The sequence below is a fragment of the Chaetodon trifascialis genome, chromosome 17, assembly GCF_039877785.1.
Source record: "Chaetodon trifascialis isolate fChaTrf1 chromosome 17, fChaTrf1.hap1, whole genome shotgun sequence".
Taxonomy (NCBI): Eukaryota; Metazoa; Chordata; class Actinopteri; order Chaetodontiformes; family Chaetodontidae; genus Chaetodon; species Chaetodon trifascialis.
The window spans coordinates 24,822,525-24,966,703 of record NC_092072.1 but is presented as its reverse complement, the minus strand read 5'-3'; the positions used below and the strand labels follow the sequence as shown (position 1 = coordinate 24,966,703).

Here is a 144,179-nt window from a genome sequence, read left to right as displayed (position 1 = left end):
CTCACTCTCATCAGTCCACAAAATATTACGCAATTTCTTTTTAGGCCAGTCAACGTGTTCTTTGGCAAATTGTAACCACTTCAGCACATGTCTTTTTATTAACAATGGGACTTTGCAGGGGCTTCTTGCTGGTAGCTTGGCTTCACATAGACGTTGTCTCATTGTTACAGTACTCACAGGCAACCCTAGATCTTCTTTGATCCTCCTGGAGCTGATCATTGGCTGAGCCTTTGCCAGTTTGGTTATTCTCCGATCCATTCGAATAGTCGTTTTTCTTTTTCTTCCTCGTCTTTCTGGTTTTGGCTGCCATTTTAAAGCCTTTGATATCATTTTAGCTGAACAGCCTATCATTTTCTGCACTTCTTTATAGGTTTTCCCCTCTTTTATTAATTTCTCAATCAAAGAACGCTCTTCTTCTGAACAGTGTCTTGAACAACCCATTTTACTCTGTTTTTCAAGGACAAATGCACAGCCAGCATATGCAGCGTCGGTTGCCTTGATCCTTAAATAAGTATAGTATATAGTAGTAGTAGTATAGTATAGTATATAGTATATAAGTAAATAAGGGCAACCTGTTTAACACCTATTTTTTTCACAGAATCAATGACCTCACTAAGTGAACTCAGCACTACTATTTTTTTGAACATGCCCCTTTTAGTTAATGATTCAGTTTCACAGAATCAGCAGCATGCACGTCATGCCTATGGGTCTGTTGGTTTTCTATACCTTTACTAAACCTTCTAGAAACTTACTGTTAAGGGGCTGTACAGCCGCTTGTAATAGGACCCAGAGATGCAGACCCGAAACAGAGGTTGTGTGAAACAAAACGAATTTATTAATAAAAAGGAAAACAGAAAACACGCTCAACGAGCGGATAACAATCAAACAAAAGACGCACTCAAACGGAGTGGATAAACAGAAGGAGCACCGACGAAGCGGGTATGACACGAGGCACGCGTGGAAGTGGCAGGCAGGCACTGAAACAAAGGAAAAACACAGCTCACTTAGAGACCAGAAAAAGGTGGACAACAAAAAACGTAAATCTGATTTAGAGAGAGAGACAAAAGACTTACGATGTACTTACGAACCATATGACCAAACATCGACAAGGAGATAGAGGAATAATCTGGCGACAAGGAGCAGGAAGTCCACGTCTTAAATACTCTCCCTAATGAGGGAGAGTGACTGCAGGTGAGTCGCAGTGGGAGGAGCTGGCAGCAGGTGAGGGGCTGCCCAGCCATGGATCCAGGGGTAGATAGACAGACACACACACAGGGAAAAAGGAGAGGAGACACACAGGGAGAGACAGGAAGCCAGGATCGTAACAGTACCCCCCTCCCTCAAAGGTCGCCTCTCGGCGGCCTAGCAGGACGATCTGGGTGTGTCCGATGGAAGTCATCGATGAGGGATTGGTCTAGGATGAAAGACCGGGGTACCCAGGAGCGTTCCTCCGGCCCGTAACCCTCCCAGTCGACTAAGTACTGGAAACCCCTGCCACGACGTCTTACATCCACCAGGTGACGGACAGAGAAGACAGGGTCCCTGTCGATGAGTTGGGGGGGAGGAGGGGGGGAGGCTGGAGGGCACAAAGGGCTAGAGGAGACCGGCTTTAGCTGAGAGACATGGAAGGTGGGATGAATCCTCATGGAGTCGGGGAGCTTCAGGGTGACGGCTTGAGGATTAATGACCTTGGTAATGGGGAATGGACAGATGAACCAGGGGGATGTTTTCTGTGATTCGGTTTTTAATGGGATGTTCTTTGTGGAGAGCCAAACTGACTGACCTGGCTTATATGTAGGAGCTGGGGTCCTGTGGTGGTCTGCGGTACGTTGTTTGACCTCCTGGTTGCGCTCAAGAGCTCTGGTGGCCGTCTGCCAAATCTCCTTGATCCTCCTGAGGTGCTCAGCAATGGAGGGAACAGCAATCTCAGACTCCTGTGTGGAAAAAAGAGGTAGCTGATAGCCCAGGGAGACCTCAAAAGGGGAAAGCCCGCTGGCCGAGGAGGTGAGGGAGTTGCGGGCGTACTCCACCCAGGGAAGAAGAGAGCTCCAGTCGGTGGGATTGTCTGCACAGATGCACCTCAGAGCTGTTTCCAGGTCCTGGTTGGCCCTCTTGGTCTGGCCGTTGGATTCCGGGTGGAAACCGGAAGTCAGGCTGACCGTGGCCCCCAGAGCCTTGGCGAACGCCTTCCACACTTGAGAGAAGAACTGGGGGCCACGGTCAGAAACGATGTCCGCGGGGATGCCGTGAAGGCGAAACACATTACTGACCAACAGGTTGGCAGTCTCTAGGGCGGAAGGAAGCTTAGGGAGAGCGACAAGAAACTTGGAGAAACGGTCAACAATCGTGAGAATGGTGGTGTTACCTCGGGAGCGAGGCAGCCCGGTGACGAAGTCCACGGCTATGTGTGACCATGGCCTGCCGGGAACGGGAAGAGGAAGGAGAAGGCCAGCAGGAGCTTTGTGTGACGCCTTGCCGCGGGCACAGGTGGAACAGGCTGCTACGAACTCCCGAGCGTCAGCCTCTAATGCTGTTGCTGTTATTACATCCACTGTCACTGTTACTGTGACTGCATGTCTGTCTCTCTGTCTCTGTCTCTGTCTCTCTCTCTCTCTCTCTCTCTCTCTCTCTCTCTCTCTGACTGCATTTCTGTCTGTCTGTCTGTCTGTCTCACTCTCCCTCTCCCTCTCTTGCTCTTCCTCTCTCACCCAACCAGTCGAGGCAGATGGCCGCCCACCCAGAGTCTGGTTCTGCTCGAGGTTTCTGCCTGTTAAAAGGAAGTTTTTCCTCGCCACTGTCGCCAAGTGCTTGCTCATGGGGGAATTGTTGGTTTCTTTGTAGATAAAAGAGCTTGGTCTGTACCAGCTCTATATGGAAAGTGTCCTGAGACAACTTCTGTTGTGATTTGGTGCTATACAAATAAAATTGAATTGAATTGAATTGAATTGAATTGAATTGAATTGAATTGAATTGAATTGAATTGAATTGCTGACAATGGAACTGATGAAACAGGCCGACTAGAGACCACCACTGTGGCCTTGCTGTCCAAGCAAAGAAGAATGAACTGAATATTACATGCATACATGTTTCATTATTTCCATAATTTATATTTTTCAGGCCATTCTTTCCAGTGATGAAAAGCCCCACTTTTCTTTTAAAGATCGGTGGGTCCTGATCATCTTTGATGATGACATGCAGCTGGATGGGATTGTGAGGTACCTGTCAGACTTGACAGCTGTGACACCCTCTCTCCTGAAGTCTGCACCATGGTGTCCTCTGACAAGATCAAATATATCCTGAATGTAATGCTGTCAGAGGTAGGTCAACAGCTCTTTGACATATATCTATGAACTTAAATACATGAATGACAGTATTCTTATTCCTTGTGCATAGTACAATTAAGAGAAGTGTTGGTAGTTGAGATTTAACCTCAGAAGATGTGTACTTCTCTGTTCTATAAAGCACATATATTTCTGTTATTTTTAACCTTTCAGTTCAGTACACTTTCAGACAAGTTACATCAAAATGACTCACATCCACTAGATGTGAGTCATTGTAAAAAACATTTTTCTATAAGACATAGTAACTACCTGTGCTCTAACAAAAATGATAAAATAAAAGGAAAAGGGAAATAAAATTGGAATAGAAAAAAGAGGACAACAACAAATCCATTGATTGAAGTGAGAGAACTGCAGGAATATGGAACAGAGGAGAAACAGAGAAGGTAGTGAGTAAGATAATGGAAAACTTTAAATGTTTCCTTTAACATAAAAGCAGAATCACAGACTCATGAAAATTAAGTATTAGGAACATAGTTTACTTTGTTAGCAGGTATTGTACAAGACACCAACAAACGGAACAGCTAAAAGGTCCAAGCAGGCAGGAAGACGCTTTAAAAAAAAAACTACTTAACAATCTTTGTTGCAGGAAGGCAGAATCCGGCAAAACAAAGGGGCAGCAGCCTTACACATTATAATAAATAATTTTATGCTGGTATGGTATTGATGTACTTATAATGCACCTTTATAAATTAATAGTAAAGCTATCGAACACCTGAATTAATTTCCTTTTTGTAAAGTATGTCTAGGAGACACAATACACTATGTTACAAATGACTTGCAGGTCTACATTGTAAACTCTGGATAGTGGGGTAGGATCAGGATCATGTCTGCAGGTAGGTAGGAGGTCAGGTGACGAGCAAAGGAAGGAACACAGTCAGGACAACTGGTGGCCAGGAAAACGAGAACAGGGTCTGAAACAATGGCAGATGTTAGTAAAACCAACAAACTGATTAATCATCAAATATTCTTATTTAAAATAAGCACACTAACAGCCAAAGTGGTTCTAACACAGGCAACAGTAAAAGCTCTTCAAGAGGTGAGAAAAGTGACAGTGACAGAAGCTGTGGGAGCAGTGGAACATGGGCAGATGGAGGAAAGGTAAGAGCAAATCATAAATTTTTTTTGGTATATTTCCCAAATGACCAATCTGTGAAGATGTGTTTAATGTTTCTCAAGAGGTAAACATTTTTCTACTTTTTTTTTTTTTTTTGGAAGTGAGAAAGAAGAACTATATATGTCACTCAGGAACGAGATGGAGAGACGTGGGGTCGTCTGAAAATCAAAATGTTAACAGGTGATGTAATATACTGAAAATTTTTGAGCTATTGTAATTATTGTATTCTCCAGCTAGTAATAATAATAATAATAATAATATTAAAATAATATTAATAATAATTTTACAATGTATATTCAACCAGGTGCCTTATAATACTAATGCTAAATACTTTTGAGAAAACAGCAATGGGGAGTGGAACTGGACTATGTCTGGCCATGTTCCGTGTCACTGTAGAAATATAACCCCAAAGCTCATTGTAAATATACTAGTTATAGTATAATGTAATTATATTAATGTTTTAGTAATATATAATTAATATAATATAATGATAGCTTTGCAATGGTGATGATTTCTTTTAATATCTGTATTTGTTTTTTATCTAATCATGTATTTTTACTTATTTATTTCTTGCTTGTGCCCTGCGATTGGCTGGCGACCGGTCTAGGGTGTACCCCGCCTCCCGCCCGTTGACAGCTGGGATAGGCTCCAGCCCCCCCGTGACCCCGAAACGGATAAGCGGCATAGAAAACGGATGAATAGATGGATGTTTCTTGCTTGTTTGATCATTTCATTTTGTTTTGTCATATCTACATCCTTTGTCCTTTGTTTGTTTTGTGCTATATATCTGCAGTTCCCAATGTCTCTGTTTCATGTTTATCATGCTATCTTAACAATAATAATAAAAAAAAATAATAAAAATAAAATGAAGATGTTAAGAAATAGGGCTGCACGGTGGCGCAGCAGGTAGTGCGCGTGCCTCACAGCAAGAAGGTTACCGGTTCGATCCCCGGGTCAGGCGGGGCCTTTCTGTGTGAAGTTTGCATGTTCTTCCCGTGCATGCGTGGGTTCTCTCCGGGTACTCCGGCTTCCTCCCACAGACCAAAAACATGCTCATTAGGTTAATTGATGACTCTAAATTGTCCGTAGGTGTGAGTGTGAGTGTGAATGGTTGTTTGTCCTTACATGTGGCCCTGCAATCGGCTGGCGACCGGTTCAGGGTGTACCCCGCCTCTCGCCCATTGTAGCTGGGATAGGCTCCAGCCCCCCGCAACCCCGAAAGGGATAGGCGGTATAGATAATGGATGGATGGATGCTAAGAAATACTGAACTGAACTGAATGTTTAGGCTCTGTAGATTAATTCAGTCCAGATTGGAGGAGTCTAAGTGTAGCAGTGTAGACCTGGTCTAATGTGGACTTGATGAGAAAAAAGCAGTGAAATGCGCCTTTTTTGCATTTTCACAAATAGAATAAAGGTTTCACAAATCAGAGACTGTGTTTTTATGAATGTTTAGGCTCTGTAGAATAATTCAGTGCAGATTTGAGGAGTCTAAGTGTAGCGGTTCCAGACCTGGACCTGGTCTAATGTGGACTTGATGAGAAAAAAGCAGTGAAATGCGCCTTTTTTGCATTTTCACAAATAGAATAAAGGTTTCACAAATCAAAGACTGTGTTTTTATGAATGTATGGACCCTGCAGAATAATTCAGTCCAGATTTGAGGAGTCTAAGTGTAGCGGTTGTGGACCTGGACCTGGTCTAATGTGGTCTCGATGAGAAAAAAGCAGTGAAATGTGCCTTTTTTGCATTTTCACAAATAGAATAAAGGTTTCACATATCAGAGACTGTGTTTTATGAATGTATGGACCCTGCAGAATAATTCAGTCCATATTTGAGGGGTCTAAGTGTAGCGGTTGTGGACCTGGATGTGGTCTAATGTGGTCTCGATGAGAAAAACGCAGTGAAATGTGCCTTTTTTGCATTTTCACAAATAGAATAAAGGTTTCACAAATCAGAGACTGTGTTTTTATGAATGTTTAGGCTCTGTAGAATAATTCAGTGCAGATTTGAGGAGTCTAAGTGTAGCGGTTCCAGACCTGGATCTGGTCTAATTTGGTCTTGATGAGAAAAAAGCAGTGAAATGCGCCTTTTTTGCATTTTTACCATTAGAAAAAAGGTTTCACAAATCAGTGACTGTGTTTTTATGAATGTTTAGGCTCTGTAGAATAATTCAGTCCAGATTTGAGGAATGTGTTTCTATGAATGTATAGACTCTATTTAATAATCTAGTCCAGATTTGAGGAGTATAAATCTTGTGGTTTTATATCAGGAACAGGTTTAATGTGATGTGGATCAGGAAAAGACATAGAAATACATCATTTACATTTTACTGAGTTACAGAGAGAGAGAGAGAGAGAGAGAGAGAGAGAGAGAGAGAGAGTAGAGTAGAGTAGATCTACAATTAAAATAAATAAAATCCTGGTTTTTAGATTAATTAAATACCGTTGCAATCTAGGGTTGATTCTCTTTTCATCTTCCTACAATGTTTCATGCTCTCAGCGCATGAATTAGGAAAACGACAGAATATCGCCATCTACAGGCGATATGACACTTTTAAAGTGGACCGGAAAATTCCAATCTGAGGCTGTGAATCGGATGCCAACTTCAGCCTCGTCATAAGTATAAGGTTACTGACTCTGACTTGCTGCATGCTTGATGGGAGTCTACAAAATACACTCCCTGCTGATGGCGAGAAACACAGCCATTCTCTGTTTACACACTCGCCATTAGTCAGTTTGTGGCTGAAATATGTTTTTGAAAAAAAAAAAAAAAACGTCTCTTGTTGTTTATATGTGTGCTCTGACGCAGACATATTAGCGCTTTTATTTTGATAAGCCGTTGGTCCCATTTTTGCCCAGTAAGCGGGTACTTTGGGCCGGTCAAAGTCATTTCCCCAGAGGCACGGGTCACTGCTAAAAGCGCGGTCTAAGTCCCCCCGTGTTCCTCTCCTGTGTCCGTTACCTCCAGCATCGGCGCAGGTCCCGCTGTTTCCTCCGCTGTCATCCGTGTGAGACTGAAAGAATCCTGTGAGCTTCGGGATGCTCTTTAGTAAATTTTTCTCCCTGTTCTGTTTGTCACGAGCTGATTTTCTTTTGGAAGCACCACTCTCGACCTTTTTTTCAGCCGACATCTTCCACCTGTCTCTCTATCATGGTGGCAACAGGTTAATTTGGATCAATCAGCAGTCTCAAATTTGCACATAGTGTGATTGACAGGAAAACTGACAAGTTACATAAGAATTTGACTTTTTATGCTATTTTGTCCCAAAAATGATAGGCCCCTAAACTACGTGGGCCCCTGGGCTTCAGCCCAGGTAGGCCTGTGCATTAAGGTGGTCTTGGCAGTACCCAATGAGCAGGCAATATCCATGGACGTCCAAGATGAGTTGATATCATGTCGCCCGTCCAGGCCATGATCTGGACGTCTATATGACATCCAGAATTAGTTGATAAATGATATCGCTATTATACTTTCTGCTTCGCCATGATCTGGACATGTATGGGACGTCAAGAATTAGTTGATAAATGACATTGCGATTATAAGTCCAGCCTGACCCGGTTCTGGATGTCTACCAGAATGAGTTGCAAAAAGACATACTGCTTGTCCATGATTTGGACGTGTATTGGGCATCGAGAATTAGTTGATAAATGACATTGGGATTGTACATGCACCCTGACCCAGTTCTGGACGTCTATTAACAACCAAAATGAGCTGCAAAAAGAGGTTTTGCTTGGCCATGTTCTGGACGTATACATGACGTCAAGAATAATTTGATAAATAACACTGCGATTATAAGTCCAGTCTGACCCGGTTCTGAACGTCTAAAGACAGCCAAAATGAGTCGCAAAAAGACATTCTGCTTGGCCATGATCTGGACATGTATGGGACGTCAAGAATTAGTTGATAAATAACATTGGGATTATAAGTCCAGTCTGACCCAGTTCTGGATGTCTACCAGAATGAGTTGCAAAAAGACATACTGCAAAAAGACATACTGCTACTCCATGATTTGGACGTGTATTGGACATCGAGAATTAGTTGATAAATGACATTGGGAATATACATGCACCCTGACCTAGTTCTGGATGTCTACAGACATCCAAAATGAGTTGCAAATGACTAGGCCGTGACCTGTATTGGACATCCAAAATTAATTGATAAATGAAATTGCGATTATACGTCCAGCCTGACCTGGTCTGGACGTCTACCAAAATACGCTGCAAATAGACGCTCTGCCTTGGACATCCAGGATTAGGCCTATTTGATGAAATTGTCCTGTCAGCTGTTGCATCAGCATCTGATGATGATGATGATCATCATGATGATGATCATGATGAGTTTTGAAGTACTCCAAAACTAAAAATTTTAATCATTATTTGGCTACCTTTATGAATAAGAAAATGTATGTAGGCCATTTATGTGATTGTGAAGCTACTGTGGCTTATGTCATTTGAAACTCACCACATAGCCTAACACACTCACATGAATACATGCGCACACTATGTGTGGCATGGTGAAGAGGGCCCAGGCAGGCTCAGAATCACAGACTCCCATGGTAGAGTCATGCCTCCTAACCATTTAGCCAAAGAGATATCTCCTTGGCCAAGTAGCCAGGGCACATGATCAGGAGGCATAGTGATGGGACCCTCAACTGTCACATATGCATGGGTAAATTTGGAAAGAATGTCTTCATAAATGAGAATCTCACCAAAAACAACGCAGACATCACCAGAAAAGCTCGCCAATTTGGGGAAGACTCAACATACCACTCATGGAAAGACTGTTTTGAAAACACTGTCAAGGTCACTGCCAGTTTGAACATCAATGGGAGATAACACACGAATACTGACCGAGACAGGTAACAACAAGGCGAAGCTGTTGTTAGTTGAGGATTGAGACTGTGGGATTGTGTTTGGACTCTCTGATTGCCAAGGTTTGGACTCCACTGCAGCTCTGTACTGCTAGCTGCTGGTATATGTTTGTGTGGATGTCAAAATAATAATTTACATGAAGTAACTGGGGCAGGACTTTGATAAGCTATGAGCTTTTTCCCGTAGCCCTTTTCGCTCATGTGAGGTATTGCAAAAGATGTTATTGCGATTTATGTGAGATGAAGTGTGCTTAACATGCCCAAAAATAATTTTAAAAAATATAGGTGGTTTCATTGTTCAAACCTTTACCACATAGACTACAGTATAGTTTTGTGGTCGTGGGTATACAGAGTATACCTGCAGAGCTGATGATCTCCTGACTGTAATCATGTGACATGTAAGGACCAAGCCTTACTTGTCTTAAATAGGCCTATGTTAATGAGCCCGGGTTGGCATAAAATCAAACACTGTCCCACTCAGGTGAAGATGTTGTGTCAACAGTTTGACGTGAACAACAAAAGGACAACCAAAAAAATGGATATTATTCAAAGGGCATAACAAATCCCACATTTTGCTCTTATCCCACAAATAATTTTTTGGATTTTTTATTTAGACCACTAAGGTAGCTATACATTTCTAAATCAAGTATAGGGCCTATATTTGGTCAAAAAGTCAAATTTCTGAGTAACAATAGACTCTAATGGAAATTGGGTGTCATCACTGCAGTCACTTTCTCAGAGCGAAACTGAAAGAAATATTATCACAGGTACTGTCACGCAGTATTTTTTCCAAGCTCTAGAGCCACAAATACTTATTCAAAGTGGCCAAACTAATAGATGATTAGGCCTGTAAAAGTTGCTTTAAACACACACACACACACACACACACACACACACACACACACACACACACACACACACACATATATATATATTACGGAGCCCTGGACCTGACATGGAGAAAAAAAAAATTAATTTGTGCAAACGAAATACTAATTCGTTCCCACGAAATACTAATTCGTGGGAACTAAATAATTAATACATGGGAACTAAATAATTAATTTGTGCGAACGAAATACTAATTCGTTCCCACAAATTAATCACAGGGTTATGCTGCTGTCGATCACTCGTGGCACAACACTTATTGTCAACAAAGCAGCAACACACAGCCACATACGCAAGCACAGTCTTTGATATGTCATCAGATACAATGGGACAATCAATAAAGATAATTTAATGTAGTAAATAGTGTTTGTTGTGGTTATTTTGCACAGAAATGTGCCTGACATCTTCTTTGAAGTCTGTGTGTGTGGGCGTGTTTACACATGGCTGCTGATGTTGCTGACAGACAGGAGCGAGGGATCAGATGAGAGTCACAGAGTTGCACAGCTGATCATAGCTTTTATATAACTGTGTCTCTGGTGAAATTCATAACTTAATCTACAGCATTGGATCTCACGATAGTGCGTTTTGGTGCCATGTGTTTTATACCACATTGTAGAGGAGATCGTCCTGTTTACTTTGATATGCATATCGCCGACCTCCGCTGTACAGAGACCTATTTAACACGAACTCAAACATGAGCGTAATTTTAACTGCAATCTGCAACCACCCGCTTCACCGCGCTCTCAAAGAGCGCAGCGGCACACCGGTGTCTCATCACCAATCAACCCTGAGGTGACAAGATGGGACTCCGCTCCAAACGGATCGTTAGACTCCACCAATCCGTACGGAAATGGTCTGCAGATCAGCTGCAGAACAGCTGTGTGTGTAGTTTTGGAACAAGTGGATGCACGCTGCACTGACCATAACATCATTTTTAACCCAATGGGACCGAAACACGCGAAGTGCGGTTAAAATTACGCTCATGTTTGAGTTCGTGTTAAATAGGTCTCTGTACAGCGGAGGTCGGCGATATGCATATTGTAAGATAGGCTTTTGGATGTTTTTGTCTACAAGCCTTACATGCTACTGAATTAAGCTATCGGAGGGCTGTGGGTGAAGTAAGAGCACGGGGACAACTCCTTCGGTGTAACTCGATCCACTTTAATGTCCACCCAAGCGTAGGACAATTGAACACTGACAAGCCAAAAGTGGCATCTCACATTTTAACTATCACTCCGCCAATCTCAAAGTGCGCATATTATATAGTTCCAGATAAAACTTCAACATTGGAATGCAATATTCATAAATGTAGTTACAATTAATTAAATTTATGGGAACTCAAAATAATGAACAATTCAAAACAAGGCACTCTGCTGAACATGTCCTCACAAAAATAAATATCATCTTACATTCTTCCCTTTCTTCAGATGAAATGTCCTCATTTCAAAGTTTAAGAAAAATAAATCTCAACACTGAAACACAGAACAGAAAATAAGTACTGTGTAACTGTAACAACTGGGGAAATATACCAGCTAAATGAATGAAAATAACTATAATGATGACTACAATAAATGCCTGAGAACTGTACCATATGCTATCACATATTACATGTGACAGACATCACAGATGTAGTAAACATTCACTCTTGTACATCAAAACTGTGAAATACCTGAATTATTAAACCATAAAACACATGTAACATTCGTGTTTCAACATACAATAGGAGTGAGTAACATACTGCATAGTTTTTTGTTTTGTTTTGTTTTGTTTTGTTTTCACACATCTTATTTCAGGCTGTTTCCTGTTCTTGTTCTTAGTTGTTGCATTCATTATGCTTTGTTGTTTTTATCAATTATTTTGTTTTTCCTTTTTTTTTGTTTTTATTTTGTTTAAACACTGGCCATCTGCAAATGTTGAGTGCAAACCCTCAATAATCCGCAATTAAATGTCCAGTGTCCCAATAAATGTTCAGAAACAGTCCATATCTGTCCTTTGAATATAAGAGGGGTTGCTCACAGCAAGAACCGCTGTGGTCTCCTAACAATCCGTCCAGAACGTGTTGTCAGTGGGGCACCCGAGTGTGTCCCAGCAGATGCTGCAGGAACAGTGTCAGTCCTGTGGTTCTGTTGTGGGTGGACTCGTGACATCCATCCTGAAGGTCTGCACATTAGGGGAACAGAGGGGCAGGCAGGGGCAGAAGCCTGTTCAGTCTCAGATGATCGAGGGTGTATGGGGAGTGAACCAGATAATGATGTATACCTTGGGAGAGTGTTCATAGGCAGTTGAGGTACCAGGTGGTTCACCGGTGCTGAAGATGTGTCCCAAATGGAACGATAAGGCTTCAGTCTATCATAGTGAATAACTTTTGATGCAGCTTGAGGATGTTTCAAATCCAAGAGTGTGTATACAAGTCCCTCGTTATCTGATGAGATGACTTTGTAAGGTCCTGTCCAGTTAGGTTCAAGTTTCTTTCTCTGTGTAGTGGAATCATCCATCCATACCAAATCTCCAAACTGATAAGGTTTGAACTTGACAGTAGTAGTGCTCACGCTTGAGTCTCTGGTCCTCACGATGAGAGCGAACAGTTTGAAAAACTGTGTCAAGGCGTTTCACCAGTTCTGTGCCATAGTTCTGTGGAGTCTGTGACATCACTGGTGTAGAGAGATCCACATTAGCTGGAACACGAGGCTCTCTTCCATGAGCAAGGAAGTAAGGTGAGTATCCAGTGCTAGAATGTGGGGTAGAGTTGAAAGAGAGAACCACTGCTGGCAAATAGTGGTCCCATTCACTGCCATGAGTTTAGCCAACTGTTGTTTTAGAGTTCGATTAAATCTCTCTACCATCCCATTTCCACGGGGGTGGTACGGAGAGGTTCTTTTCTTTTTGATGTTCAGTCTCTGACATATTGTTTGAATGATTTCAGATTCATACTGTCTTCCCTGATCTGAAAAAAGTTCTTCTGGAACTCCATGTTCAGGAATGTATCTCTCACAAAGTAGTTGTGCTACTGTAGCAGCCGTCTGATCTGACATGGGAAAAGCATTGACATACTTTGTAAAATGATCTTGTACTACAAGCACATACTTATGTCCCTGTAAGGTGACTGGGAGCTCAGTAATATCTGTGCATACAAACTGGAATGGTCTGTCTGCTTGTATGGACTGCAGGGGAGCTCTGTGTTGTGGTACAGGTTTTCTGTAAGCTTCACATGTAAGACACATATCACAGAAATGATCAATATCAGACCTCATGTTTGGTCAATAGCACATAGTTAGGGCTGTCTTGAATGTGCGATCAGCACTGTAATGACCTGAACAGGGATTGCCATGGAGAATGTTCATAGTCTCTGTGATTAGTGAAGAGGGAATCAACACTTGGTACACAACTGGCTTTCCTGTTGCAATGTGTACCTGTCGACAGAGTAAGTCATTATATAGTATAAGTTTGGGGAATTGCCACCAAAGTCTTCTCAGAAATTTCCCTTTAACATGTCTGAGGTATGGTCGTTTGTTACTCTGTACCCATGTGTACACTTCAGAGAGAATGGGGTCTGAAAGTTGTTTGGATAAAATGTCATTTGCTTGAGTAGACAGTGTGTGTTGTAACATTTCCACACCTGTGTTTGTCATCTGAACAACAGGAGTGTCTTTTTCTGAAGAGCAAACCTGAGCTGTTGTGCTGGAGACTGAAGAAGGTTGCACAGGAGGATTGTGCAACAGTGGAACTGGAGGAGAAGTTTCCACTTTAACAGGAGAGGAGTGGTTATCCTGGGAGGGAGGCACTGTTTCCTCTGGAACCATTGGGTCCTGTAGTGAGAGGGGAATCTGTGACATAGCATCAGCGTTTGTGTGTTTCTTTCCTTCTTTGTGATTTATTGTCCATTGATAAGGATCCAACTCCAAAGCCCAACGACCTCGTCGTCCTGTTGGGTCATGTGTGACATTCAATTTGCGTAAACTGAGGAGTGGTTGATTGTAAATGGATTACAACTCAAGTAGTGTCTGAAGTGTCTGACAGACCAGACAATAGCTCAGAGTTCTTTGTCATATGTGGACCATTTCTTCTCTGTGCGGGTCAGAACATGACTTGCATATGCTATAACCCGTTCTTTTCCGTTTTGAACCTGTGAGAGCACTGAGCCAATAGCATAGTTAGATGCATCTGTACTGAGAATGAATGGCTGATGAAAGTTGGGAAATTACATTATGGGAGGGGAGGTGAGTGCATCTTTTAATGTTTGAAATGCAGTTGTACACTCTTCAGTCCATTCAAATGGCACATGTTTTTGTATGAGTCTGTGAAGAGGATGAGCAATGAATGCATACTTGTACACAAATCGTCTGTAATAAGAGCAAAGTCCCAGAAATGCTCTTATCTCAGTGGGTGATTTTGGGACAGGCCATTCACTTATACGTTGGCTGTTGACCGGGTCCAGTGCCAGTCCATCACGTGAAACAATGTGTCCCATGTACTTGACTGCAGATTTGCAAAAGTCACATTTCTTTGGACTTAGTTTCAAACCTGCTTGTCTGAAGCGTGTGAGAATGTCAGTCACGTTTTGAAGGTGATCACTGAAGTCTTGTCCCATGCAAATGATGTCATCGAGGTAAATGACACATGTTGTCCAGTGGAGACCTCTTAAAACAAGTTCCATTAGTCTCTGAAAAGTTGGTGGGGAGTTTTTCAGACCCATGGGCATCACTTTGAATTGGTAGAGACCATCGCCTGTTGTAAATGCTGTTTTGGGTCTGTCTGCAGGATGCATTTCAACTTGCCAGTATCCACTTGACATGTCCATGGTGGAGAAGAACTGTGAGCCAGATAGTGCATCCAAACTATCAACTCTCGGAAGAGGATGTGCATCAGTGATGGTAACTGAGTTCAGTTTCCTGAAATCGACACAAAATCTGTATGTGCCATCTTTCTTTTTCACCATGACCACTGGGCTGGCCCAGGGGCTTGTGCTGTCTTCAATGAGATCCTGAGCTTTAAGTTCCTCAACTTGACGTTGGATTTCTGCTTTCATGGAAGGAGAGGTACGGTAAGCTCTTTGTGAGATGGGAGTGTCACAGCTGTTTGAGATTCTGTGTGTGACCAGGTCTGTCCTTCCAAAGTCATGTGAGTGCTTACTAAACACATCTGAGAATGAAGTTAAAGTGTCTTTCAGTTTCTTGTGCTGTGCACTTGTGAGGTCAGGGTTTGAAATATCAGGCAGTACCGGTGGGTTGGATATGACAGGTTGCTGAATGTTAATATTACACAAAGAATTTTCCATCACAGTGTACTCGTCATTCTTGTTGCCAGATGTAGCATGAAAAGTTCCTATCTGAGTGCCACAGTGTAACATGACTTCCTCACTGGAGGGGTTTGCTACTTTCACAAAAATGGAACCTTGTTCAGCTTTTGCTACAGTCCATGCAAAACCAGTAGCTGAATGATCAGTGCAGTGTGGTTCAAACACACCTGCATAGTCATGAGGCACTAGTCCTTTGAGTGGCACATCTAGTATAGCAGTGATGACCATCTCTGACATGGTTGGAACTGTTACTGTAGAGGATACTGTAACATTAGTCAGTTTTGGGACATACTGATGTGGGCTAACCAGTGGCACGGCTTTGTCATCTGCTATGAGAGCCATATTGCATGTGTTTATAATAATGCCGTTAGCAACCAGAAAATCCCAGCCCAAAATCAGGGGTTTAGTACAGTTTCTGACAACTTGGAGGGCATGTGTCATTGGCTTGTGAGCCATACTCAAATTGACTGAGATTGAACCAACTGAGTCCAGAGGGTCACCTGTGACACCAGTGAGAGGAACAAACTGTTTCACAATGGGCTTTTTGTAGAGAGAAGTTGTAGACATCCTAAAATCTTCACTGATGACTGAAATGTCAGCCCCAGTGTCAACAGAAGCATGCACAACAGTGTCCTCAATCACAACTGACACATATCTTTTTGAAACATCAACCCCAGCTAAACAGTCTTTGGTAAAGTCAGTAGGTGGGGCATTATTGTCTTTATGGGCCTGGGTAGTGTCTGTTGCTGGCAATTGGCCCGCATTGTCAACTACTTGTAGTTTACCTTGTTTGTGTGAGAAGGAGAGTGGAAGCGTACGTGTCCAGGACTTGGAGAGCGATGAGAGTGGTGAGAAGAATGAGAGGGATGTCTGTCCACACGGCGTTCAGGAGAGTGGCCACGCTCTGCGTAGTCTCGGCGTGATGGGCTGTAACCACGTGTAGGGCGCTCAGATGATCTAGAATGAGTGTAGGAATCCCTTCTGCCATAGCGGTCACTTTCATGCCTTGAAGGTCTGTAGGAGCTATCACGAGCCAAGTACCGGTCATAAGATGAGTCTCTGTAGGTGTTTCTGTCTGAGGAGTAGTAATGGCTGTAGCCTCGTCCCCCATCAGGAGTGAGGCTCCGCTGACGAGATCTGTGGTCTGATGAGCCACATCGTGTGTCTTGTCGCTGACGTTGTACCTCTAGCTGTAATTGCTCAACTCTTTCTGAGAGTGTCTCCAGTGTACTCTGCATTTTACGAACATCGTCTGAGGTGGCAAAGTGGACACCAAGAGAAGTAGAGGATGCAGAAAGATGAGTAGGTGTTAAGAGAGGTATGGCAGGTGACTGAGGAAAAGACGGTTGAGTGTTTGGACATGAAAACACCCTGCTAGCATGATGAGCTGTCTCAATCTGTAGTGCAAACTGAAGCGCAGAATCCAGTGTTTTGACACCATGCTCATGACAACGTAGCTGAAGGTATGGCTCAATTCCAGCGATGAAGCGTCTGAATTTTTCTCCATCCTTAGCATTTTGTCCATATGTAGGAAAAGCTTCCTCCACTAGTCGACCAATTTCAGCAGCAAAAACCAGAAGGGCCTCTCCAGGCAGGCGAGTGCGTGCATTGACATAACTTTGAAATGTTGACAGGTAGACAGTCTGTCCAAAAACAGCTTTCAGTTTCTCTTTCGCAGAGTTGTAGTCAGATTTTGTTGCATCAGGTAGGCTGTCCCAGTAACTAAAAGCAGCACCACCAAGGTGTGTGGGCAGCAGTTTAGCCAAACTGTCTTCATCATAATTAGGAGTAGCCTCACGTCTGCACCATTTAGAAAAATCCTCTTTTCCATCACCCATGAAAACATGAGGAAAATCCCCTTTACAAAACTGTGGCATAACATGGCTAGGAGAAAAGGGCAGTTCATTCCAAAAGTTATTGTGACTTGCCATTTTCAGTGCCCGCTGTATGAAGTGGCGAGGGCACGGCTCTTAAAAGTACAGCTAAAGTGCAGAATGGGCATGCGTAGCTTCACAGTCTTAGCTTTGGTAAGTGGAGCGAGTCTACTTTGCAGCTGAAGTCACACGTAAACAACTTTACCATGCAACCATCCCACGTAGAAAAGTTCACAAGCAGCACTCCTATATGAAGCAGCGCAAAAATCCACGAAGAATGTAGAAAAGTTATGTCCATTGTGTCAATCTCTGTAACTCACTTTTATGTTGACTCATTGTTGAAGATTTTAATGTCCACCAGAATCCGTTTCATTCCACCAGCACACTGACCGAGTCGCTAGCTTGGCGTTAGCTTGAAGCAGGAGCAGTCCAAGGTGAGGAGGGAAAAGAAATAGGCGCCGTCGTTGTTCACGCAGTCGGCTCGTTAATCCCCGGCAAAACTCAAAACTCCCCAAAAATTAGCACACCACAAACCCACTGCCACCAGTGTAAGATAGGCTTTTGGATGTTTTTGTCTACTGCCTTACATGCTACTGAATTAAGCTATCAGAGGGCTGTGGGTGAAGCAAGAGCACGGGGACAATTCCTTCGGTGTAACACGATCCACTTAATGTCCGCCCAAGCGTAGGACAATTGAACACTGACAAGCCAAAAGTGGCATCTCACATTTTAACTATCACTCCGCCAATCTCAAAGTGCGCATATTATATAATTCCAGATAAAACTTCAACATTGGAATACAATATTCATAAATGTAGTTACAATTAATTAAATTTATGGGAGCTCAAAATAATGAACAATTCAAAACAAGGCACTCTGCTGAACATGTCCTCACAAAAATAAATCTCATCTTACAATATCAAAGTAAACAGGACGATCTCCTCTACAATGTGGTATAAAACACATGGCATCAAAATGCACTATCGTGAGATCCAATGCTGTAGTTTAAGTTATGAATTTCACCAGAGATACAGTTATATAAAAGCTATGATCAGCTGTGCAACTCTGTGACTCTCGTCTGATCCCTCACTCCTGTCTGTCAGCAGCGTCAGCAGCCATGTGTAAACACACCCACACACACAGACTTCAAAGAAGATGTCAGGCACATTTCTGTGCAAAATAACCACAACAAACACTATTTACTACATTAAATTATCTTTATTGATTGTCCCATTGTATCTGATGACATATCAAAGACTGTGCTCGCGTATGTGGCTGTGTGTCGCTGCTTTGTTGACAATAAGTGTTGTGCCACGTGCGATCGGCAGCAGCATAACCCTGTGATTAATTTGTGGGAACAAATTAGTATTCCGTTCGCACAAATTAATTATTTCGTTCGCACAAATTAATTATTTTGTCCCCTCGAATTAGTATTTCGTTCCCACGAATTAGTATTTCGTTCGCACAAATTAGTATTTCGTGGGAACGAATTAGTATTTCGTTCGCACGAATTAATATTTTTTTTTCTCCATGTCAGGTCCAGGGCTCTGTAATATATATATATAGACCAATAACAAACTTTCTGATAAGTGTGTGCAATTAATTTAATTTCATTTAATTTTATGTGGGGGGGCAAGGGGAGTAGTTTCAATTGCTTGTTTTTCTTGCGTGATTTGGGAACACAGCACTCACTCTGTCTACATATGGAGTAGCAGGAGCAGTAGCAGGAGCAGTAGGAGAGACAAGTGAAGCAACGTCATTACAACTGGACCCGAGGTAAGAATTTAGATTTAACTCCCACAAAAACCTAAAATTCACAAGTCTATGTCTGCTTATCTAAGTTCAACACACCTTTCCAGACTATGACTTATCTGATTTGAAAAATAGTTAGGCCATTACAGTTAGCCGGCTGGCAGTAGGCCTACACCAACTTGCTAATGTTAGCATGACGTAGCGATAAAAGCTAGTAGGCCGGGGCCACGCTGCTAACTGTCTGGTGTCTCCCAGGTTTTGTCGGACGATTTAAAGCTAACCAGGGGGTCATCTGTTGCCTGTGTTTCCACCAAAGTCTAAAAACCCAGGGAGCCACTGGTCATGCCGGCTGTACAGTGGCTGTGACGGTCTACACATGGGGAGTGTGTAGTGTGTGTAGTGTGTGCGCGTGTTTTTTTTTTTGTCTTAGTTTGAGATCAGTGTTTTATATTTTCATATACATTCATGTTGTTACAAAAGTGGGGAAAGCGTGTTATTGTGTGTGTGTGTGTGTGTGTGTGTGTGTGTGTGTGTGTGTGTGTGTGTGTGTGTGTGTGTGTGTGTGTGTGTGTGTGAGTGTGTGTGTGTGAGTGAGATTGTGTGAGTGAGTTTCTGTTCAGAAAGTTAAGTGTTTTTCTAGATTTCTTCGTATAAAACTATTTTTTGTCATTTTTTGTATTACTGGTTTGTTACAGGTCATATTAAAAACAAATATGTCAGAAATCATGTCTGTTGTGGAAAATTCATGTAGAATGTTGCATCAGATACTGTCTACCATGAAATGCAATGAACAGAGTGTAAAGAAGCTGTTATACAATGTAGAAAGCTTGAACAGGTGAAGTATACAACTTTGATAAGATGTTCTTACTAGTAAACCCTCTCTCTCTCTCTCTCTAAAAAAAAAAAAAAAATTAAAAAAAAAAAAATTAAAAGAGCCAGAGAAAATGTGGGCTATGTTGACATACATTCAGGATTTCTGGATGTCCAATAATTGTCTAAAATGTATTGCAATGGGTAAATAACAATGTCCAAGATGCAATAATGTTCATTCTGATGCCTTTAATGAGGTCTTCATGATGTTAAACAATTTTGTTTGGAAACTTAGTTTAGTGACGCCTGTAACCTTTATGACGTCCTGAAAACGTATTTTAATAACGTCTATATAACATTGAAAGTTAAACATCTATTCAACGTCTCGAAAAGAAGTAATAATAACTTTCATTCTGGCTACCTATACAACGTCTGCTTGATGTTCATTAATTACGTACCAAAAACGTATTTTAATGACGTCTATATAACATTGAAAGTTTAACATCTATTCAACGTCTGGAAAAGACGTAAAAAAACCCTTTCATTCTGGCTTCTCTGAGGACATCTTCTGGATGTACGAAGAACTCTTTTTGACGTTTTTTGGACCACTTTTTGCTCACTGGGTATGTCCTGGACTCTGCAGGAAGCTACACTAGGATCCTGTTTGTGGATTTCAGCTCTGCTTTTAACACCATCCTCCCAACTCTGCTTCAGGAGAAGCTCTCCCAGCTGACCGTGCCTGACTCCACCTGCAGGTGGATTATAAACTTCCTGTCCTACAGGAAACAGTGCATGAAGCTGGGGAAACACATCTCACATGCAAAGACCATCAGCTGCGTTCTTTCTCCTCTGCTCTTCTCCCTGTACACGAACTGAACAAACTCTGCAACCAGAACAACCTGGAGCTCAATGCTCTAAAGACAGTGGAGATGGTAGTGGACTACAGTAAGAACTCACCTGCCCCCATCACCCTCTGTGACTCCACTATTGACACTGTCCCAGGACCTCAAGTGCCGAACATCATCATCCCTCATCAAGAAAGCACAGCAGAGGATGTACATCCTACGGCAGCTGAAGAAATTCAATCTGCTAAAGACAATGATGGTGCACTTCTACACAGCCATCACTGAGTCCATCCTCATCTCCTCCATCACCATCTGGTACGCTGCTGCCACCACCAAGGGCAAGGGCAGACTGCAGCGTGTCATTCGGTCTGCAGAGAAGGTGATCGACTGCGATCTCCCGTCTCTTCAGGTCCTGTACACCTCCAGGACCCTGAGGCGTGCAGGAAAGATTGTGGCTGATCCCTCCCACCCTGGACACAAAGCCTTTGAGACACTCCCCTCTGGCAGGAGGCTGGCATCAGGAACAAAACCTCACAGCACAAGAACAGTTTTTTCCCATCTGCTGTCAGCCTTATCAACAAAGCCCAGAACACCCCCCCCCCCATCTTGTCACATTGACATTGCCATAACTCTATGCATTATATTAACACTCTGCTTGGACTGACTGTGTTCCTGAAAAAACAGACTGTGATTCTGGAAAACAAAACAAAACAAAAAGACTTGTGTATATATATTTATATTACTCTTTCAATGGCTTCTTTTAATAGATGCACCAACCTCACCAAAGCAAATTCCTCGTATGTATAAAATTGTAGTTGGCAATAAAGCTTTTTCCGATTCTGATTCTGATATACAGTGTATATGTATGTTTTAGAACTTAATTATTATATATGTTATTGATCTTTTTTGCACTGCTCTGCCTGAAAAGTTTTTAAGCTTTTTAGAATCTGATGCTAGCAACATGTTCCTAAAAAAGTTGGGCCAGTGGCAACAAATGACTGGAAAAGTTCTAAAAATCCTAAAAGAAAGGGATAAAGTCAAAAAGCACTACTGGATGGCCATGTTCTTCCGGCCCTCAGATGGCACTGCACTGAAAACAGACATGATTCTCTGGTGGACATCGCAGCATTGGCTCAGGAGCTCTTCTAATAACTACTGTCTGTGAACACAATTTGTCGCTGCATCCACAAATGCAAGCTGACACTCAGCCATGCAAAGAGGAAACCATATACAGTTGTGCTCATAATACATACCTGGTAGAATTTATGATTTCTGGGCCATTTTTCAGAGAATAGGAATGATAGCACAAAAACTTTTCTTTCACTCATGGTTAGTGGTTGGGTGAAGCCATTTATTGTCAAACAACTGTGTTTACTCTTTTTAAATCATAATGACAACAGAAACTACCTCAATGACCCTGATCAAAAGTTTACATACCCCAGTTGCTAATACTGTGTATTGCCCCCTTTAACATTGTAGGGGAGCTAACTTAATTTGATGTTGTATTCGTTGATAAACTATCAGAGCACCACCTTCCTCAGCTAAGAAGGACTGCAGAAATTAACAGCTATAACGCTGATAAAATACTAACGAATGAACTAATGGTAAACTAGTCTGATAATTTGAAGTGTAAACTCTGGATACAGGGATCGTTTATATTCAGCTCAAAAGAACACTGTCTAACCACCACTTAAATCAAAGTCTCATTTATTAAGCACAATTATGAATAATGAATAATGTATCATGAATAGTACGACAGAAGATATGAGGTGATATGACATAACACAAAAAGAAACTTATGGCAACACAATGGCAATGACCAACTCTTATTCAAACCTGCTTAGCATGCCTAATTGGTTGATGACGTCCCGGCAAGTTCTGCTCCGAACTAATTCTAAGATGCCCAGGTGCTCGTCTGTGGCTCGATCTGCTCAGTGGTCCGGTGGAAGGCCCAGGCACACCAAGGTGAAGAACTGATGTTGGACGGTGATGTCTTCCGATCCGGGTTCTACGGTGTCAGTTACAGATGAGGGATGGCTCCAGATGGTTGTTAACCCAGGCCAAGGATCAACAGCTGGCTGCAGGGTTTTGGTTCGGTTGAGTCCGCGAAGGATTATTTTAGACTGATAACAACAAAATTGATAGTCTCTTCGATGGCCGGCCGAAAAGGGTCTACAAAATTATTATTATTTGACTAAAATTTACTGACACCACCAAAACAAAACGTGTGGCATAAAAAAAATGAAAGTGACAACTAAGAACTGACAAAACTAAAACGTAACGTAACAAAAACTTAACATAACGTAACAAAAACTTAACAAAAACTCAACGTAACAAAAACATAACTAAAACTGAGACGTAACATAACTAAAACTGAGGACTGCTGCATTCTACAAGCGGTTTTAAAAGTCGCTCAAGGGCGTGTCTAATGGATAGGCCGTCGCTCACGTGGGATGGTTTGCGACGCGCAATGTGATTTCGCCTCATGGAATTGATTAATGATTCATACAAGGGGCTCATCTGTTTGTCACTATGGTCAATCACGTATATTTTGAATGGACAATTTTCAATGGCATCTCAACGTTGTTCACAACATGCATTAGGCAATTCCTACGATTGGATGACATTAAACGATAATCATGGTAACAATTTCTAATACTAATCCTAATATATATGATGACTCAAGGTATAACTAACACAAAATGAAGAAATAAAGAAAGGCAGACTATATTTGCCCAGAATGATTATCACTATTATGGTTACTTATTAATAAATGTATCACGTCAAGCGTATTCAACCTGACTGTTATGAACCTCTAGATGGCAGTATGGTTCCATGGTAGAAATTAAGACAAACTTTATAAAACAGTTAAAATCACAACTTTGTCATTCTTCAAGTTAGAGAAACTGGAAAAGCATCAATATTATACATATTGTGGGTCCTGTAAGGTGAAAACATCAAAAGTTAAGTTCAACATAGAAGTTTGGTTATCCTGGTGTATTAGGAAAAAGCACACAGACATACAAAACAGTTTGCTTCAGGAATGTCAAATTTACAACCCATCAGCATTATCTGATTTTTGTAGGTTCCTCTGGAGCCTGGCACCTTTCATTCAGACAGGTTTATTGTCCCAATCTCTCATGGGCTATCAGGAAAGAATTAGCATTGCCATAAGAAACATGGTGAGGAGAAGGCAACCTTTGATGTTGAGATATCTGTGTCTTTTGCTCCTCCGAAAGAGTGTGGAGGGGATGTCTCTGAGCCAGACATCTTGTGTCTGAAATTGACACCTTCCCTGTAAACAGTTCAAATGGTCAATAGCTCGTGAAAGATGTTTTACAACTCCATTTCTCCTGAAGGAATGCAGAGAGGGTAAGAGAAGGTCAGTTAGAGGCCAGTTCTGCTACAACATCAATGACTTTTGTGGTATTTGTGGATGAGGCTCTTTATTTTCTCAGATGGTAAAGCTACAGGGGCGGCTGGCCCATAGTGGGCAATGTGTGCACCACCCTCCTTAAGCCACATGAGAAAAAGAGAGAGAAAATAGTTTATTTTGCCGGTCTAAGTCTTAATATTATTGTCCAATCAGCAGCCTGAATATTGCTGTGACATTCAGCAGCCTGATTATCACTTTCCAACCAGAAGCCCCGCCCACTTGGGGCGATTTCAGTCAAATTGAAAATCGCCCCAGGCGCTCTCATAGACTTACATGTTGAGATTTTTTTTTTCAATTTTTGGACTCTACAATTCATTTCTATGGGCTCCAGGAGGGCTTGCCCCAACGTGATTTCGTCATACGCACTGATGTGTGCTCGGATGATACGCACAGTGCGTGCACGTGTTGGGACTCAGGAGACTGCTAGATCAACATGGCTAGCAACTGTAACATTGGCCTTGCTTTCCATGGAGAGAAAACTTGTCAGGAACATGCCTGATTTCAGTGAGGGGGTAATTGATCACTGCCCTGCGATCAGCTGGCGATCGGTTCAGGGTGTACCCCGCCTCTCGCCCGTTGACAGCTGGGATAGACTCCAGCCCCCCGCAATCTTGAAAAGGGATAGTCGAGTATAGACAATGGATGGAGGGTAATTGATCACTTTGCCTGCTTGAAAGAGAGGCGAGCAAAATTTCAGTACAAGTGATGAGTGAGTGTGTTATTAAATGGTGAGTTGAATTGTAAATAGTTGTATTGATTGCATATTGCCAGCCAAATACTATATATACTGAATATGATCTAGAAAGATTTGATTAATTACAGTTTTGATGATAGTATAATTTGATTTGATTTGATAATTGCTATGGCATCCATGGCCTATAAATTGTAGACTGTGCTAAACAGTGATTTCATGGTGGAAGTGTTTTATTGTGGAACCTAATTTATTTGAGACATTTAACTTGATATAGCTATACAAAAATACTGTACAGTATGTACAATTCATGCCTGATGTTGCCATCTTTTGGTTGAACAGGAAAACCAAATTAAACAATACAATGTAACACTGTAAAGTTAGCTATTTGACATTTATTTAATATTATTTTGCTCATTGAACGGGTCATCTTAGCCATCACTGCAACAGTTGCACCCCCTGAGAAATTTGTCAGGAGCCGCCACTCCAGAACCTTCACTTTATTCTGCTGTAGCCAGTAACAGGTTGACTTGACCTTGCGTTTTGGATTGTTGTCACGTTTGAACGTCCAAGTACATCCCATGCGCAGCTTCCGGGCTGATTAATGGTAATTTTCTCCCAGTATTTTCTGATAACATGCTGCATTCATCTTGCCATCAATTTTGAACAGGTTTCCTGTGCCTTTGTAGCTCACATATCCCCAAAACATCAGCGATCCACCTCTGTATTTCACAGTAGGAATGGTGTACCTTTCATCATAGGCCTTGTTGACTCCTCTCCAAATGTAAACGTTTATGGTCGCGGCCAGAAAGTTCAATTTTGGTCACATCACTCCAAATGACTTTGTTCTAGAAGTTTTGAGGCTTGTCTCTGTGCTGTTTGGCATGTTGTAAGTGGGATGCTTTGTGGCATTTGCGTTGTAATGGCTTTCTTCTGGCGACTCAACCATGCAGCCCACTTTTCTTCCTTATTGTGCATCTTGAAACAGCCACACTACTTTTTTTCAGAGAGTACTGTGTTTCAGCCGAGGTTATTTGTGGGTTTTTCTTTGCATCCTAAACAATTTTCCTGGCAGTTGTGGCTGAAATTTTTGTTGGTCTACCTGACCATGGTTTGGTTTCAAGAGAATCCTTCATTTTCCACTTCTTAATTAGAGTTTGAACACTGCTGATTGGCATTCTCAATTCCTTTTATATCTTTTTACATCCCTTTCTTGTTTTATACAGTTCAGTTACCTTTTTCCACCGATCCTTTGACAATTCTTTTGCTTTCCCCATGACTCAGAACCCAGAAACGTCAGTGCAGCACTGGATGAAAGATGCAAGGGTCTGTCAGGAGCCAAGAAACTCACTGACTTTTATACACACACACTGATTACAAGCAAATAGAGCACGGGCCGTGTTGCCAGTTACCTTGAAAAAAGTAATCTGATTACTGATTACTTCTTTAAAAAGTAACTTAGTTACTTTACTGATTACTTGGTTTTAAAAGTAACTAAATTAGATTACAAGTTACTTTATTAGTTACATTCAGCAGCTGAGTAGTCCATATGAAGAGTGAATGTTTTCGATCTCTGCACCAATAACATCATATGTGTGTCTACTGCGAATTCTTCTACATGCCAATGCAGCCTTGTTGCGCTCTAATGTGGATCTACTGATCCAGTGGAGCGTTACTCTTCTGCTTCTGTTGTTAGAAGTCCAAATATCCGCGGTAGTTGACATAAAGTCGACCTCATTCAGTACGGCCTTCAGATTTCTCCCCATTTCTGCATACTCCTTCTCCAGGTAAGAAGAAAAAGCTGTTCTGTGAGGCAACTCGGCATTGATGGTGGTAGGGATCTTTATTATGGCACGGAACGAGAGCGAGTCAACTGTTTTTATAGGCAGCATTTCCTCCTCAACATACTGCCCGACCAACTTTTTTAACTCTCCCCCACTTAGTGCTTTTGGACTGAAGTCCAGCTTTTGTTGTTTGTGTGGTGGTGGAGGGCCTCCATAAGTCTCACTTGCTGCTCTACAGGTGCTGGTCATAAAATTAGAATATCATGGAAAAGTTGATTTTTTTCAGTAATTCCATTCAAAAAGTGAAACTTGTATAATGTATACATTCATTTCACACAGACCGACATATTTCAAGTATTTACTTCTTTTAATATTGATGATTATACCTGACAACTAATGAAAACCCCCAATTGAGTATCTCAGAAAATTAGAATATTGTGGAAAAGGTCAATATTGAAGATATCTGGTGCCACACTCTAATCGGCTAATTAACTCAAAACACCTGCAAAGGCCTTTAAATGGTCTCTCAGTCTAGTTCTGTAAGCTACACAATCATGGGGAAGACTGCTGACCTGACAGTTGTCCAAAAGACGATCATTGACACCTTGCACAAGGAGGGCAAGTCCCAAAAGGTCATTGCTAAAGAGGCTGGATGTTCACAGAGCTCTGTGTCCAAGCATATTAGTAGAAAGGAAAAGGGAAGGAAAATATGTGGTAGAAAAAAGTGTACAAGCAATAGGGATAACCGCATTCAAAACTGCGGGGGAGTTCATTCACAAAGAATGAACTGCGAGATGCCAGACTGCGAGATGCCAGACTCAACAATGCAGAAGAGCTGAAGGCCACCATCAAAGCAATCTGGGCTCTCATAACACCTGAGCAGTGCCACAGCCTGATCAACTCCATGCCACGCCGCATTGCTACAGTAATTCAGGCAAAAGGAGCCCCAACTAAGTATTGAGTGCTGTACATGCTCATACTTTTCATGTTTATACTTTTCAGTTGGACAACATTTTTAGAAATCCTTTTTTTGTATCAGTCTTAAGTGATATTCTAGTTTTCTGAGATACTGAAATTTGGATTTTCATTAGTTGTCAGTTTAAAATCATCAAAATTAAAGAACTAAACATTTGAAATATATCAGTCTGTGTGTAATGAATGAATATAATATACAAGTTTCACTTTTTGAATGGAATTACTGAAATAAATCAACTTTTCCATGATATTCTAATTTTATGACCAGCACCTGTATTCGCACTACCTGGTGGGACTTGCTCCGATAATTGCACGGTGCCATGCTGCAACTCCAAATGCTTTTTTCAACTTGAAGTCGAAACAAATTTCTCGCCAGAGTGTACAGCATACTTCGAAGTTGTCTTGTTTAGCCGACACAAACTGAAAATAATGACTTTACCTCCAGCTTGAAAATGCAGTTCTCTCTACTCCCTCCATTGTTGTTTACGTATAGCTATGTTTGCGTTGCTGGCAGCGTGACTTGAGTTGTCCTCATGCTGAAAAAGTGACTTTACGCACACAGGACGTTAATCCCTAAGACAAACAGGAAGCAAAAAATATAATATATATATATTATAGATATTATCTTTTTACTAAGGAAAATGTTAAAAATATTAATGTACAGTGACTTGGATAAGTAACTTTAATCTGACTACTGGTTTGGAAATAGTGACGCAATTACTTGTTACTGAAAAAATAGGTCAAATTTGAGAAACGTGTTACTAAGTAACGCGTTAGTGGCAACACCGATCACAGGTGAGGATGGTCACCTTTAGTAGCCATTCAAACCCATTTGTGTCAACTTGTGTTATCAGGCCAAACCCACCAGGGTATGTCATTACGTGATAATAACAATATGGAAAATCTAGTAAGCCTACCCTTTTTAAATTTAACCATTTAATTGTGCCAATGCATATAGCATTTTGACCACTGAACATTTACACTTGCACTGCCTACCTGCTTGAATTATATTGTATCTGTTCATTTACAGCACATTTACAGATAAATGCACCAGTTTCCCAAAGAGTTTCTCGACACCACCCATTACTTTCACCTTTTCAAACCCACCATCTCTTGAAAGTTCAGGTCAAGGTAGGACTGTACCTCTTTGGGAAGTGGCCTCTCTTTAACATTTATAGAGTGGTGATGTAACCAGTGTGTGTGCTTGAATAAGGAGGCTGTCAGCTCAGCCTGCAGTAAAGCTCCATACTGTAGTGTACCGGGAAATGTGCAAGTCCTTCCAATTGCTACTCCACTACTGACAGCTACTATTTCCACTACTGCTACAGCGTCTACTGCCACCAACATCTACATCTACTGTTACTGCTGCAACTTACTCCTATTACTATTATTGTTATTGCAATTTCAACTACTACCACTGATACAAATACTACTACTACTACTTCTAACACTACTAATGCTAATTATATGCTAACTTGTACACAGCATCTAACAACCCTCAGCGGTGTTGTAGTTGTCGCTCACCTCAGTGAAGGTGAAAAATAGTCCGATCCCTCCTAAAAAGTGAAGAGCCTCTCCAGCATGTTCCTGGATCTTATCTGCACAGGGAAAACAGGAGTGTTAGTATCACTCTCAAATACATTACAAATACAATATACATTATAACTACAATACATACATACATACATACATACATACATACATACATACATACACACACACACACACACACACACACACACACACACACACACACACACATACATACATACATACACAAGATCAAGTTTATGTCGATTTGTCATTCCATCCACACAAAATATATGTGAATTAACTGGAGTACAAAACAGTCAAATATCTGATCTTTTACAAAATGTTAAAGTATCACGACAAAAAACATTAATCAAAATCAGAATCAGAATCAGAATCTGCTTTATTGGCCATATGCAAGAATTTGACTCCAGTTTAAACATTGCACTCAACATATTTGCAAAGAAAAAAGATATACAGGTCAACAAGGACATAAAAGACAAAAACAAAAAAAAGATGAAACAATAGCTAGTGTGAAAATATTAAAAAAAAAAAACAATAAACAATGTATCCAAAGAATAATGAGGTGATAAACAACATATACAGTGAAATTTACAATGTGCAGGGATTTCATGCGTTGACAGTGACTGAGTGATTAATGTACATGTTAAAAACTGTGCATTATTGGATAAAAGGATTATGATATCAGAGGGTTATTGACATTATATGACTAGCTTACTGTTGATCAGTGTGGCGACTTGTGTGTGATCTGCAGCACCTACCAGCGGGGAAAGCTGGAACAAGTTGTGTCCAGGATGTGAGGGGTCTGCAGTAATGCTACATGTTTCCTCAGTATGAAGGTGTGTAAGTCCTGAATGCCATGTTGGCACAATGATTTTCTCAGCAATCCTTATAGGCCACTGTATCGACATGACGACGATGATCACCAAGTGCCTCTCAAAGCACTTGAAGACCCCAGCCAGCTGTTCTGCACAGGCCTTGAGCAAGCGGCCGGGTATGCTGTAAGGGCCAGCAGCACCCTGCTTACTGCAGAATGCACGTCATAATTGGAGAGTGTGAGGGGCTGTTCATCTGGGTGGGGAGCAGTTTTGGTGGCATGATCAAAGTGAGCATGGAAGTGGTCAAGCTCATCAGGGAGGGAGGCATTACTGGTTGGTGGGGCTGTTTTTTTTTTTGGCTGATGATGTCTGTGATGGCCTGGATGTCCTGCCACATGTGGCAGGGGTTGACGTTGTTGTGGAAGTGCTCCTCAATCTGCAGCCTGTGAGCATGTTTAGTTTTCCTGATGCTCCTTTTCAGGTTAGCTCTGGATAAGCTGTAGGCTGTTGCGTCGCCAGATCTGAAGGCAATGTCACGTTCCTTGAGTAGGAGGCGTACCTTACTGTTCATCCAAGGCTTCTGGTTGGGGAAAGTTGTTATCTGTTTGTTGGTGGTGATGTTGTCAACACATGTGTTAATGTAATCCAGAACAGAGGAGGCATATGAGTCAATGTCTATGGATCCTGAGTTTAGCATGGCCCAGGTGGCAAACATAATCCAGTCTGTGTGGTACTGGTGCTGGAATGTGGAGTCCACTCCCTCTGGCCATACTTTAGCATCTGATGGCTTCACATGATGAGTGGTGTGTACTTGGGGAGTAGGAACAATGAGAGGTGATCAGACCAGGTGGGGGAGGGGGGTGGCTCACATGAAGTTTTGAATATGTAACTCTGGATTGTTGGGTGATGTTTCTGGAATGCCTGAGAAGATGAGGTTATCGTGCATCGAGCGTGTTTGGATGTCTAGAATTGTTTCTTTCATCTGTTTGTTTTCGGCATGACTTTTTGCATTTGCTGGGTGAGTGTTGCTAAGGAAGTTTGGAGCTCCTGATTTGAATGCTGTAGTGTTTCGATTTGATTGTGGTCGAATTCAAGGCATTTACGCATGTCGTTTAACTCCTCATGAATAGTGACCAACATGTCCAGCTTTTCTTGATGCTTGCAAGCACACTAACCTCAACTTTGGTGGTGTGCAGATCATCCATGTCCATTGCGGAGTCTCTCTTTCTCCTCTTGGAATCGGGTTATTTGTTTATGTCCAGCTTCTCCGTGGTTGAATGGAGGTGGTAATAGTGGTCAGAAATAAAAGCCTCCAAATCTGTTAATTCTTCCAGAGTGCAGTCTTATTGTAGCAACCAGCACAGCAGAGAGTGAGTGTGGCCACACCCAGCCTCAGACAGACAGGGAACAAATGCATAAAATGCATAAATGAAGGGAAAAGGGAAACACTGGGGGCAGACAAGTGAGCACCCTAACATAGAATAGAATAGAATAGAATAGAATAGAATAGAATAGAATAGAATAGAATAGAATAGAATAGAATAGAATAGAATAAATCTTTATTGTCCACCAGGGGGGTGGAAATTTGTCTTCGGCTCACCAGGCACAGTAATAATAATAATAATAATAATAACAATAATAATAATAATAATAACAAAATAAAATAAAATAAAATAAAATAAAATAAAATAAAATAAGAAAGAAAATACAATAAAATGTACATAGATAAAATTAGATACATTATAAACATTAAGTATTGAGAGAAGTTCATGGCATGACTATGGACCACATCCCATTAGTCACTTTGCAGAGTTAAGGATACTAATAGCACTAGGGACAAAGGATTTCTTAAATACATTTTTAGTTGCCAGAGGGACTCTGTAGCGCCTTCCGGAGTTTAAAGGCTCAAACTGGCTGAATAGAGGATGAGAGCAATCTGACAGGATGCTCTCCGCCTTTTTCCTCGTCCTTTCTGTAAAAAGTTGGATCAAAGGCTTCTGGGGTTTGCCAATTATCTTACTTGCTTCAGACACAATCCTAGAAAGTTTGTTCTTAAGTCTGCAATTTAGGTGACCATACCAAGCAGGAAGATGAAAGGTTAAAACACTTTCCACCATAGTTTTATAAACAAGCTCCAAAATCTGCTGACTGACTCCAAGGCCACAAAGTTCCTGAGGAGATAGAGGCGCTGTGAGCATCTCTTAAAGATAAACTCTGTATTTCCAGAGAAGCTCAGTTGGGAGTCTAAAAAAGTGTCAAGGTATTTAAAGTTATCCACAGTTTCAACATGTTGACCATCAAGTGAAACTGGTTCTGTCTTCAGATCTTGTTTTGTACAAATGATTAGTTCTTTTGTTTTGGCCACGTTGATTTCCGGACAACGAATATGATAACCATGTTTGAAGTGCCTGAGTATGACCCAAATAGGCTGCTTCACCTACAGGATCTAATTTTTAAAGAAGGCCAACTACAGCCATGTCACATCAGCCAGCTCCTTTTTCTGCTGCCTCTCTCTCTCTCTCTCTCTCTCTCTCTGTCTCTCTCTCTCTCTCTCATCTGCACACCTGTTCAGCCAGTGCACACCTGAGACCAATCTCCATCTGTGCCATACTTAAGTGGCTCACTCACATTCACTCTTCGCCAGATTGTTCTTAGCCCTTATGCGAGACTATCCAGCGTATTCTTTCGGACAGATTACTCGGTTTAAACGCAGCCTGTTTTTGACCTCGTCTGCTCTCCTGTTTCCTTGTAAAGACCCCTGTTCTGTGACCCCGACTACGAGTTTCACCTTGCCCCCTCTGGACAACAGTACCTGTGGGACTCACGTGCTTCTCTGTTCTGTCGGTGTTGCATTTGGATCCTGGTATCCCCGTTACACATGTCATCTGCATACTTAAACAATTTAAAATGTGTTTCATTGACCATAAATTCATTTGTAAAAAGTGAAAATAGCACCGGGGAAATGCTCCCCTGAACACAAACCCTCTGTGGGCGGCATGAGAGAAAATTCCTGATCCAAAGCACTGAGGACGAGTTAATATTAAGATCAGTGAGCCTTTTCTGAAGGATATGTGTCTTCATTGAATTAAAAGCGGAGCTAAAATCTACGAATAAAATCCTGGCATATCCTTTGGGGTGCATAAGATGTTTTGTCACTGTATTAAGCAGAGTCAGCACGGGTCATCTGTGCCTCTGTCTCTCTTATACGCAAACTGTAATGGGTCTAACATAGCGGCCACAGTAGTGGTCAAATGACTGGCTAAAACCCGCTCCATCGTTTTACACAGTATGGAGGTCAGAGATGGGAAGTAACGACGTACAAGTAATGAATTACTGTAATGAAGTACATTTTTTTGGTATCTGTACTTTACTGAGTATTTATTTTTCTGAGTACTTTTTACTTTTATCTGTTACATTTTAACACAAGTATCTGTACTTTTTACCCCGTACATTTTCAAAACAGGCGCGTTACTTTTAATGACAACGATTAAATCATTGAAATATTATTTAGACCAGAATAAAAACATCTCCGCAGGCTCCGCCAATCGTATGAAACATTACTCACGGTTCCATACATCCCAGCTTGTGATTGGATTGTTGTCCATGATCGTTCTTTTTATTGGCTACAGAGACTACCACCACGGACATGGTTTTCTCTGCCCGCAGGCTGTAGGTAGCGTGCTAGCACGCTAACTCACTTCAGTTACTTGAACAAGAGATTCGTTAATGTGAGGACTATGGAACCGAACCAGGCAGCAACATGTCCGACACAGAAGAGCAGGACAATGAAGTGGTAGCGGAGGACGAGCCAGATGGACAGGACGAACAGGCTACTGCCCAGAATTACCACCCATGGCCTTACTTGAAGGAAATGTTCACGTTTGTCAGCTCAAAAAAGGATTCGGGTTAACGGGTTAATAGCCTTCAAATTACCCATTATATGATGTGAGGTTAAGAGGTTATAGTTGGCTTTACACAGAAAAGACTGGTAAAAAAAAAAGTACTTTGTACTTTTACTCTAAAAGTACATTTCATAGCCTGTACTTTTTACTTTTTACTTGAGTAATTATTTCAGTGAGTACTTTTATTTTTACCAAAGTCGTTTTTTGTTTTGAAAAGTACTTGTACTTTTACTGAGTACAGAATGTAAGAACTTTTCCCATCTCTGATGGAGGTTAATGCAATCGGACGAAAATCATTTGGTGTGTTTGCACCTGGCTTTTTAGGAATGGGCCTGATTACTGAAAATTTCCACAATTTTGGTACTGTGTGTGTGTCTATTAAGGCCTGAAACAGCTTTGTAAGAACTCCTGTTAGTTGAGGAGCACAGTCTTTGAGAAGACGGGCTTTAAGACCATCTGGACCAGTAGTTTTATTGGGCTTCAGCGTAGAAAGACTTGAAGAGACATCATCTTCACTGATAACTATTTATGTCTCTGCGGGGAGATTTTTGCATATCTCATGACATTCAGTTCTGTCATCCACAGTATCAAATCTACAGTAAAATTTGTTCAGTTCATTAATAAAAGTTTGGCTGTTACCTACAGGAGAATCACACTTTTTACTTGACCTTCCCATTAATGTATTTCCCATTAATGTATTTACAGATTTCTCCCCTCAATTGCCTCCTTTTTTCACACAGTAACTCCATATTACCAGTGCAAAAAGCAATCTTTCTTTCATTAAGGCAGCTTTTCAGCTGCTTGGAAACCCAGGGGTTATTATTTGGGAAAATTTTCATGAGTTTAGTTTCAGACACAACGTCTTCACAAAATTTAATATATGACGTAATAGCATCAGTGAGTTCATCAACATCCTGGCAGGACTGGAAGAAAATGTCCCAAATGGTGTCCTCAAAGCCCTAAGTTGCCTAAGTTGCTCTTTACATCGGTCAGACCACACCTGTATTTGTCTAGTGACAGGTTTCTCCCTCTTCAACATAGCCTTATATTTAGGCAAGAGATGAATTACTTTGTGATCTGATTTCCCGAGGGGGGGTCTACATACCGCTTTGTAAGCATCAGGAATATTCCCATAGCAACAGTCAATAGTCCGATTGAGACGAGTGGGGCAGTCCACATATTGCTGAAGAATAGGCAAGTGTTCAGATAAATTACAGGAATTGAAATCCCCAAGAATCAAGATGGGTTGATCTGCACAGCGAGTGAGTGCGTCATTATAACTCTTCGCTATTCTCACACCTGCAGCATCATCATCCGGCCCTGGCACATAAGTGAGTATGACAGTAATCTGGCCGAATTCTCGCGGAAGATAAAAAGGTCTGAAAGATACAGTCAGTATTTCATAGTCCGGTGTGCACACTTACTCCCGTATACAGTACTGTGTGGCCCATCTGTTATCCACAAACATACACAGGCCACCTCCGATTGATTTGCATGAGCTGCGCTCATCTCTGTCTGCTCTTATTGTAGAGAACCCCATTAAGGTAGGAGTTGGGTGATGATCTTTAAGCCAGGTTTCCGTGAGGCAAACCAGGTTGCTCTGTCTGAATTCACAGTCATGTTCAGCTTTAAGCATAAGTTCATCCAGTTTTTTGCTTACCAAGCGTACGTAATGACAGGCAGAGGAAATCTACTCCTGCGTTTCCAAAGACGATGTCTCACTCCTCCTCTTGAGCCCTGCTTTTTCCTCTCTTTCCTTCCTTTCTCCAGACATCTTTCAGTTCGCTGGATCTCAGAACAGTCCGCGGGTAAGTTAAGAGATGAGGAGTAACCGGCTGAGCGTAATGACAGCAGGTGCTCGCGCGTGTAGGTCAAGGCGTCTTGTCAGCCCATCCAGGCATTGTTCCCTGGCGCAAATGCCATGAGGCAAAAAAGTATCCATAATGGTACAAAATTCATAATAGTAGAAAAGTGCAAAGTGCAGAAGCGTTTCTAGTAGATGTGGTCCGCATCAGACAAAAGAACCACTCAAAATAGACTATAAAACAGATTTAAAATCAAGCAAAACCAAACACTGGTGAGCACGGGGTCAGCAGCAGAGCCGCGCCCCCGGAAGGGGATTATATGGATTAACATAGGATTTTTCTTTTCTTTTTTTTTGGAACGAATTATTGAAGATTGTGTTTATTATGAGGAAACTAGTTTCTACCAAAGCCAGAAATCTTAGGCTTGTCGTAGCCATTTTCCAGAGCGCTGGAAACAGATGTGTTTTGCCACAAAAGTTATATAGAAGTCAACAGATGTTCCATCAATTTATTCTGGGAATATAATGAGCAGAAGCCAACATGTTGGAAAGTTTATTTTTCTTGTGTTTATTCATTGACTGTTTCCAGCTGCAATGTGGTAGATAATTGTAGCCAACATTAGCTTGCCAGGTTACATGTCTAGTCTAGTCTAGTCAAATGGAACTGCACCAGGCCATCAGGGGCCTTGAATCTACAGTTTTGCATCAAGTGACATGTGACCTCAGGGTCAGTAAATGGGTGGTTTCTGATCTGTAGGTTGCCATTTTCAGTTCAGTGCATAGTGATGTGTCATTAAATACTAGGCTCAACATGACCTCAAGTCCAACCAAATTTTCATTTGTGCGCTCTAGGCTGGTAGGTAGGTAGGTAGGTAGGAACTGCAGTGTACATAGTTTTTAGACATCCCTACACTGCATTTCTGTATATATCATTAAGTAGGAAGACACAGCTTTTGTGTGATTAGAATATCAACCTGCATATTGTTTGTTTTAGGCAGTCACATTGATGAAAATATACATTTCAGTTCCATATGTTGGACATTTCAGTTCCATATGTTGGATCAGCCACATTACACACCACATCAGCCTCACTCTTCATCCATCACCAGTATCAACTTTTCTGGCCAAAACATCTCCCTCTCAACATCTGTCACCAACTTGGGTGTAAAAATGGACCGCCACCTCACATTCGACACCCACATTAATCACCTTTGTAAAACTTCATTCTACCACCTCAAGAACATCGCCAAACTCCGTCCAACACTCACCCTGGCAGATGCAGAGAAGCTCATCCATGCCTTTATCTCCTCCAAGCTGGACTACTGTAATGCACTTCTCATCGGGATCTCTGACAAGAGCATCCAAAGACTGCAAAACATCCAGAACAGTGCTGCCAGGATCCTGATGAGGGTGCACAATTATGATCACATCACCCCCATCCTGAAATCACTTCACTGGCTCCCTGTCCCACTCAGAATTGAATACAAGGTCTCCCCCCTCACACACCAGTGCATCTACGGTCACGCCCCCCTTTACCTATAGGCACTCCTCACCCCCCAAACCTCCTCACGCACCCTCCGATCAGCAACAGCCAACACTCTCCAAGCCCCCAGAACCAAACTTCGCAACATGGGTGACTGGGCATTTTCCTCTGCAGCACCGAGGCTGTGGAACACCCTCCCTGACCATCTGAGGGCCCCACAGTCTACTGATGTTTTTAAGCAAAATCTTGAAACGTATCTTTTTAAAAAAGCATTTTACAATTTTTATTTATTTATTTATTTATTTATTTATTTATTTATTTTTTACCTACTTTCACCTACTACCTTCTTCCTACCTTGATTTTAAACATGCTAAATTTTACTCTGTAGCACCTTTGAGATTGCCTGGATATAAGGTGCACTACAAATAAAATTTATTATTATTATGTATACTTATTTTGGAAAGGCTGTATTTTATGAAGTGATGTGTATTTTATCTTTTTAGATACATTTTTTTCCTGTTGTTGAAGTATCCATGTTTGCCATCAAAACAAAAATGTGGAATTGAAGAATGTAACAACAACAGAATGTAACACAGGGACTGGGTGAAGTTATCTTTACAGCTGCACTGACATGCATACAGATGTCCAAAATGCAGAGACTAAATCATTATACTGGAAATTTTAGACCAGAAGCCACAAAAAATGGCACCACTGCAAAATCATGGAGAAATATAATTTGTTGACTTTTTCCAATTTTATAAAATTCTCCTTCCTGAAAGTTGTTTTCAAGTGCTTAAACGGACTGGCCCCGCAAGTGATGTCTCAGATAGCTGTCGGACAATGACAAGGAGCATAACAAAGCAAAACTGTAAAATCCGAAGATGCAGGACAACATTTGGGCAATCATCCCTCTCAGTGCAAGGTACGCACTTATGGAATTCCTTAGCATCAGAAATTAAATCCCAAACAGAACTAAAGAAGTTTAGTGTGAAAGTTAAAAATTGGCTTAAGACATTAATTTCTCACAATTATCAGAATAGTACTTTACTAATGTTTAATGTTAAATTTAACTTGTGTTTTAACCTGTAATTTACTGCAACTGTGTTTATTTATTCATGGTACTTATTCACTGTATCTACTGTATTACTCACTGTATTTGTATTATTGCATTTGTATTGTATTCTGTATAATTTTTTCTATTCTAAAGCCTGACTAGGGACAAAGACCGCAAATTAGCTGAAGCTAGACGTCTTATGTACATCATATTTTCCCATTTCCTGTGGCAATGTTGTATGTATCGTCCCTGTTGAATAAACATTAAATAAATAAATAAATAAATAAATAAAGTCTTTAGTCTGAATTCAGGTGACTGTTTCTGTAAAATAGTTATTCTACAAAAATATCAGTAACAAGTTTCAAATATGCTTTACTTGCTAAAAAACTTAATGATGGGTTGGATTTTCAGAATCAGAATCAGAAATCCTTTCTTTATCCCAGAGGGGAAATTGTTTCTGTTGCAGTGCTCCTTACAGGGATAGAATTAGAATAAAATTAGAAAAGAAAGAAGAGAGAGAACTATATATATATATATATATATATATCAGTCCTGAGTTTTGCTGGGATGAGTCTCTCACTGAACATGTTCCTGTGCCTGGTCAGCACACCATGAAGTGGGTGTGAGACGTTGTCCAAGATAGTCCGTAGCTTAGTCAGCATTCTTCTCTCTGACACCACCGTCAGAGAGTCACACTCTATCCCCACAATGTCACTGGCCTTGCGGATCAGTTTGTTGAGTCTGTTGGCATCCACCATCCTCAGCCTGCTACCCCAGCACGCAACAGCATAGAGAATAGCACTTACCACCACAGACTCAGAAAATCCTGAGCATAGTCCAGCAGATGTTGAAGGACCCCAGTCGCCTCAGAAAATAGAGAAGACTCTGGCCCTTCCTGTGTTATTGTCAATATGTACCCCCAGGTACTCCTCTACACTGTCCACCCTGACCCCCTGGATGGAAAGAGGGGTCACCGGTGCCTTGGTTCTCCTCAGGTCCATGACCAGTTCCTTAGTCTTTGCCACATTTAGTTGCAGATGGTTACATCCAACTATCGCAGAGTCATCAGAAAACTTCTGAAGATGATAGGTCTCTGTGCAATAGTTGAAGTCTGTGGTGTTTAGGGTGAAGAGGAAGGGAGAGAGAACAGTCCCCCCCAGTGTTGCTGACCACTCTGTCTGACACACAGTGTTGCAGGCGCACATACTGTGGTCTGCCAGTCAGGTAGTCCACAATCCAGGACACTAGGGGAGCGTCCACCTGCATCGCTGTCAGCTTGTCACCCGGTAAAGCTGGACGAATGGTGTTGAATGCACTGGAGTCAAAAAACAAAACAAAAAACATAACCCTCACAGTGCTCGCCGGCTTGTCCAGGTGGGCGTAGACACGGTTGAGCAGGTAGATGATGGCGTCCTCAACTCCAAGTCGGGGCTGATAGGCGAACTGGAGGGGGTCCAAGAGTGGCTTGACAATGGGCCAGAGCTGCTCCAGGACGAGTCTCTCCAGAGTCTTCATAATGTGGGAGGTCAGTGCAACAGGTTTGTAGTCCTTTGAGGTCCTGGGCCCTGATGTCTTTGGCACAGGAACGAGGCACGATGTCTTCCACAGCATGGGGACCCTCTGGAGACTGGAGGATGAGCCAGGCCTGAATTCAGAAATCTATTAAAAAACAGATTCAGTTTATTGGCCCTGTCAAGGCTGTCTTCAACTCCTCCGCTGTTTGTCCTAAAGTCAGTGATGGTCCTCATGCCACTCCAGACCTCTCTCTGTTCTGATGGAGTTTCCATTCCAGCTTCCTCTTGTATTTCTCCTTAGCCGCCTTGATTTTCACCTTCAGTTCCGTCTGTATCGTTCTCACCTCCTCCCTGTTGCCAGCTCTGAAAGCCCCCTTCTTCTCATTGAGGATGACTTTGAAGTCCTTTGTCACCCACGGCTTGTTATTTGGATAACAATGGACAGTCCTGGCTGGGACAGTGGAGTCCACACAGAAAGTGATATAGTCCGTAATGCACTCTGTGAGCCAGTCAATGTCCTCCCCATGCGGATTACAGAGTTCTCCTTAATCTTCCATACTCTTGTTAGCTTTGAAGCTCGGTTCTTTATTGGAAGCTCAAGAACGGTCCGGAGAAGTCTTCAGTTCACAGTCAAAGTATTTATTGTAGGTCACAGGTAAAGCAATGCAGCGCTGGACTCAGGCTGACAGAGCTCCCTCAGGATCTCAGCCAGAATGAGCGCCGTTCACAGACAATCGTTCACATTTAAGGAGTTGGGATTGACCAGCCCCGTACATTAATCAGTTCAGGACATTCTAGACATCTTCAAGTCCTAGCCTCTTACCATGTGATAAGTAATCCATATGTGTGTCTGTGTGTTGTGTCAGGCGTGAAGATAATATTTGCAGACATCGTAAATAAGGAGGAGAGGTGCCATGAACATCTTGTTTGCCACTACTGATTGTCTCTGGGGACATGATATCTATGACTCAGGGATAAGAGTCAGGCCTTCTATCACAGTGACAAGATGCTTTTGTATGCCAGAGCACAAAACAGGATGTTAGAGTGTTAAACAAGATGTTCCCCGTAACAGTCCCCCTTTTGACATGATTCTATCATGTCAACACAAACAATAGGAATATAAGTGTATAATTGAAAACCTCAAAAGTTAACCAGTGATCTTATAGATGACAAAATTCATAAAAATAAAACATAAAAATGAATAATGAACAATGCAGGAACACACAAGATGCAATAACCTAAACCAATGAACACAGCAACAAAATAAAGCCATAAAGATTAAAAACATAGTGACCAAAGGTCTCACTGTAGTACAGAAAATAACATGAATATCATAACGTATTTGAAAATAATAATTGTGTAACATATTTGAATAATAAAATGGCGAAATAAAACCTGACATAAATGTGTATGAAAACAGAATGACATGAAGGTATACCGAAAACAAAATAACATAATGCAATGTAACTCATAATGATAAAAAATAGTAAACAGTAATAATAGTGATATAATGAAAATAGTAAAACTTAAATGCTCTGTTGTTTTCTCTTGTTTTCATAATCGTCTTTATCTTTTTTCCGTTTTTGTTGTTTTTCTTTTGAATGCTTAAGCAGATCTAGTTGCAACATGAGCGGATCAGAGTCCAAGGCATGAAAGTCAATTCAGCAGCAGCATGAAAGAGGCCTTGTCAGCGACATTCCTACAGGGGGCTATCCCGAACTGCCATGAGTGGGTCCCAGTCAGTCTGAGCGGAGTCGGGCCACAGTGAAAGCAGGAGAACCAGAATGACCGTAGCCGACAGCCAAAGTAGGGCAGACTCGTATTGTATCTGGGCCGTCAGGTGCCGGTAACAGCAATGGAACGCGCATTAGGGTGATCATACAACCCAATTTGAATGTTTGAGGCCAGCTGCAGGACTCCGATCCAGCACAGTTGCACTAGGAGAATAGAAAAACATATCATAATAGTAGTTTTGACTGTGACTGTGAAAGATATAGGTAATTAATTAAAATATAGAAATAAAATGATTAAAATCAACTTTAAAACACATTAAGTTTTTGAATTAAAAGTTAAACCTCAGAAGTTGTTGTGTGTCTTCTATTTTGCATCTTATATGTGAGCAATATGTGTAAGCTGTTCTTCATTGCATTAACAAGCAGCAAGCATATCTTCGTTGCGCAAGCATGTTGTAAAAGTAAAACATGAAAAAAAATTAATGAAGCAATTAGAAATAAATTGTTAAAAATAACCAGAAATAAACTTGTAAAACGTAAAAATAATACTGTGTTCATTGGAAAAACTGTTGTGTGTTCAAAACAGGAAGACATAATCCAAAACAATGTGATACTGAAACATAGCATACAATGAAAATGCTTCGTTGTAAATATTAAAACTTAAAGTAATAAAAGATAACATCACAAAATGAATAATATCGTAAAACAATAATAATGTAAGAAATCATGCAGGAGTACTTCTTCTCGTTCTGAGTATATCAATGACAATTAGAGATAATAGATTCAAATCTAATCACGCCTCTACGTGTATGCAAGAGCTTTATGTAGGAGTGTGTTAACCCTTAGCGTTTCTCATGTGTATTCGTGTCGTGCAAGTAGCATTCGTCTCCATCTTCCTCCATGTCGAAGTCCAGTTGTGCTTCAGCGTCTTCCTGTTCAAACTCAGAGGGGGAGGGGGAAAGCATAGAAACAGTCTCACCAGGATACTGTGTTAATTGATAATGAGGTGGTGGTGGAAATTTATCATTAATGGCCGTAGTAATACATTTTAGACAGAGGTGCCTGATGCATGGTATACAGCAACATCCACATAAGGCGAAGACAGTTACTGCTGCAATGAGTGACATCAAAATGGAAGCAATTAGTGTCCTCCACTTGCCAAAAGTAGCATCAAACCAAGTATTCAATTCAATTCAATTCAATTCAATTTTATTTGTATAGCGCCAAATCACAACAGAAGTTGTCTCAGGACACTTTCCATATAGAGCTGGTACAGACCAAGCTCTTTTATCTACAAAGAAACCAACAATTCCCCCATGAGCAAGCACTTGGCGACAGTGGCGAGGAAAAACTTCCTTTTAACAGGCAGAAACCTCGAGCAGAACCAGACTCTGGGTGGGCGGCCATCTGCCTCGACCGGTTGGGTGAGAGAGGAAGAGCAAGAGAGAGAGAGTGAGACAGACAGACAGACAGACAGACAGACAGACAGACAGACAGACAGACAGACAGAAAGAAAAGCAGTCAGAGAGAGAGAGAGAGAGAGACAGAGACAGAGAGACAGACATGCAGTCACAGTAACAGTGACAGTGGATGTAATAACAGCAGTAGCAGTTGCAGTGGATGTCAGGCAGGGCCAAGGCAGGAGACGCAGCTGAAATCCACAATCCAGATTCAGCCACTGTCCATGGGAACCTGCAAGACGACAAAGCACAGAGACTCCGGGGAAGGAGGTAAGTTAGTAAGACGCCGTGGTAGGACATGAGAGCGTGCGGATGGAGAGGGACAGAAGGACGGAGGAGCTCGGTGTATCTTTGGATGTCCCCCAACAGTCTAATCCTATAGCAGCATAACTAGGGGCTGGTCCAGGACCAGCCTGAGCCAGCCCTAACTATAAGCTTTATCAAAAAGGAAAGTTTTAAGCCTACTCTTAAATGTAGAGACAGTGTCTGCCTCCCGGACAAAGACTGTAGTCAATGTATTATCAATTCCTGAGTCTTCTGCTAGTTCAACAGATTTTGAGACCAGTAAGGGCTCGGGTTACAGTGCCATCTGGGGCTGTGTTCGCTCAAGCATACTTGAGCGAAGAGAGCACACACACCACCTTTTTCAGCCAGGAGAAAATCAAGGGCCATTCTGTTCTGATACGTCATTAGAGAAGTTGCAGCAAGTTGTTCATGCAGGCCGGCAATGGCGTCTCTAGTCATGCTGTTCAATCTTTGAATATTAAAGTGGATATAGTTGATCCGATCAACACTTTTATTTAATGTCACCCTCCAAAAGAGAGAAGATTTAAAACCTGCTGCAACTTGATTAACTAACTCATATTCATCAGGCACACCTCTGGGAACGCCAATTGCATCTATATAAGTGGGGGTGTTGTGGTATAGGTCAAATAAGCTAAGTTTCTTCCTGTGGGGAATAAATCCATCCATTATCTATACCGCCTATCCCTTTTGGGGTTGCGGGGGGCTGGAGCCTATCCCAGCTACAATGGGCGAGAGGCGGGGTACACCCTGAACCGGTCGCCAGCCGATTGCAGGGCCACATGCAAAGACAGACAAACATTCACACTCACACTCACGGACAATTTAGTCATCAATTAACCTAATGAGCATGTTTTTGGTCTGTGGGAGGAAGCCGGAGTACCCGGAGAGAACCCACGCATGCACGGGAAGAACATGCAAACTTCACATAGAAAGGCCCCGCCTGACCCGGGGATCGAACCGGCAACCTTCTTGCTGTGAGGCACCTGCTGCGCCACCGTGCAGCCATGGGAATAAATGTAGATCGAAATCAAATGTTGGTTCTATATGCATTCCCCTTTATGCATCTTTGACTGTAGGTTTTGGTTGCAGAGGGGCCATGTCGAATCATTGTTTCTCTTTTGGACAGATAAAGCTTCAAGCTGCTGACTGTCCCACCACAGGATGGGCAATATGGTTGTGACTACTAATGTGGTTAATATAGCGACAGTGAGTTGGGTTCCAAATCCAATTCTCCAGAGTGGAGTCTTTTAGAAGGCGTGATCCACTGAGGTTGATCTAAGTTAACCATAGCTTTTCGATTTCAGCATGTCAATCATCATTGTTAGTAGATGAGGACTCTAAGTCAGTGCAAACCTCAGTCAATGTTCTTTCAGTAAGTGTACAGTTTGTTTTATGAAGCCAATTGCTCAGCCTGTCGTCTAACTGCACCGAACTTATGCTGGATCCCAAACATCTTTTCCACTTGCCTCAGATCCTCGTTAGAGAAATGAGGGCCATTGTCCGATCTTATGACTTCTGGGATTCCAAATCTGGGTATAATTTCTCTTGTCATCCAATTAATCACTTCTTTTCCTTTTTCTGTTTTGGTAGGTGTGGCTTCCACCCATCAAGAAAATGGATCTACACAGACTAAAAGATATCTTTTACCTTCAGTTCTGTGGTCTACCCCCATGCCAGTAAAATCAATTGCTATTTCTTTCCATGGGGCATCAGGAACTGGGTAGCTGCCTAACCCAGCTTTGAGTGAGATCTTTGGATTGGACTGGTTGTATTTCTCACAAGACTGCACAAAATACGTGGCTATGTCTTTAAGATGGGGATGCCACCAATGTTGTGAAATGAGAGCTGTCATCTTTGAACTAGCACAGTGACCTCTGCTGTGTGCCTCTTGACACAACATATTTTAGTAGTCCCGTCGGAGCTACTATTTTTCCTTCATGATTTCTCCAGAGCCCCAGAGAATCTTTTGTGGCTCCTTTTTCACTCCATGCTTGTTTTTCAGATGGAGCGGCCGTCTGTTGAAGTTCTTTGATATTTTGCACACATAGATCTCTATGTGGCTTGTCATCAGGAGCCTTTTGAGACATTTGTTTACTCATATTGTATCCCGCTATCTCTTTTGCCGCCATATCTATCGCATTGTTGCCTCTTACAATTTGGCCATTTCCTTTTTGGTGTCCTCTGCACTTGATTACAGCAACCTGTTCTGGTTCTAGCAGGGCATAATAAAGGTCAATTAACTGATTCAGATGTTTAACAGGGGTGCCAGCTGAGGTTGTAAACCCTTTCTTCCTCCAGTGACACATATCCACATGCACAGCTTGAACCGCATAAGGCGAATCAGTATAGACGTTCACAGTCTTGCCTTTTGCCAGCTTACATGCTTCGGTGATCGCAATTAATTCTGCCATCTGAGCTGATGCTGGTTGTGTAATAGTCTGCGCCTGTTTTGTCAGTAAACCAGTTGGTGTTTCTTCTACCACGGCATATGATGTTATTAATGTCCCTGTTGGGGTATGATGACTATGACCATCGCAGAACAATATCATTTGGGCATTTTCAATCGGTTCTTTGTGTAGAGAGGAGTGCAGCCGCATTTCTTTGTTCGTTTCTGCCACACAATCATGATCTTGTATGGTGTCCATCTGTAGAGCCATGTTAGTGCCCTCACTAATGAAATGAATGTGAGGCTTGTTAAGCAACTGTTGTAGGCCTAAAATTCTGTGCGCTGATAGTGTGAACGCATTAGAGTCAAGAAATGCTTTTACGCCGTGTTTAGTGTGCACTACAGTCTGGTTGCTCATGGTGATGTGAGACGTTTTTGTACTGCTTTCCCTATTACTGCTACATGTCTGACACATGTAGGATGTCCTCTTTCCACATTGTCTAATTTGGAACTGTAATACATCAAAACTTTTCTGTCTGTTGCACTCCTACTCTCCCCCTTTTGAAACAGAACGGCATTAACAAAGCCGTTCTTTTCTTTAACATCCAAATGGAAAGGCTCTGAGTAATTCAGAGAGTGCAGAGAGCAAGCATTAGATAATGCGGCCTTGACATTTAGAAAGGCCTAATCAGCCTCAGTCGTCCACTGTAAAGGAGAGTTGTAGTTTGTACACCCAGTTTGTGTGATCAGTGCCCTTAAAGGTGCTACCAGACCAGAAAAATCAGGGACAAAGTTCTTGCGCGCAGTTTCATTCAAATATCTCTCTGCATGTTTTTGTGATTCTTCATTGCCTGGATACGGGGCGGTTTGTAACAAGCCATTTTTGATAGCGAGCAGCAGAGGCATCATTGCGTTTTGAATTGAGAAGGTATCAGAGCTGACTGAGGATGCGATTTGTGTCGCAGATGGTGTTGCGGAGTTCGTCTGCTCAACTAGAGGCATCTGATGCTGAAGAGCATCCAACATTACCCGTGCCTCAGTGTAAGGCATTGACTGTTTAGACACGAGTGAATCATCTTTTGCTTCTGTGCACCATGTGTCTGGAGTCAAGGTCGCAGCTAGCACTCGATTCTTTGGTAGTGCAGAGGACAGAATGGAGTATTTAAACTCTCCCATGAAACAGAGGCATTCTGTCAAAACTGTCTCAGCTCTTTTTCCTTCTTTCTCTGCTTTGCCTCTGTTCAGTATTCCTGCATCTTGCACTAAAGCTCTGGCCTGATCTCTACTCCCTGTAGCCAGATTCAATTCAATTCAATTCAATTCAATTTTATTTGTATAGCGCCAAATCACAACAGAAGTTGTCTCAGGACACTTTCCATATAGAGCTGGTACAGACCAAGCTCTTTTATCTACAAAGAAACCAACAATTCCCCCATGAGCAAGCACTTGGCGACAGTGGCGAGGAAAAACTTCCTTTTAACAGGCAGAAACCTCGAGCAGAACCAGACTCTGGGTGGGCGGCCATCTGCCTCAACCGGTTGGGTGAGAGAGGAAGAGCAAGAGAGAGAGAGTGAGACAGACAGACAGACAGACAGACAGACAGACAGACAGACAGACAGACAGACAGACAGACAGACAGACAGAAAGAAAAGCAGTCAGAGAGAGAGAGAGAGAGAGAGAGAGAGAGAGAGAGACAGAGACAGAGACAGAGAGACAGACATGCAGTCACAGTAACAGTGACAGTGGATGTAATAACAGCAGTAGCAGTTGCAGTGGATGTCAGGCAGGGCCAAGGCAGGAGACGCAGCTGAAATCCACAATCCAGATTCAGCCACTGTCCATGGGAACCTGCAAGACGACAAAGCACAGAGACTCCGGGGAAGGAGCTAAGTTAGTAACACGCCGTGGTAGGACATGAGAGCGTGCGGATGGAGAGGGACAGAAGGACGGAGGAGCTCGGTGTATCTTTGGATGTCCCCCAACAGTCTAATCCTATAGCAGCATAACTAGGGGCTGGTCCAGGACAAGCCTGAGCCAGCCCTAACTATAAGCTTTATCAAAAAGGAAAGTTTTAAGCCTACTCTTAAATGTAGAGACAGTGTCTGCCTCCCGGACAAAGACTGGAAGATGGTTCCACAGGAGAGGAGCTTGATAGCTAAATGCTCTGACTCCTGTTCTGCTTTTTGAGACTTTAGGAACCATAAGTAGACCTGCATTCTGGGAACGCAGTGTTCGAGTAGGGCAATAAGGTACTATGAGCTCTTTAAGATAAGAAGGTGCCTGGCCACTTATGGCTTTGTAAGTAAGGAGGAGAATTTTAAACTCTATTCTAAACTTTACAGGGAGCCAGTGCAAAGTGGCGAGTATTGGAGAAATATGATCTCGCTTCCTGGTTTTTGTCAGAACACGTGCTGCAGCGTTCTGGAGCAACTGGAGAATATTCAGCAGCGAATTTGGGCAGCCTGATAGTAAAGAATTGCAATAATCCAGCCTGGAAGTTACGAATGCATGGACTAGTTTTTCTGCATCATTTTGAGACAAAATATGCCTGATTTTTGCGATATTACGTAGGTGAAAAAAGGCAGTCCTTGAAATTTGTTTTACATGGGAGTGAAAGGACATGTCTTGGTCAAAGATAACTCCCAGATTCTTTACAGTGGTGCTGGAGGCCAGCGCAATGCCGTCCATAACTGCTATGTCATCAGAAAGTGACCTAAGATGTTTAGGGCCTACTACTATAACTTCAGTTTTGTCCGAGTTTAGCATCAGAAAATTGCAGGTCATCCAGGTCTTTATGTCATGAAGACATGCTTGTAGTCTAGTTAACTGACTGGTTTCTTCCGGTTTCATTGATAAATATAGCTGGGTATCATCTGCATAGCAATGAAAATTTATTGAGTGCTTCCTGATAATCTTACCTAAAGGAAGCATATATAAGGTGAATAGAATTGGTCCAAGCACAGAACCCTGCGGAACTCCATAGCTGACTTTAGTGAGCACAGAGGAGTCGTCATTAACGCGTACAAACTGAGAGCGATCTGACAAGTAGGATTTAAACCAGCTTAGCGCAGTTCCCTTAATGCCAATGAAATGTTCCAGTGTCTGCAATAGGATGCCATGGTCAATGGTGTCAAATGCAGCACTAAGATCCAGTAAGACTAGTACAGAGACAAATCCTTTATCAGATGCAATTAGAAGGTTCAGGAAAACACTTTGCTCACTCGGCTTTGGCAGAGCGTTTTCACAGTCTCCAAACATGCCTCTCATCTGCATTTCCTTCACCCAATTCACAAATCTATCTCTGCCATTATCTTTTCCTCAGGCAGGACTTTTTTTCTGCCATCTGGTCAAGGTTGCAAACAACACCGACCCCAATGAGCCGGGTTTACATTCCTTCCACTTGTCAACAACTGATTGTGTCATATTCAGAAGTTTTTCCACGTGTTATCAGAGAAGGAGAATGGCGTAATGCCCGAGTGAGGACCCAATCAAGAAGCTTCTACACAAAGTCTAGTACTATGTGCGCTTGATCGCTGGGGGTTTTCCCAGTCTGTTCACTCGTTTTAATTCACCAATCTCTGTAACACCTTAACTGAAAATCCCCTTTAACCTATTCCAATGCCCCCCTTGTCAGAACTACTTGAGATCTGTGTCAGTGCAGGAATTCTCGATCAGTCTGTACTGCTCGATACGCTGTCACTCACACAGTAAAATATCAATCAAGTAGGAAACCACCCCACATTTACATGAAAAATAACCAACTTATCCCTGTGTCCTTATGAACAGTTTAACTCTACAGCTCACAACTCAACAGGAGAATTCTCGTGTTTCTATCTCTCTCTTTTTTTTTTTTTTTTTTTTTCAAGTATATTTATGCCCAGCACTCGGTTATAGTCGGCCTATAGACCGAGGCCAGCTACACGGATCTATAGTCTGCCTATAGACTGGAGGTTATTTCCTTGTTTGGCTTCAGCACCCCACTCAGGGCCAAAGCTTTCCTCTTGCAGCTCCACACGCTTCCCAGGGCCGGAACTGTCTTCTGTCGCTACCACGCGCCTCTCTGGGCCGGAGCTTTCTTAGTCAGTCACGCGCCTCTCTGGGCCGCAACTGAACATTTGTCGCTACCACGTCCTAATGATGGAGCTTACCTTTGTCGCTACCACGCCCTAATGACGGAGCTCTAATTCTCTAAATAATCTATGTTTATACTTTACATGTGACCATTCATTTAATAAACAAGTTTTTTCTTTAAGCATCAAATTATTTAGTTTTTAGCGATCAGTGGATGACATTTAGTCAGACAATTTTAATTTGGTATGTCCAATGTGCAGAAGTTTCTGATAGAAAAGAGGTTTCTGCATACCTTTGATTTAGGCGCCTAGAATTGTCTGAAAAAAAAAAAAAATCCTCCTCTGATCGGCTCCGGTGGTCATCAATAGGACACGGCCTCGGAGTCAGCCAATCCGGGTCACGGCACCAATTTGTTAGCTTTGAAGCTCGGTTCTTTATTGGAAGCTCAAGAACGGTGCAGCGCTGGACTCAGACTGACAGAGCTCCCTCAGGATCTCAGCCAGAATGAGCGCCGTTCACAGACAATCGTTCACATTTAAGGAGTTGGGATTGATCAGCCCCGTACATTAATCAATTCAGGACATTCTAGACATCTTCAAGTACTAGCCTCTAACCATGTGATAAGTAATCCATATGTGTGTCTGTGTGCTGTGTCAGGCGTGAAGATAATATTTGCAGACATCGTAAATAAGGAGAGGTGCCGTGAACATCTTGTTTGCCACTACTGATTGTCTCTGGGGACATGATATTTATGACTCAGGGATAAGAGTCAGGCCTTCTATCACAGTGACAAGATGTTTTTGTATGCCAGAGCACAAAACAGGATGTTAGAGTGTTAAACAAGATGTTCCCCGTAACACTCTAATACTACCCCAGTTACACCAATAGGTGGCTCTTTTTTCCTTCTCTCTTCTCTGTTTAGACTGACTTAGGTTTGTTCTTATCATAGTGTAGCAGGGTGAAATGCTCAGCCCTGCCCCTAACGCGAGAGTGTGCTGCCCTGCTCTCATTTCTGCTTCAGCCAATCACCATACAAGGGCACTCTATATGAGGGGACCGAGTCCATCTGGGGGGTATTCCAGAAAGCAGGTTATGTGAAAACTCAGAGTAAGTTAACCCTGAGATGAGGGAAACGTTCCAGAAAGAGAGATAACTGAAACTCTGAGTCAGTCACCATGGTAACAGACTCTGTGAACATAGCCTGCTTGCTGGCAGGTTTACTTTAAGAAACCCTGAGTTTCTACCTGTCTCCTCCCACATAAAGAAAGCTGGTAGACATAGATTGCCCGTTCACTCCCAATCCGATTGATATCGCCCAACTGATTCAAAACGCTTTACGTCGCAAGAGAATTTTCCAACTCAGATTAGATGTCCCGTCATTTCCAGAGGAATATCTGTTTGAACGCTACCGCTTTTCATCAAACGGTATAATTTATCTCGATGACATTCTCCGGCCATACATTACCAACTTCAAACACCGCGGGCGTGCGCTCACATCACAGCAAATTTTAGCGCTATGTTTTCCTTTTTCCAAACAGTAGTTTTTTGTACAATATTGAGGATGCAGAGCACTTTCGGAAAGGCAACAGTGTGTAGAGCTGTGAGGAAAGTGACCCTCGCACTGAAACGCCTGTTACCAATGATGGTAGTGACTGGTGTAGAAATGATATATATATTCTTTTATTTTAAATTATGATATACATTCTGCTGCGACCTCAGAGTGGGTTCAGTAGCTTAATTAGCTGTCATTTTGCAGGGCTTCCAAATGTAACAGGATGCATAGATGGGACACAAATTCCTGTTACAGAAAACGAAAGGTACTATGTGAATAGAAAATCCTTTCAGAGCATCAATGTCCAGGTTTATGACCTACCATCTTAAAAATTATGTACATGAAAATGTATACATTACAATACACTGTAACTCATGTCATTCTCTGCACTGTGAAGATCATATGTGATGCAGCTTACATCATAACAAATGTAGATGCCAAGTGGCCTGGCTCTGGACTTGACTCCCGGATCTACTGGGAGTGTAGTCTGAGCAACAGATTTGCACGTGGTAAGGAAGCTAAAACTTTGTACAAATGTTCTTTGTCTCCCTTTTTAATGTGCTCGAATGTGTCCTCTATAATTACTTATCAATGACATTTAAATCCTACAGTTCTACATACAGATTTAACATGGTATTGACCAAAAATCTGACTGTGTGAAGCTGCGCTGTGGAAGTTGATGGACCTTCCTCCTGGTGATGCTCAGTCGTTCTGTTGAAGGACAAGAATGTGCTGGTTGTTTGTCCATGATCTGTGCTTATCACTTCAGTGTACATGTCAAACTCCAAATTCCACTCCAGAATGTAAATGGGCAGAGCCATTCACATTCCTTTAGCACTAGAACCCTTTGCCATCTTATTAGAAATCGCCCTGTTATTAAAGGAATTCAAATTGCAGATGTAGAGCATCGCATAGCTTTATTCGCAGATGATACATTACTTTTTCTGACGAACTTGGAGCAGTCCTTCTCAGCCCTTGCTGATGTGATCAACAGGTTTGGGAAGTTCTCAGGATACAGAGTTAACAAAAACAAATCCTCTGTTCTCTTCCTCAATGAGTGGGAAAGACTCCATAAATGGGTGCTGGACCACAAGATGAACGCACCTGAAGGATTCAGATATCTTGTTATCTTTATTACTCCCAGTCTAAACTCATTAATTTCTGCCAATTCCGACCCAGTTATTTCAAAAGTGAAGGAATCTCTTAATAGATGGATCTCACTCCCCTTGTCTGAGATTAGACTTAAAAGCGTTAAAAGTGTTTTCAAGATGAATGTCCTTCCCAAATTCCTCTATCTATTTCAGTCAATCCCACTCCCACCTCCTCCTAAATTCTTCCAAGATATGAAAACAACTCTTACTAAGTTCATTTAGAAGAATAGGCGCCCAAGACTTTGACTCACACTACTATACCTACCATTTGACAGAGGAGGCCTAAGGGTACCAAACCTATTATGGTACTTCTGGCAGCCCAGCTTAGAGCCGCCTTCAGTGGTTCTCATCACATCCGAAGCTACCTTGGGTAAAAATGGAAGAATCGTCCACAAGAGGGCTAGCCTTAGATTCATATTTATATTCCGACTCTTTTAAGAACTTGAAGAAAATCACACTAAATCCATTTGTTAGAAACACCTTGATAGTATGGCACGAAGCTCATAAGGCTGTAGGTGACATTCCACATTTGTCTTGCTTTGCACCTATCTGGGGAAACACAGAGTTCAAACCTGGTAAGAATGACTTAGGATTTAAACAATGGTCACACAAAGAGGTTAGAAGGATCATAGACCTTTATAATGGTGATACACTGATGTCCTTTAATGAAATCAAAGATAAGTTCAACATCCCACAGTCTCACTTTTTTAAATACCTACGGTTGCGAAGTTTTGTACACTCTAAGTTAAATCATTCATCTAACTGTCCCCCTTCAACAGTATTAGAATTATTTGTAACCCAACATCAGTGTAGTAAAGGCAAGATCTCTACACTTTACAATATTTTTTCATCTCATTCTAAAGAGTCATCTGACTCAATTAGGAGGCTGTGGAGTGAGGATTTACATGAGTGTGTGCTGAACGATGAGTGGAGTCAGATATGTTCAAAGACCCAGGGCCTTTCAGTTAACTCTAGATTCAAATTGATACAATATAAGTGGATAATGAGGATCTATATTACTCCAGTAAAGCTGAATAGATTTAATCCAGACATTCCAGACACTTGTGTGAAATGCCGAACTCATAAAGGCACCCTCTTCCACTGCATCTGGGAATGTGAGAGGATGCAAAAATTTTGGAAAGAGGTAATACATATAATTTCCTAAATAATCTCCAAGCCTATTCCTATCTCTCCTAAATTCTGTAACCTGGGCCTCTACCCTCCTAATGTGTCTTGTAAACACTCAGCATAGGCATTCTATGTTAATTTGTAAAAAAAAAAAAAAGAAAAAAAAAAAGGATTACTTTCTTATGCCATAAACAATTTGCTTTTAGGCTTATTGCAATAATACTTGTATGCCTTGCTCTACACTGGCTCTATTGTCCTCTGGGTAGTGTCGCTCTGTTGTCGGTGGACATTTTAATAGCACTGCACTATGTATTTAATTTGTAATTCTATGTATTCTTACTTTCTTATTTTTCATTTGATTGATGAGATGCTTGGTGGGTGGGTTGGGGTGGGGTTGTTATAGTTCATATTGTATGTTTATGTACATTTTGTATCTAAGTTAAAATGTCAATAAATATATGTTTAAAAAAAAAGATGAGATTCTACCATGGAACCATACTGCCCTCTAGAGGTCGTAGCAGTTAGGTTGAATACACTTGACATGAGACAGTAACTATAACAGTGGGATCATCATTTCATTTATCATTTTTGGGCAAATATAGTCTGCCTTTCTTTATTTCTTTCTTATGTTGTGTTAGTATACTCTGAGTAATCATATATATTAGGATGAGTATTAGAAATTGTTATCATGATTATTGTTGAGTGTTGTCATTATTCATCCAAGGTGTCTGATGCATGTTGTGAACAATGTTGAAATGTCCTTGAAAATTGATCATTGAGAATATATGTGATTGACCATAGTGAGAAGCAGATGAGTCCCTTGTAAGAATTACTTAGGAACCACTTAGATGGTTCACTTAGGAACCATCTACTTTCTTCCTGCCCTCACGCCACCACATCAGCTTGGCTGACATCCTTCTGTCTGCCACCTCCTCAATGGAGTTCAGTGGGCAGCCCAGGACAGAGCTGGCTTTCTTAACCTGTTTGTTCAGTCTCTTCCTGTCTCTGTCCATGCTGCCCCTCCCCAGCATACTATGGCATAAAACACTGCAGAGGCCACCACAGTGTCATAGAAAGTCCGTTGTAGAACCCGGCACACACCAGAGGACCTCAGTTTCCTCAGCAGGTGTAGGCGACTCTGGCCCTTCCTATACAGGGCGTCCAGTCCAACTTATTGTTGAGGTGAACACCCAGGTAATTAAATGAGTCCACCATGTCAATGTCCGAGCACTGTTCCCTGGGGGACCCCCGTGCTGCTGACTACCACATCTGACACACAGCTGTGTAACCTCACCTACTGCAGTCTGTCAGTGAGGTAGTCGATGGTCCACGCAGCCAGCTGTTGGTCCACACCAGCCACCTCCATTTTCCCTCACAGGATTAACGGCTGGATGGTGTTGAAAGCACTGGAGAAGTCAAAAAACATAACTCTCAGAGTGCTCCCGGGGGACCCCAGGTGAGATCAATTCAATTCAATATTCCTTTATTCGTCCCGCGAGGGGAAATTCCAATTCACAGCAGCACCAATAAAGCGGATAGAATAGTATAACAAGTGCATGCAAGTTAAACACAAGTATATACAAAAGGGTGGGATAAAAAGAAAACATCATCCTAAAAAAATTGTAAATACTATTTACACACTGTTATGTACCGGTAGTACTGCACAGATTATTGCACATATTATTGTACCGATTACTTGGAGCAGTTTTTGTTGTACAGTCTGACAGCTGCAGGAAGGAATGACCTGCGAGGGCATCCTCCACTCCGATGCCAGGCTAAGGGGGGCCAGGGTCCAGTGCAGATGTTACGGGGAACATCTTGTTTAACACTCTAACATCCTGTTTTGTGCTCTGGCATACAAAAACATCTTGTCACTGTGATAGAAGGCCTGACTCTTAGCCCTGAGTCATAAATATCATGTCCCCAGAGACAATCAGTAGTGGCAAACAAGATGTTCATGGCACCTCTCCTCCTTATTTACGATGTCTGCAAATATTATCTTCACGCCTGACACAACACACAGACACACATATGAATTACTTATCACATGGTTAGAGGCTAGTACTTGAAGATGTCTAGAATGTCCTGAATTGATTAATGTACAGGGCTGGTCAATCCCAACTCCTTAAATGTGAATGATTGTCTGTGAACGGCGCTCATTCTGGCTGAGATCCTGAGGGAGCTCTGTCAGTCTGAGTCCAGCGCTGCATTGCTTTACCTGTGACCTACAATAATTACTTTGACTGTGAACTGAAGACTTCTCCAGACCGTTCTTGAGCTTCCAATAAAGAACCGAGCTTCAAAGCTAACACAGAGCTCACCTGGGTGCAGAGGTGGCCGAAGACAAGACATCTTCTCCATGATTTTCATGAGGTGGGAGGTCATGGCGACAGGTCTGTAGTCGCTTGGTTCCCTGGGATGGGCTGTTTTTGGAACTGGCACCGTGCAGGAGGTCTTCCACAGGGCCGGGACTCTCTCCAGACTGAGACTCAGGTTGAACATGTACAGAATCACCTGACTGAGCTGGTCTGCACACTCCCTGAGCACCCTGGAGCTGATGGCATGTGGGCCTGTGGCTTTTCTGGCCTTTGTCTTCCTGAGCTCCATCCTCACCTGGTCCATAGTAATGGAGAGGGGGGAGGTGGGCGACTGTGGGGGGTAGTCCAGAGCTGTAGGTGTTGGTGGTGGGGGGGACGTTGATGAGGGTTGGAGCAGAGGGGTCTGAGGGGAGCTGAGGTGTCAAGGACTGTAGCTGAGGGGAGACGACTCGCCTGGAGAGGTGTGAAGAAGCGGGGCCCCAATGAGAGGGGGCTGGAGTGGGGGCAGAGTCAAATCTATTAAAAAGTCTAACTCATTTGCCCAGGCCTGATCTCCAGTGGTGGCTTGTCCATCCCCACTTTTGCCATGGCCCGAGATATGTTTCAGACCTCTCCACACATCTCGGACATTGTCCTTCTCCAGGCGCTGCTCCAGTTTCTCCCTGTAGTTTTTCTTACGCCTCCTCCTGATATTATACTTCAGCTCCAGCTGCACTCTCCGCAGCTCCTCTTTGTCCCCTGAGATGAAGGCCCTCTTCTTCTCATTTAGCAGAGCCTTCAGTTCAGGGATCACCCAGGGGTTGTTGGGAAAATACCATACTCTCTTGGATGGCACAGTGTTTTCCACACAGAAGTTGACATAGTCCGTGACACAGTGAGTTAGACTGTCAATGTCCTCCCCATGATAGCTGAACAGTATGTCCCAGTCGGTGGTGTTAAAACAGTCCCTCAGTTGCTCACATGCCTCCTCAGTCCAGATCTTCACAGCCTTCCTCTGTGTCTTTTCAGCGCTAATGTGTATTATGGCTGCAGATGGACGAGGTTGTGATCAGAGCGACCGGGGGGGTGGAGATGTATACGTTCCTGACATTAGCATACAGAAGGTCTAGAGTTTTATTGTCCCTTGAGTGGCAGTTGACATACTGTGTGAGGCTGGGCAGAGTGGCAGAGAGAGAGGCATGATTCCCCAGAGATAAGTCCCCAGAGATAAGAAAGAGGGCCTGTGGGTGTCTTGTTTGCAGTGGACAATGTGCTGTTTATGCGCTCACAGGTAGCAGCAGCATCAGCCGATGGGGGCATGTACACAGTCAGTACAATAACATGTGAGAACTCCAGAGGAATGTAATATGGCCGAACGCTGACTGCAAGAAGTTCAGTGTCCCTGCTACAGAGCTGCTCTTTAACAGTGATGTGGCCAGGGTTACACAATCTGTTGTTAAGAAACACACACAGTCCACCGCCTTTCTTCTTACCGCTCTCTGCCACTTTCCAGTCCGCACAGACTAGGGTAACTCTGTCTAAGGAGACAGCAGAGTCCGGTGTGTCCTGGTTCAGCCAAACACATAAGACTGCTACTGCTACTACTCCTGTACTCCCGCTGCAGCCTTATTAGCGCCGATAGTTCGTCCATCTTGCTGGAGAGAGAGCGGACGGAGACAGAGACAGAGCTGCTGCAACTTGCTGCCACTCATGCGGCGCCATCTTGGTTCATTCGTTAGCATTACATCAGCATTACAAGAGTTAATCAATACAGTCCTTCTTAGCTGAGGAAGGTGGTGCCCCAGTATTTTATTAACAAATGCAACATCAAATTAAGTTAATTCCCCTACAGTTCCTTAAGTGTCCAAAAGCAGAATGGGAGCCAGAGCCTTCAGCTATCAAGCTCCTGTCCTGTGCAACAATCTTCTAGTCTTGGTCTGGGAGGTAGACACCCTCTCCACATTTTACAGTAAGCTTAAAACTTTGCTTTTTGATGAAGCCTCTAATTAGAGCTGGCTCAGGCTTGCCTTGACCAGCCCCTAGTAATGCTGCTATCAGGATTATACTACAGGGGAGTTCCCATTCTATACCAAGCTCCCCTCTCTCCTCTCACTTTACTACTAGTCATATTTCATAATATAATATTGTTATTGTATACATATACTATCTTACATTGATATATACATGTACTCATACAAATACCATACACTTATATTATCATGTACTATTTTCATTTACTTGCCATTTACTATAGCTGTCATTATTATTGTCATTGCTGTGCATTCCTCTATCTCTATCTCTACCTCTTTGATATGAGGGCAGCTGTCTGCTTTTCTCCAATAGTATATCAGTCTGGACTCAGAGTGTTTCTGTTCTAGAGAGGAGTGCTGCTGTACATCTGCTTGAACCTCAAACTTTTTTTTACCACAGGTCTGGGGGTTTCTGAGCACATTCATTTTTGCCAAATGTCCTGCCAAATAACTACATTAGTAAGTGGAAATGTATTTTAGTTTTTTGTAGAGCTTACACTGTGTTGATTCATGTCTAGTAATTTTAAGGCTGCAGATTGAGCTGTTTTTATTTTATTTTATTTTGTCCTATCCCCTTGTTTTCAGCAGTCCCACTTTGAAATAAAACACAACAAAACCTATATTTGGACATTTATTCAATACACTGTGTACAAAAGAATTCAAATGAAATATGAAATGTGTATGTACGTGTATTCAGTACTCAGAAACACATGAATGCAGACATTTCATACAGACAAAAACTTGAACCCATGTTAAAAGGGGCCAACATTCTCAAGATTTTAACAAAAAACAAAACAAAACAAAAAAATCCATGGAGGGTGGAGGGAGCAATGAAAAACATTACATTCTAACAGTCCCACAAGAGACACAAAGGTCATTGTTTTCACAGAAAACACTCAATATAGGTGACACCCCCACCCCCCCACCCACCCCCCCTCACACACACACACACACACACACACACACACACACACACACACACACACACACACACACACACACACACACACACACACACACACACACACACACACACACACACACACACACACACACACACACACAGGCAGTAACTGAGATGAGGGAGAAGTTGCTCTTCTGACAGGACCATAGCATGTTTGACACTCATGATTGTCACACCACACACATGAAGCTGATGGTCTGACTGTGAGCTGAGCCAGAGCACAGAGAGAGAGAAAGCTTACATATGATAACACACTCTGCCGTTGTTTCCTCACAATCACTTCACATTCAAAACCAGCTGCTGAAAGAAAAAACAGAAAAGCCAAAAGCTTTCCTCATCAGGTCTGCAGAGTTCATTTCTATTTTTTTCTCAGAATTGGGTGAAATTAAACCATTTAATTACAAGCAATTCTTCTTCAGGCCAAGTTTTAATAAATCACAGTTGTGGTTAAATTCTGTAGATTTCTGTACAAACCTAACTGATAAAGTAACAAATCTAGGAATATAAAAGCAATATCACTTGTAGTTACACAGCAGAACAGCCACAACAAGAAGGGATTCAGTCAGGAGGAAACCTTTCTGCTGTGTAGGAAACTTCCATTTGGTTGACCTCTTTACTGGTGAAATGACAGAGCAGATAGGTAGCTATCTCAGACATAGTGGTCAAGTGTGGTGGCTTGTTTCAGTGCCACTGTTAAAAATGATCACAATAAAAACAGACATTCCCATTGGTGATCATCCCTCAATCTTTGAGTCTCAGTTACACTCCCTTCTTTCGTTTGTTCTCAGGTGAGGCAGAGCTCACTGCTCCAGGTTAGTGATCTACAGAATAACTTCACATATATTCAAGAGTGTGGGACAGAACTTGCTTCTCAATCTGTGTCTTCAACAATAGCCCTGACACCCTGCAGTGGTTTGATCACAAAGAATGGCTCTTCCAGAGGCCAACAGATATCAGACTTGTTCCCAGGTTGGCAGCGTTGTCGCCTAGTGTCCATGCTGTGTGTGCTGGTTGTGTTGGTTGTTAGCAGGGTGGTTGGGAGGCAGTGGTGGTCCATTTACCCCAGGGTGGTAGAAGGCACAGTTGCTTTCATACCTGCAGCTTCCCTTCATCATGAAGTGACGACACACAGGTCTCTTGGACATGTCTGACAGGAGGAAACACAAAAGTATTACAATCCCAATTTAAATGTGTCAACTTCTCACAAATTAATCTGCTGATGAGGAGCATGCAATATGGTAGAAAGCTGCTGTTGCTGTTTCCAGCATCAAGAATGAACTGTCAAGCTCAAGTATGCGTTAAAAAGAGAAAGTGAGAGCAGCAGAGTGGTGAGTATGAAATGACATGTTGTTGTACTGAGTGTACTGTTCGTGTTGTGGGAAATTTCACCCCTACCTAGTTTTATATGCAACCTTTAATGGTTTGTGCTAGCCATAGCTAATACATGAGGCTCAGGCATTATTTGACAATACCACATATGTCCCACATACCGTTCATGTTGTTGTGCCCTCCTCTAGGCCCTCCACGTCCTCGACCCCTAAAACCTGGCTCTCCTCCTCCTCCCCGGCCCCTGCCTCCTCGGTGGAAGTGACCCCCTCGGTGGGGCCCTCCTCTCATGGAGTCGTCTCCCCAGTAGTTGCCATTATCTCCTCTGCCCTGACCTGGTGGTGGCCCCATCATGCGTGGGCCTCCACCAGTGTTGAATGGTGGTCCATGGTTGTGAGGGGGCGGGGGGTGGTTGAAACGAGGCCCACTGGGTGGGTTGTTGGGCGGGTAGCCGCCATTCATGGGCATCTGCATGTGCATGTTCATGTTGTTCATATTGTTCATGCCTGGACCATGGCCCAGCAAACCCTGGTTAACTATATATATTAAGAAAAAAAAGGTTGGGCAATGATGAGCAACAGAAGGACCAGAACAGGTGGACATCATGCTATGACAGGAGGAAAGATGTAACTCAACAATGGACTTAGACAGTTTGAGTTTACCTGGTGGAGGTCCACCTTGGTTCTGGCTCTGAGTCTGCTGCAGGGAACCCAGTAGCTGTTTAATCTTGTCTGAGAAGTCAGGCTGCTTGATCAAGTCTTCAGTAGACTGGTTCCCAGAAGCACCCTGATGACACAGAGCAGTTATTAGCTACACACTACAATTGCAAATAGACATTTTTACACACAACTGCAGAGATGTTTTACATTCATAGTTTAATGTCAAAAACTAAAATGAGATTTGGGTGTGCTTTGATTAATGAGTTAAAAGAAGTAAACCAGGATCCAGAATGTCAAAAAACAAAATCAATAAAAGCAAATTTCTCCTGTAGACTATCTGACTATATTATTATATATTTACCATGATAGATGATAGCAACTCCTGTACATTAACTGTGGGAGCCACAGGGTTGCTGACTGTGTTTGTGGCTTGCGGGCTGCGGGAGCTGTTGCTCAGGTTGACCATAAGGTTAGCCAGGACGGGCGGCAGCTTGGAGCTCTCGTTTTGGGCCATGGTAGAGCCCTGCTGTGATGTGGTGTCCATGAGCTCACCATAGCTGTCATCCAACATGGAGGAGTCCTGCAAGGGAGAAAAGAATGACAGACTGCAAGGCTCAGGTGGAGTTAGTGATTTAAGTAAGCTAAGGAGTGAGCCATCTGACTTCCTTCTCATCTCTTGTGAGTTTCACATGCAGAGTAATGATTGGGAATTCACAAGATAATGGCAGCGCAAATGAACATTTTAGTAATACCAGAAACAGGAGTTTAGTTGGGTGGCGTTCAAGGAAACTCCAACTATATATTGTGCAATTTACAACAAGTTTGAGAGCGAGGTGGATAAAAACTGGGTTGTTTTCAAAGGCACTTCAAGTTTCTGAAAGACTGAAGAGCTGACAGCATCTCGCTCAGACGGCTACTGACAATCCTTCCTCCGGCAAGTATATTTCTGACCCACTTGCCCATTTGGGCAATTGAACCCTGAGCTTAGCAGGCAAGATATTATACACATGCAATCAATGTGTTTAATAAGAGAAAGAGATATGAGAGACAGAATATAATATGATAGAATATGTGTCAGACATACTAACCTCATCCAGGGGAATGAGACGTGGAGGCATGGGTTCATACGGCTCTGGGTCTGGTTCATGTGGACTGTCAGGTACACTAGCAATAGGAAATAACAGGAAATCATTCACACAAATTGCAGGGCCCAACACATATTTCACCAAAAAGAAAAAAGAAGCAATACATATAAAATGGTCAACAATTCAGACTTGTTACAAGCCTGATTTTAAAAAAAGTTTAAATGCTGCGTAAAACATAGAACAGAATGTGAAAATGTACTAATCCCTTTTGACATTTAAGAAAATAGTATTAAGACAATGGGCTCTATTTTCGACTCCGCTGCCGGCGCGGCGCAAAGTCAGGTCCACTACGCCGCGCATCTCCTCCTCCTTCTCATCTCAGTCCCACCCAGCGGCGCAACTCGGAAAGAGGGAGGGGAGAAGGCGTGGAGTGGGTTCTCATTAAATCCTCGTCTTGTGAATATTCTCATTCATTCCAGGTCATTGTAAGCTTAGCAACTGGACTTTGTCAGTTTGTCTTGGAAGAAGTTTCGCCTCTCATCCGAGCAGGCTTCATCAGTTCATGCGCATCAGACTAGATAGGACAGCTCTAGTCTAATGAAATGGCACATGGTTAATTATGCCGACACCTCACCCTACTGCGCCGCAAAGCCCATCCTGGTGCACCTCTGTACGCCTTGGTTTACCAAAATACCAAGTGCGCCGCGCCGGCGGCGGAGTCAAAAACAGAGCCCAACATGTTTCACCTCATCAACCTCAGTGATTTTGTAAACTTATTCTTTGATGCCAGCAACATGTTTCAAACAAGTTAGTACAGGGTCAACAAAAGACTGAGAAAGTTGTGGAATACTCAAAAAACGTGATAGTATCATGATTGGGTATAAAAAAGGGTATTCTCGAAAGGCTCAGTCCTTTGTGAAACAGATGACTGTACAGACGATATTACGACATGGCCATTGTTGGTAAACACAGTTTGTTAGCAAATTATTGATTTTATTCACAATTAATTCATCAAAACTATGAACACTGTCTTAAATTTTTGCCATTTACAGTCCATATATTTTTGATCGAGGAAAAACACTTACAAAAATTTCCATAGATACAGTCGGTTTTCTTTAATGTCTTACCTTTCTTTGCTTAAGAAAATCTCCTGCAGGATGCCCATCTCACGGTCTCTTTGGGTAAGTTTCTCTGTGCTGTTGGCCCCAGGGATGACCAGGCTGCCAGCCAGCATCAATGGCCTTGGGGGTGTCCACGGGACCCTCTCTTCCATAGTGTCATGGGAGAGCCGACGGGCCATCTCAAACGTCTGCCTGTCCATCATCAGCTCTCGTTTGGCAGCCTCACCAAAGTCTTTAATCTTGTTGACGTTGACTGTGAATTGTAATACAAAAGTGTGATAGCATCATTAATGATTTTTTATTATTAGGAAGAGTGAGACCTTTTAGGAACCGAGTGTTATCTTTTGCCAGGGCATCTTACAGAATGGCATATTATTTCAATACAAAGTATGTAAACTGGGGTCTGTCAATCAAAACAGCAACAAAAGATGGAGTTTGTAATAATTTTAACTTGTAATATGTAATGTGACCTTTTGTAATAGGGCATCTTTGGCTAAATTGCAAATCCTACTATAGTGAAGCGATGACCTGCCCTACTCTGCCTTTGATGTGCTTGTATTTGTTGCCTTGTTCAATTGATGCGAGAAGAAATGAATGAATAGGGGAAAAATCAATAATTGCATCAACTGCATGGGCACTAAGATTTAAGATTTACTTAACTGATCACAGCACACGCTACAGGAGGGAGACTGCACACACGCCATGCATAGTGAAATTATTTCTCCGCATTTGCCCATCCTGGAAAATCCTTCCTCCGCGGCAGACCAGGAGCAGTGGGCTGCCAGCTGACAGCGGCGCCCGGGGACCAGTTCCTTTATCGTCACCATTGGTGATCTTCTTGCATGTTTTTAGTGGATTTTTTTATGAAGGTGAACGGGGAGAATATGCAAATTCCACAGAGAAAAGACCCTTTCCTCGAGCAGGCACCAAAGGCATGGTGGAGGACATTCCCCCACCCACAGCTGGAATCGAACCGGGAGGTAACAGTGTTACCACCGTGCCACCCAATTCCCGGCAGCACTGCAATACTGGGTCAATGCATGGAGTGAACGGAGCAAGCCCCTTTTTCAGCTCCCAGTGCTAAAAATCCATTTAATATGTTGTCCCCTTATAGAGGACATAGATATTAAACTGATAAGAACAGATACTACACTTGATCTCTGCCTGCCTGCCCGCCTGCCTGCCTGCCTGCCTGCCTGCCTGCCTGCCTGCCTGCCTGCCTGCCTGCCTGCCAGACAGACAGACAGACAGACAGACAGACAGACAGACAGACAGACAGACAGACAGACAGACAGATAGATAGATAGAGGAGTATGTTTGCTATTAGAATTAGCAATTAAAATCAAACTACAGCTGTTTACTTCATGCTTCTTTCTTTTGTGTCTGTGTATTTTATATTCAACTGAACCTTATTTGTAGATATCACAAATATGCAAGCCTGAAAATAATTAATAACATTAGAAAACACACAAAAGAAATCTCCCATATGATAAATTGACTGTCCCTCTCCCTCATGCGCAATGCTGAAATGACAAGCAACTGCAACGTTTTTGCAGTTAGCGTCATAGCTGTAGCTCCATATTATGCCTTTCACAATATCTAGGATGTCTCACACCTTAGGCTTCCATTTGGTGAAATATGAAGGCAAGAAGACCTTCATGTGTGATCAGGTCAAGAATGCATCTCAGAAATTTGGTTGGGAACAGAGAAATGAGATCCTCTCTGGAGATATAGAATAAATATAATCTAGACAAATTGGTTGGAGATTCTTAAAAATGAGACACTGTATAGTGGCCAAGGATTCAGTTATTATTCCATACAACATGGCATAAGAATGGGGTAGAGTAAATTCAGGATGCAGAACCAATGCTATTAAAAGGCCAAGAATTTGTTGGGAAAAGTATGGTTGAGAGGAGATTATTTTGGTAGATAACTGGAATAAACTTGTTGGATTTTGGCACAAATGTTCAAAAGACATCCACTCACAATTTATTCATTGGAAGATTATTAACAGAAGCTACTGGACACCATACAAACTGGCTAAGGAACAATGATGCCTGCTGCAGACATGGTAAAAAGGCAGCTGTGTAAAGCAGTTAAACTATTTTCATCAAGGTGGTCTATTCTTCTAGATTAGGATTTTGTTTGGGTGTGTGCAAGTCGGTATTATGTTCGGCTTATGTTTTTGCGCGTTTGTATTTGGAAAAAGAAAAAAAAAGACACAGTAGTGCGCATGTCTCACATCAAGAAAGTCGCCAGTTCGATCCCCGGGTCAGGCGGATGAATGAATGAATGAATGAAAAAAAAGACACATACACTTTGGGATGAATGCCATGTTGCAAGTGGTGCACGTGCATTCTATAAATGTACTTAACTGTCATGATATTCATAAGAATAGGAATAACTAATAGTTTTTAGATGATTTACTGACCCACGTGTCATAGAACAGTGAACACCTAAATTAGACACGGTAGGTAAGGCCTGCCTTACCTCTCTCTGTCTCATCCAGATCAAAGTAGAAGTAGTGTTTGAGCTGCTCTTCCTCAGCCCAGTGAACTGTTTTCTTCTTCTTGCCTTTCTTGGTCAAACTTTCTTCCTCTCCACGTGGTTCTGCCAGGGCGTTGGGCTTCTCACCTACAAACAAAGAGACAATGAGAAAAATATGTTGAGACTGACAACACATAAATCAATCACAAGATAGTATAATGTCAAAGAAGTTCATTAAACTCTATCATCATCAAGAACCACGTAGGTGCGTTTAAAAGAACCATACCATTGTCAGAGGCCTCAGGGTCCTCAGAGGGAACAGGGGTCCCTGGCTGCTCTGCCTCCTGGTTTTCATCAGGAGTGTTGGAAGCAGCAGTTTCTGGAGATGACGGTTTATTAGAAGATGAAGAATATGTAGAGGGTTTGCTGTCAAATGGACTTGCCTGAAGACAAAAAAGGAATAACAGGGAGACAATAGTTGTAACGTGCATGTTTTAGATTTAAATTATTATGTGCAAGAACAAAGATGTTGACAGCTAATAGTTCCTGATTCTTTGAAAGTGGTGCGTGAGGAGACAGACCAATGCTCTGATTCAGCTATTTCCTCATACACTCGCTTCAAAGAGAGGAAACTATTACAAAGACAGCACAGCTTGGTTAAAACTCAACACACCATAATCAAATTTCTTCTGGGGACTGGGGAAAAATAATAAAATAAAAATGTAAAACTATTCTGAGGATGTTTTGGACTGACAGTGGCCATTAAAACATATCTAATATCAGTCACTACCTTGTTTGACGTAGGGGAGACTGCCTTGGTATTAGCTGTATTACTGGTACCAGGTTTCTTCTTCTTGATCTTGATTCCAGGCACTGGGGCAGAATTCAGAGCATCTAGGAACCCTGTGCACTCCATCGCTACAGTGAGGACACAAGAGAGCAGTGGACACCACAGCTGCAACATCACTATTATGTCTTTAAAATAATCAAAATGTGTTCTTGTCCTTAAATGCATATATGTTTGAACCTACGTTGTGCTGGAATGATCTTGACTTTGATCTCTTTGGTAGAGTTAGAGGGGGTATTTAGAGGCTTGTATTTTTTCTCCAGAGGCGGAGCATCTGATGGACCAGAGCTGTTGAAGGAAAATAAACATAAAGGAAACATGTAAGTACTTGCATCAGCTACTTCAGGGCAGAAATGTTTGAGATGGTTGGATAATACACCACAAATTTCTGTGTTAACAGAGATACTAGAGCAACAGGCAGAGGGTGCAATACCTTGGCCTCTTGAGGACTGGAGGCTTGATGTTGTACTTGTCACCAAGCTGTGGGGCCACGGGCGTCTTCTTAGAGGGGGCCACATTGGGAATGTCCATCTCCAATCCTACATGACACAAAACATATTGATTATGTCACACAGAACATTGTATAATCTAACATTCAGGGACAACTATATCACTGCTTGCCAGGTTAAGTTTACCTATGGAGCGAATCTTTGCGTGGCTGGGTGCATGAGCTTTAGGTTTCTCCTTCTTCTTCTCTTCATCTCCACTCTTTTCTTTCACATCCCGCACCTGCGCCTTGCTCTCTTCTTTCTTCTTTTTCTTATCTAGAAGATTAATAGAGAGTGTATCACAAACTGTTGCAGGAAGTAGACATTGTAAAACCTACACATGCATTTAAACAGTGAAATGATTGGTCTGTACCAGCAGGAGAGTTGCCACTGCTTGAGACACTCTGGGAGCGGATTGTAGCCATCCAGCCATCTACAAGCACAGATGCCAGTTTCCTCAGGTCTGAAGACAAGATAAGAATATTAGTTGGATACACTCTGCTGTCTATGCAAAGAGTTTAGATTTTTGATTTATAAACAAACTGACCCTCAGTTTCTGCACTCTTGCTCAGCTGCTTCACCAGCTTGGCTGTGTTGTTCTGAGAGAAAATAAAAGCAACAGTAGGTTAGATGGTAGAGTCACTTACAGGGCATACTGGGGGTGTGTTAAGGTGGATAAACAGATAGTACCTGTTTGAGGTGGTCCACTTTGAGAGGCAACTTCTGTAGTGTGAGCAGGATTAACTGCAGCAGGGGCGTGTTGTTGGTAGTTTTGGAGTAGGTGAGCCAGGAGTTGAGCAGCCTGTACCCCCCAACTCTGATAAACCTGGATGAAGGGATGTATGTATAAAATGTATCTATGTTAATTTCAGTAAATTTCTTAATTTTACAAGAGGGGTCTTAAAAGCTCGAAAGAAGACCTTTACTTGAGCTGTTTTTGTCAAGAGTTCACAATTCAACCAACTGAATGGAATGTTTTCATATTTTTATCTACACACCTATGTTAATATGAATAACATTAAGTCTTTATCATTAGGTCTTTAATATATATTTTTAAATACTTTAATATTAATTATATTCTTCAATATATATATTATTAAAGACCAAGACTTTCAATATAAAGTATACCAAGTAAAAGTAAGGCCTACCTGTTAAGAACATCATGGGATTTTGTCTGCAGCAGGATGTTCAGGTACATACATCTACTGACCATCTTCGTAGAAGCTTTCATCAGGCTGGTTTGAAAAACAGCAAGATGTTAAGATATACCCTGGTGTAAGAGCCACGACTCAATTGTTATGTTAAAGGTTTACAGTTAAGGCACAGTATATTATGGCTTATTTTAGTTTCTCACCTAAAAACCTTTGGGACTCCCTCCAGGCTGCGAAGCTCCCCATCTTTTCCCAACAGAGCCTCCACCCCCTTCAAAATCTCTCTGGGGTCCACTGGTCCCCCTGCCATGTCTGAAATACACACATCAAACAACTAATGAACACCAACAGGACACCAGGACACAGGTGCGTTACACTTTCTGATATGTACAGGCAATATTTTGTCACATTAAAATGTATTTGAATAGCGCTGAGGACTATTTTCCCACCAAATGAAAAGGGAACTCCATGCTATAGAATTCCACCCAGACTATTTCTAGGACTCAACAACTTCAATCTGTTTCACTTCAAAAGTTCCACCAAGGCTCAAACAACAAAAATAATCAAAACTGTATCAGACCAACAAGGTCACAGTAGTCAGATTCAACTCACTGCTAAACACCATCCAGACCATATTTTGAATCATCTTATTTCAGTGACCTACAAGACCAACCTATGCGAATCAAGGACATTCCATCAACATCAAGGTCCAAAAACTAAAGCACAACACCCAAATCAGGAGATCAACACCATGAACAAACCAACAAGATTTGAGCATCCATAGTTACAAACCAGCCTACAAAGCAGTGATGCAGGAGCAGACCACTCTAGTAAATTATCCAGTATATGACTTGAATATCAGGCTACGAAAGAAACAAGCAAGATAATGTAGATTGATGATCTGTCTGACATGGTCAAATACAAATCCCTTTAAAGCATAGGCAGCAGTATTTTCTTCCAGCCACACAGCACTCAGTTGTTATGGCATCCGAACATCTATGGTGCACGATGGCTTTGGTATGCTGCCTCATACTTCAGATATATGGAGTGGTTCATGCTGCCAGTTTGACAAGAGTTCAGCAGGGACAAGGGCATGACACTATAACTTATTCCTCTGTGCCAGAGTGCTTCCCCTCTGGGACTATTTCATGTTATTTGTTCTTTGCAGGACAGGACATACAGTCTGTTAGAATGTTCTTTGTTGTGTGTGAGGCAACACTTTTTCTTCCGCTTCAAGCTATGATTAGAGGCAGCAGCAATGCAGACAAAAAACTGCATGTTTATAAACTGATATACAAAATGTTACAATATGAATTAACTTTTTTAATTTATGTAACTTTTTATTTAACTGATTCTAATATCAAACTTAACCATTAACATGCATTCAATATCGTTAACCTTTATTTATTTATTTTCTTTTACAAATACAGACATTATATGTATCAAACATGAAACAAGGTGAAAGGTTTAAGTTCTGTTTGAATAAAAGTAGCCAAAGAGAGGAATTTTAGCAAGAAATATTACTGGTAATAATTTATCAACTTTTTAATAGCACGTCTATCACAATCATTCACATTTGTACAAAGTGTAATTTAAACAAGGAGTATGGAAATGGAAGCATAAATAGTGCCTTGTGAAAAACTGATTTCACTAATATGGCATCTGATGAAAAGATGAATGGTACAAATTGAGATTGTATGCACCACCTCACTGAAATGATTGAGGGAAACTGTGTGAATAATGAAATTCTTTAAAAACTGTATAATTAGTTTAATAATCATCTGTGTTCTTTCAAATGTGATCACCACACTGAAAGTATATTGGCCTACAGTGGTGTTAATAACCTCAGTCAACTTTTCCAGCCAGACTGTGCACTGACACCTACAGTTTGGCTTATGTTTGCACAACGGCACTATACTGTGTTGTTACAAAATAGAGAACTGCATTATAATACAATTGTTAGTGCAACATTAAATGACAGTGGTCTGAACTGCTACACATTAATCTGAAAAACATACACATTACTTATAGGCATTTGTGATTCATACTTTCAATAAGTACTTATTATCTTTGAAAGTTCTGACGTAATCCAAAGTCAAACTACACTAAATCAATTAACCTTTATGAATGTCTTCACTTTTATGGATTAAAAAAACAAAAAAAAACAAACAAACAAAAAACTGTCATGACAAAAGGTATTCTGAATAACCTCAAATGGTTCATGATATAACTGTTTGGACTGAGCCCTGTAAGCATGCTCTTACTTTTCCATGTTTATGCATCTAATAATAAAACTGAATTTGCGCCAATTTGTCAATTCATGTACAGTACCTGCAATTCTGGTGGAAATTCATTGGAAATGTTATGATGCGAGGAATCAGTTAGGTCTTACCCGTGCAATTGTTGTAGTAGAAGTTTTATATTGTCTCAGACCTCCACAACACTGCAAATAACTCAATTCCTGTAAATGTCACAATTGTTACACATATATACAAAATCAGTGTTAAGCATGGCCCTGGTTCCTGGGTCAGTGGAGGAAAGAATATTATTTGTGCATCGTCATACTGTGATGTTATTACGTATACCGCTGGTACATTATTGCAAAACAATCTATGACTGTACAGACCGACGAAGCCCCATACAACATAATCACTGCAATCCGTTTAACGGTTGCGTAACATACTCGATTATGAGTAAAGCAACGAGGCATGTTATCAAAGAGAAAAAGAGTGAATCAAATAAGTATTAGATGCCCTCGGTTATGTAAGTGAAGTTCAAACAGCCTATAAATGGCTTGCGCATCACCTGACATCTGTCATAACTAAGAACATGCCCGCTCCTCTGGCTAACCGGTTTGACAAAGGGGAGGGAGTTGGAAGTCGACTGCTCATCAAAGCCCTCCTTCCATTAACCATTTCGACAACGCATAACTTGTGCCTTCACAGGCAACAGTAGCCCTCATGGCAAATACCGAACTGGTTGATCGAAAAAACAAGGCGACGTGCACCAGATATCTAGCGAGCTATACGCGTATGATACTTAAGACAATGCGACTGACACCATTCTCTACGTGTTATACATTTCAGTTTTGAAATAACTATCAAATGTTGCTCCGAGGAGAACGTGTCTAGCCCCCGGAGCTGTCCGAGGACGAAACGCAAACCACAATCAATCCACCATGTTTGTCAATCCCAACTGTTTGTGCTTCGAAAGACCACTTCGCTAGAATCATCCTGCAATCTTTATCCACAGATTGCCGAGTACATGGTGCAGGTTTCGATATAGTTATCGACATTTCAAGACAGTGCCTCATAAAATATGTCCACAATCCTCAAACTAACGCAATCTTTATGCATAGATTGCGGTGGGTGTTCGTTCCGTGGAGCAGCCCCTATGTTACAAAACAGTTTTGGTTGGCAAAAAGTCCCGACTTCATTAGCTGGAATTTGCTTTCTATGCCTATGGCAATCTTTATGAGTAGATTGCTTATGGTTAATTTGCGAATTTACTGGCTATTTTAAGTTTTTATTTGTACAATTCGTCCATTCCGTCTCACACACGAAGAAACGGAGTACTGTGTCTCCGTCCCCTTTCCTGTGTGAGCTCATACTATACCGTCGTCTATATTCAATTTGTTTTCGTAGAACCAAGCTAACTTTCGGTATCTGCTACCCAGCTACCCAGAGCTAGCCTATTATCTACGGCTAGTTTCATTTGACTGGTCTCGAGTCAACTTAACTTCAAAATCAACTTACTATTGATAATATAGATCCTCAGCGTCTCGGGTATTTTAGAGTGTGCTTTTCAAGCACTTATATCTCTTATTTCATCAATTTTATATCGACAACCTTCATGGTTTTAATATCAACTGAAATACTTGGGTGGGGCTGTGACAGCTAGGCTAGCCTTTCCTTCAGGAACAAACTGGAGGCAAAAAGAGTAATCAAATGTCCATTACTTGAAGAAAAAAAAATATGAATTTGAGTTGGATTGTCAAAGTCCTTGGCGGTTCTGTCTTCGGCAAAGCCAATTCATACCTGCAAAACACACAAAAAAAACCACATGAAATTTCGATTCTAACACGTTTCCTCGTCCTTCGTCTGTATCAAAATCCTCTGTTCCTTTTAAATGCATTCAGCTGGAATTTCGCATTTAAGACGGACAAAATATTGAAAACACGCCTCGTTGTCTTTCTGACTTCACTTACCTCTGACCAAATCCAGGAATAAGCTCGAGCAGGAGGGACTTAAAATTTATACTACGTGACGGTTTTTACGTCATGAGCAGCGTTATTTCCTCGTTGTCGTTTAAACAAAATGGTGGAGCGCCGACCTTCCCTTTCTCATCAAGGGCATAATGGCGTAGATCACATTATGAAAAGTATTATTTTGAATTACTCCATATATTAACCATGAAAGTATTCTGTATTTGTGTTAGTGAAGATACACTAAAGAACATCGACGCATTTAGTTGATTTAGCTTGGTTGTATTAACTCTTTGATCTATACAATTAGTTAATATTATTTCTTCAAAATGGCGACTGGTTTGTCTGTCAGGACCGTGATGGTCACATGCATTAGTCAGATGACGCAACGTTGTAACAATCTTATTCTTCAAGGGACTAAAATAAACACAGTAAAATTATATGTAGATCAAACATATGTCAAATTTAAAATATTTGTTGGTGATTCTATTTTGATTTAATAAAAATAACGCGTAATATAGCACACATGTAACTTTCAAATTATCTTTCACCTTTCACCTATGACCCCACTGTGACTGAAAAAAATGTCTGCCTCTATTTATCTCAGCGTGAGGACTTTGTGCCATCTATCGCCTTCAATTTTACATCCATTACGACAGTATACGGTATTCCATTTAATCGTAATCATATACGTATCATTTGAATTTGTATGAACGAATATTTTTATGTATTGAAATCAGAAGAAATACTGGACCCTACCATGTTGTTGTGTTGTACAGTTAGCTTCCTAGCTAGTTAGCCAAGAGTAGGGCACGGTGACGGAAAAATCTCCCTTGTGTGACCTTAATTTAATAAGAACGTAATAATGTATAGGTTGGAATATAAACTTGCTACACCACAGGGCGTCGTATAATAATCGAGTGTGTTAATTATTTCGGCTTGACGTTACATTCCATAAGTAAGCTCGTCAAAAACGTTTATGACATTAACGCAATAAGCATTGCATATGTCACAAGTTTACAAATAATGTAGCTAAGGTGCCCGAAAGACGTCATGCATCCATAACATTCAGTGTAACTCATTGTAGACCGAGATGACAGCAAGTGGGCAGTTATGAAGGTTGTGGTGATGATCGTGATAAGATGATTTTCTTTTACATTCAGTCCAGTTTGCAGAGGCTGCCAGTAATAAGATGGCCGGGTCTCCCCCAGTGTGTACCTTCTTGTCGTTTTTTCTGCAAAGGAGCATCACTCAAGAATGAGGATGCGTCTTATGTTGCTGAGACTCTTTCCCACTACAGGGACAGACCCTGGGATTACATGGAGAGTGAAGGTATGCATAGAAAAATCAAATGTCTTTGTTAGTCTGTATATTTGGTTTTGCAATATATTCCTCTTCCTACAGAGTACATCGAGAGGTATGGAACCAATCCAGTGTGGGAAGGCTACAGGAGGAACCACAAAGGAGGCATTCCTCCACAGAAGACACGCAAGACCTGCATTGTAAAATTTTTATTCCAATCCATTTAACATTGTTTCCATGCATCACATCTGTCATTTAAAGTAACTTTAATACTGTTTGTTTCTGTAGCGAGGAGACAAAATATGTGGCAACCCCTGTCCAATTTGTCGGGATCCAAACATCATTATCCACCATCAGGTGGGTTAGCATCTCACTTACTCTACATTAAGCACGCATACACCATTTAGCTACAATGCATTGCAGTATTTTCTTATATAGTTCTATACTTCATCAAGGTCCAGGAGTCTATGGGTTTGTATTCTAACCATTTTGCTTCTGTAAAGAAAACTTTGTTAGCAATTGGTAGAAAATGTAAATTAAAAAAAAAAAAAACACTCTCAAGAACAAAGCTAGTCAAGGACCACAGCAAAGAAAAACAAGTTTCATAAAAGGAATTCATCATAACATGTAGGCGTCAGCCACCAAAGCATTTCACCATAGTCATGACTAAAGCCCAAATTACACAAATAATTGTAATAGAGGTATAAAAAAAAAATCTGTCTATAGTTATGGTTGCTAGTTAATTTTCAAGATTATGATTTTACATAAAAAAATAAATAAATAAATCACATGATCTTACAAAATACAATTCATGTTAAAGGTTAAACTGGTGGTTCCCATCCTGTCCTCTTCTATAAAAAAAAAAAAAAAAATGAAGAGATTTGTGTATTAGAACTTTCTGTTTTAGTTTTACTCTTTCCTCTCCCATTTATCATCTCATCACCCCTCACATTATATATAAAGTATTTAAAATTAGAAAACTGAAGATACTACATGCACAACATTGCTTCTCTTCTGGGTGCCAGCTGGTAAACGGTAAACTACAGCAAACCAAAAAAGATTAACATTCTGGCACACACCAAGATACTAGGATTGACAAAGAAAAAGGAACAAACTCTGCATTTCACATGTTGCTTGATCAAAGTTGCTCTGTGCTTAATTGCCATCAGGTGTGCCTTTAAATGATCAGGAATTGATAAGCAGAGAATTCAACAGGTTCACGTACTCCAGTACAAATGTACTTAAAAAATGAATGAATAACAGGAATAGCGGTTTTAAAATAAAAAAAATAGAAGTATTAGAGTTCCATCATCATGAGATAATGAGATGCAATTGATGCTAGACTTCAAAATCTGGCAATCCCATCTCTAAAATGACAGAAAATTAGTGGGCCCAGAATGCATACATTAGATACCATAAATATAGAAGACAAAGTGCATTAATTGCATCTTAATATTATACAGTGCCTATCATAAGTATTCACCCCCTTGGATGTTTTCCCCTTTTATTGCATTCATAAATCAATCATGGTCAAAACAATTTGGCTTTTTTTAACACAAAAATTTATTGGAAAAAACTCTTTAATGTCAAAGTGAAAACAGACTTCTACAAAGTAATGTCAATGAAATAAAAATATATAAAGAAATATGATTGTTTGCATAATTATTCACCCCCTTTTTAATTTAATGGTCTAATTCAATAGAGGTCCATGAAATTGTTGCCAACAGTCTCACAATTAGTGAAATGAAGATCACCTGTGTGATCTGAGTGGTGTGGGTGTGTTTCAAGTGATTGAGGTATAAAACACCTTTGTCTGAAGGGTCCAGAGACTGGTTGATCAGTATTCCTGGCTACCACTACACCATGAAGACAGAAGAACACTCCAAGCAACTCAGGGAAAGGGTTATTGAGAAGTACAATTCAGGGGATGGATACAGAAAAATTTCCAAGGCATTGAACATCCCCCGGAGTTCAGTGAAATCAATCATCAAGAAGTGGAAGGAATATGGCACTTTTGTGAATCTGCCTAGATCAGGCTGCCCTCGTAAACTGAGTGACCGTGCAAGTAGGAGACTAGTGAGAGAAGCCACCAAGACCCCCACGACTACTCTGAAGGAGTTACAAACTTCAGCTGCTGAGATGGGAGAGACTGTGCATATAGCAACTGCTGCCCGGGTTCTTCACCGGTCAAAGCTTTATGGGAGATTGGCAATGAGAAAGCCACTGTTGAAGAGAAGTCATATTAGATCTCGACTACAGTTTGCCAAAAAGCATGTGGAAGACTCCATGATCAAGTGGAAGAAGATTCTTTGGTCTGATGAGATCAAACTTGAACTTTTTGGCCATCAGACAAGACGTTATGTTTGGCGGAAACCAAACACTGCACATTACCAAAAACACACCATCCCCACTGTGAAGCATGGTGGTGGCAGCATCATGCTGTGGGGATGTTTCTCAGCAGCCGGACCTGGAAGGCTTGTAAAGATAGAGGGCAGAATGAATGCTGCAAAATACACCGAAATCCTGGGGGACAATCCTCTTCAGTCTGCAAGAGAACTACGGCTTGGGAGAAGATTTATTTTCCAGCAAGACAATGATCCAAAGCATACTGCAAAAGCTACACAGGAATGATTAAGAAAGAACCAGGTAAATGTTCTGGAGTGGCCGAGTCAAAGCCCAGACCTCAGTCCTATAGAGAATTTGTGGCTGGACTTGAAAAGGGCTGTTCATGCCCGATACCCGCGCAACCTGACAGAGCTTGAGCAGTTTTGCAAAGAAGAATGGAGCAAAATTGCAGTGGGCAGATGTACAAGACTGATTGAGACTTATCCACTTATCCACACAGACTCACTGCTGTGATTGCAGCCAAAGGTGCATCTACGAAATACTGACTTGAAGGGGGTGAATAATTATGCAAACAATTATTTTCATTGATATAATTTTCTTTCATTAACATTACTTTGTAGAAATCTGTTTCCACTTTGACATTAAAGAGTTTTTTCCAATAAATTTTTGCGTTAAAAAAGCCAAATTTTATTGACCATGATTGATTTATGAAAGCAATAAAAGTGTAAAACATCCAAGGGGGTGAATACTTACGATAGGCACTGTACATATCAAAAACTAAGCAAAAAGTAGAAAAAATATATATTTGATGAAAGAGGACTCTGTGCTGTTCATGCCTATACAACAGCAGTATGTATGGACGAGGAAAAATGAAGCATACACTGAAAAGTGTGCCCTGTCTTAACTGAAGCATGGCAATAACTAGGTGATACTGTAGGGCTATTTTGGTGCTGAAAATCAGCTGCATCTAAAGGGGAAGGTAGATTCATTCAAATATTTGGAAATTCTTGGAGAAAACATCATGCCTTCCATAAAAATCAATTGAACTGTTTTCAATCAATTGAAATGTTAGTCAACTGGAACCTGTTGTCCTTATATAGACTGATATTTGTCAGGAATGCTACCAGAGCTGAAGTCTGACTATCCATAACCTTAACACAAGATTCAGTGAGAAATGTGCTTTTATCAGTACAAAAGACACTTGTTGTGAAGGGGTGCCAGTACTTTTGACCATGCAGTTTTCATTACCTGCAGTATTTTGGTGGTATTTTGTGTTGAATTTGGGGAGACCAATTGTTGCTTTAGTTGTGTGAAGTTCTTGAAATGATCCTGGTTTGGTTATTTTATCAAAAAACCTCCAAAAGTGTGTGACTTTTACTAGAAAACCAACAGTTCCAGAGGGGTGCCAATACTTTCGCCATGACTGTAAATACTGTATATTTTAATGTCTCCACAGGGATGTTTGTTCTGGACTCCATCCCACAGTTCCACAAAAGATAAGCTCGTACATACTGCGTAGTAAAATAAAAAATGTCTCAATAGATAAAATTTGATGCAATGAATGCCTCAACAATACATGGCTTCCATGTAACAGTTTACTCACACTCACTCTGGTACAATGGCAACATATTATACAATCGCCATGGCGAATATCATACATTACAACCCCCATTGCCAACATCCTACATTACCTGTTAGTGTTGAGAATCTTATTGGACATAGGCAGGAATAAATGTTTATAAAGGGTTCAGCCTACTCTGGGGTAACCTGGATCAGACACTATTTTCTTTTAGAGTCTGCTCATAGATTGTTTGGAGGGTTGAATATATTTTTAACCCCCATAATCTTCATAGCAGCCTGTACCAGACAAGCAATCTGTGATTCAAACCATATAAACAAGTTACCATACAAAGCTGTTATCCCATATCTTATAATACTCTCTGAAAACTGAACAATAAACTCTTTAGTTACCTTTCAGAAGAGACCAGGATCACATGTGGACAAGAATTAGTGATCATTGTTAAAAGGGGATTGCTCATTAAATCGGTTTAATGAGAAAACCCTTGTCTTAAGACAACTGTAAATGCTAGAAGAGAGTTCCATAATGATAAGTTTGATGGCAGAAATATTTGTTCTCAATAAAAATCTTATTATTTAGCTATTTTTCTGGAATTGAATGATCAAATTGGGGCAACAAAATCACAATTAGCATCAGCACACTGAAACTGAATGTGCATACCTTTTTCTTGCAACATGATGCAGTGCAACTAATTGCCTCATTTCCTCTCTTATGGTATGTTTACATAAATATATCTTCTCTTGTAGAATGTGAAATTGTTGGAGCAGTTCATTAGTCCTCATACTGGCACGGTGTACGATCCCACTCGAACTGGTAAGAAGGCAACATGTCATCAAAGTGAGCACATGTAATCCAGTTTATTACCAGGCTGCTCATGTGATGGTGTGCTGTCTCCAGGTGTGTGTATGAAACAGCAGAAGAAGCTAAATGATGCAATCAACACAGCACAAGATCACGGTATGTAACACAAACCAAGATTTTATATGAAATGAGGGATGTACAACCCTGATAATGAAAAGAAACAAAAGCTGGGACACTAAAAAATAATGTGATAATGAGTTAATCCTTTTTGATATATACTCAATTGAAAACAGTACAAGGAGTGGATGTTTTGCCCAACTAATTTCAGTGATTTTTGTAATTACATGTGTATTCTTAATTTCATGCCAGCAACATGTTTCAAACAAAGGTAGGATTAGGGGCAACAAAACACTAGGAAAGTTGTGGAATGCTCAAAAAACAGCTGTTTGGAACGTTCCACTGGTAAACAGGTTCATTAATAACAGGTGGCAGTATCATGATTGGGCTCAGTCGTTCGCAAGCAAGGTTGGGGTGAGGTTCACCACTTTGTGAAACATGATTGTATAAATCAGTGATTTGCAACTGGTGGGGGCCTTTGGGCAAAACAAAAATGTTAAGAAAAAAAATCCTGTGCTTTCATTTCAAAGAGGATTTTTTTTTTGGCAACAAAGTGCTGTCTTTTTTCCTCGATTTGGCTTGTCATTGAGGGGTGATGGTGGGTCCCGAAGCCAGGCCAGTTAAGAACCACTGGTGTAAAGGATATTACTACCTGGGCTTGCGAACACTTTCTACAACAGTTATCAGTAGTTAATTTGTGAATTATTGCATTCTATTGTTTTTTATGCTTTCCCAACTTTTTAAAAATCAGGATTGTACTATAGGCTGCCCCTTTGAGATCCTTTTTATCATAACCCTAATATTTAAGTATACCTTACTTCAAGGTAATAAAAATAATCCTGTATTGACTTTTAGCCCAACTATTAAGCCCGATGTTAGGAAACTAAAATGTTTTAGTTTCTAAAAAGTATTTCAGGACTAAGGCTGTATAAAATAACAATTAAGTACTCACATCTCCAAATAGTTCACAACTGACTCAGGTTAGATGGAGCCACACGACTTGAGTTGAGAGGAAAAAAAACTGAAACTGACCTGGGAGATTTGAAAAATCCCAGCAATCACAGTTGCCTGTTTAGAATTTTTAAGACCTCAGCAGACATTAAGGTAAAAGAGGAGTAATTGGTATTGATTAGCAATACTTGACCCCTGCTGGTATGTTATTATTATTTTGTGCAAAGAGCCAATAAAATATTACTGATCAATTTCAGGATGATTTTTTTTTTTTGCTTTATGGTATTGCTTCTATATATATATATATATATAGCACACTATTTTAACATTTATTAAGCATATATAAATAAAAAATTATAAGGCAGACTAAATTTTAGTCTCTCATCAGAGTGGATTAACCGTTGGTACACTACTGAAATTCTTACAGGCTGAGTAGCAGCCTGTTGAGGTAGATTTCAGTTCAAGTGAAGTCTTCCCACATCAAACTGAATGGATTTCTTTGTTAAAGGTGTTAAAACTTCTCATCAGATCATGAAAGCGACTCACCCCTCACACTAACACTCTGTGTCCTCTTTCAGGCTTACTTCCTTCCCAGATTCTATATGTGGAATTTTCAGGAGAGGATTTCTCCAATTCCCATGATGCTGTGGGGTCTACACTACGTCCCCAGTCCTTAACCTATGGTGACACCTGGTATAAATGGTACAGTGAAATAATGCCTGCTGAAAATGAAGTGGCTATAGTCAAGAAGAAATACAAGGCTTACTTAAAATGATGGAAACTACACACCCAGTCCTGTACATTGCAATGATTTTGCTGTCATTAATGCAATAACTATAGCTGTGTAGTCTTTGATTTGCCAAACATATGTACACCTTTTTGAGAAAATGTGAATTTCCACCGTTTTATTGTACTACAGGTATGCAAATAAAAACTGCAAAATGAAACTCATGATGAAAAATGTATTTTATTGTTGAGTTTTATTAGATATTTACCACAGATGATTATTTAAGACATTTTACCTCCCTCTACTCTATATTTATAGAAATTAATAGTTATTTTGAGACATGCTGACCGGTCCAGATGGAGTGTAGGTAGCATATGATTGAGGAATAGAGTGTAGCACGGTCATGTGTCCTGACAGCCACTGTGAGATCATGCATTGACCTTGTTGACCATAGTCTCTCCCAGGGCTTCCAGCACCTCGCGCTTGTAATCGTCAAAGTCTCCATCGATCTGGTTGACTGTACAGTCTTCTACTACCCACAGCTGGCACTGAGTCTCTGTGATGAGCCGTGCATCATGACTCACAATGATCACAGCTGGACAAGAAAGGAAAGAACATTAATAGTGCTGACCCAACCAGTGCACTGGTGTTTTAAAGATGTAGTGGCGAGCTCCAGCTATTGATTAACCATTGTAATGCAGTCTTAGCTGTTCAATGTGTCGCCAGGCTTTAGTCACTGACAATGTGCATTGTATGTCTCTGAACAACCTCATCAAAAAAATTTTCAAATTTATCTTGTTACAGACACAACTATCAGTGAATTGATTATGGAGGCTCATTTCCACCAAGAAAATAAAAAACATGAAATATTGGGAATGGTGAAAATAGACTGCTTACAGAACTCTGGAATTTATGACATACCAAGTCAAAAATACAAGAGAGTATGTTAAAATAAACCATCTGTCATTTACCTCAATTTCAATCATCAAGATACACAAGATACATCAAGATACACAGATAATAGCATAATAACAGCCCATTTTTGGAAGGTAGCATGTCTATTCCTGGAGGCAGAGAGAGACCAGAGTCTGCTCATTCTCGTCAGAGAATAATCATAATTAGGGTGCTCCTCAACATTGTCCTCAGTCTAAGACACATTCTCCTCTCTGTCACTTTTATAGTTATAATGCTGTGACAAAATCTCCAAAGATCTTTAACCTTTGCTTGGAGGTTCAGAAGGCTGCTGTGCAAGCTCTTATATGTTTCCCCCCATTTACCCTCCTCCACAGCATGGGAAATATCAAAGTTCTCAAAGGAATTATGTCCTAAGAATTATCAGGGATTCTTGGCACTAAAACAGGTATGGTTATGTCAGATTAAGGCCCAAAAGCATAGGGAAGTTTTTTGAAGATTAGAAAATTGCTCGCAATGGTGACAACATATCAGCCAAAACAAATGTGTTAAATGTTCATATTTCTTTTTATGTTTTATACAGCTAAAACAGCTTGGGGTCAAATCGACCTCAAAGAGCACTGTACTCCTGTTTAACATGTGTACAGGACATTGAAAATATACTATCATGTTACTGGGTGATGAGCAGTTGGCATCTTGCCACCAGTGTATGTGAGTGCAGGCTCATGCTGCAAAGTCAGTAACTCCAACAAGGCGTGCGTGTACACACACACACACACACACACACACACACACACACACACACACACACACACACACACACACACACACACACACACACACACACACACACACACACACACACACACACACACACACACACACACACACACACACACACACACACACAGTGAGCATACCAAACCGGTCTTCTTACCTCCTTTGTATTCATTGACAGCTTCTGATAAGGCATCAATTGACTCAATGTCCAAATTGTTGGTGGGTTCATCCTATGAGAGAAAAAGAAGTAAATTAGTCAGTGAATTAGTTCTGGCAGTACAAAAGGGTGGATAAAAGGCTCAGTGCCCCTACCAAAATTAGCACATCAGGATGGCGACAGGCCAGTTCAGCAAACACTACTCTGGCCTTCTGACCACCTATTAAAGATAAAATCCAAACACAATGTTAGAAAAGGTCTCCTTCATGTACACAGTAATTTAATGGTTCAGTTTAATACCGGACAGCTTGGAGATCTGAATGGTGTGGGCATGGCTCTCCAGGCCAAATCGTCCCAGGCACTTCCTGCCGTCCTGGTAGGGAAGGTTGAAGTTCCTCATCAGGTACTCTGTGGCCGTCTCCTCCATGTTTAACTGTTCAGCATACTGCTGGTTGAAGAAACCCACTTTCTGTAGACAGACAAAACACCTAAGTTACAGCTTTTCTTCATGTAAACTGACCAATACTCTGGAGTTACTAAAAAGTGTTTTCCATCTAACCATGTGTTCACACTGTTAAAGATGGTCTGTACATTTCAGAAAGAAGAGAAAACAACTCAACAGGCAGCCCTGCTCATGTCTGAATGAACAATCTGTGTTGAAAGTCAATGTCTTCCTAGATTTGCTCTTTTTTTTCTCTCAATGAGACAGTTTAGGCAGATATTGGGCACTCTACCCCGAGGAAAGTTGCCAGTGCTCCACTGTGAACGTACATCATCCATGCTAGCTGTGGCTTTCCGGATTACGAGAGTTCAGTTGACCAACAACCAGTCCTCATTTTTTGCCCATTATGTATATTCAAATAAAATAAAATAATGAAATAAGTAACAGGGACACTGCACCATAAATGTATTGGACCATGATTTTTTTTGTTTAGGCAGATGCAGACACAGTTTCACACTGTATACATAAAGAAATTACAGGCAGATGTAGATAGACAGTAGCTTGAATAAAATAGTAAGTGATAGAGGTGAAGCCATTGGATTTGAAAAGGTTCAATTCCTAGAACACTGCTTCACTGTCACCTGATGGACAATTCTGCAGAAAGCCTCTCTTGGTCCACCTCTTTGACAACCTTTCTGTTTTCCAAATTGCCATTCATACAGCCTATTTCTACCTTCTCTTCCAACCCTGTTATTTTGCACTCAGTCAAAATCTGGATTCAGTTTAGAAGATCCTTCTGGGCCTATAGCGGACTGCACAAATCACAAAAAGACCATGTTTGCTTCGTCACTGATGGATGCAGCTTTTGGTACATGGTCTTGAAAGCGTGTGGTTACAGTCTGATCACTATATTGATTACAGTTTTGCCTATTTCGAGCAGTTTGTAGAGAAATGTAATATTTCCAGATCACATTTTTATTGGTACTTGCAGCTTCTCAACTTGAACTCTAACTTGGATTGTTTTCCATCATGCCCTCCTGCTTTCCTATTAGATTCAATTTTTAACTGTAAATCTGTAAATAAATGGGATATAAGCATCACTTATGATCGACTCTACACATCCCATTCGTTTTGGATTATGTACATTACTTATACTGGTAATAAGTGTATGCCTTAATAGGATGGGAGGAAGTGGTCTAGGTTCTTGTTCTGATGGAATTGTGTTGTAATATGAAAAAGAAAATAAAAAGACCTTGATCAAATAAGAAAACACAGTTACTAGTGACATTTTTGGCAAAGACATAATGTACGAATACAATTGCATATCTGCTGTGTGTCTTCATCTCACAGTTTGATATTACAAGTGCCAATGTTTTGAACGGGCTACAGCTACAGTTTTTTCTATTGAAAAGAGCTGGCAGCACATTAAAACTGTCAACAGCCCAACTTTTCCCATCAACACAGAGGTACACTGGTACAGCTACTTTTATAATTACTGTGACTTTGTTTCATGAATACTAGTTTCATCTGGCAAATACATCTTATGCTTGAAAGGCTACAGGAATTTGTCTGACAGCTACACCCCACCATTAGCTCTAAACTCTTGGGTCATGTTAAGACAATGCTAGAAACCAATGCAAGAAAAGTAAATACATATTTGGTCAGACCAGAACATTGACACTACAGACACTGTGTCCAGAGGCGTCTGGCCCTACTCATAGTTGGTCACAATAGAGAGACACTGAGTCAATCAACTAAGTTACTCACCAAGCGATGATTCTTCCTCATCTCACCTTTAGTCTAAAAAAAAAAAGAAACATTCTGTCAATTCAGCAGTACTTATATTTTTTGCAAAATATATTTTTGCATATCTTCACACTTACAGGATTTAATTTTCCAGTGAGCAGCAGCAGCAGGGTACTCTTCCCAACACCGTTGGGTCCAACTATACAAACTAGAGGAAGGAAAAGCAGTCATGTCAGAATTGAAATAAATATTGAGAACAGTGAATGATGGGGAAAGTACATCATGATGTGACGTAGGTCAGCAGCAGACTGACCACAACAACAATGGATGGAAGTTTGACAGAGAAACCAATATATGATGGAGCAGGTATCGCTTCTGAAATGGTCTTAACATTAATAATATACCATCCCTCTTGAGTGCTTCCCTTTGCATTGCAAAATCAGTAGTTCTGAAGAAAGATATACTGGTGTCAACAAGGGGGTGATTTAGTCCTGATTTGACCCCTAGTGGATATATTTTTTAAACCTCCATGGATACATTAAGTACATAGGTAAATATGTGATCAATGCCACGTGTTACAGTTGTTTGTCGCATATGCGTCAATGTTCTCAGTGTTACCCTAAAATTATAACAGAAGCAGCATACTTACTCCTGGAGTCCATGTCAATTCCAAAGTCCACATTTTTGAAGAGGGGTTTCTGACCCTCATAGCCAAAGTCAACACCTGTATAGGAGAGAAACCATGGAGTCAAAATGTTGCACAAATTTTAAGCAAGTTTCCAATTCCAAATGTTTCATTCACCACTAGTGTTATGCAAATACACTCACAAAGATCTGATGACGATATTAAACAAGCAACAGTAACTCCGGTATATTATGATTTTTCATTCCGAAAATGGCATTCATACAAATTTTATAAAATTAATTTGATTACTCTATCCACACACACACACACACACACACACACACACACACACACACACACACACACACACACACACACACACAAAATGGAATTTATTGTCAGCTAACACAATGTAGAGAGGTCTGTAAAAATTGTACCTTGCCAGATTAGAGGATGGAATGCTGCGGTTATCTGATGTGCATCGTATATAAGCATGTGCCCCATCAAGCTCAATTTCATATATGGGACAGTCAGATGTCTCCTGTACTACTAAAAGACTTTCTGTGTAGTTCTGAAAAAACAGCCGTGTGCACTGAGCTGATGCAGCAGTCTGCAAATATTCTTACTATGCAGTCCCAGTATGGGTGGTGAGAGGGGGGGTGGGTTTGGGAAGGTGAACTTGACAGTGTACTCTTTCGGCCTCTTGAGCAGCTCTGTGGCTTCCTGGCTCTCCTCCTCCTGACCTCCCTTCTTCTTGCCTTTCTGCTGCTTTCTGGTCAGGGCCTCCTTAGTTTGTTTCTCCTGAGAGGAAACATTTTTTTAAAAAATGGTGTCAGACACAAACCCAACATGAGACCAAGAGAATGTTTTTTTTCTTTAAATTCTGGTTGGTTGTTTTGGGCCCAGCTTTTAGATTCATGAAACTGTACCCTGACCAGCCATACTCACAGCCTGTTTGGTGGACTTGCCACCAGCCTTCAGCTCTTTGAGTTTCTTTTCTTGCTTGTCGTACTGTTTCTGCAGTTCCTTCTGCTTCTGCACATACATCTTCTTGAAGGTCACTTCAACAAAAGCAAAATGTAAAAAAAGCACGGTCATTTCATAATAATAATCATTGCTGTTGTAATCTTCCATTAAGTCTCTGTATTTCAGCAAAGTAATTATTGAAAGTTTACTCCATTCCAACTAAGAGAGCTACAAAAATACACCAGAAAATTGCTGGGCAAATAGCAAATTTCAAGTGCTTGTATAGCGCATTCGGAAATGGATTAAATTCCCTTTTTGTCTCATCAATCTACACAAAATACCCCATAATGACAAAGTGAAAAAGGGTTTTTAGTAATTTTTGCAAATTTATTAAAAATCAAAAACTATATATTGCATGTATATTGAGTCATGGACGAAAGTCCACTTCTCTGGAAGTGTTGGTTTTCTAGCAAAAGTTGCACACTTTTGGAGGTTTTTTGATAAAATAACCAAACCAGGATCATTTCAATAACTTAACACAACAGCAATTGATTTCCCCAAATTCAACACAAAATACCACCAAAATGTTGCGGGCAATGAAAACTGTATGGTCAAAAGTATTGGCACCCCTTCACAACAAATGTCTTTAGTACTGATAAAAGCACATTTCTCACTGCTAGAATCTTGTGTTTTTTCTGTTTGACATGCTAGCTAACATTTCCTGACAGTCTATTTCTAAGGGACAACAGACTCCAGTTGACTAACATAGATTTCTATCGAAGGTATGAGGTTTTCTCCTCGGATTTCCAAATATTTCTCCCGCACCTTTTACTGATTTACAGCGCCAGAGGAAGCAAAATAGCCCTAGAGCATCACCTGGCCATAGCCATGCTTCACTTTAAGCATGGTGCACCTTTCAGTGTATTCTTCATTCTTCATCCTCCAGACATAACCAAAAAGTTCTAGTTTTGTTCCGTTGCTCTATAGAAGTAATTGCCAAAGCTATTCTCACTCATTTATATGGTTTTGGTTCAGTATTCTGTTCTGTTCATGCCTATACAACAGCAGTATGTATGGACGAGGAATAATGAAGCATACACTGAAAAGTGTGCCCTGTCTAAAATGAAGCATGGCAGTAACTAGGTGATACTGTAGGGCTATTTTACTTCCTCTGGTACTGAAAATCAGCTGCATGTAAAGGGGAAGGTAGATTTATTCAAATATTTGGAAATCCTTGGAGGAAACATAATGCCTTCCATAGAAATCAATTGAACTGTAATGTTAGTCAACTGGAGCCTATTGTCCTTTAGAAATGGACTGATATTTGTCAGTAATGTTACCAGAGCTGAAGTCTGACTGCCCATAACCTTAAGACAAGATTCTAACAATGAGAAATGTGCTTTTATCAGTACAGACACTTGTTGTGAAGGGGTGCCAATTTGTTTGACCATGCAGTTTTCATTTCCCGTGGTATTTTGTGTTGAATTTGGGGAAACCAATTGTTGTTTTAGTTGTGTTAAGTTATGGTTATCCTGGTTTGGTTATTTTATCAAAAAACCTCCAAAAGTGTACGACTTTTGCAAGAAAACCAACACTTCCAGAGGGGTGCCAATACTTTCGTTCATGACTCTAAGTATTCACACCCAACACTCATGACACTCAAAATTCAGCTCAGGTGCATCCTGTTTCCATGGATCATCCTTGAGATGTTTCTACAACTTGAATGGAGTCCACCTGTAGTAGATTCAATTGACTGGACATGATTTGAAAAGACACAAACCTGTCTATATAAGGTCTGACTGTTGACAGTACATGTCAGAGCAGAAACCAAGCCATGAAGTCGAAGGAATTGTTTGTAGACCTCCGAGACAGGACTGCATCGAGGACAGATCTGGGGAAGGGTACAAAAAGATTTCTGCAGCATTGAAGGTCCTTAGGAGCACAGTGGTCTCCATAATTCGTACACAGAAGAAGTTTGGAACCACCAGGACTCCTCCTAGAGCTGGCCGCCTGGGCAAAATGAGCAATCGGAGGAGAAGGGCCTTGGTCAGGAAGGTGACCCAGAACCCAATGGTCACTCTGACAGAGCTCCAGCGTTCCTCTAAGGAGATGGGAGAACCTACAAGAAGGACAACCATCTCTGCAGCACTCCACCAATCAGGCCTTTATAGTAGAGTGGCCAGATGGAAGCCTCTACTCAGTAAAAGGCACATGACAGCCTGCCTAGAGTTTGCCAAAAAGCAACTAAAGGTCTCTTAGACCATGAGAAACAAGATTCTCTGGTCTGATGAAACCAAGATTAAACTCTTTGGCCTGAAAGCAAAGTGTCACGTCTGGAGGCAACCAGGCACCTCTCATCACCTGGCTAATACCATCCCTACGGTGAAGCTTGGTGGTGGCAGCATCATGCTGGGAGTAACTGGGAGACTAGTCAGGATCGAGGAAAAGATGAACGGAGCAAAGTACAGAGAAATCCTTGATGAAAATCTGCTCCAGAGTGCTCAGGACCTCAGACTGGGGCGAAGGTTTACCTTCCAACGACCTTAAGTACACAGCCAAGACAACAAAAGATTGGCTTCAGGACTAGTCTTTGAATGTCCTTGAGTGGCCCAGCCAGAGCCCAGACTTGAACCCGACTGAATCTCTGGAAAGACCTGAAAATAGCTATGCAGCAACGCTCCCCATCTAACCTGAGAGAGCTTGAGAGTATCTACAGAGAAGTATCGGAGAAATAACCCAAATTCAGGTGTGCCAAGCTTGTAGTGTCATACCCAAAAAGACTTGAGGCTGTAATCGCTGCCAAGGGTGCCTCAACAAAATACTGAGTAAAGGGTGTGAAGACTTGTGTGCATGCTATATTTCAGTGCTGCAGAATTTTTTTTAACCCTTCTCCAGATCTGTGCCTCAGTACAATCCTGTCTTGGAGGTCTACAGACAATTCTTTTGACTTCATGGCTTGGTTTCTGCTCTGACATGTACTGTCAACAGCAGGACTTATATAGACAGGTGTGTGCCTTTCCAAATCATGTCCAATCAATTGAACTGACTGCAGGTGGACTCCAATCAAGTTGTAGAAACATCTCAAGGATGATCAGTGGAAACAGGATGCACCTGAGCTCAATTTTAAGTGTAATAGCAAAGGGTGTGAATACTTATGTACATGCTATATTTCAGTTTTTTATTTGTAGTACATTTGCAAAAATTTCTAAAACCCCTTTTTCACTTTGTCATTATGGGGTATTGTGTGCACATTGATGAGACAAAAAAGGAATACATTATGGAAAAAGGCTGTAACATAAAATGTGGGGAGCGTGAAGGGGTGTGAATACTTTCTGAATGCACAGAATAATGTTGCTAGACAGCCTGAATTTCAGATCCATTTAGGCAGACATTTTCCTACGTGGATGAAATTAACTCTTAGCTAAAACAGGAAAGTAAGCTGACAAACCAAATGGAGTCAAAAGACAGTCTTGATGGGAAATAAATTTATTTTAAGAGTTTTCTTAAACACAGTACATATCACCAATCTAAAAGGATACTTACAGTAGTTCCCTCTGTAGTAGTACAGTTTCTGGTTGTCTAAGTGGATAATATCTGTGCACACATCATCAAGGAAACTCTGGTCGTGGGAAACTATGAGGAGAGTCTTCTTCCAGCCTTGAAGGTAGCTGTAAGTGGAAAAGAGAATATACAGATCTCTCTGAAAGACCAGCACGGACAGTTGCTACAACTATATAGAGCAATATTTGTCATTTGCCTTATTATCACTGCAGCCAAAAGACGAAGCTTTCTATAGCACATGGAAGCAGATCATCAATGAACAAGACTAAAAACTGTTTTAAGAATGCCAACACATTTGTGTTGTAACAAGTTTGGAGGCTGTCATTGAAGTCAAAAAATTATTTATTTTTCCGAAAGCCATTAGACTCCTCCTCACTCTCCATTTTCAAAAAAATCACTTAAAACTCACCTATTCAACACTGCTTTCCATTCCTGACAGTCTCTTCCACTCATATCCTATTTATTCTTTTTCCTTATTGAATTATTTTTTATTCTTGTGAAGTGTCTTTGAGTACCCTGAAAAGCGCTATATAAGAATAATGTATTATTATTATTATTATTATTATTATTATTATTATTATTACTATTACTATTACTATTATTATTATTATTATTATTATTATTATTATTATTATTATCATAAAACAGAGGCCAAAATACAGAGGGCCCTTCCACTATATATATCCGTGTTGGTGTCCACGAGTAACATTTCAGAAGTTAAGTGTTTGTTTTTCAGCAGCCACATTTATATCATTCATTTATAGGTTAGAGGTGTTTTGCTGACATATTTTCTGTTTGACAATCACAAATACAAGAATGAAGAAGAACTTTATACTTTCAGTTTTCTGACAACAGAGAACAACTACATGGTGAATTTAACTGCACTGGAACAAGGTGAGAGTGACCACAGAGAGTGGGAGGGGCTCAAAAAGCTGCTTCATACTTGTTGAGCCAGATTACAGCGTTCAGGTCCAGGTGGTTGGTGGGTTCATCCAGCATCAGTAGAGTGGGTTCCATGAACAGAGCTCTGTGTGTACAGATCGTAAGTGTGAGTGAAAAAGAACTTTAACAGATTCACATCGGACCAGTTCCATTCCTGGAGTGTGCACTGGGTGTACCTGGCGAGGGAGACTCTCATTCTCCACCCTCCAGAAAACCTCTTGGTGGGTCTGTTCTGCATCTCAGGAGTAAATGACAGACCAGCCAGGATCCTTCGTGCCTTGGCCTCAGCTGCTGCAGCTCCAATTGCCCTCAGCTCTTCATAGACCTGTTAAGGAGGAGAAACACAGAGATTGGTCAAGAAATAAAAGCAGTCAGATCATCAGACAGGTTGTTAACAAACCAAAAGTTTATCCAGATTATCAAATCCACTTCTGGGGGAATAAAAAAATAGAAGTTGAGTGCACCTAAAATGTCACTGATCCCTTATTGCAAAGGAAAACGCACAATTACTGCAATGACAGTATGTTGAGACTGAACCATGAATCTGTAACCATCTGTAAAGTCCGAGTGTGTGAGAGAGTACATACATATATAAATAAATAAATGTTTGTGCTACATGTGGGAAGCAAAATAAGGGATATCTTAGGTTCCTGTTCTTAGTATTAACATGGGGATCCTTGAGAACCAGTGTTGGGGAGTAACAGAATACAAGTACCGGCATTACGTATTCAGAATACAAATTGTGAGTAACCGTATTCTGTTGCAGTTACAATTTAAATTGATAGTATTCAGAACACAGTTACTTTGTTGAAATCCATGGATTACATGACAAAACTTCTCTGTTTATTCAGAGAGTTTGAGTTTGAGAGTTTATTCACTCTCTAAATAAATTAAGGGAACTCGATGCATTTCCCAGAAGACGGATCCAGCACAACAGAGCCAGGGCAGGAATGCATTCCTACTGTGGAAATTCAAACAGTATTTCACATTAAAGAAAGAGAAGGGAGAACGAAATATAACTGCACAGTGCAACCCTGTGCTTGCCAGCAACCAACCTCCTTTCAGTGTCCAAAAACTCCACCTCTAACCTGAAGAAACATCTTAAAGTTTGTTTTTTTTAATAGCCAGGGGTAGTCATCTGCTGTAGTTTTACTGGTCACCTTGCTATTTTATAGATGTATCAGGTAGGCAATCCGAGGTAGCTACCTTCTTAGTTGATCTGCGACTTCACTTTCTCCTATGTGCTGATTTACTAGCCCCAGAGCCATTGAAAGACTCTGACTAGACCTGTTTGACATGCTAGCTAACATTAGCTAAAATTAACTCATGTTAGCTTAGACTGCGTTTAGATTTTTGTAGTAATGCGTTCAGGACTACAAATACAAAAAATCCATTTGCTAGTTCAGGTACTTGTTGTAAGGCTACTGTGAAAGCGTTTTATATGTTTAAACGCTTCCATATGGTTTTAGTTGCATGTATGCACGCTCCTGTTACAGAATACTCATACCACTTGGCTAACAAAATGGGTACAGGATAGTCTAATCTAATGTAATGCCAGTGCTTCAAATGAATGATGAATGGACGTAGGTGATGGGGGCTCCACAGATTTAACAGCTTTTTTTTATCTGTACTTGAAATGAAACCATCACCAATTCTGAAATGTTATGATTATCTCTATCTACTTATTAATATGAAGTTAGTGCATTACAGTTAGCCTACTGTCTTCAGTTAGGCCACTGTCTTATGTCCTCCTCTGTATGACATATGTAGACCATGATGTGGTAACATAGCATGTTGAATAGCCTAGGTGGCAGTAAACTCACAAGATAATTATTATGAGTATGCTTAATAATTACTATTAAGTGGAATGTCACCATCAGCACCTCTAGGACGTTCTATTTAGCCTACACATTTATAGGCTTGCAATAGTCCTCTTTATTCTTCCCAGCATAAAACAATTTCAGTGTTATTTATTTGTGCTCTTTCTGACTTTCATTATTTTAGAGGAAGCATTCCAGCGTCTTGCAAAGAGCAGAAATGACATCAGATGATGGAGGTGAACAAACTGCCATGCCCACCACACCTCAGCAATCACCCAAAGGAAAGTAAACTCCTTGGTTCTCGAGTTCATAATTGCAGATGTGCAGCCATTTTCGTTAGTGGAGAATCCCCCATTCCGTAAGATGACTGGAAGAATTGGTGGGGGTAGGACACCTATGTGCAGAAAAACATTTATGCTGCGCATTGCAAGGGGATGTTAAAATATGAAGGAGGCACTTACTGAAACTCTTCAGGATATTCAAACCGTGTGCACAACAGCAGATATATGGACGGCTCATAATAGGAGTTACATGGGAATCATGTGTCTCTGGATTGAGCCAGAGACATTAGATCAAATGTCTGCTGTGTTGGTATGTGAAACGATAAGGGGACGGCACACCTATGATGTCACTGCTGCCAAAATTAGTCAGATTCATGCAGAATTCCAGATCCAAGGCAAAATCAGTGCCATAGTCATGGTAGCAATTTCGTTAAGCCATTCAGTGAAAATGGAGGGTGTGAAATGGATGATGAGAAGGACAACACAGATGATGTGCAGTTTGCTGATGTCTCTGCAATTCTTCAGGAGGAGCAAGAGGAAGAGGAGCTAAACTTTTTTTGCCACCTCACCATTGATGTGCCGTGCATACTTTGAATCTTGTTGCCACAACTGATCTTGACAAAGTTGCTGCACAGAGTGTTTCTTGAAAATTATACAGAAGTGCATGTCAAATTGTGCTGCAATCTCAAATAAGGCTCATCACTCATGAGGTGCTGCTGATGCAATTGAGGAAATTGCCCAAATGAGATGTGTGATACCTTCAGTGACTAGGTGGAGCTCAGAGTATCATGCAGTTGAGAAGTTAATGAGTCAGCTCAATGGAATCTGTGACCAGCTGAAAGTGGCCAAACTGCATCCTCAAGAGACAATGTTATTAAAAGAGAATACAGCCATTCTGAAACCTCTTGCCTATTCAATCACACTGCTCCAGGGAGAAAAGAACTGTTACTTTGGATACATTGTTCCCACCATTCTCAGCCTAAAAGCCAAGTTCACTGAAAAGTTGACACAAGTGCAGTTCTCAACCCACATCCTGTCAGCTGTTATAAAAGCCATTGACACTCGATTTGAGCAGGTGTTGGCCTCCCAAGAGGCAAGAAAGGTGGCTTCCACCATCCCAAAGTTTCCACTGTGGTGGCTTGATGATGAAGAGAGGGAAGCCATAAAAAGAACAATGGTCCAAGAGACTTGTCTTCTTCATATAGAGCCTTCAGAGGATCCCAGCTCCACTGGAAATGCCACAGTTGGAGGTGATCCAGATGATGACAACTTCTTCACTTTTGAGACAGCACCGATAACAAGTTCATTAGCGGAGGAAGAGGTGCAGAGGTATCTCCAAGATCCAGACAAGTCATTGGCTTTACTGAAGATATATCCAATGATCAGAGCCCTCATCTTGAAGTACCATACTGCTCTGCCATCAAGTGCTACTGTCGAGTGGCTCTTTAGCCAGGGAGGACTTATTTTCACTACACACCGTAACAAAATGACAGATAAGCACTTTGTGCAGGCTCTCATGCTGCCTTTACTGGAGTGTTGACATGTAGAGCAAGTGGGTCAAATATGTAGGTAGGTGGCTCAAAACATATTGGTCTTTAGGTTCACAGGCATTCACAGGCAATGTACACTGAAAGTTTTTTTTGCCCTATGTTATGTACAACTTTGACTAGCCTTTGTTATTACATTACCAAGAAGTAATGTTGGTTTTTCAATTCAACATTGTTTTATGTGGGTAAAATATTTGGTGGTGTGGCTTAAAAAAATAATATTATTTTTACCATCACATTCAGTTTGAGTTTCTATTTTGTTTTGATGCACCATTATTCATTTATTATTTGATGGACCATTATTCATCTGCAGTTCTGTGCTTCATCGAGACGTGGCTCTGTGGATTAATTCTGGACTCTGCGCTGCAGCTGGCTGGCTTCCAACTCCTCCGCGCCAACAGAGACACAGAACTTTCCGGCAAAACTAAAGGTGGGGGAATCTGTTTCTACATCAACAATGGTTGGTGCAACGACGTGACAGTGATCGAGCAGCACTGTTCTCCTGACTTGGAATCTTTCATCATAAACTGTAAGCCTTTTTATTCACCCCTTGAGTTCGCTTCATTCCGGTCGGTGTTTACATCCTGCCGTAGGCCAACGTGCAGGACGCACAGCGTATGCTCGCAGACCACATACTGTTTGTGGAGCGGACCAACCCGGACTCTCTAGTTATTGTCCTTGGCGACTTTAGCAAAGGTAACCTCACCCACGAACTCCCTAAATACAGACAGTTTATTAAATGCCCGACCAGAGAGGAGAATATTCTTGATCACTGTTACACCACTGTCAGGGATGCTTATCGTGCCATCCCCTGGGCTGCACTGGGCCACTCTGACCATGTCATGGTCCACCTGATACCTGCGTACAGGCAGAAACTAAAGCTCTGCAAACCTATAGTGAGGACATCAAGGAAGTGGACCAACGAGGCTGTGGAGGATCTCCAGGCATGTTTGGACTCTACTGACTGGGATGTGTTCAGGACTGCTACCAACACTCTGGATGAGTACACGGAGGCAGTGACCTCCTACATCAGCTTCTGTGAGGACTGCTGTGTTCCATCACGCACCAGGGTGAGTTAGAAAAATGACAAACCCTGGTTTACAGCCAAACTCAGACAGCTAAAGTTGGCAAAGGAAGAAGCCTTCAGGAGTGGGGACAAGGACAGATTCAAAGAGTTGAAGTACAAGTTTAGCAAGGCGGTGAAAGAGGCTAAATGACTGTACTTTGAGAAGCTCCAACACCACTTCTCAGCTAACTACTCTGCGTCTGTCTGGAAAGGGCTCAGGCAGATAACTAACTACAAGCCTAAAGCCCCCCACTCCATCAACGATCGACGCCTAGCCAACAACCTGAAAGAGTTCTACTGCCGCTTTGAAAGACAAAGGGACAGTCCAGTAACCATCCCCCACGACACTTCCCAACAGCTCCAGCTCCAGTCACCTCCACCAATGCCCACCTTAAAGGCCGTCCCTCCCCACCCACCTCAGCGACGACTCTTCATTCATGAGAGGGACGTCAACAGTCTCTTCAGGAGACAGAACCCCCGGAAAGCAGCTGGACCGGATTCTGTCTCCCCATCCGCCTTGAAGCACTGCGCTGATGAGCTGTCTCCAGTGTTCACAGACAATTTTAACACCTCACTGGAGACATGTCACGTGCCAGCCTGCTTCAGGTCCTCAACCATCATCCCATTTCCCAAGAAGCCAAGGACCACAGGACTTAATGACTTCAGACCCATCGCCCTGACCTCCATAGTCATGAAGTCCTTAGAGCGCCTTGTGCACTCACACCTCAGAGACATCACTGACCCTCTCCTGGACCCCCTACAGAGCCAACAGGTCTGTAGACGATGCAGTCAACTTGGCCCTCAACTTCATCCTCCAGCACTTGGACTCTGCAGGAACCTACGTCAGGATCCTGTTTGGGGATTTCAGCTCTGCCTTTAACACCATCATCCCAACTCTGCTTCAGGAGAAGCTCTCCCAGCTGAGCATGCCTGACTCCACCTGCAGGAGGATTACGGACTTCCTGTCTGACAGGACACAGTGCATGAAGCTGGGGAAACACGTCTCTGACGCAAAAACCATCAGCACCAGATCCCCTCAGGGCTGCGTTCTTTCTCCTCTGCTCTTCTCCCTGTACACAAACAGCTGCACCTCCAGTCACCAGTCTGTCAAGCTCCTGAATTTTGTGGACGACACCACCCTCATTGGACTCATCTCTGATGGCGACGAGTCCGCCTACAGGTGGGAGGTTGACCATCTGGTGACCTGGTGCAACCAGAACAACCTAGAGCTCAACGCTCTAAAGACAGTGGAGATGGCTGTGGACTACAAGAAGAACTCAGCCTCACTTGCCCCCTGAAAGTGACCTTTCAAAGCGCAACCAATAAGATAACAGCTCCAGGCAGCGTTTACGAACCACCGTTAAGCTAAATACAATGCTAACGTTAGCTTAGCTGTTTGTGTACGTTCGCTATTCGCTAATAGCGACTACTACTACTACTTCTACTACGCTACTGCAAGGGCCTTCTTTTGCGACAAACTCAGATACATTGTGTGTAATAATTTACAAACAACGATCAGCTTTCCGGAGTGAAAGGAAGTACTTGCGTTGCCTAGCAACGGTGAATCGCTCGCACTTGTTGATGACGTATACCTGAGCTCCGCCGCCTCCGCTCAGTGCCTCTGCTCCCTACCTGGCGGTGAGCGAAGAGCAAATTTCTTATCATGTGAAGGCCCCTTTATTAACAAGGCCCGGAACCCTCCCTGACACTCTTCATACTCCACCTCTGCCTCTACTTGTCTCACTGCCATAACCCAATGCATTACATTAATGCTCTGCTTGGACTTCCTTGTGGACGTGTATATACATTTATATTGTTATATTTTTCACTTATTGTATATTTTTTACTATTGTTATATTTTTTTACTTACTGTTCTATTTTTTTTACTTTTTTAATAGCTTTTTTTATGTGTCATGCACCAACCTCGCCAAAGCAAATTCCTCGTATATGTAAAATCGTACTTGGCAATAAAGCTTTTCTGATTTCTGATTAGTGTGTTATTCTTAATGAAAGAACTTTAATGTGATTATAATCGGCTGTAACAATCTTGACATTTTTTATCGAATGTTTCGTATCATCCCCTTATGTTTTTATCATGTAAAATCAAGAAACGGGTAAGGGAAAATGCAGGTTTTCTTCTGGTGCTTTTTATCATAAGGTGATAAATTGCAACACCTATGCACTTAGTCGCTCAGTGAAAAAAATGTTAGATGTAACAGCAAATTCTGTACAGAAACAGAATATTTTATGTTTGTCTATTTTCCCATTGTTTGTGCTATATACTGTGTGTATACAAGCTTGCAGGGAGGCTACTGCATCCATTAATTTGCCTGTTCATTTGTTGTGTACGGATTTGTCCTGCATTTATTTCAGTGTGCAGACGTGGGGTGTATTATATACATCCTTTGAATGTGTATTTATTCTTGTGTTGTGCAATATGCTTTGATTCTTTTCTTTCTATCTTGTAGAGTCACTGTGTGACTTCAGTTTTGAAAGGAACTGATGCTTTGATTTATCCTTATTCAATAAAGGAACATCATGTTATTCTTTGATGTGTAATTATATTTATATTGGATGTGTATACATATAGTCTATGGGAAAGTTTTGTGTTAATGTTTAAATAATGGCAGTGGATCTAGTTGAATGTGATAACAATGTGTAGTGGGCAGTGGAATAACTATTGGTTTGCATTTGTGATGACTGCTGACTGAGATAAGGGATGAGATTAAATAGTTCCTGGAACTTAGCCTGGTCTGGAGGGGGCTAGCTCCACAGAATAAATCTCCATGGTAACTTATACTATAACATATCCCACTTTCCACAATCCTGCTTTTGTGCACCCGGATCACAGACAAGTTCAGCCAGGATAACCAACATAACCCGGCTTAATCTCTTATCCTACTTTTGTGTAATGGGCCCCTGGTGATAAGGCTGGTCTGAGATCAGCAAGAGCCAACTTGTCCCGTGGCATCAGACTAGCAAAGAGGCAGTACAGTAGCAGGATAACCCTCTACTTCACTGACAGCAGAGACACAAGGAGCCTGTAGCTCACAGACTATAAACCCCGACCACAGACCTGTGACAGTGACATTGCTCTGCTGAACAGTTTAAATAATTTCTTTGGAAAGTTTGAAGCTGACAACAACACCCCTACACAGAAGACACCACCCCCTCCAGATGACCAGGTGCTGTCCCTGTCTCCGGCCAGCGTGAGGAGATCCCTCTCCAGGATCAACGCTCGCAAGGCTGCAGGTCCTGACAACATTCCTGGTCGTGTCCTAAAGGACTATGCAGAGGAGCTTACAGATGTCCTCACAGACATCTTCAACACCTCCCTGAGCCAAGCTGTTGTCCCCACCTGCTTCAAGAGTACCACCATCCCTCCTATTCCAAAGAAGACTTCTCCATCCTACTTCAACCACTACCACTCTGTGGCACTGACCCCCATCATCATGAAGTGCTTCGAGTGGTTAGTCACGCACCACATCAAATCTATCCTCCCTCCCTCCCTGGACTCCTACCAATTTGCATATCGGGCCAACCAGTCCACTGATGATGCAATCTCCACCGCCCTCCACTCAACTCTCACCCACCTGGACAATAATCAGAACCAGAAACAGAATGCCTTTATTAGTCCCTCGGAATCGAAATTTCATTTCAGTTACATCCCGTCAAAGAAACATTAAAAAAATAAAGGTCAATGACACATAACGTGGGGAGTACAGGAGCGGGAGAACTGTGGGTCGCACAATCTCTCACGAGCAGCGCCCCGTTTACTTAGATGAGAAAAAAGGAGAACAAGAGGGAGGAAGAGGGAAAAAAGCAAATCCCAAACTAGGCTCCTGTAAAGGGGGGGGGGGGCACAGTGTGGGATTAGGAAAAAAACACCTCAGCACACAAGCAACATAAGACATAACAACAAAACTCAAAGACTTGTACATGTGGGAGCGGGTGAGGGTGTTAGGGAGGGTAGGTGTCGCAGCACAGACACTGGGGGGTATGTACGCAGCCACACTTTGGCGCCTCGCAGCAACCCTCCATGCTACATTGCGACAAAGGAAGGAGGGGGGAGGGAGCCACAAGGTGCTGAGTTAGAGGGGGTGTGCGTGTTATATGTGTCTTCGTGTGTGCTTATGCGTAAGCCCGTGTACTTCATCTCTACTCAGTCCCAACCCATTGTCTCTTCTGTCTGATAACTGATGACAAAGACACAGCCGTAGCCATGGAGACAACCTCGGAGAGTTCTGATCCAGAAACAAAGTTCACAGGAGTAGAGGGTGTTTGGGGGAGGAGACAGGGCCAGAGCGTCTTGTCTGCATAACATCCAGGAGAGTGGAGAGATACCAACCTTGGGAAGGCCGGTTATCTCGGGGAGCCAATGAAGATAACAACTGTTTGGGTTAGGCCAACACTGCGATTTTTGTCTGCCTTGAGTCTCTCTGAGTCTCCCGGTAGCTGTAATTCAAATATATCCAAATTTGGTGGCCAATTTCATCCAAGCTGAGCTGACACCTTCTCCAAGTTGGCATCCACCCTGCGAAGGAGTTCAGAAATCGCATCCAGCCTGCGATTTTGATCAAGAATCACATCCAGTTTGCGACCGAGCTCACATGTCGCGGCTGAGTGTTGACAGTCCTGCACATTCCCTCAACCATGATGGGCAGCCTCTCGATAGCCAGAAGTGTTGCCATCATCATCCGAACTTTGCGATAAATCAGGAAGCTGCTAACTCCAAACAGCAGAAAGCCTGTTATCATAAATCCAAATATGCGGACATCTTCAACATCCTCAACGGAAAGGATTGACAAGCACACGATCCTCCACTTTTCCCAGGAGTCCATTGTGTATCCGGCTGCAAACGTTCCGTCGGGGCAGGAGGGCTCACCTTGACCCAGTCTCTTTGTCGGGAAAATATGGTCGATTGCATTGAGAGACCAGCTGATCAAATCCATGATTTTAGGTTTCGGAGAGAATGCAGAGAGAGGCTCCAACAGATCAGACAGAGACAGCACAAGACAAAGAGCAGCAGCAGGGCAGATAAGGGCATGGAGGGAGCAAGACAAAAAGCATCCGCCTTCGTTGAGAGCTAGAAGACAATAAGGACTCATACGTGAGAATGCTGTTCTTAGACTTTAGTTCAGCTTTCAACACAATCATTCCCCAGCAGCTGATACGGAAACTGGACTGTCTAGGACTAAACACTTCACTCTGCAACTGGCTGTTGGACTTCCTGACCAGTAGACCACAGGCAGTCCGGGTCAGCAGCAACACATCCAGCACCATCATGCTGAACACATGGCCCCCCAAGGATGCGTGCTCAGCCTCCTCCTCTTCACCCTGTTGACCCACGACTGCACACCAACACACAACACCAACCTCTTCATCAAATTTGCCGACGGCACTACTGTGGTGGGACTCTTCAATAACAATGCTAAACAAAACAAACAAGCATGCAAAACAAACTACAGGGACAAGGTGAGCCAACTAGCCACATGGTACAGAGACAACAATCTCTCTCTCAATGTGGAGAAGATGAAAGAGATTGTTGCTGACTTCCGGAGAGCCTCCACCCAGCACACCCCACTGACCATCAACAGTGCTGCTGTGGAGAGAGTGAGCAGCACCAAGTTCCTGGGCGTGCACCTCACTGTGGACCTCTCCTGGAGCAGCACCTCTTCACTGGCCAGGAAAGTTCAGCAGCGCCTCTACTTCCTTAGCAGACTGAAAAGAGCCAGAGCACGAGTCCTCATCATACACACCTTCTACCATGGAACCACCGAGAGCACCCTGACCAGCTGCATCACTGTGTGGTACGGCGGCTGCACTGTATCCTGCCAGAAGACCTGCAGCACTTAGTAAGAGCAGCTGAGAGGATCATTGGTGCCCCCCTCCCCTCCCCTCCCCTCCCCTGCCTACAGGACATTTACAGCACACGCCCGGCCCGCAAAGCACTCAGCATTGTGGTTGTCTCCACCCACCCCTCCCACTGCCTCTTCAGCCTCCTGCCCTCCAGGAGGAGACTGAGGACCCTAAGGATCAGAACCAGCAGACTGAGAGACAGCTTCATTCTCCAGGCCATCAGGATGCTGAACTCCCTCCCAGCTCTCCTCCCCCTTCCTTCCCTGCCCTCTGCCCCCACAAACTCTGGACACTGACCCCCCCCACCCCTCACTCCCATCACAATGCTGAACTCCCTCCCAGCTCTTCATGCTGAATGATGTTACTGGCAGCGTAACGTTCACCACAACATCTCCAGACTCTTTGGCGCCTGTCACATGTGCTCAGTGTGAACCTGCTCTCATTTGTGAAGAGAATGGGGCACCAGTGGTGGACCTGCCAATTCTGATGTTCTCTGGTGAATGCCAGTGGAGCTGCATGGTGCAGGCCTGGGAGCTCAGGTCCCACTAGAGGACATGAGGCCCTCATGCCACCTGCATGGAGTTCCTCCTGCAGCAAAGCAACGTCGCAACATGATGCTGCCACACCCATGCTGCATGGCTGGGTTGGCTCAGGTTGCAAACCTACCACTTATTTTCTACAAATAACAATAGCCATTATGTCTAAACAGTTCAGTTTTTGTTTAATCAAACCAGAGGACATTTCTCCAAAAAGTAAGATCTTTGCCCCCTTGTGCAGTTGCAAACCATAGTCAGGCTTATCCTTTGGAGCAGTGTCTTCTTCCTCGCAGAGCAGGCTTTCAGGTTATGTTGACTGAGTTCTAATTTTACTGGGGACATAGCAACTATGTGGTTCCATGGCATTTATACTATGTTTGTACAGATGAATGATGTACCTTCAGGTATTTGGAAATTGCTCCCATGGATAGATCAGACTTGTGGAGGTTCAAATAATGTCTTTTCTGAGGTCTGATTTCTTTTGATTTTCCCATGATGTCAAGGAAAGAGGGACCTGAAGGTTTAAAGGTAGGCCTTCAAATACATGTACAGGTACACCTACAACTGACTCACAAGATATCAAGTAGCCCGTCAGAAGCTTCTAAAGGCATGACATTTTCTGGAGACCTACACACACAGACGCACCTTTTCCAGCCTCTCAGCCACACTGTCCTCTCCCTTCTCTAGACGAGCCTGGAGGTGTTTCTCCTCGTCCAGAAGCCTAAGACGGCGTGTATCTGCCTTCAACACTGCCTGCACCGCTGGTGTGTCATCAGCTATAACCTCTAACAAAAACACAACACAACAGAGTCAGTGGGTGGTAACAGCATCATCAGAAAAATGGAGAGCACATTCTGACAGGTCACTTACCCTGTTCACACAGAAGAACATCAATGTTGGGGGGTATACTGAGAGCTCTATTGGCAATGTGTTTCAGTAATGTGGTCTTTCCTTTGCTGAAATATGAGAAAGACAAGAGGACACTGAATCAGTTAGCATCTAGCAAGACAGTGGCTACATTACAAATCACAGTCATACCACAAGGAAACCCGCAGTGAGCCACTGCAGCAGTATTAAGAGACCAGGGAACTCCCCAAAATGGTCATGAAAATATTATGTTACTTTTTTCTGAAGGTGGCAGGTCTCTGCGCAATAGTTGTCTGTGGTGTAGAGGGTGAAGAGGAAGGGAGAGACAACAGTCCCCTGTGGGGCCCCAGTGTTGCTGACCACTCTCTCTGACGCACAGTGTTGCAGGTGCACATACTGTGGTCTGCCAGTCAGGAAGTCCACAATCCAGGACACTAAGGGGGCGTCCACCTGAATAGCTGTCAGTTTGTCACCCAGTAGAGCTGGACAAATGGTGTTAAACGCACTGGAGAAGTCAAAAAACATAACCCTCACAGTGCTCGCCGGCTTGTCAAGGTGGGCGTAAACACGGTTGAGCAGGTAGATGATGGCGTCCTCAACTCAAAGTCGGGGCTGGAGGGGGCCCAAGAGTGGCTTGACCATGGGCCGGAGCTGCTCCAGGACAAGTCTCTCCAGGATCTTCATAATGTGGGAGGTCAGTGCCACAGGTCTGTAGTCCTTTGAGTCCCTGGGCTGTGATGTCTTTGGCACAGGAATGAGGCACGACGTCTCCCACAGCATGGGGACCCTCTGGAGATTTAGACACGGTGAAGAACTCCACACAGCTGGGGGGCACAGGCTTTGAGCACCCTGAGGCTGACACCATCAGGGCCTGGAGCCTTGTTTGAATGGAGTCTCATCAGCTGTCTTCTCACCTGGTCAGCAGTGAAGGACACTGTGGAGGTGACAGGTGGGGGAGGGTTGTAGTCCTCAGGTTGGGGAGTAAAGTCAGTCTGGCAGTCTGAGGAGGTGTGAAGAGGGCTTACACAGAAGGGGGGGGGGGTGTGTAAGAAGGAGGAGAAGGAGAACGAGGGGGGGAGTGGGGAGTGGTTGATGATGATTGTCCAGGACAGACAACAGAGGAGTCAGCTGCCTTCATCTCCTCTGTTGTTGGTCATTCTGAAGCCAGTGATGGTCCTCATACCACTCCAAACCTCTCTGAAGTTATCCTGCTGGAGTTTCCACTCCAGCTTCCTCCTGTATTTCTCCTTAGCCTCGATTTTCACCTTCAGTTCCCTCTGTATCATTCTCACCTCTTCTCTGTTACCAGCTCTGAAAGCCCTCTTCTTCTCAATGAGGGTGACTTTGATGTCTTTTGTCACCCATGGCTTGTTATTTGGATAAAAATGGACAGTCCTGACTGGGACAGTGGAGTCCACACAGAAAGTGATGTAGTCTGCGATGCACTCTGTGAGCCCATCAGTGTCCTCCCTGTGTGGCTCACAGAGTGCCTGCCAGTCTGTCACCTCAAAACAGCCCTGCAATGTCTCATATGTCTCCTCTGACCATTTCCTCACTGTCCCTGTGGTCGTAGGCTGACTCTTCACCAGAGGTACATAACAAGGAGTGAGGTGCACAAGGTTGTGGTCTGACCTGCCCAGAGGGGGGAGGGGGAAGCAACTGTATGCATCCCTGGTGTTAGCATACAGCAAGTCCAGGGTTTTCTCCTCTCTTGTGGGACAGCTCACATACTGAGTGAAATTGGGCAGTGTTGTTGCCGTGGTGATGTGGTTGAAGTCCCCCAAGATGAATGCATTCGGGTGTTGAGTTTGCAGACGGGCCACAGTGGAGTGATTGACGTCACATGCCGCCATCGGGTTGCCGGGCTCCCTGGGCAATAATATGGCCTGAGCCCAACAGCCAACAGTTCAATGTCCGGGCAACAGATATGTTCCTTGATGGTAACATAATCAGGATTACACCATTGGTTGTTGAACAGAACAGCGAGCCCCCCTCCTTTACGCTTACCACTCTCGCTCATGCTTACCCAGGTGCAATCCCGGTCAGCCTGAACAGTCTGAAACCCACTGATGGAGACGTTGTCATCAGGTATGTCCTGAAGCAACCATGTCTCAGAAAAACAAATCAGACTGCACTCCCAGTGCTCCCTCTGACTCCTGGCGAGTGCTGTTAGCTCATCTGCCTTATTTGCCAGTGAACCCACGTTGCCCATGATGAGAGAGGGGAGGCACGGCTTATATATCCTCTTCTCAATAAGCCTCTGTTGTCTCGACCCAGCTCTTTTCCTCCGCTGTTTCTGTCCTCCCCTGCATCCTCTGTGTGTTTTCGTCCAGATTTCAGGTCGGATCTCTGATGTTCTGGCCGACAAGCCAGCCGGCCTCAGCGCAATCAGTTAATCTCTGGAGTAAACATTGCGCTGCACATCGGTGCTGTGTCCCAGTGAGAGTAGCAATTCCAAAGTGAGAAAACAAACCAGAACTCTCTTGGCCAACATGTTTGGAGGGGGCACTGCTTCAAAATGATGGTCATAAAATTGCAGGTATTAATAATAAAGAATAGAGCAAAAGAATTTGTAAAACTAAGAAACAGGAGCGACTGCAACAGGCTGCATGCACAGCTCAGTTTTCATCGGTATATGCAACCTTAGAAAATAAAAATTATGTAATTTGAATCAAAACAATGCTTTTTACACAAAAAAGGAAGCCTTTCCTTTTTAATTTAGCAAACCTGTCTGTATTACCTTCAGAATAAAGACCAGATGGCAATGAGAGATTTATTCTAATTTTTCCCTGACTATACTGAATTTGTGATCACTCAACTCTGCCTTTGCAGTATTGGCTGGCTTGCCTGCTTTTTACACATATAGTGCCTTGCAAAAGGGTCTGTTCAATAGTGGAGAATATTCTGAAGTTCCCAGCATTCTATGCAAAAATCTTGGAAAAGTAATTCTTTCTTTCCAGATGTATTACTTTGTTATAGACAGTCAGAGCTTTATTGTATATACTGTATAAATTACCACCTCAGTGACCCATCAGCCTACTTTTCTGCCATTTTCTTTCAGTGGATTCAGTGGAACAGATTCTTTTGATATCATTAACAATGCTATTGTTTAACCATGGGGAGATTCTGCAAGTTGACCTCTTTTTAAGCTTTAGTGAAGCGACACTATTTAAAGCAGATAACATTGAGAGATTACAAACATGCTGTTTAAAGTGCAGTCATAGCTGTGTGCCTCAAATGATCTCATAATATTACAGATGTTTGCTTCACCCTTGCCACCTAGAAATCTGTTTTAAACCCAAAGATCCCTTTTAGTCACACAGTGATGGTCAACCAGGTAATTCTAGCACTGAAATATTGTCAGCCTTTAACACTGTCAACAACAATATTCAATTATGGTTAATTCACCCAGGTCATTTCACACAAACTGGAGAAATCCCAACCCTTTCCTGTTTATCAAATCCTTAACCAAAAAGGACCTGTCAGCCAAAGATTTGATATTTAAAAGAGCTAATTTCAGCTGTAGGGATTCTATAACAGGAAAGGAGACAGGCTGTGGCTGAACACACTGAAACAAATTTAAGATAACTGACACAGGTACTAGATGGTCTGTGATTGTTATGTGTTTTATGATGCCACCGGCATATATTTACAGAACCAGCATGGGGTCTTTGTAATTTCTGACAGACACCTGAGTGAACAATGTCTGTGGTTGTTGTTTAATAGTTCACCAATCTGACTGAACTTCAGTGTAGCAGCTTTAACTAACTCCTTGATTGGTGATTGTTATGGTGGTAGGGAAGGGGGGTTTTGGATCCCTGGAGAATGCCATCAAGAGGGCAAAGAGGAGCACTGAATCCCTGACTAGGACAGACATCCTCTGAATGCCTTGGGTGATGTGAAGTAGAGAGTCAGGGGCAGTGGAGTGTTACAGGCTGTTTGTCTGCTGTCCTTGGAGCTTATTTGTGTATTCTTGTTTTGATACATTACAGGTTGGCACCGACCAGTCAGGCTTCAAGTGGTCTTTCCAATTCCAAAGGATAGAGGAACTGTCAAACTTTATCCCATGGGTGAGGCATGCCGCTGTCAGCCATGTATTCAGGGCAAGGAGTCTGCAAACAGTTACACTGATCAAGGGAGTTTTCCTCTCGATCCCTCATTATGGCCTTGAATTTCCTCAGAGAGATCAGCTCTGATAATTTTAGATCAGTCTGTAGATTATTCCAAGAGGAGGGAGCAGCATATTTAAAAGCTTTTTTCCCAAGTTCTGTTCTATCTCTGGGAACCACCATCTGTAGAATGGACTGAGATCGAAGGCCATATTGATTTTGATTTCTACACATGTAGGAGGAAAGATATCGAGGGACTAGGCCAAGAATGGTTTTATATATGAAAGTTAACCAATGCGAAAGTTTGCATACATGGAGGGACGGTCATTTAGCAGTAACATAAAATAAAATGATGAGTGCAGTTTCCACAGCCAGTAATAAAACGCAAAGCACAGTGGTATACAGCATCTAATTTCTTGAGGTGCAGATCTGAAGCATTCAAAAACAACAGGTCACCATAATCCAGCAAAGGTAAAAAAGTTGCTGAAATCAAATACTCCCTTGTTTTGAGGGAGAAGTTGGATTTGTTCCTGAAAAAGAAACCCAATTTGATTTTCAGCAGTTTCTGATCGACGATGATACCTAAATACTTGTAAGTTGTAACAGCTTCAATACTGACCCCTTGCGTGGTTAAAATCTTTGGGAGATTAGATGGCAGTTCTTTGTTATTTGAAAACAACATGCATTTAGTTTTCTTAGCATTTAACACCAGTTTAAGAAGAGTTTAAGTGTGACTGAACAACATCAAAGGCAGACTGCAAGTATTCCAGAGTTTTAGTTATTGTGGGGGAGGAACAGTAGATGATTCTGTCATCTGCATAGAAATGGAAGGTAGCTTTTGATAAATTGTCACAAAGATTATTTACATGAACAGAAAACAACAATGGTCCTAGAATGGAACCTTGAGGCACACCCTTTGATATGGGGAGGAAGGCAGAGGAAGATCCAGCAAACTGGACACATTGAGTTCTGGTTGACAGGTAGTTGGCAAACCAGCCTACAGCCAGTTCGGATAAACCAATGTTGCAGAGCCTTTCTAACAAAGTGACATGGTCTACTGTGTCAAAGGTTTTTGACAAGTCGATAAAAAGAGTTGCACAGTATTTCCTGCAGTCCAGTGCCTCAATAATATGACTTTGGTAGCAGCTGTTATTGTACTGTGGTGTTTTCTAAAACCAGATTGATATGGAGATAAAATACTATTTGTGTCCAGAAATCCTTTAAGTTGTTCAATGACAAGCTTTTCAAGAACTTTGGCTAAAATGCATAACTTAGAGATTGGCCTATAGTTACTGAGAAGTGTGCGGTCTTCCCCTTTCAATAAAGGGAGAACTTGGGCAGATTTCCAGATGATGGGAATGACATTCTGGGACAGTGTAAGATTAAAAATAAATGTCCTGCTAAGAAGTCTGCTGCGAGCTTAATAAAATAGGGCTCAAGCATGTCAGGACCAGCTAATTTGTTAGGATCCAGTTGCTTTAAAGCTCTATGAACATCTATCATATTAAAAGCAGTGAAATTAAAAGACTGAACTGCAGAGTAGGTTTGGGTCGGCGGAAGGTGAGCTCCATTATCTTTACACTGTGTTGAGTTTGAATGTGAACATTCAAATAAAGAACCAGATAAAATGAAATGCTCATTAAAACAATTTAAAATATCAGATTTATCAGTTAGAACACTGGAATCTTCTTTCACAATGCAGGCTGGCAAATCATTTGTGGTTATAGTCCCATGTGAAGATTTTATAACTTTTCAGAATTTCTTAGGGTCATTTAGATTGGTAGTCGTTTTAAGTAAAAGTCAGATTTAGCCTTTCTAACAGCGGAAGTAAAATGATTTTGGAGCCGCCTAAAAATCAGCCAGTCAGCCTCAGTTTTAGACTGTTTAGCTTTGGCCCAGGCGAGGTCCCTTTCTTTTAATAAGGCAGACAATTCGGAAGTAAACCATGGATTTGTTTCAGCCTTTAACCCTAAACTTCAGAAAGGGAGCATGTTCATTTATGATTTTTATGAAAGCATTATAGAAATATTTCCATGTGAGTTCTACGTCATTTATAAGGGAGATTCTACTCCAGTCGAAGTCCCATAGGTCATGAAGAAAGGCTTGCTCACAGAAATGCTTAAAATCTTGATTTAGGTAGCCTTGCTTGTCTGATTGTGGCAATGACACAGTGGTCACTAATATTGTTGACAAATATACCAAAAGCAGTAGTATTTATGAGGAACATTTGTCAAAAATAAATCAAGAAGAAAGGATTTCTCTGGGTATTTGGGATTAGGACGGGTCGAACCATTCATCAATTGTGCAAGGTTAAATATGTCACACATAGATTTAAAACTGTCAGAGACAGGAGATAACCAGTCCCAGTTAAAATCCCCAGTCAGTAAAATCTCATTAAAATCAATGGATGATAATTGTTTACTCAGTGATGATAAGGTCTCGCTGCTTGCAGAGGGGGGTCTATAACAACCTACAATTGTGATAAAATTGCCTTTAAGAAGTTCCAGTTTCACAGCTAGAAATTCAAATTGCTTGCTGAGCGATACTGATGAAAGAACAGTAGAGGCAGAGGATTTTGCCCAGATTTTCACCCAATCCAGTTTAGGAAATAGACTTCTAACATTTAAGTGAATAACACCGAGCCCAGATCTATCTTTAAAATCACAAGGGGTGCTCAAACAATTTAAAACAGGGCTGGGGTTAGGTTTAATATTTCCTGATAGTAGGAGCAAAAGCATGATAAGACATTTCTTTTTTACTGACTTGTGTGTTGCTTATTTGATTATTTATAATCCTTTTTTGTTTGTTTGAGGTATAAATATGGAATAAATGCAACCATTCATAAGGACTAAATAAATTAATTGAAAATGGTGGAGTCAAAGACTCATCTAGGTTTTTAGAAAACGAATTTGGTGGCATTGCAAAAGGGTCAAAATTTCCACTGGAACATTCGAGGAGGAATAAAATGTCCAGCAAAATTTGGTCTCCAATTTTTCCATGCGCCTCCTGTGGATACAGCACTGTCAGTAGAAGCAACAGGAATGCTGCTGGAAACATGCTGAACTGCATGTAGAGCTCAGGAAACGCAGACAAGGTCCAGTTCTGTTTGATACAGAAAAGTCCGCTCCAGGCTTTTCGTCTTCCCGAGTCAAATGATGATGCTACGTGACATCACATGTAAACAGGAAACAGCCCTGCGCAGGAGAGCTGTGGAGAAAATGAATTAAAATCAGGACGAGCGACTGTCTCAGCCGGAATGAACTGACAAACAATGGTGTCGAAGAGGAGAAACTTTCTTTTATGCCGGGAGTTCTGTGCCCATCACAATCAAGCAGCGGCGACGTCAGGAACTCGGCAGGTCGACTGGCACCACTCCAGCTCCATCATACAAGACTCCTTGGTCCAGGCAAATTGATCCACAGAAACGGCAGGCAAGTATTCAGCACTTACAATCCAAGTGCAGAATGTTTCCGACAGGGCCAATTCAGTTTGGTTATGATGTTTCAATAAGAACCCTACCCTGGGTATACACAGGGACTCTTCTTCATCTGCGGTTTTGTGCTTCATCGAGACATGGCTCTGTGGATTAATACTGGACTCTGCGCTGCAACTGGCTAGCTTCCAACTCCTCCGCACGAACAGAGACACAGAACTTTCCAGCAAAACTAAAGGTGGAGGAATCTGTTTCTACATCAACACTGGCTGGTGCAACGACGTGACAGTGATCGAGCAGCACTGTTCTCCTGACCTGGAATCTTTTATCATAAACTGTAAGCCTTTCACCCCGTGAGTTCGCTTCGTTCATTCTGGTCGGTGTTTACATCCCGCCGTAGGCCAACGTGCAGGAGAGACAGCGTATGCTCGCAGACCAGATAGTGTGTGTGGAGCGGACCAGCCCGGACTCTTTAATTACTGTCCTTGGCGACTTTAACAAAGGTAACCTCACCCACAAACTCCCTAAATACAGACAGTTTATTAAATGCCCGACCAGAGAGGAGAATATTCTGGATCACTGTTACACCACTGTCAGACACTCTGACCACATCATGGTCCACCCGATTCCTGCGTACAGGCAGAAACTAAAGCTCTGCAAACCTGTAGTGAGGACATCAAGGAAGTGGACCAACGAGGCTGTGGAGGATCTCCAGGCATGTTTGAACTCTACTGACTGGGATGTGTTCAGGACTGCTACAAACATTCTGGATGAGTACACGGAGACAGTGATCTCCTACATCAGCTTCTGTGAGGACTGCTGTGTTCCATCACGCACCAGGGTGTTACAACAATGACCAACCCTGGTTCACAGCCAAACTCAGACAACTAAGGTTGGCAAAGGAAGAGGCCTTCAGGAGTGGGGACAAGGACAGATTCAAAGAGTTGAAGTACAAGTTTAGCAAGGCAGTGAAAGAGGCTAGATGACTGTACTTTGAGAAGCTCCAACACCACTTCTCAGCTAACTACTCTGCGTCTGTCTGGAAAGGGCTCAGGCAGATGACTAACTACAAGCCTAAAGCCCCCCTACTCCATCAACAATCGACTCCTAGCCAACGACCTGAACGAGTTCTAGTGCCGCTTTGAAAGACAAAGGGACAATCCAGCAACCATCCCCCATGAGACTTCCCAACAGCTCCAGCTCCAGTCACCTCCACCAATGCTCACCTTAAAGGACCCCACCCACCCACCCACCTCAGCGACGACTCTTTTCATTCATGAGAGGGACGTCAACAGACTCTTCAGGAGACAGAACCCCCGGAAAGCAGCTGGACCAGATTCTGTACCCATCCACCTTGAAGCACTATGCTGATCAGCGGTCTCCAGTGTTCACAGACATTTTTAACACCTCACTGGAGACATGTCACGTGCCAGCCTGTTTCAAGTCCTCAACCATCATCTCAGTTCCCAAGAACCCAAAGGACCACAGGACTTAATGACTTCAGACCTGTCGCCCTGACCTCCATAGTCATGAAATCCTTTGAGCGCCTTGTGCTCTCACACCTCAAAGACATTACTGACCCTCTCCTGGATCCCCTGCAGTTTGCCTACAGCGCCAACAAGTGTGTAGACGATGCAGTCAACTTGGCCCTCTACTTCATCCTCCAGCAACTGGACTTCGCAGGAACATACACCAGGATCCCATTTGTGGATTTCAGCTCTGCCTTTAATACCATCACCCCAACTCTGCTTCAGGAGAAGCTCTCCCAGCTGAGCGTGCCAGCTCAGGAAACAGTGGGTGAAGCCGGGGAAACAGATCTCCGACGCAAAGACCATCAGCACCAGATCCCCCTAAGTTTGCGGACGACACCACCCTCATCGGACTCATCTCTGATGGCGATGAGTCCACCTACAGGTGGGAAGTTGACCATCTGGTGACCTGGTGTCACCAGAACAACCTAGAGCTCAATGCTCTAAAGACAGTGAAGATGGTTGTGGACTACAGGAAAAACTCAGCCTCACCTGCCCTCATCACCCTCTGTGACTCCACTATTGACACTGTGGAGTCTTTCTGCTTCCTTCCAGCCCCACTGTCCTTCACTCCTGCTGCATGCTGCCTCCAGGCCCACCAGCCCACACTTGTCTCCACAGCCAGGGGGAGGCTTCCAGCCCTTCCAGCCCCACGGCCTCCCACTGCTGCTGGGTGCTGCCTCCAGGCTCAACAGCGCACACTTGTCTCCACAGCCAGGGAGAGGCTTCCAGCCCTTCCAGCCCCACAGCCTCCCACTGCTGCTGGGTGCTGTCTCCAGGCCTGACAGCCCACACTTATCTCCACAGCCAGAGGGAGGCCCCCAGCCCTTCCAGCCCCACAGCCTCTCACTCCTGCTGGCTGCCCTCCATTTTCAGGGCTAGTTGATTTGGCAGGTGAACAGGAAGTCATCTCCCAGGACCTCAAGTGGGAGTCGAACATCAGCTCCCTCATCAAGAAAGCACAGCAGAGAATGTACTTCCTACGGCAGCTGAAGAAACTCAATCTGCCAAAGACAATGATGGTGCACTTCTACACAGCCATCATTGAGTCCATCCTCACCTCCTCCACCTCAGCAGCATGTCATTTGGTCTGCAGAGAAGGTGATCCACTGCAATCTCCCATCTCTTCAGGACCTGTACACCTCCAGGACCCTGAGGCGTGCAGGAAAGATTGTGGCTGATCCCTCTCACCCCGGACACAAACTCTTTGAGACACTCCCCTCTGACAGGAGGCTGTCCATCAGGACCAAAACCTCACACCACAAGAACAGTTTTTTCCTATCTGCTGTCAGCCTTATCAACAACATTACCCCAAGCTGGCTGTTGATCATGTGTGGGTCACTGCTGAGGATATTGCTGAAGGACACAGCATGGTGTTCAACTCTTGAGTTGAATAGCACCCTTACTTGTCCAGGTTTCTGAAGATCCCTGAGGAGGGTGTCAGCACTCTTCATTTGGTTGAAAGGGTAAAGCCACTCATAGTTCATTTTTGTTTGCTTCCTGATTAGGAGTTTTCAGTTGAGATATCGACTCATTCATTAGTAGTTGAACAGGTTTTGCACTGAGCACTTAGTGTCTACATGGTGTAGTTCTCGTTATTATTATGGATTTTCCATGTGTTTTAGGAGTTAGGACACTGACACAGGTTCATAAAACTGGCCCTTTGACAAATGCAGTAGAGTATCCCATCCCTCCCATACTTTGAGCTATGAACAGGCTACAATACGTAACAAAGTGCAATGCTTTTAAAAGAAATTTAACACGTTTAAATTTGGTTTTAATGTTGTTTATTTCCTTATTGACATTGTTGTCAAGGTAACGTTAATTACTGGGAGTGCGTGCTGCGTGTTGTTGCTACTGAGTTCACCCATTAATGTTACATTGGGGAATTTGCCATTAGCTCTTAAATCGCAGATACAGAATGTGTCTCCTTTTCTATAATACACAATTGCTACAACTAGTGTCAAAGTATTTGTACGAATATGACTGAGAGAGAAATAAATATGGACCAAATGTCTCGTCCAGCCTTGTCTGCCTCAGTTTTGTGCAGGCCTAATCACAAGAGGTGGGATGGTTAAGTAACTAATATTATTTTGTTATCACCAATTGTTCAGGACCTCTGACCTTGATTAAAAATCAGACGCAGACCTTTGACTAATACGTTTGAAAACCCCTGACACACACCCACACGCGCACACACACACACACACACACACACACACACAGTACACATATATACACACACACACACACACACACACACATACATACAGTGAATATAAAAAGTCTTCACACCCCTGTTCAAATGCCAGGTTTTCGTGATGTAAAAAAATGACAGCAAGACATAATTTCACAACTTTTTCCACCTTTAATCTGACCTATAACCTGTACAATGCAAGTGAAAAACAAACTGAAACCTTTAAAGGGGAAAAATATAAAATAAAAAACTTAAAATAACCTGGTTGCATAAATATGCACACCCTTAAACTAATACTTTGTTGCAGCACCTTTGGCTTTTCTTACAGCACTCAGTGCAGTCTTTTTGAGTAGGAGCCTACCAGCATGGCACATCTTGATGTGGCAATATTTGCCAACTCCTCTTTGCAAAACCACTCCAAATCTGACAGATTGCGAGGGCATCTCCTGTGCACAGCCCTCTTCAGATCACCCCACAGATGTTCGATGGGATTCAGGTCTGGACTCTGGCTGGGCCATTCCAAAGCCTCAATCTTATTCCGGTGATGCCATTCTTTTGTTGATTTAGATGTGTGCTTTGGGTCATTGTCGTGCTGAAAGATGAAGTTCCTCTTCATCTTCACCTTTCTAATAGAAGGCCGAAGGTTTTGTGCCAACACTGACTGGTATTTGGAACGGTTCATAATTTCCTCCACCCTGACTAAGGCCCCAGTCTCCAGCTGAAGAAAAACAGCCCCAAAGCATGATGCTGCCACCACCATGCTTCACTGTAGGTATGGTGTTATTTAGGTGATGTGAAGTGTTGTTGTGCCAAACATACCGTTTGGAATTATGTCCAAAAAGTTCAACCTTGGTTTCATCAGACCATAACACATTGTCCCACATGCATTTGGGAGATTTCAGATGTCTTTTTGCAAAATTAAGCCAGGCTTGGATATTCTTCTTTGTAAGATAAGGCTTCCGTCTTGCCACCCTACCCCATAGCCCAGACATATGAAGAAGACGGGAGATTGTTGTCACATGTACTACACAGCCAGTACTTGCCAGAAATTCCTGCAGCTCCTTCAGTGTTGCTGTCGGCCTCTTGGTAGCCTCCCTGACTAGTTTTCTTCTCGTCTTATCATCAATTTTGGACGGACGTCCTGTTCTTGGTAATGTCACTGTTGTGCCATATTTTCTCCACTTGATGATAACAGTCTTCACTGTGTTCCATGGTATGTTTAATTCCTTGGAAATTCTTTTGTAGCCTTCACCTGACTGATATCTTTCAATAATGAGATCCCTCTGATGCTTTGGAAGCTCTCTGCGGACCATGGCTTGTGCTGGAAGATGTGGCTACAAAAATGTGAGGAAAAGCCTACTAGAACAGCTGAACTTTATTGATCAGATCAGGGGTTGATCAGAGGCACTTTAATTGGCGACAGGTGTGTGCTGATGCTTTAACATGAATTAGAATGTAATTGGTAAAATCTGAACACAGCCACATCCCCAGTTATAAAAGGGTGTGTACACTTATGCAACCACATTATCTCAGTTGTTTATTTTTACTTCACCTCCTTGAAAGATTTCTGTTTGTTTTTCACTTGCATTGTACAGGTTAAAGGTCAGATTAAAGGTGGAAAACGTAAAATTATTTGTCTTGCTGTCACTTTTTTACATCACGAAAATCTGGCATTTGAACAGAGGTGTGTAGACTTTTTATGTCCACTGTATGTATACAGTATTGTGCAAAGTTTTAAGCAGGTGTGGAAAAAATACTGCAAAATAAGAATGCTTTCAAAAATGTAAGTGTCAATAGTTTATTTTCATCAATGAACAAAATGCAGTGAATGAACAGAAGAGAAATCTAAATCAAATCAATATTTGGTGTGACCATCCTTTGCATTCAAAACAGTATCAATTCTTCTAGACACACTTGCACACAGTTTTCGAAGGAATTCAGCTGACATCTTAGAGAACTAACCACAGATATTCTGTGAATGTAGACTTCCTCAAATCTCTTCATGAAATCCTTGACAGACTCCATGATGTTGAAATCAGGGCTCTGTGGGGGCCATACCATCACTTCCAGGACTTCTTGTTCTTCTTTATGCTGAAGATAGCTCTTAATGACATTGGCTGTATGTTTGGGGTCATTGCCCTGCTGCAGAATAAATTTGGGGCCAATCATACGCCTCCCTGATGGTATTGTATGATGGATAAGTAGCTGCCTGTATTTGTCACACCATTAATTCTGACCAGATCTCCAATTCCATTTGCAGAAATGCAGCTCCAAACTTGCGAGGAACCTCCACCATGCTTCACTGTTGCCTGCAGACACTCACTGTCCCACTCTCCAGCCCTTCCAGACATTTTTCTGCACCCCAGTTCTTATGTTTTCATCCATAGTTGAGTCGCTTGGCTTTGTTTCCATGTCAGGGGTATGACTTTCTGCCTGTAACTCTTCCATGAAGACCACTTCTGGCCAGACTTCTCCGGAGAGTAGATGGGATTACCTGGGTCCCACTGGTTTCTGCCAGTTCCGAGCTGATGGCACTGCAGGACATCTTTCAATTTCGACGGGAAATAAGCTTGATGTGTTTTTCATCTGCTGCACTAAGTTTCCTTGGCCAACCACTGTGTCTACTATCTTTAACATTGCCTGTTTCTTTGTGCTTCTTCAAAAGAGCTTGAACAGCACATCTTGAAACCCCAGTCTGCTTTGAAATCTTTGTCTATGAGAGACCTTGCTGATGCAGTGTAACTACCTTGTGTCTTGTTGCTGTGCTCAGTCTTGCCATGGTGTATGACCTGTGACATGAAACTGTCTTCCACAACCTCAACTTGGTAACAGAGTTTGGCTATTCCTCACCCAGTTTTAAGGCTCCAAAACAGCTGTTTCTGTTTCAGTTGACTGTGTTTCAACCTACATACAAAATTGATGATCACTAGCACCTGTCTGGTATAATTAACTGATCATACACCTGCCACAAAATCCCTGACTTTGTGCAGGTGTACCTATAAGAATTGATGCTGGCTTGCAGGCAAAGGGTAGTAACACTAAATATTGATTTGATTTAAATTTTTCTTTTGTTCGCTCACTTTGCATTTTGTAAATTTATTAAATTAAACAATTATTTATATTTTTGAAAGCATTCTTAGTTTACAGCATTTTTCCACACCTGCTAAAACTTTTGCACATACTGTGTACACTGTATATCAACATAGAAACCATTTGCCTTAACCAGCTTCATGAAGTAGTCATCTGGAATGGTTTTCAGTCAACAGGTGTGCCTTGTCGAAAGCTCGTTCATACTCAAGACAGCTCATCATTACTTTGAGGCATGAGGGTAGGTTAATCAGAAAAATTTCAAGAAGAGTGAAGGAACAGCAGCAGCAACAGCATATATGGGAACTCCTTCAAGAGTGTTGGAAAAGCATTCCAGATAACCTCATGAAGCTGCTTTCAACAATAAGCAAATCTGCCATCAAAGCAAAAGATGGCTAACTTAAAGAATCAAAAATAAAGAACATTTTGCTTTGTTCACACTTTTCGGTTTACAACATTGTATGTTATTTCATAGTTTTGATGTCTTCAATCTACAATATAGAAAATAAAAAATAAAGCCATTCACCGTGTTTAATCTGTCAGAGTGCATATTCACCAGATTCATCATGATCAGAGTGTGATCCTATAAACTAATGCCAAATTTGTTATGATGGTTACATATTCAACCCAATACCTGGGTAAGTAAAGTTATTAGGAGTAGAAGTTTCTGTGCATATTTTCATTGCCAGTAGTTGAAAAAACAAAAGACATTTACCCATTTGGTCCAACCAAACCATATCTTCTTCCTGCCACAATCAGAAGGTCAGCGTTGACAAAAAGCTCCTTGCCATGAGCAGATATGCTGAACCTCTCCAGCTGAAGGACACAAACATAATTAATTAATTAATAACTAGGTTCACCTTTTCATTTCTGTTCAAGAGAACAGAATTTCAGACACAGGCATTTAACTCTTCCATTATCTTTGGGGTCAATTCTTGAACATCTCTAAATAAATGATTAACGTCATACTCCTTGCTTCATATTGAATTACTTTTCCTTTTTTTAACAGGCACAACTATATAAAATTAACATGTTGATATATTTTCAATGTTCTGTAAACACTTTGTGTGCAGTAGTGTTCTGTAAAAAGCATAACAAATGAACATTTTACACATATTTGTTTACGTTGTTTTGGCCGATCACATTCAATTTTAAAATCTTCAAAAAAAAAAAAAAAAAATTTGCCTTCCAAAAATGGGTTACAATGAGGGCAGTAATGATTTACAGAATTACGCGATATCAAAAAAAGAATACAGCTCAATGTATTTCATGGTAGTCCCATGATGTTACATGGTTATTTACTATTTGTCATTGTCCTGTCATCCTTTGCATGCAAGCCAAGCACTGCTAAAAATAAACACACTTTCACACACTTTAAACCTTGTTTCACAAGCCAGCCATCTGCTTGGTCGAATGACATGTGTAGCAGTGTTTTTTTTTTTGTTTTTTTTTTTATTACAATTCAACCACCACAGCTGTGCTGATCACTGAACAGACTGTTAAATCTACTAGTTCATAAACTGATGATGGATGTAGTCACCCAATTCAACAGCTCTTTTAATTACTGTATAAAAGGACTGCTACTGACTGCTACATTGTTTTTTGTTTTGAAATTGTACATGACAATTGACAAAAACTGACAATTCATGAAAATTTACTTTTTATGAAAGAAGGAAAGCAGAAGCACTTTAAGTTAAAAACAAATTTCATATGAATAAAACATGCAGTACAGACTAATTTATTAATGAAGGGCACTCATTCAAGTAATGTTTCTTTCTTTTTTTTTTTTAAATGGCAATAAATATCGTATCATGGACTTATACCAAGGTATTACCATAGTGTAGAGTTTTCAGTATCATTACATCCCTAGTTATTATGTTATTATGGTCCCTCTCACCATTTGAGTGACAGGGTAGAATTAGTGCTAATGTGCAAAGTCATTTTTGCCACTATATTGTTTTTTACCATCTCATCCATACATAGCATACATATTCACATACATAGTACTTACCGGTACAGTAGCATCAAACTATCCCTGACGATGTTCAAATTAGCTTGATTTTTTGGGAAACAAAAAATTATTATGTCTTCCATACATATGTTCTGATGATGATGTTGTGGTTGGAAATCAAATCCCACTAAAAATGTGAAATTGTGTTTTCCTGGGTCAAACTGACCCTGAACATAACAATGCTATTGTTCTTGATAATAGTTTTTCTTTCCAAATGTTCCAAAAAACAAAATCTATAATGAAAAACAATATGAAAATGTATTTCTTTTCAATTTTAGGTTGATTAGTGAGATTTTATGGTAATTTGCATATTTTTCCAGTCACTTAATGGGAGGGGGGGTATGTTTATGGGGCAGGTGGGGGGGGGGATATTTTGGTAGTCTATTCATTCCAATCATTTTCTTTTCAACTAAGTTGCTGGAAATTGACCCCATTGACAAAGATTTTAGCACATTTCTAGGTAAAAGCAGGGTTAAACACATTTTAATCCATTTGAGAAGACTAACCTTAATATCAGAGGCATTCTCCAGCATGGCCTGTCTGGAAGACATCTCAGCTTGGGAAATGGAAAAATCTCCCTCCAAGGCATTCTGAGCACGAACACTGGCCACCTGACGCTCATACTCCATCTGTAACAAAACACACACCACACCACAGAGGAGGATGCCTTGAAGATGGGCTGAAGGTGGCACAAGACTTTTTTTATTTCCATTTTATACTGCGTATTTTTAATACGTTTTTGGCTGGACCATAACAGCAACCATGGATGTCCATGACTTACTGAGCAGCTGGGTGATGAAATTACATGATTGGTGCGGCTAGCAGAGTGTGCTCCCACTGACCGTTGTTCCATCAAAATGAATCTGTGCCAACAGTTTTCCATTAAATCATTGGAGGACGCTTACAGCGAACAGTTTTCTATTACAGTCCTCATGGAGAATTTGTGGTCCCAGTCATTGGCTGCTGCTCTTTCTGAAGTCATCGACCAGACCATTTTGTTCATCAATGTGGCTGCACTTTCCCAAAATTTTGAAATAGGCAATTAAGTACTAGTACCAACTCCTAATTGAAGATGTGTTATATTAGAGGCAAGTCTTTCATTTCTAATTCAAAACTCTGACATGCTTGTTACCATATCATGCTCTTATTACACTGCTAATACCACACTTCCTGTATCCATTTCAAAGTAAAAACCATTTCAGTATACGGGATCCCTTCACTTTCTAACAAGTCACCTGCAAGATCATGTTGTGTAAAACTATGTCATTTCCATGATTTCCATACAGTACCTCAAATGCAGTTACTACTGCCATCTTATGGGACTTGTATTTTACGACAAATACAACTTGGTTGAGACTTTTAACACACGCATGCACAAACACAATGACTGAAATATGACAAACACACAAACAGAGTATTGAAATTGTCTCAAAAATGCAAAAAAAAAAAAAATGCCCTGAAATTGAAAATATACACTACCGTTCAAAAGTTTGGGGTCACCCAGAGAATTTCATGTTTTCCATGAAAACTCACACTTTTATTCATCAAATGAATAAAATGTTGCAAAATGAATAGAAAATAAATTCAAGACATTGATGACGTTAGAAATGATGATTTTTATTTTAAATAATTTTGTCCTTCAAACTTTGCTTTTGTCAAAGAATTCTCAATTTGCAACAATTACAGCCTTGCCGACTTTTGGCATTCTAGCTGTCAATTTGTTGAGGTAATCTGAAGAAATTTCACCCCACACTTCCCGAAGCAGCTACCACAAGTTGGATTGGCTTGATGGGCACTTCTTACATACCATATGGTCAAGCTGCTCCCCTAATAGCTCAATAGGGTTGAGATCTGGTGACTGTACTGGCCACTCCATTAGACAGAATACCAGCTTACTGCTTCTTCCCTGAATAGTTCTTGCATAGTTTGGAGGTTTGGGTCATTGTCCTGTTGTAGGAGGAAATTGGCTCCAATCAAGCCCTGTCCACAGGGTATGGCATGGCATTGCAAAATGGAGTGATAGCCTTCCTTATTCAAACTCCCTTTTACTTTGTACAAATCTCCCACTTTACCAGGACCAAAGCAGCCCCAGACCATCACATTACCTGCAACATGCTTGACAGATGGCATCAGGCACTCCTCCAGCATCTTTTCACTTGTTCTGCATCTCACAAATGTTCTGCGGTGTGATCCAAACACCTAAAACTGAGATTCGTCTGTCCATAACACTTTTTTTCCCCCAAACATCCTCTGTCCAATGTCTGTGTTCTTTTGCCCATCTTTTCCTTTCATTGGCCAGTCTCAGATACGGCTTTTTCTCTGCCACTCTTCCCTGAAGGTCAGCATCGCGGAGTCACCTCTTCACTGTGCACGTTGAGACTGGCGTTTTGTGGGTACCATTTGATGAAGCTGCCAGTCGAGGACCTGTGAGGCGTCTATTTCTCAAATGTACTTGTCCTCTTGTTTAGTTGTGCACTGGGGCCTCCCACTTCTCTTTCCATTCTGGTTAGAGCCCGTTTGTGCTGTTGTTTAGCTCTCATTTGTGCTTGTCTGAAGGGAGGAGTACACACCGTTGCAGGACATCAACATTTCTTGGCAATTTCCTGCATGGAATAGCCTTCATTTCTCAGAACAAGAATAGACTGTTAGCTGTGCTAACATAATTGCACAAGGGTTTTCTAATCATCAATTAGCCTTTTAGCACAATTAGCTAACACAATGTACCATTACAACACAGGAGTTATGGTTGCTGGAAATGGGCCTCTACCAATGTAGATATTCCAATAAAAATCAGCCGTTTTCAGCAACAATAGTCATTTACCACACTAACAATGTCTAGACTGCATTTCTGATTAATTTAATGTCATCTTCATTGAAAAAAACAGTGCTTTTCTTTGAAAAAAATAAGGACATTTGTAAGTGAACCCAAACTTTTGAACTTTTGAAGTCTTGCTTCATTTTAACCATCATGACAAAAACATGCAATCAAAGCTAATATGAACAGCTGGTGAAATAATCAAACTGATACATATATGCATACATGTACGGTAAGGCCATATGCTAATTTTTACACTAGTTGTTATCACATTAAAAAACATATTGACATTTAGATACCTATATTTTTATAGGTATGCTACCAATTACTGTATTCTTTGCTGCTTAATCGGGTGATTGGTCCAAAGATCAAATTAAAAAAGTAAATCCACGCATTGGAGAAATAAACCAGAAAACGTTTGACAAAAGTGTCATCATCAACTGCTTATCTGGGGTTGGTCGCAACAGTTTCAGCCGAGGACCCCAAACTTCCCTTTCCCAGGCCACATTAACCAGTTCTGACTGGGGAATCCTGAGGCATCTACAATAGAGGGCATATTGGTCTGATGCAGGAGTTCCTGAAAGTGCTCCTTCTACCGCCCGACTACCTCCTCAGTAGAGGTCAACAGTGCCCCATCCTTACTGTACACAGCTTGGACAGTTCCCTGTTTCCCCCTCCTGGGGTTCGTGACAGTTTTCCAGAAACACCTTGGTGCCAACCAAAAGTCCTTCTCCATGGCTGCTCCTCCCACACCCGCAGCTTTGCCTCCCCTATGGCGGAAGCTGCTGCCTGTTGGGTCTGTCGGTACATTGCAACTGCCTCTGGAGTCCTCCGAGGCACCCAAGACCTTTAAACCACAGCTCTCCACCGCAGCTTCAGTAATGGAAGCTTTGAACATCACCCACTCAGGTTCGATGCCCCCAACCTCCACAGGGATACCAGAAAAGCTCCACCGGACGTATGAGTTGAAGATCTCTTGGACAGGGGCCTCCTCGAGACGTTCCCAGTTCACCCGCACTACATGCTTGGGTTTACCAGGTCTGTCCAAAGTCTTCCCCCACCCTCGGACCCAACTCACCACCAGATGGTGATTAGTTGACAACTCCACCCCTCTCTTCACCAGAGTATCCAAAACATGCGGCCTCAGGTCAGATGATACGATAACAAAATTGATCATCGACCTTCGACCTAGACAAAAGTACTTCAATGATTTTTTTCTGTTAAAAACCTGATCGCTACGTTTTCAAACATAATTCAAAATTGAACAAACATATGAATCAACATATAACCCTGCTATAATTCTTCACTCAGGCGAAACGTGTTTGAGTTATTCTGTTTGTTTTGTTTTATTCAGCAAGTCATTCTCTGAAGAGAGGGAAAAACAATCATTTGCATCATCATCATGTTTATGACCAGGACGGTGTTTTATGAAAAACTCCCATTCAAAAAACAAGGAATGTGGCACATTTATCTTAATAGCTAAGTCTGAAGTACGGTCAAGATATGTCTTCAAACAAAACACCATTCTTTAGTCATCAAAGATAGAAGAAAAAATGCTAGTTAGCTAGTTAGTTAGATGTCCAGTGTGTAGGATTTAGGGGAACCTACTACTAGCAGAAATGGAATATTTGGAATTATGTTTTCATTGTTGTGTAATCACCTGAAATGTGTTGGGGGAGGGGGCAATTTTGCTCAACCTCACTGCTAGATGGCACTAAATCACAAAGAGCAACAGTCTTTTTTTCTGAAACTGAGGAAAAAACACTAGGGGAATGCCACTGTTTATGTAAAATAAATAAAATGAGCTGTATATAATTAATGCATCAGCATATGTAGTGGTTACCTGTTTCTTTTTCTTCTTCTTCTCCTTTTTGCTAAGGTTAGCAAATGGGTCATCTTCCTGCTGCTTGGCCTGTTCTACAAGGACATCCTCAGCACTCTGATGGTTAAAGCCAGAGAAAGAGAAAAGCTAGCACAATCATCCATAGCAAAAAAGAAGACTTTGTGGAGCACAAACATACCATCATCATGTCACCTCCATCACTCGCGTCCTCCTCTTCATTTTCATCCTCACTGTGTGATCGCTCAGGCTTTCCTTTCTACATGATTAGAATTAAACTGTATCATGGTTATCTGGAAGATGCTGAAAATGAGCCAAAAATGAAAATAATAAAGCCAACATCAGAGCTTATGAACTTGAATTGGGCTGCCCTTTCTTCCCTTTCTTTGGCTTTGGCAAGATCAACACAATCTATTGTCTGTCAAAAATGTTAGTGAAGTAGGCCTTCCACTGGTTAAATGTTTCAGCTTTCTTAAGAAATGTATCTTCAGAGACAGTTCTTTTTAGCCACCAGTGAATTTCATTGAATATCTTCTCTTATGCCTGGTTCAGACTACATGATTCTAGGCAGATTTTGAGACGATTTTGTGATGATTTTGTGGCTGACCAATTACCAGCGTCATGGCCAATTGTGAACGACAATCAGTTGTCCGTATACATGTAGTGTGACATACTACACGACCTGTTGTGCGGCGTTTGGGACACCCATCCTGATGCAAAGTTTGTTGAGCTATGGCAAACAAATAGGCCTTATTGAAAGTATTTCAGGTTGTGTTATACAATGAGTAAATTAACTTAAACTGGTAATTAAGATATAAATACTGTAGGCTTCATTTTATATGCCACTATGTTTTTTAAGAGTTGTGTAAAGTTTGGCTGACACTGCAATTCTGTGCATTTTATATGACCTATCGACTTGCACTTAAGTTTTTAATCAGGTCTTTCTGCAAAGCCAAAATGTAGGACTTCTATACTCACACTGAACAGACTTATCACCCAGGCACAACACTGAATGAAAACACAGAACCCTGGATTCGTATTTTTCAAACATTTCATGATCCCTCCAGAGAATCCCGATAAAATTCTTCAATCAAATCCCTTCATTTAAGAATCACTAACACTAACTTTTAGTAAGGAGAAGCAATGTTACTCAGCCGTGGCTAGAAAAAGCTGGACTGAAGGACAACACAGAGGTTCTGGATTATGGAAGACGCAGGCCACGTAATGATACCCCTCAGAAAAGTCAGCACATAGTTGTAGGGTGTAAGATGCAATACAGGACAGCATACACTGAGTGGCCGGACAAAGTGGCTGTGACAGTGTAGAGGAATATCTCAATATCTGTGGATTCGAAGTCCCCAAGTCCACAAGGGACATGCCACCAAAAGTGGCTGAGGACAAAAGAGCTTAATCCTGTTGAACTTTAAATTCCAGACTGACAGGCAGCTCCTGGCTAACCAACCAGATATCAGGGTGGTTGACAAGGAGCAGAAGAGGGCATTTGTAATAGATGTGACAATCCCAGCTGACAGTAACATCAAAAAGAAGGAGCACAAGAGGATCAGGAAGTACCAGGGGCTGAAGGAACAACTGGAACAGATGTGGAAGCAGAAGTCCACAGTATTCCCAGTGGAAATATGAATATTAGGGGCTGTAACCCCCAAAAGGACTGGCAGATTCCAGGTGCAACATCCCAAGTCTGTGTCCAAATGCATGCAGTCCTAGGAACAGCTAAGATACTGTGCAAAACCTTCAAACCTTTCTCTGACAGAGGACCCAATCTTGAGGAGGAAATGTACCACCCCACATGAGGGTGAGGGATATTTTTTTCCATATACATGTACAGTGCATTAAATAGATTCAAGAAGTCAAGAATCGATTCAGGAATTGATTCAGGATTTTTTTCCCACCCTTAATAAACACAAAGTTTAACATCTTCCTTAAACTTCTGTTCTTGAGTTTTGGTTTATGGAACAACTTGAAAAAAAAGACCCTCCAAACTCTGAAAATGCTATAAATTACAAATTCAACAAACAGTCAATTCAGTCTTGCTTCATAAGTACAGTATTTATAACGTCTTAGATCTTCAAAAGCACCCACCTTGGACTTGGCTTCCACCTTCTTGATCTTGTTTGTAGTTTTCTCTTCACCATCATCCTTCTCTGTGTCACCCTCTCCATCAGATGCAGCCTGACAATTGCATACACACGAGTCACTTTTAGCAAAGCTTGTGGTATCTGTGAAATGCCTAGACACATACTGATTCAGTCACGGAAGAGACCTATGAACTGTCAGTCAGACGAGAAGACATTTGAAAAAAAAAAAATACTCTGTGTGATGCCAATCTGTGTCTCAGAGTTACATTTTATCCAATGGATTAATGGGTGGGTGGAAAAGACAAGTTTAAAACAAGGAAATAGATGACATAGGAAAAGATTTTCCAGGTCTACCTTCTTGGACTTAGGTTTATCCTTTTTCTTGTCCTTCTCAATCTCCTGTATCGAAATGCACAGACATGTACAGATACACCCAGAGCTTTAAGAAAGTATTGATTCATACATCTGTCAAAGCACAGAAGATGCCGCTACAAGCACCAAACTCAAAGATGCTTTTAGGCCTTAAGATTATCAAGTTGCACTTTTGTGCCTGTAAATCGTACATTATAAACAGTTGTGAGTATTAACAGTGGCCTGCCATGCCCCTGTTGACCTTGAAGAAGGGTTCAAACAAAAGAAAGGTGGTTATCACCTCCTTAAGACAACACTGGGAGATGGGGCCCCAGAATCCGCCTCTGCCTCCCTCCTGGAAATGGACAGACACTTTTTGAATGCCCTTGCTACACTGTATATGGACATCATGGAACACACAAAGCTGATTCTTTTGTTTTCAGGTATGAAGATCCCCTTTCTGCCCTCTAAAAATCAATCACTGAATCTTCACCTGACACCACTGCAGCAGCAACATCATGTTTTCTCGTCTCTGAGCCAACTCAGCCGGCAAACATAGGGTCAAGTGGCATGGATAAAGACATTCTATTTAATTGTTGCACATCGATATGTTTTTGCCAATTATACACTGAGGTTTGCTGTGGAGTGGAGACTTCAAATCTGTCTCAATGGGTGTGCATCAAAGCACAGACATTCACCAGTCTTCACTGCAGTCAGTGCAGTAAAGCAAGCCACCACAGCCACAGAGCCTCTCTCTCAGCTACCACCTCCTTCTCCACACACCACTGTATCCACAGCTCTATATTCCACTTTGTAACAGTAGTGCCTAATATCTGATCACACTACTGTTCTTCCATGTACACTGGTATGAAAAAAAGCACAGATATTGCACAGCATTTATATTTAGCTCTCATTTGGATTCAACAGGTGGCATGTTAGTATCACCAGCACCTGTAATAATCACAATCCAGAATTTATCGACTGTGAGGGGTGGTGGGGACAACAGACATCAGAATAAATAGGGAGAGTGCGAGCGAGAGGGGAAGAGCTCTGGGCAATCACAGCAGCCAATGGCTTTAGGGCAGAATTGAACTCAGTTTTCAAGAATTCTGCTGATGCATTATGTGGTTATATAAGGACAGAATTAGTGGACTGGAGAAACTGAATGGCTGTTGACATTGCTGTCTCATTCAAATCAAAACTTCAAGGAGGGAAAGAGAATTACCTGAATTTGCTGTGCTGCTAAAATTATTTGTTGTATACTTGTTTTCAAGAGTGCACTGCAGTTTAGAGGTTTAAACATCGTAATTACCATTTGTAAACTGCACTAACATTCCACAGAAAGAAGTTGTGTCCTGCTGGGGACCACCTTCCAAAGTTAAACCTCCTGATCAGTGTCTGAATAGAAGTACAGTGGGGTTGGTCGATCACAGATGACTCTCTTGTCTTAATGCCCTTTCATTATTTACTCGTGCTGCCATCGTTTTTCTTTTCTGGTTCTGTGATCATTATTATTTCCTTATTTTTTACCATGAGTACTAGTCTGACTTTCCGTGTTATATTTTATTGTCTTAGAACATTGAAAGTTCAAAGCAGAATGTGGCTTTTTTGACATTCATCTGAGTCCCTTTAATAGGACACGCCAAGTATCAATGGCTCAGCCAACTGGTTTTAGAAGTCACATAAATAGTTGAACGTAGACCACCTGTGTCAAGGGGTTTTAACTGATTGCAGTATAAATAAAGCTGTATCTGTACTGTCCAACTTCCAACTATTCAATGTTGTCAATAATTTTCACATTTGTGGTACTTAAGCCATGTTAAATACAAGATGTACCTTTTTTGCTGGTTTATCATCTTCATACAAGTCAGCGTCCTCATCCTCATCACTCTGGCCCTGGCTGAGAGCAGCAAAAATGTTTCCACCCTGAAGGACACCAGAAATGCTTTACTCTGAAAACATGTGAAAAGTCAGCAAAGCAGAGGTGAAGCACAATATAGCCCAACAACAAACCTTATTCTGGTTTCCTTTACTGGGGGTGACAGCTGTGGAAAGGAAATTAAAGTAAACTGAATAATTATATTATAGATGTGAAAATAATTATTTAATTGTGAGGATCAGTCTTGAAATATCAGACCTGGCTCATCTTCCTCATCACTTGCTTGCACTGAAAGATTTTTAAGCTTTAGCATGACATCCTCATCATCATCCTCATCTGCATCTCCACCCTTTCCTTTCCGACGGTCTTTCTTCTTTTTCTGTGGCTGAAAAGAACAGTTTAATTTAAATGCACCAAGAAGCAGGAAATGAAAGAGAGAAATGGGGGAATATGCAATGCGGGTCCCCAGCAGGACTGAAACGGAACACTGTAGAACATGGTTGGTGTATTAATCCTTAAACCACCAGGGCACCCTCTGCCAATGGTTTCACACTATTCTACTGATGTGCAGGTGGCCGAATCAAGTCAAGAAATGCAGCAATTTGCCAACAAAGGCAGAGAGGAAGAAAATTGCTGGAGGAAACATTCCATTTACCATTTACAATTTGACATTATCAAAAAATAAACTTTGCAAATGTTTGAGGAAAAATTGATGCTCACACATTTTTTTTAGACCTCAACAATACACATGCTTTGGCAAACCTTATTTTCCCAGAAGCTAACTGATCCAAATATGTAAGGGGGTGTTTCTGCTCACAAAAGATCTTTGGTTGAATACGGGCATGGACTGCAGAAAGCACATAAGGCAGACAGCAGACAAGTTTATTACGGGTGCCATTAAGTTGCTCACCCAATTAATATCAAATAGCAACAGCTGCTATCTAAATGTTTTCTGCACTGCTCTTTGTGAAAGAGAAAGCCAGACCGAACCTGTGTAACCTTATTTTGGAAATCTGGCTGCCAGAACTCAAGTCATTCTCACTAGCGCACACATATATATTCACTAGCATGTGAGCAAAATGCTGCACTGTTGAGCCCTGAAAAGCAGTACCACAATACTTAACATGCTGAGGAGAACAAAACCCAGTACACTTCAGTAAAGAAAGGATCATATTTTCAATTGTCATTTTCCTGCTGTCCTCCCATTTAAATATTTTCCAAAAGTTTTCAAGTTTGATGTGATTGAAGAAGAATAACTGATGGCTGGAGTACTTGCCAAAATGCCTAAAAGTTTGTGCAAGTACCTCACCAAATGGGAGGAGGCTTGCCCATATATAATGAAAAGCAACATTGGTCAAAATCATGATTTTTTTTAGGATTACAGACTTTAAGAAGACTTTATTGATCCCACACCAGGGAAATTCCGTCATTACAGCCCACAAGTATTACAAAGACCAAACACAGTGGCAAAAAGGGCTCAAAACAAAAAAACGTGTACAGGATACAGAATAGAAAAACAACTATATGTACATTTGCACAGATTAGAAAAAATAGTAAATGCCATAACATCCCACTGCTGTATAAAGTACTATGCTACACAGATTTTAGTGCATCATAGAGGGAAAAGTGACAAATCTGCCACGCAGATGCATGTCTAAAGGTTGCAGAAACATAGTCCATCAATGACCATATTTATACTATCTCTCCGTCAATCACCCTCAACTACGAACTGTCTCTCTTGCCAGTAGCCTCTCTCAAAATAACAACTGAAGCATAATGTACAGGTGATGTGTACATATCCTTCAAGCAATCCATAAATAAACTGAATATATATGCCCATTTGTGTTTTCACTTATTAACATAAAAAACTGCCTGCATTATTACATGAACAATGAAGTGCACATCTGAAATGGGATATATATATATATATATATATATATATATATATATATATATATATATATACATACATACGTGTGTGTGTGTGTGTGTGTGTGTGTGTGTGTGTGTGTGTGTGTGTATATATATATATCTTCAAGGAGGATAAAAAGACTTTTAAAAGTGTACCATTAGCAAAAGATCTACTCTACTAGTGCAGATTACCTGTTTTCCTCGTGTGTCTTTCACAGCCACCTCATTTGTCTTTTCAGGGTTGCTTTCTGTGGCAAGTTCCTCAAAGAACTGGACAAAAAAACATAAAAAACATTCACACAACAAATCCACATTGTGCCACAGAAATGAAGAGAAACCATCAGAGAAACCATCAGCTTTGATGCATTTTAACGCTTAGAGACTTAACAAACGAGCAAGTACTCACACTCTTTTTCCCCTTTTTATCTTTCTTTCCTTTTTTCACAGTTTTTTCTGTTGGAAGAGAAAGGATTTTTAACTTCACAAAAACATCAGTGATCAGGGAAACTGAAATGTTAGGACACTGACTGCTGATATACTTAAAGGTGCCAGAGCCGTACGGGATTGTCACCCTTTTGGCACTGTGTATATTTTAAAAAGATTTTTCCACTTCTGATATTTATATATGCAGCTTTTGCTACTTTGTACTTCAATTGCTGAACAACAATTTCCCCCAGGATAAGTAAAGTTCTATTTCATCTTGTCCTGTCCTATCTGTATTCCTGCACACTCTACTTCAAATTAAAGGTTATGAGCTTAAGTTCTCACTCTCAACTTTAGTTTGAGGGTGTTGAAATCAATTAATAGTAATGGACTTTCTGAACATAGGAGACAGAGAGTAATTGGACAAATTAAAAGGCGCTTCAATAAAAAAATAAGTAAAAATCACAACTTTTAACACTCCATCAACATCATCATAACACTATACAAGGGAATATCTTTTAGTGGAATGCTCTATATCAAGCAGCACTGAAGCTGTTCTAGAGGCACCGAGTGCAGCAACATATTACTACCACACTTGACCTCAGCAATTCATTTGTCACCCATCACCATAGAGAGCTAGTGGTTCTTCACTGTAAACTCAATAAGGATGTGAGCAATGTTTGTCATAGTTTCTTTTTTTCCCCACACTTTAGTTGTTTAACAGTTAAAGAAAACCACAGCTATAATGTCATGACTGGTGTCTTAATAATAAATGATTTTACAATGAAACAAACTAAAGTCAATACCTACAATAGTATTGCATCACCTTATCGGTAGACAGACGCGGCATGTCATTGTTAAACACGACGCTGCTAACTATTCCATTTCAGTTTGTTTATTCACTATACATTAAGTACAATGGCATATTGGTTAGTCTTGGCATAGTCGCATTTACTAGCCAAATATCTGTATCGCCTTGTTAACGTTACCGCAAATATTAAAAAAAAAAAAAAAAAAAAAAGAAGAAGAAGAAGAAGAAAGAAAGAAAAGAAAAGAAAAGAAAAAGCAATAGCCAACTACAAGAAAGAAAGAAAAGAAAAGAAAAGAAAAGAAAAAGCAATAGCCAACTACCATTTACTCGATGTTACATTCACTGCACATTGCTTTGGCAAAACCTACTGAATGTAAGTTAGATTCTAACTTAACCCACATAAAGTTACATCCAGTGGTATTTGTTTAGACTGGCTAGATATAAAGCATTTGTTCGCTTCTTCAAAACATTCCGGCCATTTTCACAGTTGCATTGGCATTAAAAGCCCCATTTATCAAACATTAACGTCAGCTAACTTAGCTATTAGCAATTTGCTTCAGTTATAAAAGTTGAGATTTTGATAAAAATTAAAGGCCCTTAAGGGAATAGTCGTAAATACAAACTGGTCAGAAGATAGAAATAATTGATGAAATAGTTTTGAATCGTTTGTGACCAGATATGCGTCGTTGTAAATTAGCAGTTTAATGTGAAAATGGGAGATTTTCAACAGAGTTTAGCATAACTGACACCTACCCAGACTACTGCTTGATTAACATTGTCGAGCTAGGTAGCTGTAATGCTTCTAGCTAGGTTCCGACAAAACATTAACGTTATCTTACCAGTTGCCGGAGCGACTTCATCGTCCACCCACTCCGCTTCTTCTTTCATTTTCTTGGGCATTCCGTTACTTTAAATTCGACTTTCTGGAAATAACGTACCCTTGCTAAAACTATGTCTCTTTTCTATCCAGTTAGCTGGGCGTCTCATCCACACACATGTCCTGCGGCCCACCGATGTCGGTGCACATGCTGGGCCACCAACAAAGTTTCGTGCTTCTTCTTCTTTGAGGTGTAACGGCAGCTGCCATCCTTAGTGTTGCATTACTGCCCTCGTGTGGAGAAGTTGATTCCTACAGTGTGCGGTTTCTCTACCTGACTAAATCAAAAGCAATATTATAATATTCATCTACAACCCTCTATTCTTTTATCCCTGCTTATCCATCAGATTATATCATAAACCCCTGCCCCCCTTAAGAATTCTCAGTGCCCTAACCTGTGCCCTCTCTCCCATACTTAGCAATCCTTTTAATGTAAATTCTTGTATTCCTAAGTCCTTCATCTTGTTCATCATCTCCTCTCTCTGCACCTCATACCTCCTACACCTCAGAACTACATGCTCCGCTAACTCCTCCTCCTCCTGACATCCCTCACACAGGCCTGTCTGTTGCTTCCCTATCAGTTTCAGTGTTTTATTTAGTGCACTATGCCCCAACCTTACCCTTGTCAACACAATCTCCTCTCTCCTGTATCCACTGCTCATCCTCCCACTTCTAACACTCTTTGAATTTGATAAAGTGGCTCCCTTTCTCCTCTCCATCCCACCTTTCTTGCCACATTACATTGGTCTTTTCCCAGACACCACTTTTAACTTCTGTTTTGCTGATACTGAGCTGCATATCTACCTTTCCTTTCATTAAAGCTCTCTTAGCCAACTCATCCGCCCTCTCATTCCCCCTCACCCCTACATGTGCTGGAATCTACAGAAACTTTACCTGACCTCCCTGATGAACTATTCTTGTAATTGACTGAAGGACTGAATACAGTATGTCTTGACGGCTGTTTGAATGGAATGACCTTAAGCTTGCTAGCACTGAAGATGATTCTGAACATACCAATGCTTTATCCAGACCAGCTTTCTCCACCCACCGTAACGCAACTAGCACTGCCACCACTTCCACTGTGTACACTCCTAACTTATTAGATGGTCTTCTATTAATCCCAATTCCTTTTGCTGGTACTGCCACCCCAAATCCTGTCACTCCTGTCTCAGGTTATTTAGTACCATCTGTGTATATATGTGTAAAATCACTATACTCTGTCATTATATGACATCTAAACACACTCACCAAATCACCCATACCTTTTTCCTTCCTTTTAGCCTTTCACAAATACCAGTCAACCTCAGGCCACACGAGCATCCATGGAGCCACCTCTGGATATACTATCGTTGGACTTATATTCAGATTGAATACTCCAAATTCTTTTGCAATATTATTCACTTCTCTAGCAAAGTTTTGTCTTTGGCTCCTCCCATCCTCCCAGCATTCCTGCATGACTCCCTTCGTGGGATGAGAATCATTGTGCCCCTGCAAATTAGCCCAGTAGTTCATCATCAATTGCCTTCTCCTTATTTCTAGAGGCATTTCACCCATTTCTACCTGTAGGGCAGGAACTGGTGAAGTCTTGACTGCCCCACTACACACTCTCAGAGCCTGTGCCGGAATCACATCTAATTTGTTTAAGAGAGACTTAGCTGCTGACCACCAACACCCATCTTGTCCTTCCACATCATGTCATAGGCTTTCTCAATATCGAAAAATACTGCAATAACTGATTCTTTATTTGCCTGAGCCTTCCTTATTTCAGACTCTAACATTACCACTGAATCCATGGTATTCCTGCCTTTCCTGAAACCACTCTGATAGCCTGCCAAAAGTCCCCTCTTTTCAAGTTCATATGACAGTACGTTATCATCCTTTCCATTACCTTGCACATATTTGATGTCAATGCTATTGGCCTGTAACTAGTGGGTTTGGATGGATCCTTGTCAGGTTTTCTTATTGGAATCACTACTGCTTCTTTCCAGGCTCCTGGTAACCTTCCCTCCTCCCACACTCTATTATAAAGCTGCAGCAACTTCACTAATGCTCCTTTCCCCAAATACTTTAACATGCTGTAACACACTGATCTTTCCCTGGAGAAGTGGATCGTGATCTCTTTATAGCCCTCATCATCTCTGCCAAGGTAAATGGCTCATCGATCATGCCAGCTGTATTTTCACTCCTGTTTAAAACCCCTGGATACTGAGTCATAGTTCTTTTTCTTCTCTGTTTCTCTTCCTCTGACAAATTTTCTGAGCTGCACCTTTACAAAAGCCTTAGCCATGATCTCTGCCTCTTCCCTGTTGGAAACTGCTGTCTCCTCCTCAGATATTATGACTGGATAGTCCCATTCCCTTCTGTCCCCTCCCATCTTCTTTATCATTCCCCATACTTCTCACTGGTGTAGTTCTTCCTATCTCATCACAGAAATTCCTCCATCTTGCCCTCTTAGCTTGACGTATTGTTCCTCTCACCACTGCCTGTGCCTTTTTGTACTGAATCAAATTCTGCATGTTATGGGTTCTTTTAACTTGTCTGAATGCTCTGTTCCTATTTCTTACAGCCTGATGACATTCTTCTGTCCACCATGGTACCGTCTTCTTGTTCCTCTTGCCTTTACTCTTGGGTATAGCACCATCTCCTGCCCTTATAATTGCTGAGGTTACCTGTTTATTTATTTCATCAATGTCTCCAAGTATTTCTATCCTGTTCATTGATTCCTCACTCAATCTCTGAAACTCATCCAACTCTGCTTTTTGAAATACCCATTTTATGATTCCCCCACTTTTTCTCACTTTTACTCTCTCCCCCACCATGCATAAGACTCAGTGGCGAACCATGGCCCCAGCCACTGGGCCTTCAGTAGGACCATGGGACCACATGTGGCAATAAACAATCAAACAAAGAAATAAAAACAATAGCCAGAATCATGTGACATGGAAATTCAATATATTGATAGTTTTGCAGGATTACAAATTTATCATGTGCCTGAACACTGCAATACCTAACATAACTTCAAACAATTAAAAAAAAATTAAGATATAAAATTGAAAAAAGTCAACTTAAAATCAATCACTATGCTCACAATGAGACCAACAAAGTCAACACCAGCAACTTGTGCCCATGAAGCAGTTAACAAAGACAATTCTGTTTCCTCATCATGGCAGGTGAAGCAAAGATGTAGAGCAGGAGTGGCCAACCAGTCAGAGACAAAGAGCCACAGTTTTTACTGTGTTACTGCAAAGAGCCACATCATACACATAGGCACACATGAACTGGCCCATCTCTTCCTCTCACTCTCTCTCTCTCACACACACAGACCTCTACTCAGCCAGATACTGTAAATGTCACAAATCAACATGATAATGACAAAAACTGACTTGACTACAGTACACAGGCCATTCATTTTAAACTGTGAACATTGTGTGTACTGTCTCATGAACACAAACCCTCAGTTCAACCAAGCCTACAAACAAAAAAATAAATATTTGTGCCTTATCCTGAGGGAGTAACGTCAGATTTTGAGCACAGAAAAATATATTTTGCAAGCACATAAATGATATTTTGAAAAGAAATTAAACTCCAGCCAAAAATAAATTAATTTTAGCGAACATAAATTTATTTTGTGCTCAATAAATGTGTTTGCATGTTTGCTAATATATATATTAACGTGCAATAATAACTGCTTTCATCTCACAAACTGATGCTCGGTGCGCTGGCAGACCGCTGCGTTCTCTCCCTCTCTCTCTCTTCCCCCTCTCTCTCAGCCTCGCGCTCAGGTTTGTTCTCCACGCTCGTGCAGGTTGGCTCACGCTCTGATTGGCTGTCTGGTAGTTCTTGCTAGCTTGCACTAATCCTGGCAAACTGGGTGATGGTCGACCTTTTTGGATAATTTCAAGTTTTTCTTGAAAAGACAGCCTTGAAAACAGAGTTTCAATTAATCCAGCAACCACACATTTTTTAATTTATTCCACTATGTCCTTCTTATTACTGCAGGAAGGGGGAAAAAACATAGCAAAAACTAGACTAAATATAAATCTTAGGCCTAATTTAATTTTATTCAAGGATGCATTTGTCCAGAGATGATTATTGTATGGGGCTGCACGGTGGAGCAGCAGGTAGTGCATGTGCCTCACAGCAGGAAGGTCGCAGGTTCAATTCTCGGGTCGGGCCTTTCTGTGTGAAGTTTGCATGTTCTTCCCGTGCATGCGTGGGTTCTCTCCTGGTGCACTCTTGCTTCCTCCCACAGACCAAAAATGCTCATTAGGTTGATTGGTGACTCTAAATTGCCCCTAGGTGTGAGTGTGAGTGTGAATGGTTGTGTGTATGTGCCCTGTGATCGGCTGGCGACCGGTCCAGGGTGTACCCCGCCTCCCGCCCGTTGACAGCCGAGATAGGCTCTGGCCCCCCCGCGACCCCGAAAGGGATAAGCGGCATAGAAAATGGATGGATGGATGGATGGATGGATGATTATTGTATGGATCATTGTGATGACAAATAAATTCTTGCATGGAAAAACATGGTAACTATCAATCTTCAACATGACCAGAAAAGTGAGTTAAACTAAAAGATATGCATGTAGCCCTGTGTTTAAAGGGGATGAAAGCAGCAAATAAAACACCACAGCACATGGTACTCAACCCATGTCTGTTATTCTGTATTTTTATGTTGTTGCTTTTTTTCAGTCTCGTTTCCTACTGAGGCTTCAGTAGGTGAGTGTGCTGCAAGTTTGAATATTTCCACGCAAGACTGAAATTTACTGTATGGAATGAACTACATTTATCAGGTGTTTATTATAAAAATCAATGTCCCCTTGTGCTGGAAATTCTTGTGAACTGAAGGAAGGAGTTCACTATAGGAGACTTCAGATGTCTTAAGCAGAAGTATTTATTGCAGGCTGGATGCATCAAGGAGAAGTTGATGAACAATACAATGTCCACAAATTAACCAACCACGTCACATGTTTCTCCCTTCTACTCTTTGAATTATTCCCTATTATGGATATTCTATACCTATCTTCTACATTTGCGGCAATCTATTGGATAGTCAAAACTAAACATTAGCTCATACCATACCTACATATGCCCTGACTTTCACCCCTCTAACTAAGGACACTTTGACCTAATTCCAGCATAGAGACACTCAAAGGCTCCTTCCTCTGTGCAGACTGGGACATATTTTCTAATTTGGAGATTGATGTTATTGATGAGTAATAACAGACTACATACATTTTTGTGTAGACAATGTGGTCACTAAAAAGGACAAGTGTACCCTAACAATAAGCCTTATATAACCAAGAGCATAAAGGACTGTATTAACAGGAAAAAGCTGGCTTTTAAAAATAATGACAGAACAGGACTGAAAATGGTGCAAAGAGAACTCAACCAGAGGCTGAAGGAAGCCAGAAAACATCACAAGGACACAATAGAGCACACTTTCATGTCAGTGGATTCAAAAAAGCTGTGGCACTCTATGAAAGCCATTACAAATAGGAATACCACTAAGAAGCGCTTCAGTACTGATGATGATCTGGGGAACGCAAATGAACTGAACGACTTTTTTCTCAGGTTTGAAAACCATGACTTTTCTGAGGAATGTAATAATGTAATGGGAACTATTTTAACTGATGAACAGATTAAAACTGAGGCACATGAGTGTTAACCCTTTTTAAATCAAGTGGTATTTTTCCTTTTTAACCAATCAAAGTCAGCAGGTAAGAATCAATAACACCCTCTCAGAGTGCAGATTTATCAGCACAGGTGCTCCGCAGGGTTATGTCAGCTCCCTGGTCCTTTTTACACTTTACACAAATGAATGTACAAACAGTCACCCTAGGAACCTTGTTTTTAAATTTTCTGATGATACCGCCATCCTCAGCCTACTGCACAAATTCAATTCAATTCAATTGCACTTTGTGCAGTGGTGTGATGCTCACCATCTCATCTTGAATGTTCAAAAAAACAAGAGATGGTCTTAGACCCAAGATCTACAGGCCCGTTGTCATACATGTCTCACCCATTGAGCAGGTCAGCTCATCTAAGTATCTTGGAGTTCACTTAGATAACTCTTTTAGTTGGAATGTCCATGTGGAAAGTCTGTGTTCCCGTTTACAGCAAAGACTGTATTCCTTGCACAGACTGAGACTGTATGGTGTGGACAAAAGCATCATGTTTTTATTTTACCAGGCGGTACTGGAGAGCTTGGTCCTTTATGGGATGTCAGCCTGGTATGGCAACCTTACTGTAAAGCTGAAAACCAAACTGGCTCGCTTGGTGCACACGGCCATGAAGGTAATGGGCAAAAGTGACTGCAGTCACTTTTGCCCATTACCTTCATGTGCAGTCCCTTTATGAACAAACTGTTCTTAGGCAAGTCCAGAGGATAGTGAGCCATCCCATGTTTTTCATTTAGAATATGAGCTCCTACCCTCGGGCAGACAATATAGTCCCCAACTGCAAACTCAACCGTTTTAAGATTTAACTTGTTCCAACCTCCATCAAATTCCTGAACAATGCTGCTTGAGGCCTATGATTGTACAATAATTTTTATAGTGCTTTTATTATGGTGATCTTTTAGCATATGTTTTCTGTTTTGTTTTTTTTTCCATTGTTGTATGTATGTGTTGTATGTAATGTTATGGGATATGTGCAATACTGTTGTTTATACCAATCTTGATTCTGAGTGGCTGCAGGGTGTTCGTTAAAAAGTGTTATAAAAATATAAAAAAGTTCCAGTCAAATAGCCTGATTGTTCTAAATTATTGCGCTGGTTCAAACACTGGTTGGTAACCATGGCAAAAGAAACTCAGAACATACATTAACATACGTTATTTCACAGTTTATTTATCACAACGGCAAGACAGTAGACAACATGAGTGATTTTATAGTTTCCTTTAACTTATTTGGTGAATTTGATAATTTTGAAGACTGGGATGCAATAGAAGAGAAAGAGAGAAGAGAATATAAGAAGGAGATGTGACACAAGGAGGTGACACCGGAGGAATTGAACAATTTAGAGGATGACAAGGACAAGGTAAACACAAAGAAAATGGTGGATAATATTTATAAAAACGATTTAGGATAGACTTACTTGCTTGATACACATTTAATGATCAGAGTGAATGGTGGATAATATTTCTTGCAATAAAAACGATTTAGGAAACTATCTGTGGACTTTAATCTTTGAAACAAAATTTCGCACCGCTTCGTGTCGGACGGCTCACGGCTTCGTTTCGTCCATTCATTTCTGATAATGGACACCTCATCGGGCATTATCCCTTACGTAATTGTTGTTGAGATGGTACGCCTGGTGATGTATTGTTTGTTGTCATTGTGGTTGTCAAGGCATTTATGGCGCAGTTGCTGAGTCCAAGACAAATTTCCCTAAGTGGGGCAATAAAGCATATTGTATTAAAAATGTAAATACTTGAGTAATCCTCCTTGAATGGTCCTCTCTATGTGTGTACAGTTTATCTATAAGACCTTGGTTACCACGGAAGCTGCGACAGGAAGAGACTTCATATCTGCTACCTGCTAGAATGGTCAGAGGTCTCAGTGTTGTCCAACCTTAAGAACTTTGGGCTCCTAACTGGATAGAAGGTCTACACTGTGAAAATATTTTATGTGCTCAGGTGAATCTCAACTTAAGGTTCAATATGTCAATCTTTCAATCAGGTGTATTATTACTCCTATGTGCAATATCATTACTCCAGTCGAGAGTACTATCATCCAATTGCAGTATCAGTACCAGTTGTTCATATTTTTTGTATGTTGTTCATATTTTTTTAATATTCCTTGTTTATATTGTTTATATTGCTTTTTTGATATTTAATGTCTTTTTTACTGATGCCCTCTATTTTTACTATCCACTCGCTGTTGTAATACCTGAGATTTCTCCACTGTGGGACAAATAAAGGTATATCTTATCTTATCTTATCTTATCTTATCTTATCTTATCTTATCTTATCTTATCTTATCTTATCTTATCTTATCTTCCTGGCTCATGGTCCTATGGTGCTGAGCAGACTAGAAATGTCTCCTGTTGCGAAGTTGTATCTAAGGTTCTTCCTATTTACTGGAGCAGTGAAGAACATTTCCTTTGCATAAAGACCTTATGGAATAGTAATCATTGTTCTAGGGTATCAATCAAATCATCAGGTGTCGCCATAGAAACTGACTGATGGCTTGTGGAAAAACTTCAGATTTTGATTGCAAAACACATGAAAATATAAATTAATGATTTTCTTTGGCAAGTGACCATGGTATAAACAAGACAATGCCTTTCAAGATGTCCATAATCAGGAATAAATTAACTCAGCTGAGGCAACTATCCTCTGCTCATGCAGGGTGGTTCTGGCATCCACATCACCCATTAATTCCTGATAAATATACACCTCTTTGGGCATTATTGCTTATATAAATAACACCAGGCTGCCACAAAATAATCACACACACCTCTACACACGTTCAACTTGTCAGTTATAACAGTGAATTATTCCAAGCTATGTGTCAAAGCTTCCTTTCCTTAAAAGAAAAAAGTGAAAATAAACAAATAAACAAAAAACAGAATAAGATAGAACAAAAAAATAAAAAATTGGCAGCTCATGTTTTATTCTTGAAATGCATTTTTGGGCATTATCAAAATAAAATCAATGCACAATCAATCAAAAACAAACAAACAAACAACTGAACACATTTAAAAACAAACTCAAACATTAAGGGACACAGCTCTGGTTGGTGGCACAGGAAAAAAAACAGCAATGATTTCTCCTACCAGTTGCAAGTGCACTGATTCAGAGAGGATTGAATTCAGATAGCATAGGTGTGCCTGTTGTTCCTCCCAGAGCTCAACTGGGTCATGAAATACATGGATTTCATCACACATCATCAATTTAGGTGTAATCAGGTATTTTGTTGAGTAAGTGGACTCTTATTGGTTAAGTTACCTCTGGTATTCATCCAGTTGCAAAAATTTGTTGCTTTTGTGAGCTCTATAAGTGTGCATCCACCAGCCCCTGCAATCACTACAACTGTGAATCGCCACATATAGAACACAAAATGCACATCAACAAATAGAGTTCCCCGATCAATCTCATGCAGTCATTGACTTTGTAGATGATGGCTGACTCAATATTTATTCATTGTCAGTTATGGCTGCAAGTCCAATATTTTTTCAACATCAATCAAAACCAGAGACAGACAATTTCTGAAGCGATTGTGATGTGAATGCTGGATGTTGAAAAGCTGATGCTAAACTTCACTACTGGCTGTATTCAATAATACCAATAATGCAGGGAAATGTGGGATATTTTAATGTTTAAATTAAGTTTCTGGCTTAAGGTATAAATGAGCAGATAGATATTGAAAAGACTATGAATAGTGATGGATGAAGAAAAAGTGTAAACTGGGAGATGGCTTAAATTTGTAACATAGCAGATGTTACATGAAGAACTGGAAAAATGGGAAATGGTGTAATTACTATGAATGGGACCGAAAAATTCCATCAATCCCATTATGTCTGAAACGTGCAAAATTTTAAGGTTTGAATGGAATTTCCATCTGAAAATCAAATCAAAATAGGGCTGTATGTGACTCATAATTTTGTAAGTCAAATCATTATTTTTTCTGCGGCCCCCACTTTTTGAAGTGATTTTAAACACACATCAGTCAATGAGCACCTTCATTAATTTGTAAAATGATATACCAGGATCCAGTGATATCCTTTGGATGTCAGCTGACATATTACATTAAAAAGAAAACCTTTGGACAACATGTTTATATAGTTTCTTGGCAAGAGTTACATACAATCAGTGTTGGGCAACTTACTTCAAAAATGTATTGCATTATTTATTACTTGTTGCTGTCATTTCAAAGTAATTTGTGACGACTGTGTTCCGAGCTGCATGGTAAAGTTAGCATGCATAAAGCTATACTGTGCTAGTTATTTGTTACTAGAAAACAGTTTTATATTAATTTTAATTCTGTTTGAAGGTACATGACAGCGTTGGGTTCAATCTCCAGTGTAGTGAAACATTTTGAAATGTAAGTGAACAGGCTGTCAATAGTCTCAGCCCACTGCCGTATTTTCTCCCTCTGTTTGATTCTTCTTTTATTTTATTTGCCGCTTCCTCCGTTGAATAACGAAATGTTATGAATATAACTTCTGTTCCCTGAAGGAGAGCAACGAGGTACAACACATATTGTATGGGATATCACACCCCCGCATGGCCTGACTGAAGACACCTCTATTCAGGCCTTTACGGCAGATGACCTGTGGTGACGTATGTGAAGCCCTGCCTGCACATATATATGTGCACTACCACAGTCATCCTTCAGTTCGATAGCCGCTCTTCACCGAGCCCAGCTGCGCAGCAGGGCAACATAGTGTTGTACCTCGTTCCTCTCCTTCAGGGAACAGAAGTTATATTCATAACATTTCGTCCCCTTTCAGTCGATTCACTCGGTACAACACATATTGTATGGGACGTGTATACACGCCCCGCAGAGCAGCCACCGAACCGGAGCCAAACCTCCGATACTCTAGTGCATCGTAGACCAAGCAGAAAGGACAGAGTGAGCCACTGAAGGGGCTGTCACGTCCAAACGATAAAACCAAACAAAAGTGTGCGGTGATGACCAACTGGCTGCAGCACAGATATAACTCACAGAAACCCCTTTAAACAAGGCCCATGAGGCCGCCATGCCCCTGGTTGAATGCGCCCTCACACCTTGGGGCAACGGAAGACCCCTGCTGCTGTATGCTTGGGAGATAGTCTCCACAATCCAGTGGGAAAGCCGCTGTTTATACAGCGCTTTGCCCTTGGCTGGATTAGCAAAACAGACAAACAACTGGTCACATAAACGCACACCCTGGCTGTGGTCTATGTAAGTGCGTAATGCACACACAGGGCACAAGGAATGTAACCTCCTCTGCTCCTCAGATGCAAAAGGAGGGGGCAGAAGCTCAAGAGCTCAAACGCCATAGAGCTATAGGCTGCGGGGATAATCTTAGGCAAATACGCCGCATTAGGGCGCAGTGTAACCTTAGATCCATCCTGAGTGAACTGGGTACAAGAGGGATGCACAGACAAAGCATGAAGGTCGCCCACTCGCTTTGCAGAAGTCAAAGCAAGTAGCAATGCAGTCTTGTATGAAAGAAATTTCATATCTGCAGAGTCAATAGGCTCAAATGGGTGTCCACAAAGAGCCTCAAGCACCAACGCTAAATCCCATGAGGGAGCGCTGGATTTAAACACAGGTCTCAGCCTGCGAACTCCCTTCAGGAAGCGCATAGCAAGAGGGTGAGCGCCTGGTGTCACTCCCTCAAAACCAACGTGGCATGCAGATATAGCTGCCAAATAGACCTTATTCATTGAGAAAGAGAGACCCCTATCCAGCAGCTCCTGAAGGAATGTCAAAACATCCACAATAGATCACTGAAATGGGAGCACATTTCAGTCCTGACACCACTGCTCAAATGCCTGCCATTTGTAGGCATATAGGCCCCTAGTAGATGATGCCCTCGCACTCTGGATCGTTGCCACCACATTTGGGGGCAGACCCTGAGCCATTAAATTGGACCTCTCAACAGGTAAGCATGTAGTCGCCACAGATCTGGGCGTGGGTGAATCACCTCTCCTCCCACCTGGGAAAGGAGGTCCCTGCGAAGAGGGAGCTCCTAGGGCCTTGCAGCTAGCAGAGTGATTATCTCCGCATACAGATGCAGCAGCCTCGAAATTCCCCTCCAAGCCAGAGGCCATCCAGCTCCCAGCTGGCTCCCAGCCGGCTGCCAGCCAGCTACCAGTCCCCCCCTCCTCTTGGGGGTGTGTCCAGAATCCATTATAAACACGCCTCTTCATTCAATTGCAGGGTGTCACCAGGAGATGGCGTGTCCCTCACAGGAACACATCTCAAGGGCAAAGATTTTTACTCCACTACATTCATCTGCTTTAGTAGGCGTATTTGTAGTTAGGCAGTCACAGTTACTCAACTATTTTACGTTGATTATTTAAATCAACTTAGAAAAATATTTCTCGCACAAAGTCTTAAAAAAGTCATAAATGTGTGTTTCCATCAGCCTGTTTTAATGCATATTTTCAATTTGCAAACAGGAAATTCCTAAGTTTTTCTCTTACAATATACTGTATGAATTTTTTTGTGATTGTTGCGATCAAAAAAAACAAACTCGTGTAAAAAAGTTGTATATAATCACTTCCTATATGATAATAACCATACTTCACATTACAGAACCAGTCGAAAAGATTCAGTTCCCATCTTAAAAAAACAAAAAACAAACAGTTTTAACTTAAGAATGAGAAGCATCAGCCCAATTTACAAAATCATGTGGCGGAGATTTGGTGCAGTTGGTAGAGCGTGCACCCCATGTATGAAGTTCTCTGCAGCGGCTACGGGTTCGATTCCGGCTTTCAGCCCTTTGCTGCATATTATCTTCTTCGAAAAAAAAAAAAAGTTACAAAATCATTCCTGCGTCATAAAAGTGAAGTAGCTTTACAAAACAGCCTGTGACTCCAAGAATAAACAGGCTCCATCTGTTTACATAGAGTTTGCTTTTGATAATTATCAACAAAAATGATGACCTAATTTTACTTTACATGCGCTGGAACAGAGACAGAGC

The 144,179-nt window shown here is 41.6% G+C and overlaps 4 protein-coding genes and 2 pseudogenes across 5 annotated transcripts; 2 read left to right on the top strand and 4 right to left on the bottom strand.

Annotated features, from left to right (window-relative positions):
- Positions 1–47,723: 47,723 nt before the first annotated feature.
- Positions 47,724–48,617, bottom strand: LOC139345555 (uncharacterized; the record flags this gene model as incomplete). Its single annotated transcript, XM_070984201.1, has 1 exon — positions 47,724–48,617. A coding segment is annotated over one exon (894 nt), but the record flags the coding sequence as incomplete, so codon positions are not given.
- A 9,914-nt stretch (positions 48,618–58,531) lies between these two features.
- Positions 58,532–72,267, bottom strand: ppp1r10 (protein phosphatase 1, regulatory subunit 10). Of its 2 annotated transcripts, XM_070984442.1 has the most exons (19): positions 72,248–72,267; positions 71,796–72,077; positions 68,244–68,352; positions 68,038–68,124; positions 67,580–67,715; positions 67,437–67,488; positions 67,263–67,352; positions 67,037–67,165; positions 66,835–66,940; positions 66,586–66,689; positions 66,345–66,472; positions 65,841–65,997; positions 65,558–65,701; positions 63,074–63,320; positions 61,950–62,025; positions 61,223–61,441; positions 60,865–60,988; positions 60,367–60,738; positions 58,532–60,023 (listed from the first exon to the last, which is right to left on the bottom strand). In XM_070984442.1, the coding sequence occupies exons 3-19, from the start codon at positions 68,348–68,350 to the stop codon at positions 59,863–59,865; spliced, it is 2,439 nt and encodes an 812-aa protein (XP_070840543.1). In that variant the 5' UTR covers positions 68,351–68,352; positions 71,796–72,077; positions 72,248–72,267; the 3' UTR covers positions 58,532–59,862. The 2 variants fall into 2 exon arrangements, with proteins under 2 accessions (XP_070840543.1, XP_070840544.1); XM_070984443.1 differs by lacking the exons at positions 71,796–72,077; positions 72,248–72,267 and having other exon boundaries at positions 68,244–68,481.
- Positions 64,063–64,234, bottom strand: LOC139346447 (U2 spliceosomal RNA; annotated as a pseudogene).
- Positions 72,268–72,801: 534 nt separating the features above from the next.
- mrps18b (mitochondrial ribosomal protein S18B) lies at positions 72,802–80,305 on the top strand. The gene is made up of 7 exons (XM_070985294.1): positions 72,802–72,909; positions 73,408–73,576; positions 73,649–73,746; positions 73,835–73,903; positions 78,218–78,284; positions 78,369–78,428; positions 79,919–80,305. The coding sequence occupies exons 1-7, from the start codon at positions 72,829–72,831 to the stop codon at positions 80,113–80,115; spliced, it is 741 nt and encodes a 246-aa protein (XP_070841395.1). The 5' UTR covers positions 72,802–72,828; the 3' UTR covers positions 80,116–80,305.
- abcf1 (ATP-binding cassette, sub-family F (GCN20), member 1) lies at positions 80,289–131,728 on the bottom strand. The gene is made up of 26 exons (XM_070985286.1): positions 131,506–131,728; positions 129,839–129,885; positions 129,625–129,702; positions 127,780–127,906; positions 127,656–127,687; positions 127,479–127,568; positions 125,646–125,690; positions 125,296–125,385; positions 123,377–123,454; positions 123,199–123,294; positions 119,047–119,169; positions 117,245–117,345; positions 102,178–102,263; positions 101,953–102,092; positions 90,375–90,523; positions 90,200–90,283; positions 89,239–89,363; positions 85,678–85,790; positions 85,356–85,530; positions 84,754–84,828; positions 84,242–84,312; positions 84,126–84,158; positions 82,217–82,385; positions 82,072–82,136; positions 81,917–81,989; positions 80,289–80,662 (listed from the first exon to the last, which is right to left on the bottom strand). The coding sequence occupies exons 1-26, from the start codon at positions 131,564–131,566 to the stop codon at positions 80,496–80,498; spliced, it is 2,493 nt and encodes an 830-aa protein (XP_070841387.1). The 5' UTR covers positions 131,567–131,728; the 3' UTR covers positions 80,289–80,495.
- Positions 87,508–88,175, top strand: LOC139346052 (uncharacterized; annotated as a pseudogene).
- Positions 131,729–144,179: the final 12,451 nt, after the last annotated feature.

Bases quoted from the DNA above. Each gene is read 5' to 3' on its own strand.
- abcf1 (XM_070985286.1), bottom strand. From the start codon at position 131,566: ATGCCCAAGAAAATGAAAGAAGAAGCGGAGTGGGTGGACGATGAAGTC. The intron at 129,703-129,838 runs GTGAGTACTTGC...TTTTTTGTCCAG, and splicing joins ATAAAAAGGGGAAAAAGAGT to TTCTTTGAGGAACTTGCCAC. The intron at 123,295-123,376 runs GTATGTTTGTGC...TTTAACCATCAG, and splicing joins ATGGAGGTGACATGATGATG to AGTGCTGAGGATGTCCTTGT.
- ppp1r10 (XM_070984442.1), bottom strand. From the start codon at position 68,350: ATGGCAGGGGGACCAGTGGACCCCAGAGAGATTTTGAAGGGGGTGGAG. The intron at 68,125-68,243 runs GTGAGAAACTAA...TTTTCAAACCAG, and splicing joins GGAGTCCCAAAGGTTTTTAG to CCTGATGAAAGCTTCTACGA. The intron at 67,716-68,037 runs GTAGGCCTTACT...CCCTTCATCCAG, and splicing joins TCCCATGATGTTCTTAACAG to GTTTATCAGAGTTGGGGGGT.
- mrps18b (XM_070985294.1), top strand. From the start codon at position 72,829: ATGTCTGCCTCTATTTATCTCAGCGTGAGGACTTTGTGCCATCTATCG. The intron at 72,910-73,407 runs GTATTCCATTTA...TTTTACATTCAG, and splicing joins ATCCATTACGACAGTATACG to TCCAGTTTGCAGAGGCTGCC. The intron at 78,429-79,918 runs GTATGTAACACA...GTCCTCTTTCAG, and splicing joins CAACACAGCACAAGATCACG to GCTTACTTCCTTCCCAGATT.